The 108,640-nt window shown below is 51.6% G+C and overlaps 7 protein-coding genes and 1 non-coding gene across 19 annotated transcripts; 3 read left to right on the top strand and 5 right to left on the bottom strand.

The window, feature by feature from the left end:
• Positions 1–7,361: 7,361 nt before the first annotated feature.
• Positions 7,362–13,110, bottom strand: LOC122895929 (zinc finger protein OZF-like). 2 transcript variants are annotated; one of them, XM_044233768.1, is made up of 2 exons: positions 12,994–13,110; positions 7,362–8,617 (listed from the first exon to the last, which is right to left on the bottom strand). In XM_044233768.1, exons 1-2 carry the CDS (start codon positions 13,091–13,093, stop codon positions 7,407–7,409), a joined length of 1,311 nt encoding a protein of 436 aa, XP_044089703.1. In that variant the 5' UTR covers positions 13,094–13,110; the 3' UTR covers positions 7,362–7,406. The 2 variants fall into 2 exon arrangements, with proteins under 2 accessions (XP_044089703.1, XP_044089704.1); XM_044233769.1 differs by having other exon boundaries at positions 13,047–13,098.
• Positions 13,111–21,457: 8,347 nt separating this feature from the next.
• TRNAW-CCA lies at positions 21,458–21,529 on the bottom strand. Its single transcript has one exon. It is a non-coding gene; the product is annotated as a tRNA-Trp (tRNA).
• Positions 21,530–33,375: 11,846 nt separating this feature from the next.
• On the top strand, positions 33,376–41,665 carry ATP5MF (ATP synthase membrane subunit f). The gene is made up of 4 exons (XM_044234199.1): positions 33,376–33,482; positions 39,532–39,639; positions 40,697–40,813; positions 41,515–41,665. Exons 1-4 carry the CDS (start codon positions 33,470–33,472, stop codon positions 41,541–41,543), a joined length of 267 nt encoding a protein of 88 aa, XP_044090134.1. The 5' UTR covers positions 33,376–33,469; the 3' UTR covers positions 41,544–41,665.
• Positions 41,666–42,439: 774 nt separating this feature from the next.
• Positions 42,440–56,177, bottom strand: CPSF4 (cleavage and polyadenylation specific factor 4). 4 transcript variants are annotated; one of them, XM_044234188.1, is made up of 8 exons: positions 55,954–56,177; positions 53,393–53,443; positions 51,401–51,553; positions 49,669–49,764; positions 48,982–49,075; positions 47,849–47,921; positions 46,177–46,347; positions 43,263–43,412 (listed from the first exon to the last, which is right to left on the bottom strand). In XM_044234188.1, the coding sequence occupies exons 1-8, from the start codon at positions 56,054–56,056 to the stop codon at positions 43,344–43,346; spliced, it is 810 nt and encodes a 269-aa protein (XP_044090123.1). In that variant the 5' UTR covers positions 56,057–56,177; the 3' UTR covers positions 43,263–43,343. The 4 variants fall into 4 exon arrangements, with proteins under 4 accessions (XP_044090126.1, XP_044090123.1, XP_044090124.1 ...); XM_044234189.1 differs by having other exon boundaries at positions 46,177–46,272; XM_044234190.1 differs by having other exon boundaries at positions 46,177–46,269.
• A 213-nt stretch (positions 56,178–56,390) lies between these two features.
• PTCD1 (pentatricopeptide repeat domain 1) lies at positions 56,391–73,778 on the top strand. The gene is made up of 9 exons (XM_044234186.1): positions 56,391–56,450; positions 59,662–60,145; positions 61,417–61,557; positions 63,202–63,420; positions 65,575–65,676; positions 67,570–68,277; positions 69,400–69,516; positions 70,163–70,345; positions 72,401–73,778. The coding sequence occupies exons 2-9, from the start codon at positions 59,684–59,686 to the stop codon at positions 72,581–72,583; spliced, it is 2,115 nt and encodes a 704-aa protein (XP_044090121.1). The 5' UTR covers positions 56,391–56,450; positions 59,662–59,683; the 3' UTR covers positions 72,584–73,778.
• Positions 73,026–80,131, bottom strand: BUD31 (BUD31 homolog). Of its 5 annotated transcripts, none has more exons than XM_044234194.1 (6): positions 80,024–80,131; positions 78,866–78,993; positions 78,327–78,447; positions 75,112–75,234; positions 74,726–74,892; positions 73,026–73,270 (listed from the first exon to the last, which is right to left on the bottom strand). In XM_044234194.1, exons 3-6 carry the CDS (start codon positions 78,418–78,420, stop codon positions 73,220–73,222), a joined length of 435 nt encoding a protein of 144 aa, XP_044090129.1. In that variant the 5' UTR covers positions 78,421–78,447; positions 78,866–78,993; positions 80,024–80,131; the 3' UTR covers positions 73,026–73,219. The 5 variants fall into 5 exon arrangements, with proteins under 5 accessions (XP_044090129.1, XP_044090131.1, XP_044090128.1 ...); XM_044234196.1 differs by having other exon boundaries at positions 78,327–78,425; XM_044234193.1 differs by having other exon boundaries at positions 78,871–78,993.
• Positions 80,132–80,393: 262 nt separating this feature from the next.
• Positions 80,394–90,903, top strand: PDAP1 (PDGFA associated protein 1). The gene is made up of 6 exons (XM_044234192.1): positions 80,394–80,495; positions 83,445–83,536; positions 84,851–84,958; positions 86,779–86,900; positions 88,938–89,089; positions 90,193–90,903. Exons 1-6 carry the CDS (start codon positions 80,483–80,485, stop codon positions 90,249–90,251), a joined length of 546 nt encoding a protein of 181 aa, XP_044090127.1. The 5' UTR covers positions 80,394–80,482; the 3' UTR covers positions 90,252–90,903.
• A 2,963-nt stretch (positions 90,904–93,866) lies between these two features.
• Positions 93,867–108,031, bottom strand: ARPC1B (actin related protein 2/3 complex subunit 1B). Of its 4 annotated transcripts, none has more exons than XM_044233451.1 (10): positions 107,933–108,031; positions 100,299–100,378; positions 99,502–99,606; positions 98,864–99,086; positions 98,055–98,162; positions 96,754–96,960; positions 96,588–96,663; positions 95,649–95,854; positions 94,737–94,827; positions 93,867–94,469 (listed from the first exon to the last, which is right to left on the bottom strand). In XM_044233451.1, exons 2-10 carry the CDS (start codon positions 100,360–100,362, stop codon positions 94,431–94,433), a joined length of 1,119 nt encoding a protein of 372 aa, XP_044089386.1. In that variant the 5' UTR covers positions 100,363–100,378; positions 107,933–108,031; the 3' UTR covers positions 93,867–94,430. The 4 variants fall into 4 exon arrangements, with proteins under 4 accessions (XP_044089386.1, XP_044089385.1, XP_044089384.1 ...); XM_044233450.1 differs by lacking the exon at positions 107,933–108,031 and adding an exon at positions 107,460–107,550 and having other exon boundaries at positions 100,299–100,375; XM_044233449.1 differs by lacking the exon at positions 107,933–108,031 and adding an exon at positions 107,460–107,549.
• Between the last annotated feature and the right edge of the window lie 609 nt (positions 108,032–108,640).

Genomic DNA, 108,640 nt, shown 5'->3' with positions numbered 1-108,640 from the left:
TTTAACTTGTTAGGTGGTAGAAGTTACAGATTTATTTTTTTTAAGATTTTATTTATTTATTTGACAGACAGAAATCACAAGTAGGCAGAGAGACAGGCAGAGAGAGAGGAGGAAGCAGACTCCCTGCGGAGCAGAGGGCCTGATGTGGGGCTCGATCCCAGGATCCTGGGATGATGATCTGAGCCGAAGGCAGAGGCTTTAACCCGCTGAGCCACCCAGGCGCCCTGAAGTTACAGATTTAAATTTCAAAATAGTTATCCAGTAACATTGGTTTAAAACAAATGTCTTTCCCCATTGATATAAAATGCTGCTTTGATCATACACTAAATTTCTACCTATTCTTGGATCCATATCTGGACTTTCTATTCTGTTCCATTTGTCTATCTGTTCATTTGCCAGTATCACACTGTTTTAATTAGAAAGGCTTTATAATATATTTCTATAAAATGACAGAAAAATGTATTTGCTCTTTTTTTGAAAATTTTTTATTGTTATTATGTTTGCTCATTTTTTTAATAGGAGTTCTAGGATTCATAAATACAGCTGCAGGGGAAAAAAAAACTACCTATACCAGTATCATGCTAACATTATAAATTAACTTAGGGATGTTTATACCCTATTTCCCCTCCTTCATTAGGTCCTTGGATGAGCCTTGGAACTTTAGTTTTCTGGCCTCTCACTTCTGCATTCTCCAAAGGAAAAGGCCAAGCTATTTTATGTATCCTTAGCTTGTTCTCTACAGGAAATTAAAAGCTGAGTTATGTGGGGCGCCTGGGTGGCTCAGCGGGTTAAAGCCTCTGCCTTCAGCTCAGGTCATGATCCCAGGGTCCTGGGATTGAGCCCCGCATCGGGCTCTCTGCTTGGCGGGGAGTCTGCGTCCCCCTCTCTCTGTCTCTGCCTGCCTCTCTGCCTACTTGTGATCTCTGTCTGTCAAATAAATAAATAAAATCTTTTAAAAAAAAGGTGTTATTATAGAATTGTAATAGTAAAATTAACCTGAATCCTCACAAGATGGTAGCAAGTAAGACAGTTCTCTCTTCTGGTCTGTCAGGATCAACAGTACACCACTCCTGCATGATAGGAATCTGTAAATGGTCTTCCCCACCAGGGAACTCACGCTGTTAAGAAACCTCATAATGACCTTGAAGTCAATGCCCTTCACAGTTCCTTGTAGTCTATGTTCTTCCAGGCCTTGAAGATGGGAATGATAATTAGGAATTCTATACAGGCTCCCATTTTCTTCAGTTCAGTGACCAACAGGAGAGCTCCCCTGGGTTCCCAAATCAACATCTTGAGTCATAGTACCCACTCAGGGCCACTTCAAGTAGCTCAGGATTAGGGCCACCTCCTAGGCCTAGGACTGTTCACTGGATATTGTCCTATGAAAAACAGGAACTCAGTCTTATCACCGAGGTTGACTTTCGTGGGTGCCTAACTGACCTGGAAAGCGAATACATTTTTTTCAGAAAATCAGAAATGAATTCTGACAGAAGCATATGGAAGGAATAGTGAAGCCTATCCTTACAGTTAGAGTTTCTGACATTTATGATGATTTTTCTGTATCAAATTATAATGGACATGTAAATTATTTTCTCCAGTTTACTTACTTTCTAAATAAAGGTGGGGCAATTTTCAGCCCTTGGAAATAATTTCTCCCTAAACTTCTCCAAGGAGAGGGCAGTGTAATCTAGGTTCAACTAGAATACACCTCTTAGAGTTTAATTCCCAAACTTAAAGGCAAACGTATATCTTATATTGAGGGACAGTCAGTTTAGAAGATAAGGCCTAAGAACTCTAAGGACGGTTGGAAATAGAGCTTCAGAATCCTAGCTTCTCTGTGCAAATGGTCTTGAGACAGAAGATGATTTTTCACTGGGAAACCATTTCTTTTCTTTTGTATTCACATGTTTGTAGACTTTTCAGCAGTGTTTGACAAGTTGTGGTCAGTCACGAATTATCGGAGACACATGCATGTTACCATACAGATCAACCTGCCCAAGCTAAATCTGCTGGATCAAAATCTCTGGAGGAGGGGCGCCTGGGTGGCTCAGTGGGTTAGGCTGCTGCCTTCGGCTCAGGTCATGATCTCAGGGTCCTGGGATCGAGTCCCGCATCGGGCTCTCCGCTCAGCAGGGAGCCTGCTTCCTCCTCTCTCTCTGCCTGCCTCTCTGCCTACTTGTGATCTCTCTCTGTCAAATAAATAAATAAAATCTTTAAAAAAAAAAATCTCTGGAGGAGGGGCGCCTGGGTGTTTCAGTGGGTTAAGCCTCTGCCTTTGGCTCAGGTCATGATCTCAGGGTCCTGGGATCAAGCCCCACATTGGGCTCTCCGCTCAGCAGGGAGCCTGCTTCCCCCTCTCTCTCTGCCTGCTGCTCTGCCTACTTGCGATCTCTCTCTCTCTCTGTCAAATAAATAAATAAAATCTTAAAAAAAAAAAAAAAGAATCCTGGGATCAAGCCCTAAGTGTCTCTGCACTCCGTGTGGAATCTATTTGAGATTCTTTCCCCCTCCCTCTCCCTCTGGTCCTCCCTCCCTCCATTCATGCTCTCTCTCTCTCTCTCTAAAATAAATAAAGAAGTAAAATCTTAAAAAATTTTTTTTGATTGGCTCAAGTCAGAGCAAAATACAGTGAAGGGTGGCACTCTGCCCTCTTCCATTCATGGCATTCCTTCCAACCCCCACATGTAATTTTCTTGCATGTTCTTTCAGTTTTGTTTTCTTTTGCTTTGTTTTGTAAAAGCAGCCATACAGAAAGTACCAACCCTTGCCTTCGTTGATGTTCTATATTGTACACATGCTTTGTATTTTTAAATTTCTGTTCTGTATTTTTTTTGTTTTTTTTTTTTTTATTGGAGAGAGAGAAAGAGCTTGAGTCTCTCTCTCCCTCTGCCCCTCCCTTCTGAGCAGAGACCCCGACTCAGGGCTCAATTCCAGGACCTTGGGATCATGACCTGAGTCAAGGCAGATGCTTCACGGACTGAGCCACCCAGGAGCCCAATTTCTGCTCTTTCTTATGTATTTTCTTTTACTTTGTGTTTAATTTGCTTCCACTTTTAGTGTTTCAATGGAAATTGGGATGATGGATTTTCAAACTTCTTTTCTAATGTTAGGTAATTTCATGCAAGAGATCTCTCCCTATACTTTTTTTTTTTTTTTTTTTTTTTTTTTTAGTATATGTGCTGCCGAAGCGAGCACATCTCCCTATACTTTTTTTAAAAGAGTTTATGTATTTATTTGACAGACAGAGATCAGAGGCAGGCAGAGAGAGGGGGAAGCCGGCTCCCCACTGAGCAGAGAGCCTGATGGGGGATTGATCCCATGACCCTGGGATCATGACCTGAGCCGAAGGCAGAGGATTTCACCCACTGAGTGACCCTCGCCCCTCTCTATATGTTGTTTTAGTTGTATCCACAAGTTTGAATACATTGAATCTTCATTTTTATTCAGTTAAAAAATTTGTTTTTCAATTTCTATTTTTCTTTTTTTCTTTTCTCTTTGGTTACTTAATGGTGTTTTTCTTAATTTCTAGGAACTTGAGGCTTCTTCCCCCACTACCTGTTAGTGGTATCTAGATTAATCTCACTACAGTCAAAGAGGATAACATATATTATTTCAACCCATTTTCCTTTAAAATTTTTGACTCGGGGTCATCTGGGTGGCTCACTTAAGCGTCTGCCTTCGGCTCAGGTCATGGTCTCAGTTTGGGTTCTGGGATCAAGCCCTGAATCGGGCTTCCTGCTCTGTGAGGAGCCTGCTTCCCTCTGTCTCTCTCCTGCTGCCCCTCCCAACTGCTCATTCTCTCTCTCTCTCTCTCTCAAATAAATAAATAAAGTCTTAAAAAAATTTTTTTTTACTTCGGTTAATTATAGGTATGGCATTTTTCCAAATATTTGGGCATTTCCTATCTTACTGTATTGATCTCTGCTTTCACTAAATGTAGTAGAAAATATTCTCAGTCCTTTGCATTTACTGACCTGGCTTTAAGGCCCAGTATATAACGTACCTTGGTGAACACTCCATGTGCACTTAAAGGGAATGTGCACTCTGAAGTGTGTAAAGTATTCTATATATGCCAGTCAATTCAACATGGTAGACAGTGTTGTTCAGCTTTTCTCGATCCTTAATATTTTTTGTGTAGATGTTCTATCAACTGCTGAGAATGGGTTATTAAAGTGTTTTAAAGACTCAGACATTTATTTTAGAGAGAGAGCACATGAGAGCACAAGCTTGTGGTGGGGTGGGGCAGAGGGAGATTCCCCTTTGAACACGGAGTCTGACACACGGTTCAGTCTCATGACCCCTGAGATCATGACCTGAGCCAAAGTCAGGAGTCAGATGTTCAACCAACTGAGCCAGCCAGGCACCCCGGGAGTGTTAAAATTTCCAAATAATAAAATTGTGGATTGTTCTTTGTAAAAATTTAGTTCATTGGTTTTTACCTTGTGATTTTGGAAGCCCTGATGTGAGGCACATGATATATTAATAACTTAAAATTATAAACTTTATTTATAATATTAACAAATATCCTATATGTAATGCAGTTACACATAAGAATTCCTAACCTTGATGAATTGACCATTTTATCATTACAGAATGTCCTTCTGTATCTGTGATGATACCCTTCTTGAATTCTATTTTATCTGATATTAATATGTCCACTCCAGCTTTCTTTTGATTAGTGTTTTCACTGTGTATCTTCATATTTCGAACTTTCAACCTGTGTTTCTGTATTTAAAATGTGCCTCTTTTACATATACTGGGGTCAGACATCTTTATGCAGTGCCATAATCTTTGAGTTTTATTTGGAGTGTTTCTTTTACACTTAATGTAATTACTGATTGCATTTAGCTCTACCATTTTGCTGTTTAGGATTTGTCCCATCTGTGCCTCTCTTTCTCCTTTCCCGCCTTCCTTGGATTAAATATTTTTTTAACATGTAATTTAGTTACTCTACTTACATTATCATTTAATGGATAGTCTATAGGGGTTACAGTATCATCTGTAATTTCTTTTTTTTTTAAGTCATCTGTAATTTCTCATAATCTCCTTAGCACTGGGGCACCTGGGTGGCTCAGTGGGTTAAAGCCTCTGTCTTCGCCTCAGGTCATAATCTCAGGGTCCTGGGATCGAGTCCCACATCGGGCTCTCTGCTCATCGGGGAGCCTGCTTCCTCCTCTCTCTCTGCCGGCCTCTCTGCCTACTTGTGATCTCTACCTGTCAAATGAATAAATACAATCTTTTTTTTTTTTTTTTAAATCTTAGCATTATTATCCTTTGTCATATTAAATGTAGAAACTTTTTAAATTGACCTTTCCCCCCACCTACATGCCTTGAAGTTCAGTATTAATTTGTGCAAACAACTAAATTTTATTATAACTTGAGGAAATTCTTAAGATACCAACAATACAGTTGGAGTCAAAAGTTTAAGTCTTTGGGGACACCTGGTGGTTCAATCGATTGAGTGTTTGCCTTTGACTCAGGTCATGATCCTGGTGGGATCAAGCCCTGCATGGGGTTCCCTGCTCATTTAGGAGTCTGCTTCTCCCTCTCCCTCTGCTCCTCCCCCAACTAGTGCTTGCTCACTCTCTCTCTCACTTTCTCTGCCTCAAATAAATAAATGACATTTAAGGGGTGCCTGGGTGGCTCAGTGGGTTAAAGCCTCTGCCTTCAGCTCAGGTCATGATCCCAGGGTCCTGGGATCGAGCCCCACATCGGGCTCTCTGCTCGGCGGAGAGCCTGCTTCCTCCTCTCTCTCCCTCTGCCTGCTTCTCTGCCTACTTGTGATCTCTGTCTGTCAAATAAATTTAAAAAAAAAATCTTAAAAAAAAATAAATGACATTAAAAAAAAAATTCAACCCTTTGAGGTTCCCTCCTAGTCACCGTATCTCCACTCCTGATTTCTGGTGTGGAGGTACTCCTCTTGTTTCTTAAGGTTAATATTTGCCACCAGTGGACCACAGGTAGCAAGCACAATATATGATCCTTATAGGCAGAAGTGGCTGAGAAAGCTTTATCCAGGCTTAAAGGGTGAGGGCCAGAGCAGAAGTTAGTATCAGGAAGCTCAATTCACACAAAGTTCAGAGAAAACAAAAAAGCTCCAAACAAGGGGCGCCTGGGTGGCTCAGTGGGTTAAAGCCTCTGCCTTCAGCTCTGGTCATGATCCCAGGGTCCTTGGATGGAGCACCACATTGGGCTATGTGCTCAGCAGGGAGTCTGCTTCCTCCTCTCTCTCTGCCTGCCTCTCTGCCTACTTGTGATCTCTGTCTGTTAAATAAATAAATAAAATCTTTATTAAAAAAAAGTTTAGGGCGCCTGGGTGGCTCAGTGGGTTAAGCCGCTGCCTTCGGCTCAGGTCATGATCTCAGGGTCCTGGGATCGAGTCCCACATCGGGCTCCCTGCCGAGCAGAGAGCCTGCTTCCCTCTCTCTCTCTCTCTCTGCCTGCCTCTCCGTCTACTTGTGATCTCTCTCTGTCAAATAAATAAATAAAATCTTTAAAAAAAAAAAAGTTTATGGGGTGCCTGGGTGGCTCAGTGGGTTAAACCACTTCCTTCGGCTCAGGTCATGGTCTCAGGGTCCTGGGATCGAGTCCCGCATCAGGCTCTCTGCTAAGCGGGGAGCCTGCTTACCTCTCTCTCTCTGCCTGCCTCTCTGCCTACTTGTGACCTCTCTCTGTCACATAAATAAATAAAATCTTTAAAAAAAAAAGTTTATAAAAAAATTTTTTAAAAAGGTCCAACCAAAAGGATCCAAAGTCAGGAAAGAAAGAAAGAAAGGGAGGGAGGAAGGAAAGAAGAAGGAAAAGGAAGGAAGGAAAGAGAAAGAAAGAAAGAGAGGGATAAAGAAAGAAAAGGAAGGAAGGAAGGAAGGAAGGGGACATTTTATAATTAGCAACAGAAAGAAAAGGCAGAAATAAGGACACAGAGCTCTTAAGAGCTGATACAGATTGTTTTTATCCTTTCAAGCTGCTTGTACTCCTCCTACCTTACTGAAATGATCCTTTAGCCTCAAGGATCAGGTTGCTCCTCTGATTCGTTTTTCTATAATATCAGATGCTTAGCTTCTGAGTCTGTTTCTCTGACTGAACCAGACTTCCTCCTTCTGTGCTTTTCTAGTATTTCTCTGTACTGCTTCAGCTTTTTGGGATTTGTTACTGTACTTCTAGTCCTCTTCCCCTACCTAATAACCTTTCGAGAAAGAGAGCTATTTTTTGCCTGACACAGCCTCATGTTTTTGTAGTAGTAATTGTAGTAATTGTGTAGAACAGGTCTACACCTTTTTTGAAGTAAAACCTCGCCCAACATGGGACTTGAACTCACAACCCACAGACCAAGAGTTGCATGCTCTACCCACTGAGCCACCTGGGTGCACTGAGACTACATAGTTACTTCGTGAATTTACTGCATTCTATTCATCATGAATTTCTTTGTGTTGATGAAAGGCTGAACGCATGTTAAAGGTTTTCTCACATTTCTTACACTTGTAGTGTTTTTCTCCCGTGTGGGTTTTCTGGTGTTGAATAAGAGATGAACTCTGGCTGAAGGCTTTGTCACAATCATTGCATTTATACGGTTTCTCTCCAGTATGAGTTCTCACGTGCTTTGTAAGAGATGAGCTCTGGCTGAAGGCTTTCTTGCATTCTTTGCATTTGTAAGGTTTCTCTCCAGTATGAATTCTCTGATGTCTTACAAGAGCTGAGCGGTCACTGAAGGCTTTCCCACATTCATTACATTTGTAAGGTTTCTCCCCAGTATGGGTTCCTTGGTGTTGAATAAGAGCTGAACAGTAACTGAAGGCTTTCCCGCATTCACTGCATTCATATGGCTTTTCCCCTGTATGAGTTCTCTGATGTTGCGTGAGGCCCGACCTGTCACTGAAAGCTTTCCCACACTCTGTACATCCATAGGGTTTTTCTCCAGTATGAACCCTTTGATGTTTAATAAGGGATGAGGTATCATTGAAAGCTTTCCCACATTCCTTGCATTTATAGGGTTTCTCTCCGGTATGGATTCTGTGATGTTGAATAAGGTATGTGCTTTGGTTGAAGGCCTTCCCACATTCATTGCACTCATAGGGCTTTTCTCCAGTGTGAATGATATGATGTTGGATAAGAGCTGACCGATGACTGAAGGCCTTCCCACATTCGTTACACTCATACGGTTTCTCTCCAGTGTGAATCCTCTGATGCTGAATAAGTGATGAGCTCCGACTGAAGGCCTTTCCACACTCATTACACACGTAAGGCTTCTCTCCAGTATGAATTCTCTGATGAAGGATGAAGGCTGAGTAGTAACTGAAGGCCTTCCCACATTCATTGCACTTCCAAGGCTTTTTCACTGGGTAAATGTGATGTTGAATTGGGCTTGAACTTTCACCGGTTTCACTACAATCCTCCATGGGGTTTTTCTTACGTTTAATTATGATTTGCCTTAAATCTTTCTTCGGATTTCCTTGCTGCCTTTCTAATGTGTCCGCACATTGCCAGGTTTCTATCAGTCTGGAGTCCCAGGACTCATCCTTCTTGAGTCTCTCCATTATCAGATCTCTTTCAGATGACATTTCATCATAAAGTCCCTGCTTCCGAAAGCATTCTTTAGTTTCAGGTATAGATTCAGAATCTGAAATAAACAAAAAGTACAAATATTTGTGTTCTCTGTGTTGAAAGAAAAAAGATGACTGAGTTGGCAAGAGGAAAAGAAAAAATGACACTTACTAAACATGTTTTTAGTATGTTTTCAGAAAACACCTCCTGGGGGCCCTGGGTGGCCCAGTTGTTGAGTGTCTGCCTTCGGCTCAGGTCATGATCCCGGGGTCCTGGAATCGAGCTCATTGGGCTCCCTGCTCTACAGGAAGCCTGCTTCTCCCTTTCCCACTCCCCCTGCTTGTGTTCCCTCTCTCACCGTCTCTCTCTCTCTCCGTCAAATAAATAAATAAAATCTTTTTTTAAAAAAAGAAAGAAAGCACCTCCTGCCAATGGCAGAGGGAGTCTCAGGGACTAACAGAGATGGGAGAGTGGCTAATACAAGACACAAGAAGAGGACGATGAGGAGGATCTGCCTAAGAGAATGGAAAACTGAGCAGACAAGTCAGGAAGGAGGAGAGCCTGGCGGGATGAGAATAAATGTTGATATAAAATATCTGATGAAGGGTGGGAAGAGGAAAAGTTGAGATTGGGCAGTTTTGGAAAAGTACAAGAAAAAAAATCACTTCTGATAATCACCTGGAAATAACCACTTTTTGACTTTTTAAATAGTTCCCTCTGGTCCCCCTTTTTTCTTTTCTTTTTCTTTCTTTCTTGAGAGAGAGAAAGAGCAGGGGGCAGGGGGTGGAGAGGCAGAGGGAGAGGGAGAGAAAGAATCTAAAGCAGGCTCCATGCCCAGCATAGAGCCCAGTGAGAGGACTCAATCTTACAACACTGAGGTCATGATCTGAGCTAAAATCAAGAGTCCAACGCTTCGGGCGCCTGGATGGCTCAGTGGGTTAAGCCGCTGCCTTCAGCTCAGGTCATGATCTCAGGGTCCTGGGATCGAGTCCCGCATCGGGCTCTCTGCTCAGCAGGGAGCCTGCTTCCTCCTCTCTCTCTCTCTCTCTCTGCCTGCCTCTCTGCCTACTTGTGATCTCTCTCTGTCAAATAAATAAATAAAATCTTTAAAAAAAAAAAAAAAAAGAGTCCAACGCTTCACTGAGCCACCCAGGTGCCCCACCCCAGTCCCTTTTTAAAGGCACAGATTTTTTTCATGTTCACCATACATTTTGTTATTTTTTTTACCATACACTTTAAACACAATTTTTTGTTTCCACTAACCACTGCCCCCTCCGTTCCTTCCTTCTCTCCTTCTTCCCTTCCTTTTTTCCTCCTTTCTTTCTTCCTTATTTTTTTGCCATACCCAAATTTCTCAAAAAGGTTTCGTGCAGTTTCTTATCACATCCTTGTTCCTCTTTTCACTTCTCTCCTTACTGCTCAGTTGCAACTGCTCTCACTGAAGTTACGAACCATTTATAGGTCACCCAAATCCAGTGGATTGTTTTCATTCCTTGTTTAGCTTGGCCTCTCAACAGCACTTGACGGTGGTGACCATGCCTCCTTCCTAACAACATTCCCCCCCCCTTCCTTCCCTAACTTCATTCGGATATAATTGACATGTGTTCTCTCTTGACTTCTGTGATTCTAAGCTGTCAAGGGTCTACTCCTGATCTCTGTTTATTTGGGACTTCCTCTGTTTCTTCTTCTTAAATGTTGATGTTTCCTGGTATTCAATCTAACCTCTCCTTTGTTGCCCCTCCCCATCCCCCACAACATTGTCTCCATTAAAGACCTCATCCAGTCCATGGTATTCATTGCTTTTTTAGAAAAATTGAAATATACTTGACATGTAAATTTAAGGCACACAACATGGTAATTTGAGGTATTCATATAATATGATTGCTGATATAGTGACAGCACCTCAATTACATCACATATTTTCACGCAACTATCCCCTTTCTCCTGACAGTTGATCTTTGTTCTGTAAAAGAACTGGTGACTGGCCATCTGGGTGGCTCAGTTCATAGAGCATCTGCCTTCGGCTGGGTCATGATCCCAGGGTCCTGGGATCAAGCCCCGTGTTGAGCTCCCTGTTCAGCAGGGAGTCTGCTTTTCCCTCCCCCTCTGTCTCTCCCCCTGCTCATTCTCTTTCTCTCTCAATAAATGAATTAATTTTAAAAAATGGATCCAATGTATATGCTGTCCACAAGAAAGTTACATTAAATAGGTTTTTTAAAATAGAAAAAATTAAAAAAATAGAAAAAATATACTATGCAAACAGGAACCAAGAGTGGCTATATTATTATCATACAAAATAAAACTCCACATAAATACTACCAAGGTTAAAGAAGGACATTAAAAAATTCACCAAGAAGATAATTCGTTATGTGTATACATCTAACAAAAGAGTTTCAGGTACATTAAGCAAAATACTTTAAGCAAAAACTGATAAAACTAAAAGGAGAAATAGACAATCCCACAATTATAATCAGAAAATTCAACATTCCTCTGTCAGTAATCAGTAGAAGCCAGTAGACAGGAAATCAGTAAGGATACAGAAGACCTGAATACTCTCAACCAACTTGACCTAATTAAATTTATTTTCAAGTTCACATGGAACATTCATCAAGACTATATTATGGGTAATACAACAAATCTCAGAAATTTAAAAGAACTGAAATCAAACAAAGTATCTCTGACCACACAGAACCAAACCACAGAACTGAAAACAAATTTTATTGAAAATCATCTAAAATTTGGAAATCTGTAAATAACCCATAAGTCAAGGAGGAAGTGACAAGTGAAAATAGAAGTTATTTTGAACCACCATGGGGCGCCTGGGTGAAAACACCATGGGTGCCTGGGTGGCTCAGTGGGTTAAGCCACTGCCTTCGGCTCAGGTCATGATCTCAGGGTCCTGGGATCGAGTCCCACATCGGGCTCTCTGCTCAGCAGGAAGCCTGCTTCCCTCTCTCTCTCTCTGCCTGCCTCTCTATCTACTTGTGATTTCTCTCTGTCAAATAAATAAGTAAAATCTTTAAAAAAAAAAAAAAGCCTCTGCCTTCAGCTTAGGTCAAGATCTCAGGGTCCCGGGATCGAGCCCCACATCAAGCTGTCTGCTCAGCAGGGAGCCTGCTTCCTCCTCTCTCTCTCTCTCTCTCTCTGCCTGCCTCTCTGCCTACTTGTGACCTCTATCTGTCAAATACGTAAATAAAATCTTTTTTAAAAAAATGAAAACACCACATATCAAAATTGTGGAATGCAGCCAAAGCAGTCCTTAGAAGGAAATTTATAGCATTAAATGTTCATATTAAAAGAGAAAAAAATCGTATACCAGTGATTAGGCTTCTACCCTAAGAAACTAAAGGAAGGAGAGAAAATTAGACCTAAAGTTAGCAAAGGGGAAAAATAATAAAGATAAGAGCATCAATGAATAAAAGTGAAAACAGGAAACAGAAGGAATCAATGAAATCAAAAGTCAGTTCTTTGAAAAGATCAATAAAACTGTTAAACTCTTAAGAAAACAAATAAAATTAAAACAGAGAAAATATAGATTACCAATATCAGGAATGAGAGATGGTAAATCATTACCAGAGCTCACTCAAGAAGAAACAGATCATCTGAATGGTCCTATCTCTAGAAAGGGACCAGGATTCAAGGTGAAAAACCTTCCAAGAAAGCCAACCTAAGACCCAGATGGCTTTAATGGATTGAGCTTTTTTTTTTAAGATTTTATTTATTTATTTGACAGATAGAGGTCACAAGTAGGCAGAGAGGCAGGCAGAGAGAGAAGAAGGGAAGCAGACTCCCCGCTGAGCAGAGAGCCCGATGCGGGGCTCAATCCCAGGACCCTGGGATCATGACCTGAGCTGAAGGCAGAGGCTTTAACCCACTGAGCCACCCAGGTGCCCCACAGATTGAGCTTTTGATATCATATCTAATAAAATTTTGCCTTACAAAGGTCGCAAAGACTGTCTTTAACAGTTCCTCTACGTTTTATACTTAGGTCTGTGATCCATTGAAAGTAACGTGTATGGTGGGAGGTATGGCTTTTTCTTTTGGCATATAGATATCCAATTGCTCCAGTACTATTTACTGGAAAGATTCTCCTTTTAGCATTGAATTGATTTTTCCATCTTTATCAGAAATTAATTGACCATATATGTGTAGGTCTATTTCTGGACCATCTGTTCTGTTCCATTAATTTGAACTACAGGGTTTTTGATTACTATAACTTTATAAATCTTAAAACCAATGTAATGAAACTGTCCTTTTTCAATACCAGAGACAGTGAACTTTTACTTGCCAAAAGAGAAAAGAAGCCATTGCTCAACCCAGAGTGACCAGGGATCTCCTAGCACATTAATGCTTTCTGGATCTGAAGCAAAACTGTGGCATTTTCGATGCCATTAGGTACAGAAGAAGCTTATGTCCCAGTAAGGAGTTTGCATTACAGAATAACTTCCTTACCCCAAAATACCAGGCTCCCACAATTCTCCACTTTCATATCCATGCCCATGTACCTTTGGGCAGAATTCAGCTGTTCTTCTTCCACATGAGTGAAGTCCATTTCCTCATCCTTGACTGTCACCAGTTCCTGGAAGAGCAAGCACATTCTTATAGAACTTAGGGAAGAGAACAATCTAGAAGAGGAAGTATTTTTTAATCTGAAGGTTAAATCTTTTTTTTTTATTAAAGATTTTATTTATTTATTTGACAGAGAGAGAGAGAGAGATCACAAGTAGGCAGGGAGGCAGCAGAGAGAGGAGGAAGCAGGCTTTCCGTGGAGCAGAGAGCCTGATGTGGGGCTCGATCCCAGGACCCTGGGATCATGACCTGAGCCGAAGGCAGAGGCTCCAACCCACTGAGCCACCCAGGCGCCCCTGAAGGTTAAATCTTTATTTTAATGGAATAGTCTAAAATTTCTTTTTTTTTTTAAAGATTTTATTTATTTATTTGACAGAGAGATCACAAGTAGGCAGAGAGGCAGGCAGAGAGAGAGAGGAGGAAGCAGGCTCCCTGCTGAGCAGAGAGCCCGATGCGGGACTCGATCCCAGGACCCTGAGATCATGACCTGAGCCGAAGGCAGTGGCTCAACCCACTGATAATAAATAAATAAATAAATAATAAATAAATAATATTTATTTATTCAAATAAATAAATAAAATATTAAAAAAAAGCATCTGACTCTTGGTTTCAGCTTAGGTCGTGATCTCAGGGTCTTGAATCTTTATTTTATTTTTTTTTCTTTTAAGATTTTATTTATTTATTTGTTCAGAGAGAGAGGGAGAGAGAGCGAGCAGAGGCAGACAGAGAGGCAGGCAGAGGCAGAGGGAGAAACAGGCTCCCTGCCAAGCAAGGAGCCCGATGTGGGACTCGATCCCAGGACGCTGGGATCATGACCTGAGCCGAAGGCAGCTGCTTAACCAACTGAGCCACCCAGGCGTCCCTAGGGTCTTGAGATCAAGCCCTACGTTAGGCTCCACACTTGGCATGAAGAGGGAGATTCTCTCTCTCCCTCTCCCACTGCCCTTCTCCCCGCTCGCGCTCTCTTTATCACTCTCTAAAATAAATAAATAAATCTTAAAAAAAAAAAAAAGACTACAGTGGTTAGGAGGCATAGGATTTAGGATCAGACATTCCTGGGTTCTGATTAGGATTCAACTATCTTGTGATTTTGAGCAAGTTACTGCAAGCCTCAGTTTTTGGTTTTTGTTTTTTTCCTAATGATTTTAAGTAATCTCTGCACCCAATGTGGAACTTGAACTTATAACTCTGAGAACAAGTGTCACATGCTCCACTGCCTGAGCCAGCCAGGTGCCCCTGTGAGCCTCAGTTTTACTGTTAAAGATGCATCATCCCTAACTCACTTGATTTTTTGTTTAAAATAAATGAAGTAATGTTTGAAAAGTGGCTCTAAGTTTTAGAGTTCCACAGAACTCAGTCATTTCTTCTCCACTCAGTCTTACATACCTATAAGCAATCTGTTATTTTGCCTATATTTAAAAAAGAAAATTGGGGGGCGCCTGGGTGGCTCAGTGGGTTAAGCCGCTGCCTTCCGCTCAGGTCATGATCTCAGGGTCCTGGGATCGAGTCCCGCATTGGGCTCTCTGCTCAGCGGGAAGCCTGCTTCCTTCTCTCTCTGCCTGCCTCTCTGCCTATTTGTGATCTCTCTCTGTCAAATAAATAAATAAAATCTTTTAAAAAAAAATAAAAATAAAAAAATAAAAAAGAAAATTGGGGCACCTGGGTGGCTCAGTAGGTTAAAGCCTCTGCCTATAGCTCAGGTCATGACCCCAGGGTTCTGGGATCGAGCCCCGCATCGGGCTCTCTGCTCAGCAGGGAGCCTGATGTCTCTGCTCTCTCTCTCTGCCTTCCTCTCTGCCTACTTGTAATCTCTGTCTGTTAAATAAATAAAATCTTTCCAAAAAAATTTTTTTTTAATTATAAAAAAAAAAAGAGGGCGCCTGGGTGTCTCAGTGGGTTAAGCCTCTGCCTTTGGCTCAGGTCATGATCTCAGGGTCCTGGGATCGAGTCCCGCATCGGGCTCTCTGCTCAGCAGGGAGCCTGCTTCCCTCTCTCTCTCTCTGCCTGCCTCTCTGTCTACTTGTGATTTCTCTCTGTCAAATAAATAAATAAAATCTTTAAAAAAAAAAAAAAAGAAATAAGCAAATCCTCCAAACACACACACACACACACACACACACACACATACACACACCCCAAAAACAAACTAACAAACCCTCTTTGGTCTTCCTTCCCACTATCACCGTATTTGTGTCCTCTTCTCTAGAGTAAAACTCTCAAAATAGTTTTCCATAGTCCCTGGCTCCAATTTCTCTCCTATTTTCTCCTGAACCCTTTCAATCAGGCTTTCATTCCTACTGTTCCACGCAATTGTTCTTGGCAGTCATATTTTTCAAATCCAATGGTCAATTCTCAGGCCTCATCTTATTTGACTTAGCAGTAGCATTTAACATAGCTGATCACTTCCTACTCCCCCCCCTTTTTTTTTAAGATTTTATTTATTTATTTGACAGAGAGAGAGATAGCGAGAGCAGGAACACAAGCAGAGGGAATGAGAGAGGGAGAAGCAGGCTTCCCGTAGAGCAGAGAGCCTGATGTGGTGCTCAATCCCAGGATCCCTGGAATCAGGGATCAGGGATCAATCCCTGGGATCAGGACCTGAGCTGAAGGCAGACACTTACGACTAAGCCACCCAGGCGCCCCTCACTCTCTACTCCCTGAAACACTTTCTCCAATTAGTTACCAGGATGCCACACTTTTGACTTCCCCCTACCTCCCTGGCCACACACCTTCTCAGTCTCCTTTGCTGGTTCCTCTTCATCTCCCTGACCATTAAGAGTTGAAGAGCTAAAGGACTCAGTAATAAAATTTCATCTCTTTTCTATTCCCTTAGTGATCACAGTATCATGGCTTAAATACCATTCACACAAATTACTTCCAAATTCAAGGCTCGAGCCTGAGCTCTCCCCAGAACTTCAAGTCTTCTAGGAAAAACTACTTTGGTTCAGTTCTGTAGTAGAGATGGTTGTGGACCTCTGAAGCAAAATGAAAAAAGGAAACAACACATCACAAACATCAAGCTAAGATTTCAGAGGGGGGAAGTTAAACTCAAACTTGCCTGGAACTCAACAGGAAGTAGCTCAACAGTAGGTTCCATTTCTTCTGTGTTCTGTTTTTGGGGCAGAGAGGCATCCTCAGCGATAATGGCTGGAAGGACTAGGGGGGAAAAAGCCATGAAGGAGGTAAACTCTATTAACTAAGACCAAAGCCATCACAAGCCAGCTAAATTATATAGGCAAGGTCTACCTGACTTAACTCAAAAAGGTGGGATGAGGATAGAGTAAGACGGTAAAGTAAAAACGTATTGCCCGAAAAGCTAAAGTTGTAGACCTGCAATTCATCAACCTTTTGGAAGAGTCTAACCGGGAGTGGAAAAGCGTGAGCTGCCTTTTATCATAAAAGCAAGAAAAGTGGAATATTCTCTCTTCCACAGCTATTTCTATAATTCTTACCTTCTTCCTCAGCTTCAATGGTCAGATAATCCATGATCAGCTTCGCTTTTCTTGTCCCGTTATTGCTATGACTTCCTTCTTATTCAGTTTCAGATGAGATAAATATGGACTTTTCAGCAATACATAATCTGCTTCTTTGTGCAAATCATTCAACTCTACTCTGAAACTCTGGAGAGAGATTTTTGAGGTTAGGCTCACCATCCTTTGGAATTGATTCTTGCTCCCTGGGGCATCTCCCTCTATCTCTACTCCTAGTAGGCTTATTCCTATGCAGTTAAGTCCTAGGGCCTCAAAAGTAATTCTTCTTTGCTTGAAACCTTTATTATTATCTTTAAAGATTTTATTTATTTATTTGAGAGATTGACTGAGAGAGATCACGAGAGGGGAGAAGGTCAGAGGGAGAAGCAGACTCCCTGACGAGCTGGGAGCCCAATGCAGAACTTGATCCAGGACTCTAGGATCATGACCTGAGCCGAAGGAAGTCACTTAATCAACTGAGCGACCCAGGCGCCTGAAATCTTTATTATTTGGGCTAAATTAATCTCCACACCTAGAAGACCATTCTCTAGAGTGCTGAGATCAGTCACTACATGCCACACCAGGACAAAACCAGGAGAGAATCAGGGCAGGGAACTACGAGCCTCACACCTGGTTCCAGACAGCGCAAAACTCCCATGAGACCCTAAAGCACACAACTGCCATAAGGTGGCCTATGATTACGGTAGCAGTAACTATAAGCACGACTCCCAGCATTGCTTCATCCTTATTCATAAAGACAGGCAGTTGACAGATGGGGCCCTTATGCAGTTGATTCCCCACCTGCTCTTTTTTAAAGACCCTGAAAATGGGGGCGCCTGGGTCCTCAATTCATTATGCATCTGCCTTCGGCTCAGGTCATGATCCCAACGTTCTGGGATTAAGTCCCCCATCGGGCTCCCTTCTCAGTGGGGAGCCTGCTTCTCCCTCTGCCTGCCTCTCCTCCTGCTTGTGCTCTCTGTCTCTGTCTCTCTCTCTCTCTCTGACAAATAAATATATACTTTTTAAATCTTAAAAAAAAAAAAGGCCCTGAAAATGTATAGACAGGGATTCCCTTGCATGGCCAGAATGAGAACAAAAGAAAAAGACTTTGGTAATTAGACAGTAGTAACTGACAGACAAGATGGGTTCCCTCCTGTCAAGGGAGAAAAACTAAACTTTTAATCAGGCTGAATAACCATGAGGAACAAAACCAGTCAGCACAGACTAAACTGACAGGGTGGCACAAAATTCAACAAAATTTGCAAAAGAAGAAAGAAAGAAAAAAGGATGCCCACAGCACATCTTGGTGAATGGCTGCCACATCCTGAAACTGCCACCAGAAATAACTTATTAACTATCCTGCTTGTCTCTTGGCACCTGAAACTTGTGGTTTGTGCGTCTTTAACCCCGAGCCTAATCCTTCCCCTTCGAAGTGTATTCTCGGTGTGTAGACGAAGGCTCCATTTCCCAGTTTGCAAACTGCATGACAACAGTTTTCCTTGCTTCTGACCAAATCCTTGCATTCCAGGGTGTGTGTGTGAGAGAGAGAGAGAGGAGTCGACTCCTTGCATTGGCCCCAAATTACAGAAAGACCCCAAAACTCTGATGTGTGCGTGTGTGTGTGTGAAGAGTCAACTCCTTGCATTGGCCCCAAAATAATAGACCCCAAAACTCTGATGTGTGTGTGTGTGTGTGTGTGTGTGTGTAGAGTCAACTCCTTGCATTGGCCCCAAAATAACAGAAAGACCCCAAAACTCTGATAGAGCAAAGCACAGAGGGTAATGAATAACACACGGACACCGCCCCCCCCCCTTTTTTTTTCTCTCTCTGTCCCAGAAGTTCAGGTAAGGCTCTTGGTAGAGTGGTATGATTTAAGCCCAAAACCGATGGGAGGCGCTCAAGCTCCCTCGTCTCCGCACTCCCGCTCCCAGAATCCCCCTGTCGGCCACGCCTCCCCTGACCTCCTGGACTCCACTTCCCAGAGGGATTAGCGGCAACTGCGCTTCCGGGACGCCTTGTCGCTTAGAGCGAAATCCACGGACTCGGCTCGCCTCCCAGCCAGGGAAGGGAGATGAGTACGCAGAGCGCCGGGGAGTGGGCCCGGGATGCGCGGGCAGGGTCCGCCCTTCCCCTGCGGGGGCCGGAATCTGAGAGCTTGGCCGGGGCTGCTGCGGGAGGTACGGGAGCCGCGCGCATGGACCGGCGGGTCGCACCGCGCCTCGGGCCCAGCTTTCTCTTACCCCTGGACGCGCTGCGGACTCGGCTCCGGCCACAGGGCGGGTTCTCGCCGGGCTGCGCTCTGGAAAAGACAGGAGGGGCGGACGGAGTCGCTTTCTGGACTCGTGGAGCTGCGGGGAAACAAAAGGCTCGAGCCCGAGGCTCCGTCTGGAGTCGCATCTGCGCACTTGGAGGCGACCGCGCCAGGTCGGGGGTCCCGGCGGAAGGACTCCACTTCCCAGAGGGCTCGGGGACATCGGTGCTTGTCCTTTGGGGGGGCGTCTGCAGAGCGAGGGGAGAGAACTGCAGGCCTTCAGTACCATCGTTAAGATGGAGATAACCTTATCGGATAGGTCTCCTTTCTGAATAAAATGAGAACGTGTCGTTTAAAAGCGGCGTGCCGGGGCACCTGGGTGGCTCAGTGGGTTAAAGCCTCTGCCTTTGGCTCGGGTCATGATGCCAGGGTCCTGGGATCGAGCCCCACATCGGGCTTTCTGCTCTGCAGGGAGCCTACTTCCTTCTCTCTCTCTCTCTCTCTCTCTCTCTGCCTCTCTGCCTACTTGTGATCTCTGTCTGTCAAATAAATAAATAAAACCCTTAAAAAAGAAAGAAAAAGAAACTCCGGTTCTTTACTTCAGAAACCAAAAGAAATCCATTGTCATGCCAGTCCAGATTACCATAATCACCTGAATAGTCGATCCACGTCTAATCTTGCCTTTCTCAATGCATGCTATTCAAGACAGCCAAGATGAACATTTAGAAATTGTGTGTTTTGTTTTTTTTTAAGATTTTACCTATTTATTTGATACAGAGAGAGATCACAAGTAGGCAGAGAGGCTGGCTGAGAGAGAGGGGAAAGCAGGCTCCGCACTGAGCGTGGAGCCCAAAGCGGGGCTGGATCCCAGGACCCTGAGATCATGACCAAAGCTGAAGGCAAAGGCTTAACCCACTGAGCCACCCAGGCGCCCCTAAAAATTAAATGTTCATGTCACTCTCCTCAGAACCCTTCAGCGACTTCCCTCTGCCCTGGAATAAGACATAAGCTCCTTAGCACAATTTATAAAACCCTGCTTGGGGGCACTGGGGTCGCTCAGTTGGTTGAGCGTCTGGTTCTCAGCCCGGGTCTTAATCTCAGGGTCCTGAGTTCAAATTCAGCACTGGGCTCCAAGATGAGCACAAAGCCTACGTAATTTTTTGTTAATTAGAGAAATAAAATAATAAAATACACATACCAGCTAAACTGCAAAATTCTAGTAAGGATGACTGAATTAACAACACAGCTTTCTGTCCTGTGCTGTGCAGATACCCACAATACTACTATTCATAAAGGCTTACAAAGATACTTAATACTATGACTAAAGGCACTTCTCAGCCTGAATCTGAAAATCCCAGGTAGGGAACACAATTTATCAGCTACTCAGAAACCCGGAGTGCTTGTCACAGTATTATCATGAAAAGCTGACTTTGCTGTTACCCCTGATACTAATTTTTTAGAATCAGTTTTTTTACATTTTCGTATATCTGTTATCCAGAAGTGCCTTACATTTGTTTTGGCCACTTGCCTCTAGTCTGTAGTCATCTCGTCTGTGCCAGGACACAGGTGTGTCAGAATGGGTTTCAACGAGAGACCGCAGACAATAGTGGAGCATACTTAAGAATTGTCATTATTCCTATTCATGTTTTCTCAATTATTACTAAAATGGTAACTTTAAATGTCTCAGTAATTGAAGTCTTAGTTTCTCTGGGTATAAGCTGACATATTAATTACAAATTTCATTGACTTATAACCATAAAATAGACCTATACATTTCCCTTCTTTTCACTTACTGGCATTATTAGACCAAGCAAATTATGATTTTAAAGGAAGTGCTCAAACTTTTTATTATAAACTTGACTCAACATTTAGAGTATAGCATTGTTTATGTTGTTAAAATGAGTTTCAGTGTTTACATACTCTGGATTCATAATAAATTTCTTTTTTTTAAAAGATTTTATTTATTCATTTGACAGAGAGAGATCACAAGTAAGCAGAGAGGCAGGCAGAGAGAGAGGAAGGGAAGCAGGCTCCCTGCTGAGCAGAGAGCCCCATGCGGGACTCGATCCCAGGACCCTGAGATCATGACCTGAGCCGAAGGCAGCGGCTTAACCCACTGAGCCACCCAGGCGCCCCATGACATAATAAATTTCTAATCAAGCTCACAGTATCTTTTTTAACCACAATGTTCAGTGCCCCCCCCCTTTTATTTATTTATTTATTTTAAAGAGAGAGCATGAGCGGGAGGGCAGAGAGGGAGGGAGAGAATGACTCCACGCTGAGATAGGAGCCCCACGCGGGACTCGATGCCAGGACCCCGAGATCATGACCTCAGCTGAAACCGATTCTGCCACCCAGGCGCCCCTGCTCAGGCGCCTTTGACAGTAAGTGCAAACCATGAAAACTCCAGGAGTGGGGGTGGGGAAGAATTGGGAAACCGACAGCTCCCTCAAGGTCACACAAATATCGACCAAGGATATTGTGCCGTGTCCGTCTAGAGACCCAATTTTAAAAAAGCAAAAAACTCGTTAACAAAGTCACCTCGTGCCCTCTTTTAATATCCTATCTGAAGCATCATCCTGATAAGAATACGAACTGAAAGGTCTAAACAGAAAAGCCTCAGCTGTGACCCCGACGTGATTCGAACACGCAACCTTCTGATCTGGAGTCAGACGCGCTACCGTTGCGCCACGAGGTCCTGCAAGCTGGTCCGTTTGTTGTCGTTTAAACGACGTCCATCGCAGCAGGTGTCAGGTGCAGCGTTTACTAAGGTTTTTTTTCGCCGCCTGTATTGTGACTTGGAATTGACTTTGAGCTCTTTGCCCCTCCTTAAAACGGGGCTAATGAAAGCAAAATATAAATGTGAATGAAGCAAGCAGGGAGCTCAGGGCGCGGGAGGGTCCTCGCGCTCGGGATTCGGGAAACCCTCCTCCCCAGGGCTTTTAGGGAGTGAAGTATGGGAAGCGTCTGGAAAATGTCAGTTGCAACTCCCAGGGAAGGCAGGAGTGGGGGCGTCTGGGATCCAAGTTCTCAGCACGCGAAGCACCATGGGGATTTGCACCCCGGTAACGCCTAGGGAGGAAGACTACTTCCACTTTCCAAAAGGGGCACTTAGAAGTTTTTTTTTTTTTTTTACCTTTTGCTTAAACACACACACACACACACACACACACACACACTCATTCATTGTAGAAACCTCATCAGATAGGAAAGCAAACGAAAAACTAGGGTAAGGAGTGTTGGGCAGCTGCGGACACCAGGCTCTGTACGAGTTGCTACCTGATGTGATCTCTTGGGTTAAAGAGCAACCGGTAGTGGAGGGTAGAGTAATGCTTCATGGTTGGGATGTGCAGTGGGATAATAGGATTTTGGTAGCAGTGCTCTGTTCACTGATGGTGCTGAGTGAGAGGAGAAGACCTGACACCAGGGAGATTCTGGACCCAGGAGCCCTGTGACGGCCAGGTGTCCCCGCCCTGGGCATCATACAGGCTTCCTGGGTGAAATACCAAGACTGATCTTGCCTCATCGTTGCTGGTGTAAGGAGAAACCTTCCACTTCTGAGTTTTAGGACTCCCGGCACACAATGTCGATTTTGAGTTGGGATCAAAGAATAGTTTATGGATAGTTCCTCATTCCTCCATCATAGGCATATCCAGTCAAGACTAGCGCTGTTCGGGGACGCTTTAGACTGAAGATTTGGGGTCTCCGGTTCAAGTCTGCCTTTCAGCATGGGCTTTACTTTTTGCCTATGTATCCAGGCCTCCTGGAGGACAGTGAGAAGGTCTCATTCCGTTTATGAAAGAGCACCGACAGCAAAGCTTCTACTGAAGATGCTGCAGTGGATTTGCTATAGTGACAGAAGAACCTGCTGGCACTTCACTCTGCTGGCATTTCTCAGAGCTTCGACCCAGCCACTCAAGGTGGCATCAAGAAGAGAAGTGCCAGGGTGCCTGGGTGGCTCAGTGTTTTAAGCCATTGCCTTCAACTCAGGTCATAATCTCAGAGTCCTGGGATCGAGCCCCAATTCGGGACTCTCTGTTTCAGCGGGGAGCCTGCTTCCCCTGCTTCTCTGCCTACTTGTGATCTCCCTGTCAAATAAATAAATAAAATCTTAAAAAAGAAGCAAAGTACCTTTTTATTGTTTCAATAACATACTGTAGTTTTCAAATACAGCAAGTGATACTAATTTTAAACTGAGGAGATAGAGTTATGAGATGTAAAAGATGTATAGATCTATATCCTTTTAATGGGAATTGATTTTAAAGTAACAGAACAGTAGGGGCACCTGGCTGGCTCAGCGGGTAGAGTGTGCAACTCCTGATCTCAAGGCTGTTAAGTTCGAGCCCCACATTGGGCAGAGATTACTTAAAGATAAAATCTTTTAAAAGTTAACAACAGTAAAGTGAACATCTCCAAGACACAGAGTTGGGGATCATGTCTCCATCTAAAATGAAGGATTATCAGGACGCCTGGGTGGCTCAGTTGGTTGGACGACTGCCTTCGGCTCAGGGCGTGATCCTGGAGTCCCGGGATCGAGTCCCACATCAGGCTCCCAGCTCCATGGGGAGTCTGCTTTGCTCTCTGACCTTCTCCTCACTCATGCTCTCTCTCACTGTCTCTCTCTCTCAAATAAATAAATAAAAAGTCTTTTAAAAATAAATAAATAAATAAATAAAATGAAGGATTATCAAAATAAATAAATAAATAAAATAAAATGAAGGATTCTCTCCAAGCTCTACCCCAAGTGTTTGGATTTCTGTTTACCCCAGGGAGACCCCTAACACTAAATGCCCTCTTAGGAAGGGACCACCTACTGGGCATGAAGCTGCCAACCACCTTGACAGTTCACCTTGACAACTCTTTGTGGCCTCAGACGATTCAGGGGTATTGGTGGCAGAAATGCAATACTTTCTTTCATTCTCCAGTAGTCTACATTAAAAGAAGAGGGAAAAGGGCAAATGTGTTAAAACAAAAAGATTCTCTTTTACTGAACAATCACAATGGAAAACTGCTACCATTGGTTTCTCAAAAAACTGCATTTTTAAAATAAAGATTTTATTTATTTATTTATTTGATGGCAAGAGATCAGAAGTAGGCAGAGAGAGAGGGGGAAGCAGGCTCCTCGCCGAGCAGAGAGCTCAATGTGGGCTCAATGTGGGGCTCCATCCCAGGACCCTGGGACCATGACCTGAGCTGAAGACAGAGGCTTTAACCCACTGAGCCACTCAGGGGTCCCAAAAAACTGTATATTTACCTTCCTGGGCCTGGCCTGGGAAGGCTGGGCTCTGCCATGTGCCAAGCAGCTTGGTCCTGCACCTATGGTTGAGTTTTTGGAAGGGTTTTTGGAACAGACATGATGCAATTTGAATATCGCTCAGATTTAAAATGTACACCCTGTCCTAAAATGTCATTGAAGTAGGGACCTCCAGACACATAGCCCAACCCTTGCCACCACCACCCCCACGCCCCGACCAAGAACTCAGACTTGACCTTGATGCTTACATGCCAGGACAAGACATCTTGCTTTGTTCCTGATGTTATGGAAAAAGCTTCCAGTCTTTCACCTTGATGTGTGATGTGGCTTTAGGTTTTCATAGTTTACATGAAAAACTAGATATTCTCCCTTATGGAAGGTCAGTGTCTATGGGTCTTGAAGACTTTGGGATCAATTTTCAGGAGTTTTCTGGGAATTCAATACAAGCTTACTTTATCTTTTTAAAGATTTTATCTATTTATTTGACAGAGAGGGAACAGAAGCAGGGGAAGTGGGAGAGGGAGAAACAGGCTTCCCCACTGAGCAGGGAGCCCAACTCAGGGCTCCATCCCAGGGCCCTGGGAGCAGGTCCTGAGCCGAAGGCAGCCACTTAAAGACTGAGCCACCTAGGCGCCCCACATCCATCAGCTTTGATGGAGAAGGAAAGAAGCTGTGTGAGCCTGAGCACATAGCATTTTCTTTCTTTTTCTTTCTCTTCCTCTTGCAGACCCAGAAGGTCTAACTGTGGTTAGATCAGAGCCCTAATTTTGTTGTTGTTGTTAGATTCTACCTACACTTTCCTCTCCAGTTTATGCCACATGCAGCGAGGACCTGTCATGATTCAACCTCTTCAAGGTCCATCCAGCCCCTTGCCCACCTGGCCCCTCCTATTCTCTGGATTGGGAAGAGGTCTGCATCTTTCTCACTCTGGTGTTCTCCAAACAGACTACTGCGGACAGCACTTTCATAACCTGGCTTCAGTTTCCCTTGTCAGCCAAGTTTTCTGAGATGTCACATAATGCTGGGTCATTGGCTCATACGGGTCTTCATGCTGGTGATGCCCTTCCCGTTGTCACTACTCCACCAGCTGGTATTTCCTACCAAAGCCAGTGGGGCTCAGCGTGGTGTTTCCCCGATTTTTCTTTGGCTTCCTCGAGGGTAGAGGAAATACACAGGGGTGAGAAGATGGAACCCAAAGTCTGTGCCTGAGACTCAGAAGAGGAGCAACGGGCCAGAGTGGTCCCCTCTGTAGAGTCAGTTTTAATGGGCTCCAGAAAAGAAGGACAGAACAGGACAGAACCTGGAGGGCCTTGGCTGGCCGGCAAGACTGTGTCCAGTACAGGCTCTGGTGACCTGGATTTTTATCCCCTACCCCAACCCCCAGTCCTCAGCTGAGTCCCGGGGCAGGTCACAATGGGACTTAGTGTTAGTTCCCATCTCCACCTGACTCTCACAGAGAAGTCATCCTTGGCCGGAAAATAGAGGCTAGTCCGCAGATTTGCAGTTCAGGACTCTCTGGACCTCCATCAGAGTTCTGCCTCTTTCCAGTCCTAACCTCCGCGCTCCTGCTCCCTCTTCCACGCCCAGAGGACGATGCCGCCAGCACGGAGACCTGAGGGAACTCAACGGGCCTCAGGATCCTGCCACCGACAGCCGGTGCAGTGGCCTTCACCTTCCTTGCTCCTTGGTGGTTTTCATGCAGTGCCCCTCCTGGTGCGCCCTTCAAGACTCCAAGACCAGGGGCGCCTGGCCCGCTCAGTCAGAGAAGCATGCGACTCTTGAACGTGAGTTCCAGCCCCACTTGGGTGTAGAGATCACAAACACACAAACACACGAATAAACTTAAAAAGGAAAAGAAAAAGATTTCAAGACCAGCCAGGTGCGAAGGCAACGTCGCTGTGCCTCTCTGTACGCTTGCTCCCTTCGCAGCGGAACCTCCTTCTCATCCTCAACTGGGGCGATTTGGGCCCACAGGGGACTGTCTGTTCCCCTGTCCGCCCCGCATCTGGGAAAGAAAGAGAGGTAAGCAGCTGCGCCTTGCTGCGGCGAACACCCAAGTTCAGGGCTGTTAACACTCTTCCCCAGGCGGAGGGCGGCAGCTAAGTTCTCTTCCACCCTCCGCTCCCCGGCGCCGGGCCATGCCAGCCTCCCGGGAGCAGATCCCCGCAGTCCTCGGGTGGGAGCACGCCCCCAACCAGGCGCTAGCCCCAGCAGCAGCCGCGTCCGGCTCCCCTCGGCTCCTCCCAGGCTCGCTCCGCCTCCGGCAACCCCCGCCGAGCTCCTGCGGGCGTGAGAAGGAGCGCTGGATGGAGTCCTCCAGGCGCATCTCCTGGTTCCCTTCCTCGTCTGCATGGAAATGGTTTCGTGAGTCCTGCACTCTCTTCAAAGTTCATTTCCAATTTTCGCTTCGGGCGCTTGTTGAGCCAGGACGGCGTCTGGAGGTATAACTGAGGCTTAGACGGAGCTTACCTCCAGTTTTGGCCAGTTTTGATCCCAAGCAACCGGACTCGGGGAGACCTTTGCCCTTGCACAGAGGTCTCTAACTCCCGCCCTCCGGGAATGGACCTTCCTAGGTGGGATCTGAGCCCCCACCAGGGGCTCCCGACCTAACGCAGCTCCCGACAGAGCTTCCCGACCTAACGCAGGGCGCGGCGTGTTGTCCTCCCTACTCTCCCTCCCGAGTCCTGGTCTCTTTCACGGAGTTGACTGGTTTGTCCTCAGCTGGTGCCACGCCAGGTCCGAGGGTCTGATCGAAGGTCGCAGCTCGGAAGGGAGAGTCTGGGGGCGAACAGCGCTTGTCTTCTGGGGAGGCTCTGGAGCTGCAGGCGCGCCTGAATTGGAAAGCAGGGGCTGGAGACCGCTGCGCGCACGGCTCACCAGCACGAGGTAAGGAGCAGCTGGTGGCCGCTGCGTCCCCCCTCCTCTTCCCCGGCTCCACCCCGCCACCTGGCACGCGTGGGGGACGCAAGCGTCGCTCGAGCCCACCGTGCAGACCTCCGGAGCCTGGAAGGCCCCAGATAGAGTCCGGAGGCGAGCGCCGTGATGACCACTCCCTCCGGCGGAGGGCTGAGGGCCAGAAGCCAGGATTTTATACATACAAAAGCCAAGGTTTCAGTTAATGAACGGCGTGGGGGAAGGGGGTGCCCCTTATTCCAGAGATACTTGTACTCCGCAGGACAGGAAGAGCTTCAAGTGCGTTCCCCTGCAGACACTATTAATACGTTTGCAGAAACCCAGGGACTAAGGAAAACAAGCCATGAAGGTAAGAACTGCGTTTTTATCGCAAAGCTCTGTGCTTTTCGTCGTGGGAAGTCTCAGGATTATTCCTGACAGTTACACTTCACAGCTCATCACAGATCGTTGGGCGGAGCTGGCACTAAGCCGCTCTGTGGGGAATTGATGAAAATTTATATATATAAAAGAGTGGACCATCCTTCCATGATATATACATATATCAAATCATTATATTGTATATCTTAAACTAATTCAATGTTATAGTTCTGTCAAAAATAATCCATGTGCAGGAAAAAAAAAAAGAGAGAGAGAGAGAGAGAGAGAGAGATCGCCCGTTCCACTGGTCTACTTGTACAAACACGTGCTCTCTAAGACAAGGCGTCTTTTTAGGCATAATCCCCATCCATATGAGGGAGGGCTTTGAAGTTTTCTCCTATAGATCTTGTACATATTTTGTTAGATTTATACCTAGGTATTTAGTAGTTTTGGGTGTTAATGTAAAAATGATACTGTGTTTTTTAAAAAAGATTTTATTTATTAATTTGACAGAGATCAGAAGTAGGCAGAGAGGCAGGCAGAGACAGAGAGTCCCCACGGAGCAGAGAGCCTGATGTGGGGCTCGATCCCAGGACCCCAGGATCATGACCTGAGCGGAAGGCAGAGGCTTTAACCCACTGAGCCACCCAGGTGCCCCATACTGTGTTTTTTTTTTTTTTTTTAAAGATTTTATTTATTTATTTGCAGAGAGAGATCACAAGCAGGCAGAGAGGCAGGCAGAGAGGAGGAAGCAGGCTCCCTGCTGAGCAGAGAGCCCGATGCGGGCCTCGATCCCAGGACCCTGAGATCATGACCTGAGCCGAAGGCAGCGATTTAACCCACTGAGCCACCCAGGCGCCCCCATACTGTGTTTTTAATTTCAAGTTCCGTTGGTTCATCATATAGGAAAGCGGCTGACCTTTGTATGTTAACCTTGTACCTGCGACCTTCCTATTAATCACTTACTAGTTCCATGAATGTTGTTGATTCTTTCTGAATTTCTAGGTAATCATGTCATCTGCGAATAATGACAGTTTTACATCTTTCTTCCAAAGTCGTATACCTTGCCTTATTGCATTAACAAGAACTTTCTGGTGCCATGTTGAAAGGGAGTGATGAGAGAGGACATTCTTGCCTTGTTCCTGATCTTAGTGGGAAAGGTTCTAGTTTCCCTTCATTGAATATGATGTTGGCTGGAGAATTTTTTATACATAGTCTTATTCAAGTTGAGAAAGTTTCACCCTGTTCCTAGTTTACTGAGAGTTTTTATCATGAGTGGGTGTTGGATTTTGTCCAACGCTCTGCAGTGTTTTTTTGGATTTGTCCTGCGTGTACACTACACACAGGTTGGTCTGGGACCTGGGTAGTTGCTTACTCTACTTCAGTTCTCAAAACCTTTGATATGCAGTTTAGGGTCAGAGCAACACACTGTCAGATTGGTGGGGAGCCCAAAGTTTGTACAGAACTGTAGGGGATCCTAAAAATACAACCTTACTAAAAGAAAATTTTAAACGAAGAAAACACCAAAGCGCCATCATTTAACGAGGATATTTTAACATTCCGTTCAGATATTATCCACTTGTAAAAATTTTGTCTGGGGCGCCTGGGTGGCTCAGTGGGTTAAGCCGCTGCCTTCAGCTCAGGTCATGATCTCAGGGACCTGGGATCGAGTCCCGCATCGGGCTCTCTGCTCGGTGGGGAGCCTGCTTCCTCCTCTCTCTCTCTCTGCCTGCCTCTCTGCCTACTTGTGATCTCTCTCTGTCAAATAAATAAATAAAATCTAAAAAAAAAAATTTTGTCTTAAATAATTATTTTAAAATAATAAGTACCATTTTGGGGCACCTGGCTGGGTCAGTCACCGGAGCATGGGACTTTTGACACCCAGGTTGTGAGTTCAAGCCCCGTGTTGGGTGTGGAGCCTACTTTTATTTTTTTTTTTTTAAAGATTTTATTTATTTATTTGACAGAGAGAGATCACAAGCAGGCAGAGGCAGGCAGAGAGAGAGAGAGGAGGAAGCAGGCTCCCTGCTGAGCAGAGAGCCTGATGCGGGACTCGATCGCAGGACCCTGAGATCATGACCTGAGCTGAAGGCAGCGGCTTAACCCACTGAGCCACCCTGGCGCCCCTGGAGCCTACTTTTAAAATAAATAAATTAGTGGGGCGCCTGGGTGGCTCAGTGGGTTAAAGCCTCTGCCTTTGGCTCAGGTCATGATCCCAGGGTCCTGGGATCGAGCCCCACATCGGGCTCTCTGCTCAGCGGGGAGTCTGCTTCCCACTCTCTCTGTCTCTGCCTGCCTCTCTGCCTACTTGTGATCTCTGTCTGTCAAAAAAAAAAACAAACTTAAAATAAATAAATTAGTTAAACAAACAAACAGATAGATAGATATCATAAATACCATTTCTGAATCTATTTTACTTAAGTGTTACATCTTCTATTTTGCCCAATCCTTTTAACCACAACTTTAAATATTGCATTGTGTTCCATCGAAGGTACTATGCCAGTATCTTAATTATCTCAATTATTGCATAATTGTTGCTTCCCCAGTACAGAATTAAATTTATAGTACCCAGAGCACCTGAATGGCTCAGTTGGTTAAGGGGCTGCCTTCGGCTCAGGTCATGATCTTGGGGTCCTGAGATCAAGTCCCGTGCTGGGCTCCCTGGGAGCCTGCTTCTCCGTCTTCCCCTGTCTCCCAGCCTGTGCCCTCACTCTCTCTGTCAAGTAAATAAAATCTTAAAAAAAAAAAAAAACATGGGGCGCCTGGGTGGCTCAGTGGGTTAAGCCGCTGCCTTCGGCTCAGGTCATGATCTCAGGGTCCTGGGATCGAGTCCCGCATCGGGCTCTCTGCTCAGCAGGGAGCCTGCTTCCTCCTCTCTCTCTCTCTCTCTCTGCCTGCCTCTCTGCCTACTTGTGATCTCTCTCTGTCAAATAAATAAAATAAAATATTAAAAAAAAAAACTTTACAGTATCCAACTCCAACTCTCACATGTAGAGTTCTGTTAACACGAACATCACATCTGGAAAATGTCCCAATCGATTTCTCAGCACTAATTCCCCGAGAAAGTACACTCTTTGGTAGTTTTGAAAACTTTTTTCAAAAATTTCCACACTGGGAAGTGTCAGGGCTCTTGTGGGTGACTCGACAATCACCTTCTAGTATGAAATGAGATCACGTCACCAGGTCCCTATAACTTTAGATCTAGTCATCCCCCCTCCTAAACACACAACCTGTGGTCAGCTCGGTGAGTTTCCTCTGCCCGTGAGCTGAGAGTGACAGGGACAGATTCTTCTGGAGAATTACCATTTAATTCTATTTACGTCACTTCTTTAGGTTTCTGTGATGGACTATACGTTTGTATCTTCTAAAAATTCATGTGTTGAGGGGCATCTGGGTGGCTCAGTTGTTGAGCACCCGACTCTTGTTTCAGCTCAGGTCATGATCTCAGGGTGGAGAGGTTGAGCACCTCTTTGGGTTCTGCACTGGGGCAGTTTGGGGGGCGGTGGGTGGGGAGAGTCTGCTTGAAGATTTTGTTCCTCTGCCCCTCCCCCCACTCTCTGATGTATGCTCTCTCTCTCTCAAATAAACAAATATATATATATATATATATATTTTAAAAGATTTTATTTATTTATTTGACAGAGATCACAAGTAGGCAGGGAGGCAGGCAGAGAGAGAGGGGGAAGCAGGCTCCCTGCTGAGCAGAGAGCCCCATGCAGGGCTTAATCCCAGGACTCTGGGATCATGACCTGAGCCCAGGGCAAAGGCTTTAACCCACTGAGCCACCCAGGCGTCCCACAAATGTATATTTTTAAAGATTTTATTTATTTTTTAAGAGTTTACTTATTTATTTGACAGACAGAGATCACAAGTAGGCAGAGAGGCGGGGAAAGGGGATGCTGAGCAGAGATTCCCGATGTGGGGCTGGATCCCAGAACCCTAAGATCATGACCTGAGCCGAAGGCAGAGGCTTAACCCAATGAGCCACTCAGGTGCCCCTAAAGATTTCATTTATTTGACAGACAGAGACAGTGAGAGAGGGAACATAAGTAGGGGGAGTGGGAGAGGGAGAAGCAGACTCCCCACCCAGCAGGGAGCCCGATATGGAACTCAGTCTTGGGATTCCCGGATCATGACCTGAGCCAAAGGCAGTCTCTTAACCAACTGAGCCACCGAGGTGCCCACATTTCTCCATTTTTATACACATTCACACCTTCCATCCCTATTACCTTTATTGATCCCTTCATCATTTAAAAATTTGATATTTACCACTTTTCTTGCTTTTCAGTTGTGTTTTCAGCATCATTCCTTATCTACAACACTGTCTCTTAAATTCTCTTTATCATGTGCTATATTTTTGTTGATTCCCATTTTTAATTTTTTCAACCACCTTTTACGACTTATTTTTATGTTCCCTCATCTCTCATTTTGTCTTCATGACTTATGGTATAAATTTCCTTTCTAATCTTTGTGCCTTTTAAGAGAGGGGCGACTGGTGGTTCCACTGGTTAAGTGTTTGACTCTTGATTTCAGCTTAGGTCATGATCTCAGGGTCGTGAGATCCAGCCCCACATCAGGCTCCATGCTGGGCATGGAGCCTGCTTAAGATTCTCTCTCTCCCTTTCCCTCTCCCCTTCTCTCTCTAAAAAACCCAAAAAACCAGAAAGAAAAAACAAAAGAACACGTGTTAATGGGTAATTAACACACCCCCATCCATTGCTGGTGACAAGTTGTTGAACTTACCAAGACTGGAGAAGAAATGTTCCAGCAACTCATGAACATGCCATCCAAAGCCACCTCAGAGAGCATGCGTTTGTTTGTTTTATTTTTTAGATTTTATTTATTTATTTGACAGACAGAGATTGCAAGTAGGCAGAGAGGCAGGCAGAGAGAGGAGGAAGCAGGCTCCCTGCTGAGCAAGGAGCCCAATGTGGGACATGATCCCAGGACCCCAGGACCATGACCTGAGCTGCAGGCAGATGCTTAACTGACTCACGACCCAGGTGTCCCAAGAAAAGGTATTTCAAATGAATTAAACTTTTATGAGGAAACAAATATCAACAAAATGTATCTCTGCCCCAGTGCAGAGTCCAGTTTCTTGATGCACCTATGAAGGGAGTAAATTGCAGCCCTCTTGCCGAGGGCATGGATCATGGCACTCAGCCTCTAGCCCCGAGTGTTTACACCATGCTCCAGGGACAGTAAGATCCTTGTCCCTGTTTTCTTCTGAAGGTGAATGGCTAAGGCTTAGAAATCATGGGTCTTAGGGAACCCTGTGCATGGTGACTCCAGAGTGTGTTGGCAGTCCTGGTTTTTCACATAACCACGAATCCTTATTTATTTATTTATTTATTTATCTAGTTAGTTAGTTATGTCCACAGATCCTTCTGTTTTTTTTACACTTAGGCTCTTTCTTGAATAGGGAAGAAAACTGTGGAATCCTAGAGTTCCCTGAGGCAGGCAGCTCCCCTGCCACTGTCTGCTGGTGCCGGCTGCATTGGACCCCTACTTTAGAATAGGAAGTGAATGAAGTTCAGGAAGTCGAAGCGTCCTGTCCAAGTCAGAACTCCTTAACCACGAATGGTTATCGTGGCCTTTTCAGAAAATAAATAAATAAATAAAATGATGGTGAGGCATCATTGTGTTTGGAAAAGTGGAAGAAATAAGGGCTGGAGCTGTTACCCCTAGGGTCTTGCTTCTTTCTGTCTTCAGAGCCCAGCCCAGAGCTGGGACATAGATCTTAGGCCCCTGTAATCTCCCACAACAATTTGAAGGCGACAAAGTAAGAAAGCCGGGATGCTCTTTTCTCCTCACTTCCCATCTTTAGGTCCCTTCCAGTCTCCTCCCTCCTAGGATGGAAAGCTCAGCCTGAGCCCTACCATCACCACCTGGTCCCCCTTCCCCGTATCCCTCCGTCTCCATCCCTCCATCCCCCCTCTACTCCTGCGGAATCCTGGGGCTTTGCCCTTCCCCCTATGGTGCACTTGCAGCTCCAGGCTTGCGGCAGCCGCGACCTGCTTCCCATAAACCTCTGCTTCCCGGCCGACCGGGGCGCCAGCTCCCTACCCAGGAGTCCTTGCGCGGCCCGGCGCAGCGGACACCCAGGACTCCAAGATGGCGTCAGTCGGTGAGTACCTGTACCCAGTTAAGGTTGCAAGGTTGAAGGCAGGACCCGTGTTCCGGGATTTGGGGCTCAGAGCTACACTGGGAAGGGAGGGGTCTGCGGAGACGCCTGCCCTTCGCTCAGGGCCTTCTCTGTGGCCTCACCAGAGGTGCACCGAGCCTTTTGTTTAGAGCCTTTCACCGTTCGACCCTTCGCTCGCTCAGCTGCGCAGCCCACCTGCCCAAGGGGCCCGCGTCTCTCGGCTGCAGCGGCGGGAGTGAGGGCCGCCGGAGGATGCTTCTGCGAGTTGGGGACTGCACCACCTCCGGCCACTCTTCCTCCTTGCTGAATATTGATCCCGTCGTAGCCCAGGCGCTTTGCATTTGAACCCTACGCGCAGCTTCTGCCCTTCTGAACTAAGCTGAAGCTCAGATTAAGCTCCAGGAGGAGCGAACGCCTAGGACGGTGCCTGAGACCACGTCAGGTTGGACGTGTATGTGTGGAATACGCGTTGAATAGGCTTAGAGAGATGAGGTGACTTACTCAAGGTCACGACTAGTGAGAGGTTTGAGCTGAGATGCAAACCTAGGAGTCTGGGACCTCGTGGTAAACGGAGTTTAAATTGCAAGGATGGCCTTATGATCTGCAGATTTTTCAGTGATATGCGTGAGTAAATCTACACTTACCCGACTGTGCACACTGATTTTTTTTTTTAAGTACGGAAACCATGTTTTAGTCCCAGCGCCTCTCTCAGTAGCCTTGTCAGTAAGCCTGTCAGGAACATTGATCCCATATTAAAGATGAAAATAAGGGTCAGCAATGTGTGTGGCCTGCCCGAGGCAGAGTTTTTTTTTGTTTTTTTGTTTTTTTTCAATTTATTTTCAGAAAAACGGTATTCATTATTTTTTCACCACACCCAGTGCTCCATGCAAGCTGTGCCCTCTATAATACCCACCACCTGGTAACCCAACCTCCCACCCGAGGCAGAGTTTTGATTAACCTGTGTGTTTCACCCAACTTCTATATTCCTTTAATATTTTTATTTAATTATTTGACACAGAGAGAGAGATCACAAGTAGGCAGAGAGGCAGGCAGAGAGAGAGAGCGGGAAGCAGGCTCCCCACTGAGCAGAGAGCCCAAGGTGAGGCTTGATCCCAGAACCCCAAGACCATGGCCCGAGCCCAAGGCAGAGGCTTAACCCACTGAGACACCCAGGCGCCCCTCAGTTCTTATATTCTTAGTATCAGTCTGGAGAAACGAAGAGGGGATCAGAAAAGATGAGAATGGTGCTGTTTTTCCCATCTGTAACAAATGAGCATGAGAATATTAATCAGCGGTGGTTGTATTGTTTAAACGAGGACATGTGAAAAGGAGGCATTGCAACTCAGCATCACTTCAGTAGAGAGAAGTGATGAGCTCTGTGGACGAAGGGTTAAACAACTTAGTACTTGTAGGTTCTTGAAACACTGCCTGGCCTGCTGTTAGAGTACTTGTCATCTCAGCTTCCACTCTGTGACCTTTGAGCGGGGTCATGCCATGGCTGGCCCATTCAGCATCACCCTAGGTGAAGGAGTTGCACTCCAAGTCTCTGAAGTACTCAACAGTCTTTTAGCTGGTGTCTTTCTCCAGAGCATAAAGCCACTAGTTCATTAGCAAGTAAAGTGATGGAAATATGAATTAACAGCAGTAGATGAGATTGGGTCAGCAAACTGTGGCCAATGGGTTAGATTTCCTATGATCTGTTTTTGTATGGCGTGTGAAATAGAATGGTTTTTTAAAAATTAAAAAAAAAAAAAAAGTTACAGAGGCTCTTTACTCTGTGGCCGACCCCTAGGCTGGATTTAGCACCCAGAAGTCACTTAGCATTTTCATGCCTCTCCATATAGGTGGACAATGTGCTTTTTTTGAAGTCATAAAATCGGACCAGGGAGCCACCTACTCTCCCAAGAACATACGGTCCTTTCTCAGCCTTCACTGGAGGTCTGTTATGACTATGAACTGTGTGTGGGGTTGCTCCTGTCTTCACATAGCTCATAGACAGAAAGATAATTTCCATTTACATAGTACCTACAGCCAGTTACCAAGGTGGCTGGTGTTTTTTTTTGTTTTTCTTTTAAGATATTTATTTATTTGAGAGAGAGCAGGAGAACACAGGCAGGGGGAGCAGCAGAGGGAGAAGCAGGGAACCCAATGAGGGGCTCAATCCCAGAACCCCAGGATCATGACCCGAGCCAAAGGCAGATGCTGACTGACGGAGCCACCCATGTGCCCTGATGGCTGCTGTTCTTAACTTTATTTTACAAAGGAAACTGAGGCACAGAGGGCAGGTACTTGTCCTAGGGCACACAGCAGCAAAATGGCACTGAACTCACAATGCGTGACTCCCCCAAGTCTGCCCTGCTTACCACTGCCCTCTACTAGTGGGAGCCAGTGATTGCAGAGGGAGAGGTGTGCGGCACTGCGGGAAGTGTTGGAGGGGAGGGTTCCAGTTCTGTTGCTCAGGATTGAAGTCTTTGTCTTCCATTAAGAGACACAGTCTTGGAAAAAGTGTAGATGTGCCTCTGACCAGTCTGTTGATCTCTCAGGGTTTTATGATGGTGCTGTATTTGGCTCTTCTTAGGCCCAATGTGAATTTTTCCCCCGTCTTTATAAATTTCTTAGTTTTTGTTAAGGAAACCCTCTTTATATGTCTAAATATACAGAAAAATGAATTTTAAATAGTTGGCTGCTTTCTCCAGTGATGTGCCAAGGCATCATGCCAGCCTCTGAATGTGGTTGTGAGTGCCGAGTATGTTCTCTTAAGTTTGTGGGATCAGAAGTAACCTGTGTTTTTTGTTTTTTGTTTTTGTTTTTTTTATTTTTAGTTACCAGCCTTATCAGTCAAAAATATTTTGACTTAAAACAGTTTCTTTTGTATATCTCCCCCAACATAGTCCTTTGATTAAAAGCATTTTTAAACCTTTTATTATGGACGATTTCAGAGGGAAGGGAAGCAGTAATGTAATGAACACTTTAGACTCATTACCCAGCGTCAAAGTTAGTAACATTCGGCCCTCTAGTTCCATCTATACTTTTGTCCTGCACTCCCCACCCTGTGGCCATATATAAAGCCAGTTGGTTTTAGAATCACACGTTTATACTCCTCACTGCATGGAAGAAGGCTTCGGGACTGTAGCAAAGGTGCTGACTGTGTTCTTGTTCAAGAAGAAACATGGTATAGTTATTCTTGGACCGCGGCCTTCTGAACCAAGTGAAGACAAAACTGGCCTGTAAAAATGTGTTCTTGTTAAACTTTTCTAAGAATAGCATGGACAGGGTGACAAAGAAAGGTATAGGCCATTCTCTAATGACATGATTGTGTGGTATTGCTATCATTGACACTAACCTCTCCAACAGAGATTTGGAACATATCCCGAAATTCATTTGAGACTATCTCATACGGAAAAATAGCACCACACTAATCACATCAGTTTTGTTTGTAAAGGAACTAAAGGGCGCAATTAATCCCCAAAGTCCTGCTGCTTAAAATGTCCTTAAGTTTGGTTTGTGAGCCATTTCTTTGTCTATTTCTGTCTTTTTCGTTTGTTTCACTTAGACTGTAATGACATTTCAACAAGAATAATATAATAGCTCACAGTTCCGATTGCTGTTCCAAAAGCTTTTACATAGATTCTCATTTAGTGCTTGGAGTAAGCCATTTCACAGCTCAGAGGTTATTTAGGAAGTGCCTGAGGTGAGGTAGACAGGGAAGGAGGCCTTTTAGGGAATGGCATTTGGGTTGAGCTGGCTGTGCAGTGATCTAAGAGCACGGCACATCCAAAGGTCCTCAGGTATAGAAGCAGAAAGGGGTCCGGCGGAAGTGAGGTGAGCCTGCTAAGATGAGTGGGTGAGGTGGTTGTCTGACGATAGAATGTTGGCTCCTGAGAACAAGGCCCCTGTCTGCGGTCAGTGCTGTAGCCACATTGTGGAGCCCACTGCCTGGTATACAGTAGGTGCTCCGTATTGTTGGATTGAGACTAGATAGAAGGTTCAGGCCCGTTTATTTGGGACAGACAGCCTAAACCGTAACCCTCAACCTATGTCTGCAAGTCTTAGGCATGTGCCCCCACCTGTCACTTGTGGCCTGTCGACGAACACTGGATCTGGTCCATTTGGGCCATTGTCCAGGTAACCCGTAGCAGATGAGAAGCTGCCATAAAGCCATGTATTTCTGTTCATTGCCCGACCACCCCTACCCTTGTTAAGTGTTGGGAGATGTCAGAAGATCTGTGGGGTTCCCTTCAGTGAGGCTGGTCCTTATCGAGCCTTAGTCTTTCCTTGGTTCCCCAAAATGGAGAAGAAACCTTTCTTTGAGTGATTTGGTCTGAGTCCTTCTGTGGTTGGTAATCTTGAAGAAAGGACAATAGTGGGGCGCCTGGGTGGCTCAGTGGGTTAAAGCCTCTGCCTTCAGCTCAGGTCATGATCCCAGGGTCCTGGGATCGAGCCCCGCATCGGGCTCTCTGCTCAGCAGGGAGTCTGCTTCCTCCTTCTCTCTCTCTGCCTGCCTCTCAGCCTACTTGTGGTCTCTGCCTGTCAAATAAATAAATAAAATCTTTAAAAAAAAAAAAAAAAAAGAAAGGACAATAGTCTTTGAAGAGGGTACCTGCCCAGCAGCTTTTTTTTTTTTTTTTAAAGATTTTATTTATTTATTTGACAGGCAGAGATCACAAGTAGGCAGAGAGAGGAGGAAGCAGGCTCCCCGCTGAGCAGAGAGCCCGATGCGGGGCTCGATCCCAGGACCCTGGGATCATGACCTGAGCCCAAGGCAGAGGCTTTAACCCACTGAGCCACCCAGGCACCCCTGCCCAGCAGCTTTTTAAAGTTGATCTCTGTGGGAATGATGAGAAAGGAAGGAGACTATTCTCTCCTTATGAGCATCTGAACATTCACAGTTCTGCCCCCTCCAGTCCCTTTCCTAATCTACTCCTAAGCCGAGATAATTATGATACGGCCTCAACCTGGAGCTCTTCCTGTTCTGTCCCCAGTCTCATTGGAGTATTATCTGGGGCCCACTGGATCATGTGGGGTGGTTTTTATTTTTTTATTTTTTAAAGATTTTATTTATTTATTAGACAGAGAGAGAAATCACAAGCAGGCAGAGAGGCAGGCAGAGAGAGAGAAGGGGGAAGCAGGCTCCCTGCTGAGCAGAGAGCCCGATTCGGGGACTCGATCCCAGGACTCTGAGATCATGACCTGAGCCGAAAGCAGCGGCTTAACCCAATGAGCCACCCAGGCGCCCCAAGGGGGTGTTTTTTTTTTTTTTTTAAATAGGCTTGTATTATTATTATTATTTTTTTAAAGATTTCATTTATTTGACAGACAGAGATCACAAGCAGGCAGAGAGGCAGGCAGAGAGAGAGGAGGAAACAGGCTCCCTGCTGAGCAGAGAGCCCAATACCCAGGACCCTGGGATCATGACCTGAGCCAAAGGCAGAGGCTTAACCCACTGAGCCACCCAGACGCCCCCAAGGGGGTGGTTTTTATTATGGCATTTATCATTTAACATTTTATTATGGCATATTAACATTATGGACCCAGGTAGGATGCTTGAAGTATCAGATTGTCTGCAGGAGCAGGGGAGCCAGACCTAAGACTGAGCCCTGCCTCTGCTGCCTGCATGCTGTGTGAACTTGGCCAAGTTGCCTCACTTCTCTGAGTCAGTCTCCCCCACTCATAAAATAAAGGCATTAGCTCCTTACTATGATTAAATGAGGTAATACATGTAAATATTAGTTTTGTAGGCATTTTTCTCTTCTGTCTTCCACTTGATTACTTAATTCCTCATGGCCCTTAGGCTCTGTTTTTACATAGTTATTCCCAGTAAGGTATTATTTCAAATCTTGATCATTAGTAAAACTTAACATACCCTCTGGCTTAACATGGTGAGAATTCGTGTGATATAGTTATTCGTAATATTCCTTGTGCGCAGTCTCTGTGTAGTGACTTTATTGATGGTTGAAGTAAGGGACATAAAAGGATGCTATTTGTCTTACTGGAGGGTTTTCAGTGTGTGTTTTCCGTTCTTCCTTTTCAGTACCCCTGAAGGAGAAGAAGCTCTTGGATGTGAAACTAGGAGAGCTGCCCAGCTGGATACTGATGCGGGATTTCACCCCTAAGGGCATTGCTGGCGCATTTCAAAGAGGTCAGAGCCATGTGTAAAAAAAGAGCAAATTTCTGGGTCTTTTGGTCTCCCTTTCTCAGACCAGTGTGTAGAGGAGGACAGGGTCAGACTGTTAGCCCCTGAAGTTCGGTGTTTTGACTGGTGACTGGCCCTATCAGAGGCTGGTTCTAAGATTAATTTTAGCCAAGAAAATGTTTTCTGCTGCTTGGAATTAGCACCACTGCCATCATCTTAAAGAAGTGTCTAGGAGCATTTTTGTCATACGCTGTCTTAAAGAGGAGAATGAGTTTAAAGCATAGTGGACATTAGTCCATAATGTAGTGCTCATCCCCGTTAGGCAAAACTTCCAAGATGGATGTTTGAAATGATCTGTCCTTCAGGTCGGTGCATGGTCACATCAGTCCCGTGGGGTCCCTGTCCTCATTCTAGGAATCAGAGACGCACATGAACCCACAGATGCTGTGTAGGCTCTGGCTTCAGGCCCCTCTGAGGCCTTTCCTTAGCTCAGATTAGAATTCTCTGCCTTTCCCCCATACTTAGTGACAACAGTCCCTGACTTCAGAGCTTCCCTCACTGCTATAAACCAGGGCCTTCTAGAATCATTTCAATCTTTTTTTCTCAGCCAAGCCACAAGCCCAAAAGAGGGCAGAAACTGTTTCCTCCCTGGTGGGGGTACCTAGCAAAGAGATGATGGCACAAAGCCTTCTTCCCCAGCAGGCAGACCTCGCTGGCCTCAGCCATGTGGCCTTTACTTGGGGTTGGATTTTTGGTCAGAATTAGGGTAAGGGGATCCCTCGGGCTGGATGTGAGGGTGAGGTGGGGTCAAAGGCTGGCGGGCTGAGCCAAGTCTGTTAAGGTGAAGGCCAAAGCATCAGGGTAGGATCCACATGGGCCTAGTCCTGGGCTCCTAGCGCAAGACCCACGGGGGACTAGTGCTTTTCCCGTAATCAGGCAGTGAATTTAGGGTGAGTGGCTTCAAGAGTCAGAACGGAACTGAGTCCCTGAATGTAAGACAAGACTCGATTTTGCACCGCGTGAAGCATTCACAGCAAACAGTGGCCCCCTCTCGTGTTTGCAGGTTACTACCGGTATTACAACAAGTATGTCAATGTGAAGAAAGGGGGCGTCGCTGGGATTTCTATGGTGCTGGCAGCTTACGTGGTCTTCAACTACTTCCGTTGTTATAAGGAACTCAGTGAGTGTCTCTCTGGTCACCCCACCCTCGGGGTTTTCTCATTGCTGGGTGGGACTGGTTCGCTGTCAGGTTTACGAGTCCATTCTATGGCAGCTGAAAAATTGGGAGGGACTTACGAAAACACAGTATAGAGGATGCTATTTTAAGCGGGAAAATTGTGGCAAAGGAAAAATGAAGGCAGGAAAACTAACACGAATCCAGATAAAGGTGTAGTACTTAGGAAGCATTCTGTAAGGTGCTGCAGGCTCCGCTGAGGGTTGGTGGAAAATTTTGGCTTCATGTTCCTAGCAGCCAGTGCGAAGAAAGAAACAGGAATGGTACAGTCCGGCGTCTGTGCTGTGTTCTGGAAAAGGGCAGCTTGTCCTGGGTCTGAGGCCCGAGAGGAGCTTATGGGTGGGAGATGGTGGCAAAGGGCCTGCGGCAGCCCCCACCGGTCAGAAAGCCAGGGTGATGTTGGCTCTGGAGGCCAGGCTCTCGGGGACTGGGTCTGAGCGCGTGTTCCTTCTGGGAAGAGGCTGGCCAGGCAGCAGATTAGCTCCTGACGTGCTCCCTCCACGTCTGCTCGTTCTGAGACCCTGGCAGGCAGGTTCTGGGTTACGTCCTGAAAGGAGTTCTCAGGATGGCTTTCTCTCCCCTACCTGCCATCTTGCGCTTTCACTACACCTTTAAAGAAACTTACCATCTTGCCTTTTTAACTTCAGAACACGAGCGGCTACGCAAGTACCACTGAAGAGGGCCCAGTGTGGAGGCACACGCGCGGCATTCCTGACCATGACCTTTGCTTGGCACCCTTGAATCCTTTCATATCCTGATTCAGAATTAACGTCCAATAAAAGAGAACTGGTACTCGGACTGCTTGCCTGGTGTAGCCGTTTCCCTGCCCTCTCCGAGCTTCTGCTGCAGTAGTTCCCAAAGGGCCATTCATGTCCACAGCTCAGGCTTTTGAACCAGTGGGCTTTGGGACCTGTCCCTGCTCACAGGAGGTGGGCTGTCATCTGGTTAAGCCTGTTAGGTGCCAGGAGGGGTCTTCCTGCTCTTTGTACCTGGAGTGTTCTAAGCGCTTCAGGCTTTTTGTCAGCTGATGCTTTTACATCAGAACAGAGGCCCCCCAACTGCTTGAGAATGCCTTCCCCTCCCCCATCTTGCTGCCAGGCTGCAGTCTTGTGGGCCTTCTTGCTAAGAAGGAAGCTTCCTTGCCTGGGGTAGGATTCAGGGAAGCAAGGGAAAACACAGGCCCTGACTGCCTGTATCCAGCCCCCCCAATCCCCCAACCCCATCCTTACCCTTCATCAGAGATCTTCCTTAAAGGGATAGTTAGAAACCAGTTCTGGGGTGTATGGTAAGAACAAACCGATGCTGTGGCTAATTATCTTGTAGAAGATCTGAATTTGAATAAGCAGATATCATCCAGCATCTGAGATGACATAAGAACCTCACTTTGGCTGTTCCAAACAAGGCCAAAGCTTCCAGACTTTACCAGCTGCCAGTACAGAGTCCCTTCCCTCCGGGAGATGTACGTGTCCAAAGGGGACAGGAAGCACCGATATCAAAGCTTTGTGCCTGGGCATCTCACGTGGCCTCAGAGTCCTCTCCTTGGCATGGGGTCCTGAAGTAACGAGACGCAGCTTAAAAAACAAGCTTTTAATCAACCTCATAAAAAGTTCTTGTGATGGAACTTGAATGGGCCCAGTTGCCCAGGGGGTTGCAGGTGACAGTTTCACATTTCCAGGTTTGGGGGCGGGGGGGTCTCCGGAGGCCAAAGCTGAGTGTGCAGATGCTTGGCGGGCCAGGAGGTAGGTGCACAGATGGACCGTGGCCTTGATTTAATGGGTGCTCGGCAGCTCCAGCTGAAGGTACACTTTGAGATAATCCCACGGTCAAGTAGGTGCTCCAAGAAAATCAGCCCAGAGGAAAAAGACCCTCACCCCAGAGAGCCCTGCGCCCTTCTTCTCTACCACTGCCACCTTGGAGCAGGACCAGGCTGAGGCAACAAGTGCACTTAAAGTTTGCCCTGAAGGGCTGCCTGGTTCAAATCACATCGACAGGCACAGCTTCTGAATTCAGCAGGACATGGAAGAAGCAAGCATGACCTGGTCGAAGCTTTAAATGATCCACCAGCCCCCGGGGTCACCAAGAACTGGTGTTTAATGATGAGGCCTCGAGGGGAAGGGCTACCTTCCACACCGACTGCTTAGCACAAAGCCCTTTGCCACAACCTCCTCCCTCCCCCCAAGGGCGGTGTGCAGGGAGATCGGGCAGGAGGTACGGATGCTAGACAGACATGATGCCGACTTGGAAGGACCAAACTAGAGCACTTGTCCCCTTTTAAAAAAAGATTACAGCAAAGTGATAAGGAAAGTGACAGACGTAGCCCCTCAGAACGAGAACCCCTGCGTGCCTGTCTGCCAGCCCGAGCCAGCGCTGCACCAACACTGGCGTTAAACAGTTCGACGCACGCTCCCAGCGAGGGCCCAGAGTGGTTCCCAGCAGCGGGGCCCTCTGGGCTGCTCTGAGCTGGCTCCAGCTGCGGTCACTGTCCACTGAGAAAGGCCAAGTGCCCTTTGGTGCATCTGTTGGCGTAGTGTCCTTTCTCGCCACACTGGGAACAGCAGGGAGGGAGGAGACAGAAAAAAACCACCATTTTCAAATGCAATTTCCAAGTAAGGTTGCACCCACCGAACACCAGGTTAGGGAGGGGACTCTGAAATTCTCAGCGGCACAGACTTTCATTCAAACACGAAGGAGAAGGAGCTCCAGGGTATAGTGGCCCAGAAGCTGCAGCAGCTCGGCAGATGGACGAACAGCTGCGAGCCAGAGGCTGACGTGAGAGCACACGGCGGGGGAGCTCCTGCAGGCTGGGCCCGTGCGGGCCTGTCCACGGAAGGCCTCACGGTGGGTGGCAGGACGATGAGAATCCCATGGCACCAGCGTTCCCCCACCTGCCTGGGTACCAAGCCCCTCTGTGTGGCTGGCCCGTCACTTACCTTTCTGAGGCACTGTTCTGGAGACAGGAGGCGACAACGTGAGAGAAGCCACCAGGCTCCTCCCCCCAACTCGGGGACTCATTGTCACGGACACGGGGTGCTGCACCCAGTTTTCCCTCCTGGCTCTTGCACACTTGCCCAAGCTACCCCCCAGATGGGTTTGTTACAGGATCAGAGAGATGGGACAATGGTTAGACTTGGGCAAACAGACCCAGAGCATCACTTCAAAAATCTAGCACTGATTCCGACTCGTCCTGGCGGATTATCCAGGCCCTTCCTTTGCTTCTCTTCGTTCATTCTTTTTACTCAGAAAGCGGAAAGGATTTAAAACGCTGAACGGCAGCCTCAAGCACTGAACAGAGGGTCGGGAGGACACAGGTGGGGGCACCCACTCTGCACTAACCCACCCAGGGCCCTCGCAGTCCTGGCTTCCTCGGCTTGGAACGCTGGGCTCTACCCAGTCCCAGCGCAGATCTCCTGCCTGCTCTGTCTCCCGACCCCACAGGCCCCATGTTCTCAAGGCTGCCTGATCTGTAGGTGTGACTGTGGGCTAGTGGCCCGTGGAGCCGCCAGCTGGCCCTTCCCACCAGTGAGAGAAGCAGAGGGGACGAACCAGGCCCCTGCTCACAGCACCTGCCATGTCCTTCGGCCTCCAGAGCTGATCCTAGAGAACCCAGGAGTCCCACGAGGTGCCTGTAAAGTGCGTGCGGTGAGAAGAGGTAGTAGGTTCTAGCTCCACCTAAGTTCAGGATGTAGGAGAACCTGTTGCAGAGTTCCGGGACGAGAGGGGTTGAGGGCCAGGATGCCAGCGACACTGCCTCAGAACACCTGCACGTCCTCGTACTGGGTAGTGACTGGTCGGAGGCACAACCCCTTTTGGTACTCTCCTCACCTGGTGGGACTCAGACTCAGACATCTTCGGCCTTTAGTGGTTTGGGACCCCTGCCGTCCCCTCCCCGCGGAACACAGTCCCCCTCCCACCCAGGAAAGAGCACTAACACTGTTTCAGCGGGGCTGGTCCAGAGCAGGGGCTCGGTGAATGTCTCGTGGCTGTGGGAGTGGCTCAGCCTTCCTGGAGGGAAGGTTCTAGGACCAATTTAAGCTAAGCATACGTCTCCTGACTTGGACCTTCTACTTGTAGGCATGGATGCCGCTATGAGGCAAGAGCTCACAGACCTCTGTGTGTCAGATTCAGCACTGGTTTTAGCAGCAGAAACTAAACTGCTACCAGCAGAGGACTGGTAAACTGCAGTTCTGTTAAGGCACCAGGGAGACAGATTAGATTTACATTTTCTGACAGAATGATCCACAATGTATTATCGAGAAAAAAAAAAAAAAGACTATGGGACATTCTGTATCCCAGGGCCCTATTTATATTAAAATGGACTTTCCTTGCCCTTGTGTGAATATAAAAGTTTGCCACAGCAGTTCTCCACGTGGGACGTGAAGGAGCACCAAAACCCAAAGGTTGTGACGACACAGCCCACGGAATCAAGCGGCTGGTTCAGGAAAGGTGGGAATGGGGACATCACTGCTCCCAACATTTCTGTGTCATCTAAACGTTTCTACCTGAAAGGTAACTTTGTATTTTGTCTAATAATCCCCAAATCTGAAGTTTTTCTGGCCTAGTTCTGTTATCAGTTGTTTCTGCTGACTTCCCTCAGTGGTAGCTGTTTCCTTCTAGGTTTTGTGATTTTTAATTATGAACTCATTTTTCAGGACTTTAGCTGTGGGAATTATGTGATTGGGTTGAGAATAAATTCCTTGTAGAGCCAGGCACCAGGGGCCCCCATGTGGGGCTGTTTCAGATTGGAAAACTCAGTTTATAGCTTTCTAGTCCTCACTGGGGTGTGAATACGGCCCCGAGCTCGTGAAGGTTCCCCTGGTGACTGTAAACTCTGAAGGCATTGACCTCCACCTTTCCATCCACAGCTAAGAATGAGACGCTTTCAAATACGTTTTTAAAAAGTTCACCCATTCCCTGAGGGTGTGTGTGTGTGTGTGTGTGTATTGCTTTTCTTTTCTGTGTGGGCTTAAAGCTTTCTCCCCTTCCCTTGGGGACGCCTTGCAGGATGTGAGGACATCCAGAGGCTTCAGGACTTACTCCCTTCCCGGGGACTTGTGCTTCTATTTCATTACCAGCCTCCCTTTCCTACAAGCTCCGTGCTTTCATCAGCAGTGAATGAATGTGTGAAATGAAGGTGTGATCATTCACTTGGCCTTGGTGCGTCGTGGAAGGAAGCAGGATGGTCTCTAGCCCACCAGAGTAGCCCATTTTCACTCTTCTGGTCCAGAAACAAAGATGGTATCCTTTTTCAAAATGAACTATGTGGGAAATGAGGGAACGGCCTCGCCCCACCCCCCAGCCCTGGGACTCACCTTGTAACAGGTGACCTGCTCCAGCGGCCGGGGTCCCCGGTTGCCTGCGCTGCTGTTTTGACTCTGCATGACCCCGATGACCTGCGGGGCTCTCTGCTGATTGGGAGAAGAGTTCTGACTCGTTAACTGGATCAAGGAGGACGACCTTTGTAATGGCGGATTGTTACTTTGCTGGAAAGAGTTACACAACACGGTTTTACTGCGGAAAACACGTGCACGCAGACTACCAATGGGGACAGGAAAAAAGAGGGCGGGACTGCTCCCGCATGACCAGCAGGAAGAAGGGCTTCCGTGGCGGCCCTGCTCAGGAGAGCGGGCAGAAAAGAAACATCTGGTGATGATGGCAGGAGCCGCTGCCCGAAAAACACCATGCAGACACACAAAAACGGAAAATAAAAGTAGAAAACAAAACACCAAAGAGACGAGGAGGTCTCTGGGGCAGCAGGGCGAGGGCATGAGCAGGCCTTACTTTTGTTTCTGAGGTTCTAGCTTCAGGTCAGGATGAACGCTTGGTTCAGCCAGATGTTTAGCAGCCTACACGGCGAGCAACAGTCACAGAAAAACAGTTGGAGGCTGACGTGCTGACCTGCGGTCTAGGGGCTGAGAGGGCCCTCCACTAGGGAGTCATGTGAGCAAGGGGACAGGGGCTCCTGGGGTGGGGACGGGATGGCTAGGCCACCTCCCAACCAAGAGGGTTCCTGGCTCTGGACCTCGTAAATTCAGGAGCAGGGAGCTAGAAACCCCCGGTTGTCACGGCTGTTTCCACACTCAGGAATTCCTGGCTTTGCGATGGGTTCTATTTGAGTTATCCCACACCCGCCTAAGGGCGGGAGTCAGTGCAAGGAGTCTGGCCGGCCCCATGCCTTCCTGACTTAGCCTGTAGCACGCAAGGATGGACAGGGCTCTGGCAGTGGGCTCAGAGGTCAACCAAGTCAAAGGTAAGAATTCAAGATCAGTAGAGAGGTTTACTCAGCCTGTTGAGACCCTGCTTAGCGTACCCGAACAGCCTTTCTTCTGGGCCCCCAACCCTCCACTTCCCATAACCAAACCCTGGGTGCCCTTCGATTTGGTCGGGGGCGGGCGCTGCAGATTCCCATTTGTCTCTGGCATCTCTTCCTTTTATGCTCGAGAGGATCACCTCATTGTGGGGTCGTGGGACCCCCTTGTCTAGGAAGGTGGAGCCAGCTGGTCCTTCATCCCTGCTCCCAGCCCGCCCTCCCTGCCAGGAGCCTCCGCACGGGGCAGCAAGGACACTGGCACACGGGCGGGAGGACCGGTCAGCCCCAGGTCAGCTCGCAGGTGCTCCTGCTCGGCTGTGGGACCTCAAGTGAGGCCCGCCCTCGAGGACTTTGTTTCCCTGTTTATAAAGGGAAGGGCTGGAACCTGAAGCAAGAGCAGCAGACCCATAGCGCCCGTGCTGCCCTCCACTCTGGCTCCCGGGGGGGCGCCGCACGGCCACTCGCCAGGCCAGAAGGGAAGAGAAGCCCAGGGAGCATTCGGCTCTCGCAGACAGCCCTCCACCTCTAGAGGGGGATGCATGCAGAGTTTTCTGCTGGAACTCAGGGTGACTCCCCTCCTGTCCCACCTCCTCCCCTGCCTTGCACATGTCGCCGGTCGGGTGGGTGGCCGACTGCGTGCCAGGGCAGGCACCGCTGGGGCCGGGGCACGGTACCTTTGTCGGAGGCTGCGTCTGCTGTGGCAGTGGGGGCTGCTCGGTGGTTCCCATCGGCAGTTCAAATCGAGGGCTGGTCACCCCGCAGCCAGAGGGTATGAGAACAAGGGGAGGAGAAGAGGGGATGAGAGAGGGGCCAGGCCAGGCACTGTTCTCCAACTCTGGCTCTGGGAAATCACAGGCAGCCTCTCTGCCCAGACCCAGGGCAAGCCTGGACGCGGGCTGGGTGCTGGCTCTCTGCTCTGTCCCTGAAGCCTTGGGAAAGAGGCGAAAAGAATGGACTCGCCTGGACTCGCCAGCTCTGCTCATACCCATAGCCGTGGGACCTGCAGCAAGTGCTGCCCTCCCACAACATGCACCCCTTTCCCGAGGGTCTGGCTCAGCTGCCAGACCACACAGGACACGCTCCCTGGCTCTCGCCTCGGGAGTGGGACCAAGTGCGCAGCACCCACCCACCTGCCCACGTGTGGCAGTGACCGGGCACCTGCGCTTCTGTGCAGGTTTCAGTGGGGTGGACGGAAGCAGCCCGGGGACTGGGGGACGCCACTGTTCTGCAGTCCCCGGAGAAGTCCGACTCCATAGTCACCCCAAGTGACAGATGTGCGTGAAGGCCCATGAGAGGAGCTATGAGCCCTGCTGGGCGAGGAGATCCCAGCTTCCGGTGCCAGCCCTACCGCCACGAGGCCTGGCCAGTGGCTGAGCCCTGAGCCTCGGTGTTCTCAGGTGTGAAATGGGGACATTCTCTATTCTATTCACACACACTCTTGTGAAGAAATATCTGAACTAGTGTACATGGAACCTCGAGGTTACAGCCTCCACAGAGGAGGCCCCCAAACTGAAGTCTCCTTCCTTTAGGGCCCAGGTTCTTAACCAGAGGTCCCTAACTGACATGCAAGACATGAGCTTTCCTGGACCACGGAGAGCAGCTTTCTTCAGATCTAGGACCCAGGAACGGTTAAGTGCTGGCCTACAAGGCAGAGCCACCTCTGAGCTCAGGGAGCAGTAGTGGCCCCGACCCCAGGCCCAGTTGTGACACCGGCAGTGATCAAAGGCCAGGTGGACACAGGAAAGATCTAGAGGGCAGCAGGGCCTGGGGCAGGAGCAGGGTGGGAGAATAGGGTCTGGTTACTCACTGCATGAATTTACACGAGGGCCCCTCTGGGCAGAATCCCACGAGGTAATTCACACAGATGACTCTCCGTGTGTGCCGGTGCCTGCACAGGGGACCTGCGGAACCAAGTGTCCAGGACGTTCAGACGCCCTGCTTCGGGGGATGCCCTCGTGCCCCTGGGCTGGTCAGAGCCCTGCCCACACCACTGCCTGGGGTGCAGAGAACGAGAGCAAGGCCCAAGATGCGGGCTTTGCCTCGTATCCATTCACGGGGGATAGCAGGCAGGGCCCACGACCTCTTCAATGCTAGTTTCCTTATGGAAAATACGGGAGAGGGACGCCTGGGTGGCTCGGTTGGACGACTGCTTTCGGCTCAGGTCATGATCCCGGAGTCCCAGGATCGAGTCTCCCAGCTCCCAGCTCCACGGGGAGTCTGCTTCTCCCTCTGACCTTCTCCTCGCTCATGCTCTCTCTCACTGCCTCTCTCTCAAATAAATAAATAAAATCTTTGGAAAAAAAAAAAAGAAAGAAAGAAAAAGAAAATACGGGAGAGAAGGCCGTCCATGCGGGAGGTCTGGGAGGCTCAGGTGACCTCCTGCCCCACTAACCTCACTAGCCCCAGAAGGAACAGGTGGGACAGGCAGAGGGTCGTGTGGGTATAGGAAGAGAGGACTGGCCTCTTGTCGGGGGCCCGGCCACCCGACACCTACCGTGCTTGCAGAAGCCACGGTCGTACCAAGGGCAGTCCTTGATCTTGGACTCGGGGTCGATGTGCAGGAAGGGGCACTCCTTGTTGCTGCACTCCCCTGCGGGGAAAGCCAGGCACACATCCAGCGGGGAACCTCGGCAACAGGGGCTCAGAGCCCCCCTCAGCTTTTCTCAAGGCTGTGGCCTGCTGTCTGGCAGAGGGTCAGGTGCTTCTCATGTCCCCTCCTGGCCTGACAAGTCCTGAGCCCCACGACAGTATCATAGAGCCTTAGTCTCCTGACCTGTACAGGGTCTGTGCAAGTCAGGAGACTAAGGCTCTGTGATACTGCCAGACATACCAGAAATCGCTGTGAGGTGCAGCCCACCCCTCCCCAGGCGTCCCCCCACTCCGGCCATGCTGGCACCCCACCCGTGCCTCCACTGACCAGCCCCTTCTTAGTCTTCCGATCCCAGCTCTGCTCTCGACTCCTCATACGGGCCTTCCCTGACCACTCAGCCTAAAGGCCACGATGGTCCCCGTGTGGTCCCATCACAGTCTAGCCCCTCGAGAGCATGTCCTGCAATAATCTCCATCTTTGTCTCACTGGTGTCAGTGGCCTCTTTCCCTGGGCCACTAGGGCAAAAGCACCGCGGGACAAGGACTAGGTCTGTCCTGTTTACTAGGATCCTCACTTGTGTCCCAGGTGAGAGGTGCTGCAGACAGTACCCACGCACCTGGTGAGGTTCTGTCGGGGGGCGCACCTGAGGCATCGGGGGGCTGCCGGGCCCAGCAGGAATGAAGGAACCCAGACCAGGTGCCCTGAAATGTCTGTCCAGGAGGGCTGGTTCCTGCCTTTGGGTCCAGATGGGAGATGGCTCCCATGGAAGGGGATGCCCCCTTCCCGTGCTGATTCCAGTATGGGTGAGGCAGGGTTGGGAAGCCTGGGTCCTATTTCTGACCCTCTGTGCTCTAACTTCACAGCTTACGCTACCTCTACAAAAAAAGCCACAACTGTCTTTAATAACCTGGTGGGCCACCCCTGTTGGGCTGCTGGAATTTGCAACCGTGCGGCATGCCTAGCACCACCCAGCCCACCGCGGGGAGCAGAGCAGGCGTCCGACCTCCTGCCAGGCCCCAGCACAGGGCCAGCATCGCAGAGCCAAGGCCCACCCTCATCCTGACCAACAGGGCTGTTTTCTGTGCAATCTGGCCCCCAGCAGAGAGCCAGTGCCACCAGGGAGCATAACAGCTCTGCTGAGCCCTGGCCCACCCCAGCTTCTCCACGCAGTCCGCTCAGGACAGGAAAGGGCACTCATGTTCTCTACACAGGGATTGAGGCGATCTCAAGGTGAGGAGTGGAGCTCTTTGCCACCAGGAGACAGCCCCCCGCTTACAAACTATACCTGGGATCACTTTCCCAGAGAGAAGGAACCAACTGAAGCCCCGGGGACAAGGAGTCACCATGCTGGAAGCGGCAGTTGATTTAGAGGAAAAGGCCACTGGGAGCAGAAAGGCGGCCTCCAGCCAGCTGCACTGCGCCCTCACTTGCTACATGACCCTGCATGGTCGCCCAAACTCCCCAAAGTACTGGAAACTAGCGGGCCAGCTGAACTTGGTGGGCACGGCCTAAGGTTCTGAGGCAGAAAGCTGGGAGATGGCAGAAAATGCGGGTACCCGAGCAGCTGCTTCTCCCCTCTGGGCCTCAGATCTGCGTGAAGCCTCCCCGGGGCTCCCAAAGGTGGGCATCTGCTCACCAAACTTGGAGTAGAAGTAGCACTCGGGCATCTTGGTCATGTCGTACTCATGCAGGAACTCACACTGGTCCCCCTTCTTGCACAGTCCCCGCAGCCAGTGTTTGCACACGACGGTCTTCTCACCGCTGATGTGGCGGAAGGGACACATGCCCCCTGCCGAGGAAGATGGGGTGCCATGAGGAGGGCGGGGCCTGCATCCCACACATCCCTCCACTACCCGAGAGCGACAGGTCCTGGAAGGTGGTGGATACCTCTTGGCGGAAGGCTATGTGATTTCAGGCAGCACAGAGCCACACATCTCAAGTTTCAGTACTTAGTTTACGTCCGTGTGTTTTGAAAAGACCTAACTAAAGCATCGAATCATGATTTCATAGACATCTCTAAGGGTGGGGGGGAATGAGCTTATTTCTTAACTGAATCATAGTTCTAATGATATACGTAGACTTGGCAAAAAATTGTAGGGGTAGTAAAGGAAAGGCTTAGGTCTGGGAAACACAACCCATTATAAGAAACAAGGTAGGGGCGCCTGGGTGGCTCCATGGGTTAAGGCTCTGCCTTCGGCTCAGGTCATGATCCCAGAGTCCTGGGATCGAGCCCTGCATCGGGCTCTCTGCTCAGCGGGGAGCCTGCTTCCTCCTCCCTCTCTCTGCCTGCCTCTCTGCCCACTTGTGATCTCTGCCTGTCAAATAAATAAGTAAAAATCTTAAAAAAAAAAAAAAAAAAAAAAGAAACAAGGTAAAGAGGCCCACCCACAGAAGCCTGGACTCCAAGCAGGTTTCACCTCTAGTTATGAGTGCCCACTTAGCACCAAGAATTAAGAAAGAAAATCAACCTTGGAACTGAAGAAACGCATTGTATACAAACTGGGGGAGGTCTCCCTTCTGTAGTAGGACCTGAGCGATCAGCCGCCAGCTGGGACAGAGCCATATCCTTGGAAACTCCTATTTCTAACTTGTGGCTTGGCAGGACCACTGGGAAGGCCCAATCGGAATGAGGCTGTGACTGGGAAAGAGCTAGACCAGACCATTCTAACGGAACTTTGCAGGGATGCTCTTATATCTATGCCATCCAATATGACGGTCCTGGGCCACATGTGTTAACTAACTAGGAGCCACGTGTGGCCAGTGGCTCCTAGTTAGTAAACACAGAGAGAGCCGCAGTGCCCTGTGTTAAGGACAGCTGTCTGATAGAAGGTGGCGGGTCAGAAGGCAGAATTACCAAGTCCAGGCATGGGAAGAAGACCAGGGGTCCAGTGGGAGATGAGAGTCTAACCAGACAGCCCCAATCAACTTGGCTGATCTACCCAGCACGTCTACTGTTTCTGTAGTAAGTGACTGGGTTATAGCACCAAACTTGCCGAAAGCATCCATTAAAACCATTCCCTTGCTCTAATTCTGTGCTCCTTACTCACTGATAAAAATTCAGTTTCCAAATAAATTTGCCTACAGGAAGAAAAATGCCCAGACCTATACATGGCACGTAAGGTCCCAGCAAGCAATCTGTCTCTTTCTGAATTAGTGGATAGTCTGGTTCCAGGAGCCCCTGTTGGAGTCTGGTTAGTATGAACAAGCCTCCCCAGGACGGACCACTGCTGGGTTTTGGATGACATGATACAGAGGATAATGAGCCTGTATAGACTGTAGAAGCAGAAAGGCTTCTACTGGCTCAGCCACTCACTAACTTTGCAATCTTGAAAAGTTCCTGAATACCTCAGTGCTTGGCCCTTCTGACCATGTCACAGGTCAGCTTGTGGCCACAGGCTAAGTGAGGTGAGGAGGCAGACTCAGAGTGAGGTTCCGTCCTGTGTTGTAGGTTTCAGGCAGAATACCCCCTCATGTTCCTCGCCTGTGAAGTGCAGTAATTTCATCTAGGGACACAGCTAGTCTTTAGAAAGCAATGCAAGCCAGAGGCCGGCTGGCCTACGAGTCTGCTAGGGGGCAGGGTGGTGGAAAGCACCTTAGGATGAACGTTGGGGAGTCAGGGGTTTCTTACCTTTGCCACAGGCAGCTTTCAAAAAGAATTCACAGACAGCAGCCCCTGACTCTGCAGAAGGAAAGGAGAGGCGTCAAACAAAGTGAGGTGTGCCTGGGGACAGCTGAAGACAAGGGGAGGGGACCCCTCTTGCCTTTGACCCATGAAGGGTTCAGGGTCTGCCCCCCGCCCAAAAAAAAGCAAGGCCTGGCAAACACCAAACAAAGCTGCTCATTTCAGACACTCACTACAAAGTGAGACATCGATGTTGAGACCAGTCACTCTAAGAGCCTCCTCTAAGTGAGATGCTTTCAAGGAGTTAGGAGTGGGTGTGGGAAGGATGGGGCACAAATTCACAGAAGTTAAGTACCCCCAGTTCGAACTCAGATTTTCCAGAGGGCTAACTCACAGGCCCTTTAACATGAGGCAAAAGGAGGGAATGAGCTCACAGGAGGCACAAACAATCCAATGGGGACTATGAGGCGGAACAAGCTCCAGAGAAGGGGTGGGCCTCAGAGGAGATGCTACTCCAGAGGGAAGAGCGTAATGGAAGGCGCAGAGGCACTCTGGCTGCCCGTGATCTAGTTCATAGTGGTGCAATACCAACACAATTATTAAAGGCACAGTCTTCTGCTTCCCCAGAGGCAGCCATGGTGTCTGTTAGTGACTCCAGGGGGTAAGCCTTCAAAATGAGCCCAGGAATTCACTCGCCATGGCTGCTAGAATAAACCGTCCATGGCTTCACAGTTTTCTCTACCAGCCGGCACGTCAGAGTTGGTGAAAATCCACCAACAGTGTCTTGGAAAGCCACTTTCATACCTTGCTTTGCTAACTTGTGAGATTCCTTGGCTTCTGGAAAGCAGGCAGATTTTGCTAGGGCAGACTTAAGGCTGTCAAGGGGGTATCACCATTTGCATCTCAAAAAGCTTAAGGCAAAAAGTTGTCACTTATTTGCATTTCAAAAAGTTGAAAAAGCTTTACATTAAGAAAAGCATCATAGAAGAATATTTCTGGGCTCTTCTCAGAGGCTAACAGTTGCTTCATTCCTTGAAGCCAGAAGTCCACAGACCTGGGGCCTGGGTCTCAGGCAGACAGGTTAAGAGTATGCCTTCAGGGGAGAACTGACACTTCTCCCAATCTAAGATAACAATGAAGTGCTGCGACAAAGGAGAAAAGGTTGTGGCCTCCCACGGCTTTAACACCCTGAAGTGGCTTGTGGGCAGAGTGCTGAGGGTGACTATCAAGTCTGAGGTCCAAACTAGGGCAGCACCTGTGGCCAGGCATGTCCTTCACCCTCTTCAGAACAGGTATGTAGGCCCCTCGCTACTCACCTGCCCTCACCACTTAAGTATGGGCGGTCCCAGGCTGGAGAAAGGTGGGTGGGAAGGAGTTGCCCTGCATGGATGGTTTCATGGCCTCAGGCTAATGCCATCAACACAGGGAAAGGCCACATGGGCAAAGGTGGTCGTGCACACGAAGGCAGGAAGTGATCACATGTGTCCACTGGTCAGCAGCCGCTTGGAAGATGTGTATTGTAGAGATGCAGGTCATGTGTGTATAAAATAAGGTTGCCAGAAGTATGTTTCAGGGGTAGAAGCAATATCTTACAGAGAAGCGTCTGCATGAGTGGGACAACTCAGGTCATGTGTGCATGAGAAATGTGGCCACTTCAGGGGAATGAGGCTGCAGGGAGGCCCCTCCAGGCCACAGAGTCACGGAAGAACAGGCCTCTGGCAGTTATGGGACACAGCACAGGGAACTGCAGACTGAACCAGTCAAGAACACTGGAGAGCTCACCTGGCTCCACCACGTATCTAGTTGCTACCGACTTGTCTTCGGCATGTCCCTTCCCCGCCCAGGCCTCAGATGCCCCATCTGTGCACTGAACCCAAGGGCCTCTAAGCTTTAATGTTACAACATTAGATTCCAAGTATGTCCAGAAAGGAGAGAAGAAAACTGCTAGTTTATTTTAAAGCACTAGACAGCACCTAAGTTGGGGGTGGGGGAGCTACCATCTGAGGGTGGAGAATGAAGGCAGCTCAAGCAGCTGCTCAGGTGTGATAAATGGCCTGAACTGGGGCCCAGAGGAAAAGTGAGGGATTAGGCTCCCAGGAGTGCACATCCTACAGAGGAGCTTGAGAGTCTAACCTAGAATCTCCCACAGAGAGAGACAGTGGGCCTTCCTCCAGTAAGACTCTTCCAAGCGCCCAGTTTTGATGAAAGCAAGGAGAGGGTGCTCAAAGTGGGGGGGGGGTGCTGGAGGTGGAGAGAAGGAATACCTAACTATTTTCTTTTAATTAGGGGAGGGAAGTAATTTCCGATCCGGGACACCAGCTTTCATTCAAGACATATGAACAGCCAGACCTCCTGAAGACTGTATTAGAATAGTCCCAGGGGTTCAGAGCTTGGAGAAAGGGGGGCTCCCGAGTCTGAATGGGGGAAGAAGGATCCCAGGATAGGCGAGGAGTTCCAGGACCGATGGGGAGAAGGTCCCAGGACCCAGGGAGAGGGCGTCCCGAACCGAGGGGGAGGGGTCCCGAGGCCGAGTCGGTCGCGCCCCTCGCCCGCGGCCCCGCGCTCACTGTCCATGCCGGGGAAGGGCAGCGGCTGTGCCCCGAGTTGCTGCTCCACTGCGATCTCCAAGTCGAACTTGATGTGGTCCACGCTGGCGATGATTTCCTGCATGGCGGCGGCGGCGGCCACACCGGCCCGACTACTCCTCAGGTCCCTCGCCGCCCTCGCACCTCTACCCGCCACCGGCCCCGCCGCACACGGTCCTCCGCCTCGCCTTGCCTCGCCGCCGCCACCGCCGCCGCCGCCCGAAGGATGCCGGGAGCTCCCGGAGCCCGCGCCGGCCTTTGGCTTGTCCAGACCCGGCCAACAGAGCCGGGAGTACGGGACGCTTCGCTAGGCCAGGCTAGCCGCCAGCCGAACTCCCGCCTCTCCTCGCGGCCCGGGGTAACCCGCCTCCGCGCGCTCGGGGCGGGGAGTTCGCGTCTCCGAGTGCGCCTGCGTGAAGTCGGCTGAGGCACGCGCCTACCAGAAGGTCCTTGGGAAGGAGAACCTGGTCCGCCGCGAGGTGAGGGTGGAGCTGGTCTGGGGGCCACGCGGCGCGGTGACGCGGAGCGGGACTGGGGGTGACATGGGAGCGGGAGTCCGGACAGGGAGTGTCGCAGCTGGGGTCGGACGTCTAGTGAGACAACCAAGGCTCCAGAGGCCAGTGTGGAGGGGGTCGGGCTGGCCAGAGCGCCCGGGGGAGCGTCTAGGGAGGGGCGGGTGCCCCAGAGGGGACAGCGGCGGCGCGTCTCTAATTCAGGGGTTATTAGCTTGGGCAGGTTGAGGAACTTGGGTAGAAAGAAAATTGCACCTTTAGTTTTCTCGGTGTGAAATGAGCATTTCCTTCCGTGACTGACGGAGTAGCGTTAACAGCGCTCTGAACTAAGTCGTGATTTTTTTTTTTTTTTAAAGATTTTATTTACTTATTTGTTAGAGAGAGCACAAGCAGGGAGAGCCGCAGGCAGAGGGACAAGCAGGCTCCTCGCTGAGCAAGGAGCGGATGCGGGACTCGATCGCAGGACCCTGGACTCATACCCCGAGTGGAAGGCAGACGCTTAACGCAATGAGCCACCCAGGCGTCCCTCAGTCGGGTTTCTAATGGTGATGAGTGTAAATTATGGTAGCTGTAGCAACCACAAGCTATTGTTTATATTAGACAGTGCTGTGACAGGATGGCAGGATCTTGGTATTAAAGCGTCAAAAAAGCAGCATGTGTATTTGTATAGGAGGTTTGGGTTTTTTTTTTTTTTAACGTCTTGACACTTATTTCAATATCGTTGGGGTTTTTTCTTGCAATGCGATGCATTTCATTTAACGCACTGAAGCACTTTATCTAGGGTACTCTGGGTGGCTCAGTGGGTTAAGCCTCTCTGTCTTGGGCTTAGGTCATGATCCCAGAGTCCTGGGATCAAGCCTGGCATTGGGATCTCTGCTCTGCAGGAAGTCTGTTCCTCCCTCTCTCTGCCTGCCTTTCTGCCTACTTGTGATCTCTGTCTGTCGAAAAAATATAAAATCTTTTTTTAAAAAAAGAAGCACTTTAGGGGCACCTGGGTGGCTCAGTGGGTTAAGCCACTGCCTTCAGCTCAGGTCATGATCTCAGGGTCCTGGGATCAAGTCCCGCATCGGGCTCTCTGCTCAGCGGGGAGCCTGCTTCCTCCTCTCTCTCTGCCTACTTGTGATCTCTCTCTGTCAAATAAATAAATAAAATCTTTAAAAAAAAAAAAAAAAAAAGAAGCACTTTATCTAACAGCCGAACCACCAACAAGAAGCACTTTATCTAATGTGGCTACTTGAAAATGTAAAATTAGACCTCTGAAGTGATTGCAGATTGATTAATAACTGAGGCTCAGGAAGGGGAGTAACTTGCTGAGGGTCTTGTAGCTGTTCAGCCAAGTGCAAAGGTGAGACTGGCAGGCTTGTGGAACTGGGCTGCCTGTAAACCCAGGTCTGGGGAGTGTATTAGACAGCCTCTGTTGACCAGCACCCCACTGACACTAGTACAGAGGGCCCTTACCATTGCACATCTGGTGAGGCCTGCCACTCTAACAGAAATATAATATGAGCACATATGTAATTTTACATTTTCTTTCTTTTTCTTTTTCTTTTTTTTTTTTTTAAGATTTATTAACTTATTTGACACAGAGAGAGAGAGAGCAAGCAGCAGAGAGAGAGGGAGAAGCAGATCCCAGGACCCCGGTATCGTGATCTGAGCCTAAGACAGATGCTTAAATGACTGAGCCACCCAGGCATTCCCTGATATTTATTTTTATTTTTATTATTTTTTAAAGATTTTATTTATTTACTCAACAGAGAGCTAGACCACAAGTAGGGAGAGCAGAAGGGAGAGGGAGAACCTGAGCTCTCCATTACCCGGTGCCCCCTGATATTTTTTTATTAAAGAGTTTCAAGTATGCAGATGAGTAGAAATAGAATGCAAACACATATATGATTTAAAATTTCCAAGTAGCTGCATTAAACAAAGCTTACAAATTGTGAAAACCAAAATTAAATTTTTTTAGCCTGATATACCCAAAATTATCATTTTGATAAGTTGAAAGATTATTTTGTTTTTTGTTTGTTTTGTTTATTAAAAGATTTTATTTATTTATTTGACACAGAGACATCACAAGGAGGCAGAGAGGCAGACTGAGGGAGAGGGGGATGTGGGGCTTGATCCCAGGATCCTGAGGTCGTGACCTGAGCCGAAGGCAGAGGCTTAACCTACTGGGCCACTTAGGTGCCCCAACATTATTTTGTTTAATTTACCTTCTTTTTTGGTATAAAATCTTTGAACTCTGGTGTGTGATTTATACTAAAAGCATATCTTCATTTAGACTAGACACATTTTAGGTGTTCAGTAGTTTCATGTGGCCAGTGGTTAGTGTATTAACAGCACAACTCTTTATCCACAAATTTTGCAGAAAAGGCACGCTGGAGTTAACTTCCCTGTGCAGAGGCCCAGAATGGTGTTTTGTTTTTTTTGTTCTCATAACATATTAAAATAGCTACAATTTTTTTTTTTTTATGTATTTATTTGACAGAGAGAAATCACAAGTAGATGGAGAGGCAGGCTGAGAGAGAGAGGGAAGCAGGCTCCCTGCTGAGCAGAGAGCCCAATGCGGGACTCGATCCCAAGACCCTGAGATCATGACCTGAGCCTAAGGCAGCGGCTTAACCCACTGAGCCACCCAGGCACCCAAAATAGCTACAATTTTAAAAATACCTGTTAAATGAGAGGTACCAAAAACATCTCATTTGATCTTTATAACCTTGTGGTGAGGTTGGTGGGATCATCCTCATCCTGTAGCTGAAGAAATCTAGGCACGGGAAGGTCGAGGAATGGGCCTAGTCACACGGCTCTGGCCAGGAGTCAAACTCAGCTCTAACTTCAGTGCCTGGTCTCCTAGATTATAGCTTGAGAATACCACTAGCTTTCGTCTGTTGAGTGGTTTACTTGCTAACACTGTGCCACACGCCGTGTATTGGAGGCCTCATTCGATCATTGCTACAGAGCTGTATGGGTATTAGGTCCAGGTAACCCCAGTTCACAGGGCAGGAGACTGACCAGAGTGGGGAGTGCCCAGGGACTCACGGATGGTTCTTTGGCAAGAATAAAATCTAAACCTAGGCATTCTAACCTTAGCGCTTGGGCTTGTGATCCCTTCTCTGTCTTCTTTCTGCCTTTCGGGACTACAGACCCCAGTAGTTTTCATTATGTTTCTGACCTGTGCCAGGCCCTGGAGGAGAAAGCCAGAGATGGACCTTGCGAGGTTGGCCCGGCTCTTCTCTGGACTCCGCCCCGTAGGACTGTCTGCCTTTCAGCACCTTAACCCTCTCGGAGCCACTTGCACAGGAGGCAGGGGGGGGCCTGCAGGGCTGAGGGCTGCGGGGCTGACTCGATCCTGCAGCAGCTCACTCTCGCAGCTCCCCCTTGGCCAGGGGAACGGGAACAGCACAAGCAGCCTAGGCTCTGACCCGAGCCAGCCTGACCCCGTGGCCTCTCAGGAGGAAGAGGAAGAGAGCTTTGGGACCCTCTCCAACAAGTACTCCTCGAGGAAAATATTCCAAAAATCAACAGCCCAGTTGTATAACCTACGGCTCAGGGAACAGAGTGCTGAAGACGAGGAAACGGAGCTGGAGCCAGAGATATGGCGGGGCCGCAGAAACACGCCTTACTGGTACTTCTTCCAGTGCAAACGCCTGATCAGAGAAGGGAAGGTGAGGGGACCTTGGGATTCCTGGTTCGACTTCCCTGGTAGCCCGGTATTTCGGAGGGGCTGCATTACCTTCCTGATCATGCTCAGGGCTCTTCTGTCTTCACTCACCCCGGGTGCTGCGCCGGGCGATCCACTAGCCACCTGACATTTGGGGGCCCCACTCCTTGTTGCAGTTTTCAAGTTAGTACCTTCAGCCCAGCCTTCCTGGTCTGTATCTCTAGCTACCTCACCAGCTCCCTTACACTCACCCATACGGGCCTGAAAGTTCCGTTCCAGCCTTGTTTTCCCTGCACTGTCTTCATCTCACTAAATGGCGATCCCGTCATTCCATCCACTCAGGCCAGAAGCCTTCAGGCCGTCCCTAACTCTTCTCTTTCTCTCACCAGTGGGAGCTTCAAAATGTTGCCAGGCCTCACTTCTCACAGTGCTACCCCTGGAAGCCCAGGCCTCGCCTTATCCTCACCCCTTCAGCTATCATAGTTGCCACCGGGCTCCCTGCTGCCCTTACCCCCTCCTCCCAAGTCTGTGCAAAGCACAGAGCCACGCTGTTAAAGCAGATTATGTTACTCTTCCAGGACTCTTCCTTTTTTTTTTTTAAGATTTTATTTATTTATTTGACAGCAGATAGGCAGAGAGGGAGGCAGAGGGAGAGGGGGAAGCACGCTTCCCACTGAGCAGAGAGCCTGATGAGATCCCAGGACCCTGGTCCCTTGGGGCTGCTGTCTTGTGCCACCGCAGGAGTCTGTTGCTATGAATTGGCCCCCCTGCGATCATGCAGCACAGTGGCCCTGAGTGTGCTCACCAGCCTTTGCAGAATGTGGTCTCCCGTTCCCGCTTAGAACCAGAGGGCTGGCACTACGGATGGGGTCAGCCAGGAAGCAAGGGCAGGACAGATCCCAGGATTTGCAGAATGAACATTTTCTCAGGACTTACTGAGAGCCAGGCCCTGGCTGTACGGTAGGCCCACAGAGAGGCAAAGACATGGATGGCCCTGCTTTCAAGGAGTTCATCATCTGGCTGGAGGGAAGGCAGCCATAGCAGTGGGGCCAAGAGCCTTCACAGGTGGTGGGAGTTCAGTGGGCTTTTCTTCCTGGCCACCACGAAGCTCCCTTACTGCAGAGCACAGGGACCCAGAGGCTGGTGGCAGAAGCCCAGGGCGGCTGTGTGGCTCCTGGGCAGGCCCAGGAGGGTCCCTCAGTCTCAGTCTTGCTCCCTCTGCTGAGGTTCTCAGAGGCTGCCCTGAGCCCGCCTCCCATGTTCCCTTCCTCCCAGCTGGCCGAGGCCCTGGACCTGTTTGAGCGGCAGATGCTGAAGGAGGAGCGACTCCAGCCCCTCGAGTGCAACTACACGGTGCTGATCGGAGGCTGCGGGCGGGCTGGATACCTGAAGAAGGCCTTCCGGCTCTACAATGATGTAAGCGGGCGGGGAGGCGGCCAGGGCCAGAAGGGGGAGGGCCAGGCTCCAGAGAGCCTGGGCTTCAGAGGCAGAGAGAGCTGACTCGCATGGTGGGATGTCACGTGCGTGCATTACTGCAGCCAGACTAACCTCCCAGTCTCTGTTTCATCCTCTGTAAAGTGGAGGTGATCTTGGATGATTACATGACCTTCCTTGACCACAGCAGGCCCCACAGGCCCCCTTCCTTCTCCACCGCTGTCCTTGGTGTGTTCACATCCCCTCACTCCTACTCCCCACACTGGACACACATGAGCACTTGGCTTCCAAAGCTGGTCCTCTGAAAAAGAGCTTTTATTCCTCTTGGAAGATGGTTTCATTTTATAGTTGCCCACTTCTTGTGCTTATGGTTCTCAGAGCCAAGAAGCTATTTCCTCTGTGAGTTAGGAAAGAACTTTGTCTAAGAAGATAGTAGGCTCTAGTAGGAGTGATCCGTCCTCTCTTGCTGCCAGGAACTGGGTTCCTCCTTCATCCCAGCAAGACTTCTTGTCATTTGCAATGCATTTGCTTGAGGCTGGATGTCTCTGGCTGGAAGCAAGGGGGAGGAATTGTGGTTACAAATGATAAACTGATGTATCCTCTAACAGACCTCCTGAAAACGCTGTGGTGGGGAACAGCAGGGGCCTTCCTTGACCAGCAGAAAAGCATTCAGGTGCTAAGTGAGGGGCCGCTGGTGCCAGGGGGCGTTTCCCGTGGTTCTCAGTTCAAGGTGTGGTCGGTTGCAGTGTTTCTGCACATTTGGAAGATCCTTAAGTGACTTGCTACCTGTCACCTCAGAGAAGCACAGTTCCCTCTTAAGTTATTCCCTCTTAAGTTATTGATAATCTGTTGCTTTTTTTTTTTCTTCAGTAAAATTTTTATTTTGGAACAATCTCAGATTTATACCAAAGCTGCAAAGTCAGTAAAGAAAGTTTTCAAATACCTGTCACTTAGGTGATCTCCGTATTAGCACTTGGCTTTACCGGGAGCTTTCAGACTCCAGCTTGCTCAGTCACCCAGAAGGTTTGAGAAGCAGAGCGGAAGCCTCACCCTGTGGTTTGTGACTCTGCAGGGCCGGGGGACACGGGGTGTCCTGAGATGTGCTGCAGTGACATGCTCCTGGCCGCTGCTGGTCTGGGGGCCACTCTCCTAGCTCTCCCTTGCAACAGCCTTTCAAGGTGTCGGCATCATCCGCATTTTCCCAACAAGGAGCTCTTTGGCTCGTGACCCCTCAGTAAAATCTGGAGCTGGGGTTGGATGGTCTCCTCCTGCCTTTTCCCAGACCAGATCCACCATTTGGGTTTTCAGAGTCGGGGTGACCTGGGAGCATCAGGAGGATCCTGTTAAAAGCCTCTCGGGCCCGCAGTGGGCTGGTGGCCGTGTTGAGGATGACTCTTTGCTTGGTGCATCTGGATGCAGTGTCCATTTTCAGAGGTCCTCAGGCCAAGTCCGGGTCTGGGAGAAGGAGGCTCCGACACACCACTCAGCCCCGCCTTTGCACCGGCCCTGCTAGTGGGCCTGTTTAATGCAGGAGCAGGGTCCTCTCTAGCTTTCCCTCCGTTCGGCTGTCACCTGTATGTGCAGCTGACGCCAGAGCCGCCTCCAGGTGTCTTCCCATCTCCGCAGATGAAAAAGCGGGACCTGGAGCCCTCAGATGCCACCTATACAGCCCTGTTCAACGTCTGCGCCGAGTCCCCCTGGAAGGACTCTGCTCTGCAGAGCGCCCTGAAGCTCCGGCAGCAGCTGCAGGCCCGAAACTTCCAGCTCAACTTGAAAACGTACCACGCGCTGCTGAAGATGGCTGCCATGTGCGCAGACCTTAGGATGTGCCTTGATGTGTTCAAGGTGAGGGTACCCCGTGGGGGGCCGGTCTCACACAGCGGCGGATGTGAGGCTGTGGCTCTCTGTGTCCCTCACGGGAGGTTTCAGGGGCTGATAGGGAGTCGGGCTCAGGTTCAGCAATGCTCAGAGGCCTCAGTCTGACAGATAAAGAGGCCCTGCCCCTAGGATGGCAGTGGGTTGTGTGTGCTGTGACTTGTTATGTGGGATTCCTTGGTGCCGCAGTGAGGGGCGGGGCTTCATAGCGCGCCAAGGCCTCCTGCTCAGCGAGAGCAGTGGGAACAAAACTCCTTGGTTTCCAGGAGGTGCCAGGTTTGAGGGAAGCAGGGGAGGGGGGACATGGGAGTGCTGAACAGGGGCCTGGCTGGGCAGAGGGAGAGGGAGAGGGAGAAGCAGGCTCTCCACTGAGCCAGGAGCCCAATGGTGGGGCTCGATCCCAGGACCCTGGGATCATCCTCTGAGCTGAAGGCAACCGCTTAACCGACTGAGCCACCCGGGCACCCCTCTTTTCTTTTTCTTTTTTTTAAATTGTGCTCCATGTTGGAACTTGGAGCTTGGTCAGGGGTTGAACTCTTAACTCTGAGATCAAGACCTGAGCTGAGATCAGGACCAGATGAGCCACCCATGTGCCCCCTGTGGCTTCTTTTATCGTCCACCTGTAAGGAGGGTTTTTTATTCTTAATTTCAGAGGAGACAGTGAGGGGGTTTAAGCAGGGAGGAGCATGAGCGGGCTGGTGGTTCTGCCCTCTCAGGGTAGGGAGGGAGACAAACATGAGGTAACACTTACAGGAAGGCTCTAGGTCCCCACGACCAAACCTCAGGAGAACCTCGGCACGCCCTTGGCAGCTTTGTCTTCCCTCAGGCCCATGGGCAGACTTGCTGTCTGCTCTTAAGTTCTGTCTCGCTTTTTCCACTGCTGACTGACGCATTTCCTCACTTCACCTAGTGAGGTTCCCCGCCTCCTCCCGGCAGGAGAGATGACCTGATGAGCTGTCCAGGCACCACATGGTACATAGCAGCCTTTGACCAGACCCTGGGTTGGCTGCCTTGAGCTGGCAGGAGAGGCAGGATCATGGGGTCTCCAGCCTGGAGAGTTCCTTGAGAGAGACGGATCCCTCCAAAGGGTGCCGTGTGAGAGGCAGGCAGTTGAAGCTTCCAGAGAGGGCAGTGTGGTTGATAGGCCTCTGACCTGTCCAGAGATGCCACTGATATTTTATGCAGGTCACTCTGGCTGGTGGGGGAGGGGGACCAGTTAAGAGACAGCTGTGATTGTCCAGGAGGAGAGAGCATGACCTAAAACCTCACTGAGAAGGGTGCCTGGGGGGCTCCGTCAGTTAAGCATCTGCCTTCAGCTCGGGTCATGATCCCGGGGTCCTGGGACTTAGCCCTGTGTAGGGCTCCCCACTCAGCAGGACGCCTGCTTTTCCCTCTCCCACTCCCCCTGTTTGTATTCCGTCTCTCTCTGTGTCAAATAAATAAACAAAATCTTAAAAAACAAAGGTGGCAGGGTTGGCGACAGAGGTGGGGACGGGAGAGTGGCAGTGGCGGGATAGTGTGGGAACAGCCACGCTCACGAGACAGAGGAAGAGAGGCTCAAGGAGGAGCCCCTGAGGGGCTGAGAGGCAGAAGAACGTTTCAAGAAGGCCATGGCCAGCCCTGATAGGTCCGAGGGAGGCCAGGGGTAACGAGTACCTCAAGCACATGCCGTGGACAGACACCACAGTCTGTTGCGGGGCTGTTCCGGACACCCTCTGAGGTAGGTCATGCCTGTGACAGATGGGGCTGGGACCAGGGAGCTTCCTGCCTTGCCCACACTCACAGGTGGGCAAAGCTGGGACTCGAAGCCAGCTCTTTGCGGTCCCAGTGTCTTGGGCACAGGGCCTAAAAGTGGCTGCTGGCATGGTCTTCGCAGAGGGGCTACCCAGAGATGATGCATCAGCCAGGAAGAGCAGCCTGGAAGGAGAGGGGCAGGGAACGCAGGCGGAGTTGGACGGGTCTGCTCAGGAGCTGGTTCCCAGCCACTCTAGAGCCAGATTCAGGTCTCGCCTGCCCCAGGTACATGTCTTGGGGCCTGCCCCAGGACTGTCTGCCCTGATTCAGACCCATCAGGCCCTGGGCTCGGCCACAGGTTCTCATGGTAGCCTCCACTCCCTCCTCCAGGAGATCGTCCAGAAAGGACATGCGGTCACAGAGGAGACCTTCAGTTACCTGCTCATGGGCTGCATCCAGGACAAGAAGACAGGTTTCCGATATGCCCTGCAGGTCGGTCCCTCCCAGCTCTGCCTTCCTGCCTCTCCTGCTGCCCCCCTTCCCCTGTGCACCCGTGTCGGGCACAAATGATGATCACATGTGCATTTGGGCACCTGTGGCTGCCCCATGCTGAGTGGATTTACGTTGGCAATATTTTGGCCTTTGCAAAGCACACTGCTGCCCACCGTTCTCCTGATGGCAGGAGGAGGAGGCCCTCGGAGGCGGCATGGTGCCCAAGTAAGGGCACAGCCCACGCTCTTGCCTTCGCCAAGGGGCCTTCTGGGCAGCTAGCTCAGATGAGCAAAGCTTACCGTCTTACCCAGAGTGGTTGTTGGGCCCTCCTCCCAATGGGCTGCCCCTCACCATCTCTGCATGTGGGACCCAGGCGTCTGCATGTAGTCCTGGGAGGTTCTCCCGGGCATCAGAGTTGAGACACACAGCTCTGATTCCACCTCAGATCCCCAGAGAGAACCGCCCCCGCCCCCAGTCCTGTGGGGTGGCGGTATTAGCAATGGTACCACAGGTAGGAAGGCCCTCCGTCTTAAAGTGGGTCCCACAGATCAGCAGCATCAGCCTCACCTAGGGGCTTGTCAGAAAAGCAGGGTCTCAGCCCCACCGTGGTCCTGCTGTGTCCGGATTGGCATTTCAGCAAGACCCCTAAGTGGGTGACTCACGTGGAGGCTGAGCCCCAGTGATCTGGGACAGCCCTGGACGGATGCTTGCCTGTCTTCTGGAAGCAGTAGCTTTCTAGTGAAAATCAGCCAAGATCTAGATCTCTGTTCTAGAGCTGTTCTAGTTAGAAACAGTCTATAATGCTGATAGCTGGTTTGTGTCGTGCACTTACTCAGCTGCTCAAGCTAGGCCGCGTCCGCCGTGTTTCACAGACAAGGGAAGTGAGGCTCACAGAGGTTAAGTAGCTGGCCTAAGGTCCGCAGTTATTAAGGAGAGCTGGGATTTGAACCGAGGTCCGTCTGACTTCTAGAGCCCGAATCCCCGCTAAGCCTCAGTTCTGCCCGTGTTTTCCCGTGAAGGTGCCTGCTGAGATCCTTGCCCTCCTTAAGACTCTGTCTGATGCTCAGCAGACCTTTTGCAGGCTGTACCCACGTGGGCCTGACCAGCCCCTGCCTTGTCTGCACACTTAGCCCTGATGAGGAGAGAAAGTCGGATGTGAGGTCTTGTCCCCCTGAATGTGGCTGCCCTTTGAGCCCACAGACAAAAAATCCAGGGCAACAGTGACCCCTGTGTCACATCTCCTGGCATCTTAGAAATGGCGTGGTCTGGGTATCAGAGGGACCAAGATGGGATCAGAGCAGTCCTCTGTGGAGCGTATACAGTGCTAGGCACCGTGCTATGGGGTGAAAATGAGTTCATCTCAGTAGGAGACAGGGCTCCTCGGGCATCCAGTCTGGGAGGCGCTCTTCCTTGTTGCGCTCCCTTCCGCTGTGCCTGCCCTGTGCTCTCATCCTTCCCAGAGGCTGCATGAAGCAGAGCCCATAGTAGGAGCCCAGGAAGTGCTGCTGAATCCGGTTCCTGAGTCAGCCTAGACTCTTCCAGAACCTAGAATCTGTGATCATCCCTCCCCAGAGAAGTGCAGAGAAGGTGGGCAGAGACCCAGGGAGAGTCTGTTGCCAGTACAGGGGCCCTGGGAGAGGGCAGAGAGATGAAAGTGGGAGAACAGTTTGGGGTGAGCTAGAGAGGAAAGGAGTAGCGCCCCCGTGAGGTCTCCCAGGGAGTCCTCAGATCCTTAGGATTCTTAGTTCTCTAGAGCCTGGCGTTGGGTTTGATGCTGTCCAGCGACTTCCGGTGCCCCTTGCACTTACCGAGCAGTGGTTGACTCCCTGTGTCTGCTCTGCTGAAGGCTATTCTGAGGAGAGTGTCGGAGCCAAGCTTGTCTCTCTCCCGCAGGTGTGGAGGCAGATGCTGAGTCTGGGGCTCCAGCCGAGCCAGCATGGCTACAACCTACTCCTGGGGGCAGCTCGAGACTGTGGCTTGGGGGACCCGGAGGTGGCCTCAGCACTGCTTCTGAGGCCCAGGGAGGAGATGGTCATGCTCCAGCCCCTGGCACGTGGGTTTCGGGCAAGGAGGAGAGCCCGGGCCCGGGTGGGCGATGGCGTGTCAGTCAGGCTGCATGTGGAGGCCTTGGAGAGGCAGCTGTTTCTGGAATCTTCTCAGGTGCTTGAGAGCCTGCCAGAGCCTCACGAAGCCAGAGCCCCCAGCAAGGCCCAGCCTGAGGTGGAAACGAACACAGAGCCTGACCACAAGATGGCCCTCACTTCCTTGGCCCCAGAACCTTCTCCCTGCAGGCTGGAGGCTAACCTCCTGACCTTGGGACCAGTCTCCCCAGCCGTGGTCTCCTTTGGGACTGTGACCACCCCAGCTGACAGGCTGGCCTTGATGGGGGGCCTGGAGGGCTTCTTGGGCAAGATGGAAGAGCATGGGCTCCGACCCAACATCAAAACCCTCACGCTGCTGGCTGAGGTGGTGGCGCCTGGGAGTCCCTCAGAGTCGTCACTGCTGACCGTCCTGGACACGTACCAGGTGGAAGCCGACGTGACGTTCTTCAACACCCTGATGAGGAAGAAGAGCAAGTCTGGTGATCTGGAGGGGGCAAAGGTGAGGGGCTGGGAAGTAGGCACCAGGTGCAAGGCTGGGCCCCTCCTTCCCTCCTCAGACCTTCTGACTGCAGGACCTGGCTGCCCTGCAGGGGGCGTCACCCCTCCCTGCGGTAGGTGAGCTGACTGGCTAAAGCCTCCCTTCTGGGCCTGTTCTTGGGCAGAGCTGGGAGTGGAGGGGCGAAGCGGCCGGCTGCGCTGCCTGTCCTCACCGAGGAACTCACAGATGAGTGTAGGCAGAGCCCAGACATCCTCACACCGCCTGAGGAGCACAAGGCATGCAGGCGCCATGGGACCTGTGGCCTAAGAGCCTAGTGGTTCAGGAGTGTCCCCACCTTTCGGCCACACTCCCCAACACACACACACACACACAAACACATTGATACAGCCCGCTGTGTTAGATGCCGTTCAAAGAGCTTCCCACCCGTTCCTCACTCCACAAGGCTCTGCCAGTACGAGGCTACCCCCATTCCACAGATGGGGCACCACCGCCCTCATGCGATTTTGTCCATGTGTCTGTGTAATGGCTCTTTGGTCAGAGCACTGAGCTGGGCTCCTGTGGGCATCAGAGGTGACAGAGACACCGCCTCTGCCTTCAGGGCCTCAGTGGACAGCACGCCTTCCTCTAGACTAGCCAAACACAACAGAGCCCCTCCCTGAGCCAGCCAGGCCACAAGGGCATCTTCTTCCTCACCCCAAAGCCCCCACAGGCTCAGCTCTACGTCCCACTCTGTTGTTGGCGTTGCCTTCCTTCCTGGACTGTGGGGCCAGGGACCTGGGAGACCACGGGTGCTCAGTTGATGTTGAAGGGCCGAGTGCTGGATGGACGGCCAGCAGGGAAGCAGAGAGACGCGGGAATATGAAGGGCCTCGGGGCAGGGGGCTGGCGTGGTGGAGATGGTTGGGAAGGCAGGGGGTCCTCGCAGAGCGGCTAAATTCTGGGGAGCTGGGTGCTTGCAAGCCAGGCTGAGACCTTCATCCAGTGTGGTCCCGGAGGGAGTGGTGAGGCTTCCGAGCAGAACTGTGCCCCCGAGGTCTCCAGCCAGCCACGGCCTTCAACTGAGAAGACTCCTGCCAGGCTTGGTGGGTCACAGCTTCCAGGGATGCCGTCTCTGTCCCCACAGGCACTGCTGCCACTCCTGGCAAAGAGGGGCATTGTCCCCAACGTGCAGACCTTCTGCAACCTGGCCATCGGGTGCCACAGGCCAAGGGATGGTCTGCAGCTGCTTGCAGACATGAAGGTGAGTGGGTCCAGGCCTGGGGGAGACCCATGGTGCTAACTAGGGGCGCTCAAGGAGAAAACTGGGCCCTGCTGAACCCCCAGATCTCTGCACCTCGACAGCCCAAACAGTGTGCATGGGGGCGGGGAGTGTGGGGTCATTCTAGCTTCAAGTGTAGAAAGGTCACTGGCCCAACTGGAGAGAAAGTAGACTCTGGTGTGTTGCTTCAGGATCCGGCATTGAAAACGGGGTGTTAGAGTCTTGAAGGAGGTTGCAGGGGGGTGAGGTGGTGGGGAGGAACAGGTTTTGGCCCCGACTCTGGAGGGGTGGGAGGCATGACTAGAGCAGGGGTGTTACAGCATTCTGGGAGCAGGGATTGCAGTCAGCCCGCAGGCAAGAGCCGAGGAGGTGGTCTTCTGCATGTGCTTTACTGCCTCGGTCTGCTGATCTCTGAGCAAGTTCTTCAGGCCGGAGAAGATTGGGTCCCTGGGGCTGGGGGGCATGGACCTACAATGCAGGTCACGTGTGCTTTTCTTTTGGAGTGGGGTGTCCTCTTGGCCTGGTGGCTGGTCTGCAGAGCAGGCCTGAATGGCCTGATGCACCCAGAGGGCTGCTTTGTCTCAGTGGCTGCCGTCACCCCGCTGATCGTATGTCTGTGCTGTTGCAGAAATCCCAGATGACCCCCAACACGCACATCTACAGCACCCTCATCAACGCGGCCCTCAAGAAACTGGACTACACCTATCTCATTGACATCTTGAAGGACATGAGGCAGAACAGGGTCCCTGTGAATGAGGTGGTCATCCGCCAGCTGGAGTTTGCCGCCCAGTACCCGCCCTCCTTTGATCGGGTGTGTGTGCCAACCTCTCACTCGCCTGTCCTCTCTTTAACTGCCCTGTTTCCCCCTGCCCACCCCCCCGGAGCTGGCCTCCCGGAGCTGGAACTCCCTTGCTTTAAGCTGTCAATGGCTTCCCTTAGGAGAAATCCCAAATTCCTTAAACCACAGCCCATGAGTCCCTGTGACCCACTCCATCTCTGGTCACTGTTTCTGGATTCACTGTCAGTCCCACTGGCCTTCCGTCATTTCTGTACGACACAGCCTCTTCTGCCTCGGGGTTTTTGTATTCCCTCTGCCTTGAGTAGGCTGCCCGCTTCCTGAAACTGGCACCTCACCCTGTTGGTCTCAGCTTGGATGGCTCGTTCTCAGGGATGCCCTGCTGCTCCCTCCTGCCCCTCACATCCAGCGCTGTTCCTTTTCGCTGTGTCTCACAGCCAGTAATTACACCTGCACAGGTGACTGTCACCTTCACAAAACCCATAAGCCCCTGGAGCTGGAGACTGACCGCCTTGCTCACCTGGCTCCCCGGTACCTGCCCATTGCCTGGTGCCCCATATAGACCATTGTTCGTCCAGTGAATGGGGATGGCAGCCAGGCCGTGATAGAGTCTGCTTTTTAACGGCCACTTCTCTCCCTGTTGTGCTGAGGATCGCAGGCTGGGGGGGGTTCGGATGCAGGGCCCATGGGAGTCCCCCATGCTGAGTGCCTCCAGGGCAGCTGTGCCTGGAGGAACACCATCCCAGTGCGGGGGAGGGAGAGGCTCAGGGACACACCAGGTATGGCGTCAGGGACAACTGTGCAGGTGCAACGCATGAGGGCCATTTTGAGGGCTCAGTCAGAACCTGGGAGACAACAGCAGAGCGTACGCCAGGCAGAGGGCATAACTGGGCATCTGAGCAGCTAGCGGTTAGTCTTGCCTTACTGGTTCTTCAGGGGTCTTCATGTGTTCTGGATTCTCATGACACCAGCCTACCGCAGGCCTAAAGCTTACTGGATTTATTTTATTATTTTTTTAATTTTATTTATTTATCAGAGAGAGAGAGGGAGAGAGCACAGGCAGACAGAATGGCAGGCAGAGGCAGAGGGAGAAGCACGCTCCCTGCTGAGCAAGGAGCCCGATGTGGGACTCGATCCCAGGACGCTGGGATCATGACCCGAGCCGAAGGCAGCTGCTTAACCAACTGAGCCACCCAGGCGTCCCTTTTTTTTTTTTTAATTTTTTTAATTTATTTTTTTTTATAAAACTTACTGGATTTAGATCACACTCCTGTTCCCTTAGGACAGGGACTTATTTCTGTCTGTCCCTGTTGAGTTTTTATGTACTTTCAGGCTGGATTAGGTACATACAACTTCTGGAATTCTTAAATCTTTTGAATCCATCTGTTTGTCCATGTGTGCTAAGTTTTTATCTTCAATGTATTTTTGGCTGCTTTTTTTTTTCTACGCATTTCTTTACCAGCTTGCTTTTTTTTTTTTTTTTTAAAAGATTGTTTTTATTTATTTGACAGAGATCACAAGTAGGTAGAGAGGCAGGCAGAGAGAGAGAGGAGGAAGCAGGCTCCCCACTGAGCAGAGAGCCCAATGTGGGGCTCGATCCCAGGCCCCTGGGATCATGAACCCAGCCGAAGGCAGAGGCTTCAACCCACTGAGCCACCCAGGCGCCCATCTTTACCAGCTTTCTTTTAGCATCTGCTGAGCCTCTCGTTCCCTCCATTTCTTCCCCCCTCTCGAGAGCACTGCAGCAGAGCCGAGAGGACACGGGGGAGGCGCTCAGGCTGTGGAGGCAGTGATAGCACCCAGTGATTCTAGCTTGGGGGGTCAGGGTGTAGCGCAGCAGCACCGACGTCGAGGGACGGTTAGTGGATGGGAATGTGGTCTGCCCCACAGCAGCTGTTTCTCGACAGTAGGTGACTTGAGTATCCGTAGTTTTCCTGCCCTCCCCCTTAACCACCTAGAAATGAGAACAGCTTCCCTGAGGCCTGAGCCAGCTGCCATGGGTTGGGATGAGCCGTAGGTCATATGCAGTGACTACAGGCTCCTCTGAACCCCATGCTTTTCCATTTATAGTACAAAGGGAAAAACACCTACTTGGAGAAGATTGATGGCTTCCGAGCTTATTATAAGCAGTGGCTGAAAGTGATGCCAGCAGAGGAAACCCCCCACCCGTGGCAGAAGTTCCGGACCAAGCACCAGGGGGACCAAGACTGCATCACAGAAGCCGATGTGGACGGAGGCCTCGGAGGCAGGTGATGGGAGGCGCTGGGCCTCCATCCGAGCTGGGACGAAGGGCGTGTTGTTTACAGAGCCCCGCGGGAGCCCCAGGAGCCTCTCCGCATCAGGCCTGTGCATGTCCTCGTGTGGCCTCAAGCCTGAGGAAGGGTCTAGTGCGGAGTGAGCGCGGCAGCGTTTTGCAGGCATTGGTATGAGGACACACGCTGGGCCCAGGGTGCCTGACGAGTCCATGGCAGGTCCGAGAGCGGCCTGGCATCCGTAACAGACCGTCTCCCGTCATCCTCGTCTGGGAGGTGGCCGTCACCACAGTGATGAGGAAAGTGAACTTGCTCACAGTCACACAGCATCTACAAGGTAGAGTCAGGATGGAGGCCCGAGGGGACCAGTTTCTAGGGCCTGGCGCTCGTGCACTGGGGCCCACAGACTGCTGGCTCTGGGAAAGAATAAATGCTGGACCCAGAAGGTTTAAAAATTTTATTTCTACAAATCACAGCTGAGAAACACCAAAGCCTTTGCACGTAGAGGCCGAGCTCCAACTCAGACCAGGAGCACTGCTCTGCGAGATGAGCTGCTCCCGGGAAAGGGGGTGGCGCGCCAGGCAGAAACCCGCGACGTCCGAAGTCCAGGGCGAAGAGGGGTCAGGGCCTGAGGGCCTCAGCCGGAGCAGCCCCGGCAGCCGCAGTGCGTGCACTCGATGATCCGGCCCTGAAACAGGACAGCGGAGACGCTACACTCCCGCCACGGGCCACCCCCCACCTCCACCCCCAACAAGGTGGCCACCAGACTTCACTGTCTGCAGGACACGCCTCACAAAGCCTTCTGTGACAGATGCCAACACTGAAGCTACACCTCTGTGCACTTAATTTATGCAGTCACTGTACGTACAGGCCCCCAGAAGGGAGAAAAGTCTGTGACTGACTCTTATTCCGTGAAGTGAGCATGAGCTACCCTGCAGTGAGCGGGAAGTGGGTCCGCTACTGCTCACGGGGCTCAGGGCCTCTGGGCTGGGGAATGTTCTAGTAGAGGCACAGGGGCAGAGGATGTGCACTGGAATCTGAATGGCAGAAGAGTCTTGCCCACTGGGCCGGGTGTGCCCGGATGTCCGGCTGAGGGCCTGCCCAACAGAAGGGCCTAGAGCAGTGGTTTCTGTGTATTTTCCTTTGTTCTGTTTTTTTGGAGGAGTAAGACCCGTAACTAAATGCACAAGATCGGATGGTGACAAAAGCGGGCTCTGCTCTGGCCGCAGGGCTGGGGCTACACCCCTGATCAAATGCCACTGTAGAATCCCGGGGTGAGGGGGGCGTGGTGGCTTCCACCACTCTACCACCTCTCCCTGCCTCCACCTGAAAACCAGCACCCAGATTCTTCAGGGGATAATCTGACGTCCTTGGGCCCTCATTTGATGTCCACTCCTCCCTGACTTCACAGACGATTCTGGGAGACAGAGCTGCCTGCTGAGGTAAAGCCCTTGGCCCAGAGCTCTACAAACTAGAACTGGTCTGCAAGGGACTGGTGATAAGGCACCTGTGTGAAAGGTGGCCACCGGGGAGGTGGGCAGCCCGGCCTGACCGCCCGGCTTGGCCCACCATGGGCCAAGGGGCTGCCCTCAAAGGCCACCACAGCCAATGTCCTAGGAACCGCCTCCCTTCCCCCGCACTTCCACTTCAGACAGGCGGACGCTGTCAGCTCAGCGGCTGCATACGCAGCACCGTTCCTGAGCTGCCCAGTCAAGTTTTAGAACAAAGTTCTGACAGAAGAAGTATGATGTAATACCTCTGAGGAGAAGGCCTGGAGAAAAGCGTGCCTGGGGAGAACATGCGAGGGGAAGGGCAGGAGTGCCTGCTGACCGGCCTGAGCTCCCCCGACTCGGCCCTCCCCACCACTTTGGGGGCAGGTGTCCTCACCCCCAATTCCTGTGTGAGGACGGAATCCAGTAACTTGCCCAAGGGTGTAATGGAGTTGGCCCCCAGACCTAACACGTGGCAGCTGCCACACTGCCTGGCACGGACCACACAGGAGAGGGTCTCACGCCCCGGGGCATGGCCAGCAGGACAGCCAGCAAAATCGTGTTCAGTCCCCTGCCACCAACTAGGGCAGACTTCGGGACTGAAAAAGTGACCTCAAATGCGAGCATCAGCCATTACGGGGTAGAGACGTTACCACTTCCAGCTTGCTTTTGGGGACCCGGCAAATGCAGTTTGTTCCAAAATTGGTGTCCCGGGTCTGAATGCAGCGCAGGCAGCATAAGTTCTCATAGCCCTGCTTCTTCCATTTTGCTATCAGATTTTTATCTGCATAGCCTTCTTTAATGCAATATTCGTAGAGTTCTGTCAATAAGAAGGGAAAGGGCGTCAGACCCTGGGATCACAAAGCTGCCCAAGCCCATCACTATTCTTCACTAAAAAGACTGTTTAGCCAACGCTGACCCCTCCCCACATTTTTTACCAATAAGAAAACTGACAATTGCTGAGGTTGCAAGAACGGAAACCATTAAGTAAATGTGAAAGCTACTCAAGCTGGTGAGCCGAGAGAATTGAGTTCATTACCTCTGCTTATGGCTTTCCTCTTGTAAAAGAGGTCAAAAATATACCGCGTTTTTTGGTGATGGATCCTGAAGATAGGCCACAGAGATTCCACTTTCCTCTTTCCCTCGTGAGGTTCTGTTTCAGCTGCGGAGAAAAAGGTGTGTGTTTTCTTGTGGCAGGCAGTGGTCACTGCACAGGATACAGGTTGTTTTTGTTTTTGTTTTCTTGTAATTAGGGATAAAATATCAATCCTACTTCATATCCTCTAGCTTGGCTATCATCAAAAAGACAGTCACAAGGGTTGAGGATGCACGGAAATTGGACTATAGGCTGCTGGTGGAAATGTAACATGGTACAGCCTCTCTGGGGTACAGTCTGGCTCTAGCTCAGGAAGTTAATGTTGCCATATGCCCTAGCGGATCTCCTCCTGGGTATACAGCCCAGAGAACTGAAAACACACGTGCCCACAAAAACTCTCCTATGAACGTGCAAACAGCAGTATTCACAACAGCCTGAAAGCAGAAACAGTCCCGGTGTCCATCAGCTGATAGAATGGATAAACAACCCCCACCACCAAAACGGAGTGTCATCCAGCCAGAAAAAGAAATGTCCCACTACAACACGGATGAACCTTGAGAATGTGATGCCTAGTGAAAGAAACTAGTCCCCAAAGCCCACCTACTAGACGACGGTCTATGGGGACAGAACGTGGATGAGTAGTTGTCTCAGTCTGGGGGAGCTGGGGGGATGTGGGAAGGGGCTGACTACCAAAGGGTGCAGGGTTTCTTCAGGAGGTAAGGGTTGCCCGACTCCAAAAACACTGAACACCCCCCAACACCGTAAGGGCACATTTTACAGAAAAGGACTTCCATCTCAATAGAGCTGTGACTTGAAAAAAGATAAAGTAAGCCACGTGATTTGAACAGGACTGTTTGAAGTGCAAGTCTTTCCGTTAGCAGCTACAAGTTGATCTCTGCCTGCTATCTCCACTACCTCCACTCAGTTTTTACAGCAGGGGAGAAAGGGAAGGAGTAGTCAAGAAGACTGTACCTCCATTCCTCCAACTTTGGAGCCACACTATTACTTGGGGTGTGGAGTTCAGCTCCACAGATTCTGTGATCCAGGCAAAAGGCAGGTGTTGCGGACTGAGCAAGTGCAGCCTATGTGGGCTGAAGGCACAGCAGTGGGGCAGGCAGAGCAGCTCTGGGGCGGTGTTCCAGGACAGGGAGGCAGACTGGCCCCCAGGAGTAAGTGGTAAAGGCCACAAAAAAGACCATGCAGAAGGGGACGTGGGGGCTGACATTTTATACAGGTGCTCAAAGAAGGCACAATGGGGCATCTGATCAGAGACCGTAAGAAACAAAGGGGGTGCTGGGCGAAATGGGGGAAGGGGGTCACGTGAGCAAGCTTCCAGTTATAAGTTCTGGGAAATGGTGACAACAATTTACAGTACTGTATGGTATATTTGTAAGCTGCTAAGAAAGTAAGCCTTAAAAGCTCTCACAAGAAAAAAAAAACAACTGTAAGATAATGAATCTTAAATTACAACTGTAAGATAATGAATCTTAAATTATTGTTAATCTTTTCATAATACAGACATATCAAGTGGCATACAGCTAAAACATACAGTGTTTTATGTCAGCTAGATCTCGATTCAAAAGGTAGGGGGAAACATGCTTATAGGGCAACTGGAAACAGAGCCTCCCTCCCCGTGCTTTTGTCATTTCTCAATCTTTAAATCAGAGCAGCACTCCCATTTTGGACCCATTTTCACAAGACCAAGTGAACATTTTGGATGTTGTTTTATACAGGTCTGCACACAAAGTGGAACGCAAAGTGGAAAACCTTAGAGGTACACGTGTCCTGGCATAGACTAGATTTAGATTTTTGCCACTTGGCTAATGCCAAAAACTTCAAAAGAAATGGCCCATTAACTTCAAAACCTCAGCAACAATTCTTTTAAATTGTTCTTTTTAAAAATTAATCTAGCTAAATGTTGGCCGCCTGGGTGGCTCAGAGGGTTAAGCCTCCGCCTTAGGCTTGAGTCATGATCCCAGAGTCCTGGGATCAAGGCCCACATTGGGCTCTGCTCAGCAGGGAGCCTGCTTCCCTCTCTCTCTGCCTGCCTCTCTGCCTACTTGTGATCTTTCTGTCAAATTAATAAATAAAATCTTAAAAAAAAAAATCTAGCTAGATGTTCATTATGCAAGTGTTTATGCTTGATCTTTAATTAGTTCAAAATTCTTACAAAAGCAACCATTTAGGGGTGCCTGGGTGGCTCAGTCAGTTGAGTGTCTGACTCTTGGTTTCAGCTCAGGTCATGATCTCAGGGTTGGAAGATCGAGCCATCGATCGGACTCTGCGCTGGATGTGGAACTTGCTTAAGATTCTCTCTCCCTCTGAGCCCCTACGCCCCGCACTCACTGTCTCTTAAAAAAATTATTAGGGGTGCCTGGGTGGCTCTGTTGGCTGGGCGTCTGCCTTCAGCTCAGGTCACAATCCCAAGGTCCTGGGATCTAGTCCTGTGCTGGGCTCCTTGTTCGATAGGGAGCCTGCTTCTCCCTCTGTCTGCCACTCCACCTGCTTGTGCTCTATCTCTCTGACAAATAAATAAAAATCTTAAAAAAAAAACAACAATTTTTTTTTTTTTGAAAAGCAATTGAGTAAGTGGTCACACTGTGATCATAAAGGCCAACAGATGCTCATGGCTTCAGATAAGATTTCTAAAAACATACTATACTGATTCATTAAGTTCAGGATCATACAGCATTTTGAGGGAGCTGAAGGTTACACATTCTGGAAAACCAGTAGATAATGCAAAAACAAAGTGATGAAACCTGTGTCAGAGAGACACAAGAAAAATCTGGATAAAACTCTTACAGAAAATGTGAACATAAAAAAGGACAGGATTTTCCAAGTAAACATATTCTGTAAGACTCTAAATATGTACCTAACCAAAACAGTAAATAATTAGAGGTAGACTACTCAATCTTTATTCTCGAAGATTTCTGTATCAAAGTTGGCCCTAAAACGTCTTTGAGGACCTTTTCATTAATGCCATCTTATTTTCTAGAATTCCTAATATTCCTGAGTTAATAAGCAAACAAAACAGATCAGTGTCTAGGGGCCACAGTAGGGCTGTTCCAATATGATACTCGCATTTCTGCCTGCCCTTGGACACATCAAAGCCTGTGACTCTTAGACGCCGTTCACCCAGTTAGAAACTCCGCACTTACCTTCTCTCATCTTTTGATCTAATTCATCCAACGTTGGTTCGATCAACTCCCAACCATCTGGGGGAGCTTTCCGACTCCTTTTCACTTTGGGCATTTTTTCTACAAGATAATTTGCAAAGAACTGGAGGAGGAAAATTAAATGGATTTGTTTCTGAACTTGAAATCCCCAAAGGCCTTCACCAGCTACCCTTTTGGTGCGCATTCCCTTCCCTAAATCTGTTTTCTCATCTGTAAAATGGGAATACTAGAAGTTACATAGAGGTCCATTGTGAAGATTTCATTATAATTACATGGAACATGCCTGCATTAAATGTGTTTAGATTTTTCCCATTACCTTTAATATAATCTATGAGCCTAGCCTAGCCTTGGGAATAAAGAACAAACAACAAGGCACAATTTCTGTCATTGGAAAGATGACATTCTAGCAAGGAAACAGAAAGTAAGAAAGTAGTTATAATACAGTGTGAGAAGTCCTATGGCTGGGAGAGCCGAGAGACCGGGGGTTTAAAAAAGAAAAAGATGGTATAAAGCGAAAGTACCTTACCGTCTCTTCCCAAGAAGTCTAACAGAAAGACCTCTGGTCTCTTCAGTTACAGGCTTAGGTTCTTGACCAACTCTACCAATTACTCTGTGACTCTGGGGAGATCCCTTCCCTTTCAGGTCTTGTCTATAAAATGAGAGGAGTGAATTAGCTGGATTGCAGAGTCTTTGAAACACCCCCCCCCCAAACAGACAAACAAACAAAACCCTTCATAAAGGCAAGGCAGATAAAGCCCTTTCAATAGGCCAGCACAAATATACAAACATTTTTCAAACCACATAGCATTCCCTAGCTGGCCAAGAGGATACAGGTTAATTATCTCCTATTTTGAAGCACAGCAGACTTCTCTCTCCCAAACAAACAGTCCCTCCCTTCCGTGGGGTGCTGGACAGTTTACAAAGTCCTCCCCGCAGGCATACAAACATCCCCTGGTTCCTTTCATGAATTCTCCATTAGCAACCTTACAGGTGAGGGATGAAACTTCTAGAGGTAAAGCCAGGGTCGCAAAAGCTGAGAACTGGCAGAGTATGATTCTGATGGGGAGGCTCCAGACTCGCTAATCAGTGGTCTTTGCACAGGTCTCCCCTATGCTGAAGCTAGAGATGCCCAGAATCTGGACCCTGCCCCAGCGCGCACTGGCAGGGAAGACAAAGATACGGGATGAGCACTTTGCTACGACCCAGGACCCGTGAGCCCTGGTCCATGTGTTACCCAGGGGAGGTAACAGGAAGGAAGCAACCGGATTAAGAGGTGTCGGGTGGTGTAAGAGGTGGTAGCGCTCGGGAGAATAAACGAGCAGAAAGGTTTTCGGAGCGAAGGAGGGAAAACGTTGACAGTGGGGATTGTAGGAGAAGTCTCCTAGGGACGACGGCATCTGAACCGGGCTTACAAGAACAAGCAGTATTTAGACAGAAGGCGTTCTCAGCAGAGAAAAGAGCAGGAGAAGCGGGAACCCAGAAGAGAACCCCAAATCTCCCATTCTCTGGGCAGAACGAACGAGGCGCCACCCCCTCTCGGGAACTCACTCTGACCTTCCGCTCCAGAGGCCCGAACCCACCGCCGGCCAGCCGCTCTGATCGCTGCTGGGCCAGTGCAGACCTCCAATTCCTGGCCCTAACCGTTACCAAGGTACTGGAGAACAGAGAAAAATGCTCACCCGAAACACCGTCACTATCACCCTCCACCTCTCTACAGACGGCTTCCGCTTCCCAGGTGATGTCTCCAGGGTGAGGTCCTCGAGGAGCCCCTCCCGACCTCGCGCGGAGATTGCGTCATCTTAGGTGTCCGCGGTTTTGCCTGTATAGAATTTTACAGCCGCTGTTCCCTTTTGCCTTTGTATCCCGCGGGGGGACTGGCAGGCTCACGCGTCTCCCGGGACCGGGAGGGACCGGAGGCTCTGTTGCCTGGGAAGCGGGCAGGCGAGCCTGGACTCAGGCGACGCGCGGGACAGTCTCCGTGCCCCGGCATCCCTGAGGTCCCCAGACCTCGCGGCGGCGGCGGCGGCGGCGGCCAAGCGCCGAGAAGACTGGGCCGGGCGGAAGAAGTCGAGGCCGAGGTGTTTCCGGTTCCGGTGTCAGTTCGAGGCGCCGCCGCCGCCGCAGCTGCTGGAGCCGCGATGCCTAAAGGAGGTGAGGGGCGAGCGCGCGTGGCCCGCGGGCCTCGAGGGACTGCCCGAGTCCCGCTCCCGCTGCTCATTCAGCCCGCGGGCGTCTCGGAGAGTGGCGTAGAGGGAGAACGTCCGCGCCGGCTGAGGGCCAGGTTTGGGCCTCGACGCTCAGTTGTCCGGTTGGAGAAACTGAGGACCGGAGTGGCCACGAGCCGCTCCTTCGTGGGTCTGGGGAGCCTCGGAGGCCTCGTGTCCTCGTCGACACGGAAGGCCGGGTCTGGGGCGCGCTTCTCTTGGCTTGGGGGATCTGGCGTTTCCTCCCGCTTCAAGGCTCGCGGGGGACTGAGTCACCGCGTCCCGCGCCTGTGCCGGGCCCGTCTGCCTTGCGCGTAAAACGTGGGCCCTCTCGAGCTCTGGGCGAGCCGGGCCTGACTAACGAGAACTAACTTGATGCTCTCGAGCTTGGCAGAGCTAGTTTGGACTGCCCCTATTCGGTAGTGGCTCCATGTGTGCTTTTGAGCCAGTCGCTTCATCTCTCTCTGTCCGGGTTTTCTCATTTTGCAAACCGAGTTTACGATTGTACCTACCTCATAGTACTGGTGGGAGGCTTGAACAAGGTAATCCACGTGGAGTGCGCATTACAGGGCGGGGCGGTCGTTAAGTGCCCATTAAGCATTATTTGGAGGGTTTTGTCAGTTCCTTGGCCAGGAAAATAGAGGATCCAGGGTAGACCGACCAGTCCTTCATTCTCTTCTTCTCCCTAAGAGTCAGAAGTTTTTGATTTGAAGTCTGGCTGTGTCACTGTCTAACCTGATGGCCTGGAAGAAATCACTTAGTTCCAGCCTGTTTTTCTCATCTGAAGCACCTGGCCCATAACCTTTCTCTTGGAGCTGGAGATACAGAGGTCATAAAAAAAGTGCCTGGCTAACTCCTGGCACAGAACAGATGTTCGGTTAATAGTGGTAGCTCATGTGTCATGTTGGTTAAGATGCTTCTGCCCACAGGAAATCTACTTGGAGTATTTTCAAACCTAAATGACTTCCTGATTTTTTACTTGCAGAGATATTGGGGTTTACAGAGCTGAATCCATTTAAACTCACCTCCCTACCGATTTCATCTGTGGTAGGAAGAGCCACATCTCTTCCATTTTTCTCATTCCTGTGTTCTGCAAAAGGAGGGTGCTAAATGAACCCTTCGGGGTCCAGAATTCTGGTTCTAAGGATCCTGTTTCATAGACACTTTGAGCCAAGGTTGGAGATTACAATTAGAAAATCCTGAATATCTTGGTTAAGTGGCTTGATCTTTGGCTTGTGAAAAGCTTCTTGGCAGATAAGATGTACATTTCTTGCTTGTGTTGATTTGCTTGAAAAGCAAAGGAAAGGCCTTTTTAAATTTTCAAGTATAAAATTCCCTGAGGGAAAAGAATGCACTCTTGTTGGCATTGTGTAAACGTGAAACATTTTTTTACAGGCGGGAAGAGCTTTTAATAAGAGTTATGGTAGGCCAGACTAAGGGCAGTTTCCCCTAACCAGGTGTGTGGTATGAGAGCCTACAGTAGCCAGTTTTGAGTTGTGAGTACTGCCTGGAATATTAAGAGGGCAAGAAAGGGTGTTGGGTTTTTTTAACAGCAAGCTTGCTCTCTCACAATAGGACTTTCATGGGCATAGACTGAGACACCCCTGGGAACCCAGGTAGTCATTAAAAATGGGTGGTTGTGGTCTGTAGCTGCCCAATTATGGCTCTGCAGCTGCTGTCTAGGAAGTAGGAGCTGGGTAGTTGTGCTACTGTCTCAGGAGTCCAGAGAAGCTCTGGCTGGCTAATTACAAATTCTCTGCACTCGGTGAGACACTGGAAATCAGCTGGGCCGAAGCTTCTAGAAGAGGGGATGGATGAGGCCACATCCACGCCAGCATCCCTCAGGACCACCAGAGCAGGTGCCATCCTGCTGTAAAACTGGCTGGTGGCTTTAGTCAGTCTCTTGTCCCGGTGCAAGGGGGTCGACTGTAAAACTGATAATTTCAGATGAGCTTTAATTTACAGTTACATTTGTAACTGTTGGAAGGTAGTCGGCTTCATTTTCAACTTTAACTTTCCCAGCTGTGCGTCCTGCTCTAAGCAAAAGAAAGTTTCTCGTAGGTTTTGGGTTTTTTCTTTCTACCATACCACTTAGGTGAACCTGGAGTATTTTATTCTGTGATGTTTATAGTGAATCACTGATGTGGTCAGTGGCTTTGTTTTTTTTTTTCCTCCTGCCAAAATACTTCTGTTAGAAAAGTAACAAAGGTAGCATACCTTTCTGTAGTGCTTATCCAGTGCTGGGCACTGTTCCAGCAGATTTACTAAGTTAACAGTTTCGTTCTCCTGACAAGTCTAGGAGATAAGGACCCAGATGGAGAAACGGAGACTCAAGAGGTTAAGTACCTGCCCAAAGCGATCAAGTGGTAGAGCTGAGATTTGAATCTTAAGTGTCTTGTCTGTACCCCGAGGAGATCGACGCACAGCTCCAGAATGGGACCAGCTGTCACTCCTCATAGGTTTATTCTGAGGATCAGATGAGTGCCTGGCTTTGACAGAACATTTGCAAGTAAAAACCCCTGTAGTCATAGCAGGGATGTGAGTGTTACATGTTCTGACTGCATTTCGGTGTTCGGATTCTAAGGGTCCAGGAGAGTTGGCCAGTTATTATGTGCAGTGTGCCCTCCCCCATAGCCTCCCCTCAGGTCTTATTTGTAGGAAGCTACCTGCAGCACACAGTGTGGAGCTGCCTCAGGTGGTCACATGTTGCCTCTTTTGAAGGTGTGAAAGGAGGAGAGTGTAGGTTTGGGTGATGCTTCGTGAGGGGTGGGGGGCTGGGGGAAGTCTCCGCAGCCTCTGATGAGAGCACCTCAAGTAGGACACAGCCCCCTGGGGCCCACAGCCTTCCAGGAAGCCAATTCCCTCCCACCTTCCTAAACTGCCAATCATTGTACAGGGAGAAAGGGAGGCCACAAAGGCCGGGCAAGGCAGTACACAAGCCCCGAGGAGATCGACGCACAGCTCCAGGCTGAGAAGCAGAAGGCCAGGGTGAGTACGTGCCTGTTCAGGCCACTGGAGTGGCCCACGGTGGTTCCATGCCTCTATGGCGTCCCAAGAGGCCAGGCAAAGACCACCTATTCCCAGGGAGAAGTCAGCACCTGAGATTCAGGGTGGAGGTGGGGCATGGACAGCAGGCGGGTGTCCCAGAACAACCGCCATTGAAAAGGAGGGCCATCTTCTGGAGTGAATCCATTAGAACTTTGTTTTTATAGCAGTGATTGCCTTAGTGGGTCTCTGTTCTCAGTCCTGTGTTCCGGCCTTCTGGGAGCTGTCCTTCCGCCAGCCTCAGCCCATCCACAGCTCAGGCTCCCAGCAGTCCCCGTTTGTTTGCTCTAGCCATGCCAGACCTCTTGCCAGACCCAGTGTGATATGATGCCCTATCTTCCTACACCCCCGGCAGGCAAAGTACTGTTCGTTTCTGCAGACCTTGCTGAACGTCATCTCCTCTGTGACTCTCACGGACGGTCTTCACCCTTCCCCCTCTAGTCCAAGCTTAGGAGTTCACTCTCCTCTGTTCCTGCAGTGTTTTTCCCAGTCTATTGTCAGGAAATAGAATGTTTTCATCATCGTTGATGTCCACATCCCTAACTACACCATTAGATCTCTGCCTGGATAAGGGCCACAAAGAGCACAGTCAGGCATGATGAGTGACGCAGCTGTGAAGTGCCTGGGAGCCCCTAGAAGGGAGGGGTCGCATGTGGCTGGGGGAGAGGGGAGGAGGGCTTGAGGGAGGAGCTGGCAGCTAAGCAGGACCTTGGAGAATGTGTGGGCTAGTGCTAACGCAGGAGGACCTGCTGTTTTTGTTAGGCATATTTTTGGCGGGAAAGCAATAAAGGTGGAAGGAAGCAGCATGTTGGGTGTTGTGTTAGGAAGCCAGCACAGCGAGGCCTCTGCATGGGCAGGTCAGAGTGGCTGGCCTGCCACTGATTGTGGGAGTGGAAAGCGGGGAAGGACTTGCCCAGGAAAGCAAGTACCATTTGGCAGCTGCACGTGGCAGCTGGGGAAGGAGGAGGGGAGCTGAGCAGTGGTTTCCAGCCCCACAGCCGAGTCTTCCTGACCCTGGGAGATGAACTTCTCACCGAGAAGGGCTTTCAGGCTGTGGGGCCGAGTAGATAGGCTGCCTCTGACCCAGGTCCCCTTCTAGGGGCCAGGGTTGCAGAGTAGGACCTTGTCCTACTCGGTCCCTGCCTTCTGGGGGGCTCAATTTTTCTGGGTCCACAGTCTGGAGGTGGTGGGAGCAGGGGTCACAGTCTAGGGGGTTTGTGCATTTTTGATTTTGCAGGTTGTCCATTTCTGAAACAGGAAGAAGAGGAGCAAGAAGAAGGTGGAGATGGGGCCGCAGGTGACCCCAAAAAGGAGAAGAAATCCCTAGACTCAGATGAGAGTGAAGATGAAGAAGATGATTACCAGGTACTGCGTTTGGCGGGGGCCTGGGACTTAGACTCAGTCGGCAGACGTTGATCAAATGCTTGTTGATTACCATTTCTAGTTGCAGATGCGGACAGAGTCCTTGCTCTTAAGGGGTTATGTTCTAATAGGGAGTTACAGACAAAAAGGAAATAAACAGACAACAATTTCAAGTAGTGGCAGGTATTGTGAACAAGAAGTAGTAGTAGTAGCAAAGTGGTGTGTGGTGAGGACGCAGCTTTTAAACTGAGATCTGAAAAACAGGCTAGAGCCAGGTGTGTGAAAATTATCGTGCAGAGCAGTCAGGGCGGCTGGATTAGCAAGCTCCGAGGGCCTGGGGTGGGAACAGGAGCAGCAGGAGGCTGCTGGGGGTGTGCCCTCGTGGATATGAAGAGGGGTGGCTAGGGAGGAGGGAGGACCTAGGAGCGGTTGGCAAGGGCTGCTCCCATGTGGCGCTTGAAAGGGCTTGGGTTTCACTGTTGTGGGTGGGGGGCAGCTGGTGGAGGCCTTGAAGTGGGAGGGAAAGATGACTAGATTTGCTTTTAAAAGGTGGTTTGGGGGGTCGCCTGGGTGGCTCAGTGGGTCAAGCCTCTGCCTTCAGCTCAGGTCATGGTCTCAGGGTCCTGGAATCGATCCCCGCATTGGGCTCTCTGCTCAGCGGGGAGCCTGCTTCCCCCACTGCCCCTTCCTGTCTCTCTGCTTCCTTGTGATCTCTCTCTCTGTCCAAAAAAAAGTTGTTTTGTCTTCTCTGCAGAGAGTAAATCGTAGGGTGTTGAGGTTATAAGGGAAATGGCAGTAGGTCTCCAGACAAGAAATTGTGACTTGTGTTGGGATGGTGGCAGTGGCCGTGGAGACAAGCGGGCAGATTCACACCATGTTTTAAGAGTTGGGTTCATTGGGGTTTGCCGAGGGAAGGAGGCATACGGCTGTGGCCTAAGGATGGTCAGAAGGAGCAGGGTGCGTGAGGCACGTTCACTTCACGATGTCACAAAGCAAGTGGAGGCGTTTGCAGGTAGCTGGATTGGACATTGGTGTCTGGAGCTCTGTGTCGGATTGGCTGCTGTTTGGAAACTGTCTCCTTGGTCACTTAAAGAGAAAAGCGGGGGTTGACAGGGCCTAAAACTTGCACCCAACCTGCTACATTGAGGACTTGAGCTCTTGGCTGAACTTCCTTCAGGCGAGGTAGAAGGGGCAGGTTCCTCGATCCCATAGGTTTTGATCTCATGGCTCATTCTCAAGTCACTTAGGTCCCGTCAGCGGGGAGGGCTAGCAGCTGGAAAGCGAGCTGGAAGCGAGCTGGAAAGGGTCCTGACGCCCTTGGCCCGGCCTGCATCAGGGATCCAGCCGTGCTTGTTGCTGTCAACCGTGGGATTCCATGGAAAGCTGCTTGGGGCTGCGGGTGGTGGTGGGGGGGGCGGGTGCTGGGCTTGCAGTGGGGACATAGTGCTGTGTGTTGAGAGCTTGTGAGTTGGGCTTGGACTCTCAGCTCATCTGCTGTCTACTCCCTGGTTGGCGTTAGGCAAGTTAGTCCTGTGTCTCTGTTCTGTAACCTTTGAAACAGAGAGACTAGTCCCCAGTTGCTGGGACTCCGCATAGGTTGGGCTCTAGTCCTGTGCAGTCGCTGTCCTTGTACCTTCCAGGCTGCTGGAAAGTCTGCTGAGTGCTGTTCCCACTAGGAGGCTCAGGCTGAGCATCGTGTTGGGACAGGGCTGGAATAGGAGCTTGTCCCTGTCTAGGGGGGCTGTTGGGAGATGGTGGGAGTGGTCCTCAGGGGCTCTGCAAGACCAGACGTCTCCAACAGCCACGTTCTTGTCCTGTCTTAGCAAAAGCGCAAAGGCGTAGAAGGGCTCATTGACATCGAGAACCCTAACCGGGTGGCACAGACAACCAAAAAGGTCACACAACTGGACCTGGATGGGCCCAAGGAGCTTTCAAGGAGAGAACGGTAATTTCTACTGCTGGGCCTTGGGACCTGGGCCCTTGGACCAGGGGCTGGTGTGTTGGGGTTGGGGGGTGGGGTTTGGGGGTGTTTGAGGCCCAGTTCCCGTGCCCTTGCCTCCTGGGCTCTGAGGTTCCCAGTGGCTGGGTCGGGGCTCCAACCTCAGCCTTTAGATTTGTTTCATCTCATTCTCTAAAGGCTCTATAGAAACTTCTCCAAAAACACAAAAATAATTTTTTCTCACCATTAGGAACCCAGCAGGGAAAAACAGAACAACAGATTCAGACTTGAATGTTGCACTTGAAGTAATGCCCAGGGATACGGAGGGCTCTGCTATGGTCCCTTCCTCCAGAGCGCCCTGCTGCATGGACACTTCCCTTACCCCAGCCTGATTGACCATTGTTGGCCTGCATTCTCTGTGTCACTGCCACGGGGTGAGGTAGAAGATAGCACAGGCCGGAGAGGTCTTCTGGTTGCTCCTTCAGTCCCAGCTGGAAATGGAGCTGCAGACAGCTTCCTCTTGGGTTGTGTGAGGGTCTCGGTCCAGTGCTGGAGTGCTCTGCACACGGCCGTTCCTTGACAAGTAGTGCCCTAACTCTGGATGGGCACCAGCTGACATCAGGGGCCTTACCAGAGATTGAAGTCCTTTAGGGAAAGCTGTCCTATCTTTCTTTCCTTCCTGGGCTGCTAGGATTAAATCTGTCTTCCTGTGCTAACCCCATGATGTCTGAGGGGTCTATGAAAACCCCACAGGGAAGGCTCATGGGCTTAGGGTGTGATTAGAGGCTGCTAAGGATTCCAGCCTTCCAGTAGGTTCCCTCTCACCAGTAAAAAGGGGGTGCTTTTGTTACCCCTGCTTTTTGAGGTTGCAGAGTGAAAGCCATAAAGGCCAACTTTCTGCCTGGCGCTTAGCCTTCACTGAGGGGGCTTTGCAGAGCTTTGGATAGCCTTGCTCATCATCCCAGATGCCTCCCGGACATACTGCTCACCACCTGCCCCCCACCCCGCCCCCTGCCAGGTTGGCTCTCTACTGCTTGGCTTAGAGGCTCCTGGCTCTGCAACTACCTCCCAGGGTAGGACCTGCTGAGCTAAGAGATATTCTAGTCTCATCTCTGTAGCATGTGTTTTTCCAGAGTCTCCTGGGCAAGACATCTGTTTATCTGACTTCTGGTGGCTGGCCTTCTCTCCTGTCGGGCCAGGTCCCAGGCTTTGTTTCTTATTAGCCAGTGCAGTGTTCTGTAAGGCTCCTGGGAGGCCAAGTCCCTCCCTCGGGCTCCTGCTAGGCAGGACTTCCCGGCCCCTCCTCTAGTATTTGGCTTTTCCAGGAACCTGGTATTAGTGGGACCATCCAGTAGCACAGTGAAAAGTGTGCCCACTCCGGTTCAGAATCTCGGGCCTGGGAGGACCATCCTCGGAGGGAAGCTAATGACCATCACCTCTCTCTCTGCCTAGTGGGTTGGTGACTGACACCTTTGTCCTGTGGCAGTCTAGCTCTCATTCCCACACCCTCCTTAGTGGGAGCTCACACCCCAGAGGGCAGCCTCTTACACATCTGGGCTGCCCTGATCGAGACCTTGCTGGGTTCTGTTGACCTGTGATTGGGTGGGCATGGTTCCCATCTGTGGCTCCTTGGTCCACTCCCTTTTCTGCCCTCAGAATGTGATTTCCAGTGCCTTCCTTCTCTTGCTCATCTTTGGACACACTGTTCACTCGGTGTTTGGTCCGCCTTTCTCACTATGGACACCAGATCCTAGTCAGCACCTCCCTTCCCCCCAACATGGGCATTGTTTCCTCTGTGCCGAGCTCACACCATCCTCTGCTCGACCATCACTCGAACTTCCTCCAGCCCCTCAAGTCTGTTCGTCAGAGGTCCAGCCCTCTGCCTCTGCTTGTTTGGTGAATGGAGGGGGCACACGGAGCCAGGGTGCCTGCCTTCATTTGGGCCCCGGGCCTGAGGACTTGGCTTCTCTTCTGGCTCCCACGTTCAGCTCAGCTGATAGTGGTGGGGAAGATGTCCCGTCTGACACCATTTTATCCACACAGAGAAGAAATCGAGAAGCAGAAAGCAAAAGAACGTTACATGAAGATGCATTTAGCTGGGAAGACAGAGCAAGCCAAAGCTGACCTGGCCCGGCTGGCGATCATCCGGAAACAGCGGGAAGAGGCCGCCAGAAAGAAAGAAGAAGAGAGGAAAGGTAAGTCTGGAGCTCGTGTGGCTGCCTGCCCAGTTCCAGGCCAGCCACCAAACCCTGCACTTCATTGTCCTCGTTGTGTGACAGGATGGGGTTGTGTTGTTGAGTAGAGACCCGGCCTGCGTGTACATGCACGGGCCTTTCTCGCTGCCAGCGGAGGTGGGTGTTCCTGCCCCCCACGTCCTAGGGTGCTGGGAGGGTCCGGCAGCAGCCAGGATTCAGACAGGGCTTTGAATCTGAGCAGAGCTCCGTGCACAGCAGCTGTGGAAGCCTTGGGGATGCAGCTAGGGCAGACCTTATGAAAGCGGGACGGTCCTGCCAAGTTATCTGGTGCCTTGTTGAGTGCGGAGAGCTGCCTCGGGTAACCGCTGTCCACCTGAGGGGCTTGAGAGGGTAGGCCAGGGTGGGCTGGACCTTACAGTGCGGACCTGGATGAAATCTGACCCAGTTGTCCCTCTTCCCGCATGCTCTCCCTCCAGTGGGGTCAGAGGTTGGTGGCGGGAGCCGTGGGGAGTTGGTCTGGTTTATAGGAGCGCTTGACTCATGACTTCCCTCCTCCTGGTCTTACCTACCCTTTGTACGTGTGAGACCACAAGAGCCCTTAGGGATCTGCTATCCTGCCCCTCACCAAATCACAAGGAAACCGAGGTCCAGAAGGGGGAAGCCGGCTGCCGCAGGGTTGTCCCCACACTGGCGATGGCCTGCTGTCCCAGCTCCCCATTGGTAGCTCTGGCCTCACAGTCCCCAAGCTGGAAAGGCCTCAGCATGTTGTTGCTGAGGCTACAGCCCCCACACGGAGAGGGTGTAATTGAGGGGTTCTGCTTGGGGGTGGGGTGAGAGTCCTCTTTGCCCAGCAGGTCGTGTGGTGGGCCTGTGTCGGGGCAGCCACCCGGATGTGAGGGGAACGTCTGGACACCAGGGCGCAGTGGCTCCTGCAGGAACCCTCTGCTCCCTGAGGCTGTTCCTCCTCTGCCGGCTGAGCCCACTGGCCAGAGTGTTTTCTGTGGTCTTCAAGCCCCCTGGTGCTGTGCTCCCGGGGCGTGGGGCGCGTGTTTGGATCCCGCCTGGTTTCGCCTTAACACCTGCGCTTCCCTTCCTGCCCTCAGCGAAGGATGATGCGACTTTGTCAGGAAAACGGATGCAGTCGCTGTCCCTGAATAAGTAGCACGGCCTGCGGGAGGAGGCATCAGGGATCCGGCCGCACCGCCAGGCCCTCTGCCGAGTCTCGCCTGCCCCGTCCTGGCGCCGCCGCAGCCCCTCACGGCAAGGAGCCCCCACAGCCTGGGGCCTCCTCTTCATCTTGGCACAGAAATCGTTTGGGGGAATGGTGGGGAGGGCTGGGGGGAGGGGGCGGCTGCTATCTGAGACAGAAAGATGCGGGACAGCATTTCATATGTAACCATTTGAATGTTTTTGCTCTTTTTAGAATTCAGAACTCTTGTTGGGGGTGCCTGGGAGGTGGGGTGAGAAGAGCTTCCATTTGTCCTGTAGGTTGCACGGTAGGGGCTGATTGTGTGGGGGGAGCCGCCGACAAGTTTGCAACAACCAGCCCCGGTCTGAGTTGCCTGGGTGCTCCCTCAGAGGGGCTGTCGTCTGGGAGCCCGTGCCCTCGGGTCCCTGAGGGTCATGGTTTGTCCCCAGCAAGTCCCCTCTGCCCTTCCCCACCCCATCCCCACCCTTCTGGCCAGTGCTAGGGCCCATTCTTAACCCTCCCCATTGATCATTTCAAGAAATCTCTGTTTACTGTGCAGCACCCAGGCAAAACATACTCCACAAGTCCAACTTGTATATTTGGCAGATTAAAACTTGACATTATCATAATATTTGTTCTGTGATGCATTTTTGGGCCCTTGTGCCTGGGCCCTTTTCACCCGGCAGGGCATAGTGGTGCTTTCGGGCAGGTCCGCCCCACGAGGACTGGGTAGCACCCAGCTGCGTGTGGGGCCTGGTCCCTGGGCATCTGAGCTGGGAGACAGCTTGGGGTACAGAGTTAGTCCCTCCCGCCCTTTAACCCAAGTGTGGTGGACCCTAAGCCAGAGTGGCCAGGACCCAGTCCACAGTCCACTACAGCAGCACCACGCCTCCCTGCCTTGCCCTCCAGGTGCCCTGGTATTCACAGTCTCAGGATTTCAGTGCTGGGAGGAAGCATGATTGCCAGGCAGGACCTCATGCCATCCTTACCACCCTGGAAGGTGGGGATGGTGGCAGGGAGTCGGGCTTAGCACTATCATGTGAGCCGCCTGCAGACTTGGCCACTGTGGCTGCCCTTTCTCCCACACCCCTTCCTCAGGGGCACTCCAACTTGTGAACACCAGCATCCTTTGCGTACGGTCCTGAGAGATCAGCACCCGGTGCCAAGAAGGGGTCTGGCCTGAGGTCAGAAAGATTTAGTGGCAGAGATGGAAGTGGGCCCCTGACTTCTAAGGACTCCTGCCATGTCCCCTGGGCTTGACCATGCTGGAGCTCAGCAGCCCCAGGAGCCCCTGAAGGGATTCCACAGCTGCCAGCATCTGCAGAAAATCCCTGACCCCGGACCTGAGGAGTGGGACTGACGCTGAGTTTGCCCAGGAGGGCAAACTGCCCTTCCCTGGAGGTCGTGCGGCAGCTATTCCAGGTCGGTGCCATGAAAATGCGGTTCTCAGAGAAGACAAACAAGAAGGTGGTGGCTGTCTGGAAGTTCATGGACAGAGTACCCTGTTGGCTCTGGGGGCTGCCAGCCGGCCGAACTGGAGCCGCACGGGGTGGTAAGGAGGTGGCCTCCAACGTGCTGGCAGCCAGGGGTTTGCAGGAGTGGCCAGGCCAGCAGGGCTCCCTGTGTGCCCAGGACTTGTCCTTGTCTGGCTGGACCTTGGTGTGAGACTGGAAGCCAGGACGTCCCTGCTGCGACCTGAAGCCAGCCTCTGAGTGGTCATACAGATCTCACCGGTGTACCCGAGTGCGGTGTCAGCAAGACTTCTGGCGTGAGCATGTCCTTCCCCGCTCAGCCAGCGACCGGACCTACGTCGGGGGTCTCTCAGCCGGTGCCCCTCCAGTGGGGCTTGGAAGTCAGACCTGAGTTTGGATCCTGGCTCTGCTGCGTCCTGCCCATGAGGCTCTGAGGAGGTAACTTCTTTCTCTGGCATTCAGTTTTCTCTTAGAAAGGGGTAACAAGGCCGCACTTTTTTTTTTTCCCCCCAAGAGATTTGAGAGAGAGAATGCGCATGGGAACAGGGGCGGAGGGAGAGGGAGAATCCCAAGCAGGCTCCACACAGCCTGACACAGGGCTCGATCTCACGACCTTGAGCTATGACCGGAGTCGAAAATCAAAGATGCTTACCTGAGCCACCCGGGCACCCCAAAGCCTTCCCACGGTGGGGAAACAATGACTCTGGTGTGTTAGGACTTTCCTGGTTGTGTGCTCCTGCGCTCACCCAGGTCATCCCAGCTCCTCCCTGTCCCTCATCCCCTGTGTCCTGCTGGTCCCCAGGCCTGTGCTATTCCCGGTCCCCTCACACCCACACTGCTGTAGCAGCAGCTTCAGGTCTCTTCCCATTTTAGTGGCCTTATTCCCCGGGATCCCAAGGACCTCCAGGAACTGGTCTCTGGGAACCTTCCCAGTCTTACTGGCCATCTCATCCCTGGCCTGCACACATCAGTCCTCCAGCTCCTAGACAGGTCAAACCCTTGCTCACAGCCCTTCCTTTTTTTTTTTTTTTTTTAAGATTTTATTTATTTGACAGGTCACAAGCAGGCAGAGAGGCAGGCGCGGGGGTGGGGGGAGCAGGCCCCCTGCTGAGCAGAGAGCCCGATTTGGGCCTCAATCCCAGGACCCTGAGATCATGACCTGAGCCGAAGGCAGCGGCTTAACCCACTGAGCCCCCCGGCGCCCCGCTCACCGCCCTTCTTGCACGTTCTCACTTGCCTGGAGTCTTATCTCCGTCGCAGTTCCTCCTTTTCTCCCCCGACCCCAACGCTGGGTTGTCATTATCAACTGCCAGAGACTATGAGCTGCTCGTCCCCTCCACTGTCCTCAACATCCAGTGGGGTGGGGTGCAGAGGAAAGCCCAGAAAGCCTGGCCAGTGGTCCTGGTGTCCACTGGTGACATGTCCATCACAGAACAGGGCCCAGACCGCCTCCTTCCCTGATGGGACTTCCCACCTGCCGCAGGAGCCCAGCCCTATCCGGTCGTGTCCTCTAATGTCTTTTCCTTCTTCTTAGAAGCAAAAGATTGAACGTGTCAGTTTTAAGCCAAGTACTCTGTCTATAACCAGGGCAGACAGTTGCCCTCCACGAGGCCTCTGCAGCTGAACAAGAGCACGCTTGCTGCTCGTCCTGCTCGTTAGGGTCTCAGAAGAACGTGGATATTCTGGGGCCACTTCTCAGCCCTGAGGTGAGCTATTAAAAAAAATAAGGTATGTGGACACCTCCCTGGCCTTCTAGGCCCTGACAACAGTCCAGTCAGCTCCAGGACCAGAAGGTCACTTAACAGAGGGCTGGTAGGGGCCGGGGGGCCTTGGCAAGCATTTAGAGTGAGAGGAGTTGGCCTTGTCTCCCTGGTCTTAGAATTTCTGTCTTGTGATTGGAGAGTCGGGGGGGCCTCTTCTGACTGGGGGCTGTTCTGAGCGAAGGGCCCTAGAGCAGTCCAGGAGAAGGCGTGTTTGGGTGCCCTCCGTCCTGCAAACGTAAGGCCAGATCTGTGGATGTAACTCAGTACCTGGCTGTGACTGAAAAATAGGGACCCGAGGAGCACGTGTTAAACAGAAAAGGCCCTCTGAACGAAACAGGAATGGGGAAACTGTCTTAGGAAGTGATGTGCATTTATCAGAAACCAGCTGCAGACATCAAGCAGAGAAATCAATTTCCATTAAAACCCAGAAGCAGCCTGGAATGTGCAAGTCTGGTCTGGGAGTCTGACTCCCCAGTGACAGGAAGTCACCGGGGTCTGGCCGTGCCCTTGCTGGACAGTGGGGGGAAAGGGGGAGCGGTGAGAAGGCCCTTGGGCTTCAGGATCGATTCTGTCGGTAGAGCAGAAGGGACCTGTGCCCGTGCGACCATGCACGTCTCCCAAACACAGGAGCCCGGCTCTGAGACTGCTTTTTTATCACGTCATGTTGTTGAAGCCGTTATGGCCAGCACAGTGCTTGGAGAACATTTTTAACAATAAATGAAAGCATCTCTTTATAAGAAAAAGGCACATGTTCCTTCAATAGTTAAGAAAAGCTTCCCACCCCTCCCTCCCCTCTTCCTGGAGCAGTCCCCAGGGGAACCCAAACTGCTACCCTCGAAAAATTCAGCAAAGCGACCCTTAGTCTCCCCGACCCCCTCCCCCAGCAGCTGGGATGAGGGCAAACTCTGCGTCACAGGTCATTTGATCTTGAGGTCCTTCAAGGCTGATTCCAGGCTCTGGAAGGAGACAGCAGAAGAGACAGTCTGGTTTGTAGCTGTCCCCCACCCCCCCCACCCCCAGAGACCTGGGCCCTAGCCAGCCCAGCCCCAACCTGCCGGAGGACAGAGAACCCGGCCTTTGGAGTCAGCAGACCTGGATTTGAATCTCAGCCCTAAAGGGAGGTGCCCCAGGGGGTGCCCCTCATCTCCTACCACCTTCAGTCCAAGCAGTGCCTTCCTCCTGGAGGGATCCAGGAGGAAGGGCCAGGGTGGGCTAGGACTCACCTTCACGTCCCAGATGCTCATGCCGCCATCCATTCCCGTGGTGCAGAACTGGGAGCACTTGGCCTTCCCCCCGCTGAGCACCGAGATCTGGCTGCGTAGCGGAGGAGAGCTTGATGGGGCCCAGCCGGAGCCCTTTGCTGGACTGGAGCCCACCCGCCTCCAGGAGCTCCCACCCTTCATTCAGGTCAGCCAACTCTGGTGAGAAGTGCGGGGCTGTGCAGGTGGGGCTGTGCAGGTGGGGCGTGCCCCACAGAGCACCCCACGGAGACCCCAGGAGCGGGCCGCGGAGGGCCGCAGAGGATGGGGCTCCCGAGTCTGCCTGGAGGAGCGGGAGGGAAGCCCAGGCAAATGGAACCAGACGTGCGGAGGCCAGGCAGGGCACGAATCCCACATTGTGTGGGGAATGTCCAGAGTGACAGGCTTGTAGCAGGATCGGGGGAAGGCAAAACCAGGGGCTGGGAGGACCCACAGGGTCGTTCCAACGAGTCCTGAAAGCCGGGCTCAGGCGTTGGGTCCGAAAATGACACTGGAGGAGATGGCCACAGGGGTTCACCTGGCGGGGGGGCTGGTTAGGAAGTCCCGCCTTACTTGTCCCTGCTTGGCCGTGGGTGGACGCCTGGGGCTGGCAGGACTGGGGCGTTGGGGACAGTTTCTCCTGTGTCATCCTGCCTCGCTGCTCAGGGAGGCGGCTGCAGGACTGGCTCAGCCACGGCTCTGGCCCATGGGCCTGGTTGCCCCAGAGAACTGGGATGGTCCCCACACCACCATGTCCTAAAAACGCCGAGCACAGCGCCTCGCTGCCCTCACCTAATGCTGTTTTTGTGCCACCCAGAGGTCGCCCCGCTTCCCAAGTCAGGACCCCCCCACACACACACTGCTGCAGGGGGGAGTCAAGGTTGGTCCCGCCCTCACCTCACACTGTTCTTGTGCAGCGAGTCCAGGCCAGCACCGGAGGCCACGCTGCCATCTGAGCTCGCCTTCTTGTCCAGGTTCTGGAAGCGCTCTCGGGCCGTCAGGCCACGCTGCGAGCTCTGCTTGGGCACGTCCAGCCGCCCGCCGAAGCTCAGAGTCCCTGTAGTGCCATCGTAGGTAAACAGCACCGGGAAGCAGTCGTGGCCCTGTGACAGGGAGGGGATGTCCTGGGAGCGTGGCCAGGGGCGGGCACAGCACCCATCTTATGCGCCGGGAAACAGTCTGGAGACCAGGCCCAATACCCAGGGCATCTGGTGGCAGGACTTGGGTGAAGCTATGGGGAAGCCCATGCCAGCCCGGAGACACAGCCAGGCCCACCTGGCTATACGGAAAGGGACCAGGTGCTGGTGTCGCGGGGAGCAGCTGGGGGCTGCCTCCTTCCCCTGGAAGCTCAGGGAAGTTAACGTCCTTGCCCAGCCGGTTACACCCGCTCTGGGACGATACCCCACGCTGCACGCTTCTGGAGGCAAAGCAGGCTGACCCCCGTCTGGGACTCGAGTGTGTTTGCTACCGGGGGAAGAGGGGTCAAGAGGGTGGGCAGGGGGAGGAGAGCGGCGCCCTTCTAGATGCACGGGACGACTGTGCAGCCCCCGCCCCCGCCCTGGCCCGTACGATGTAAGCAGAAACCACAGGCTCCCGGGCATGATTCTCCGCCTCCCCCTCCTCCCTCTGTGGCAACTGGGGCACATGAGGGAGATGCAGCTCCCCTGCACTGAGCAGGGCCCCCCCAACACCTGCACTGTGGCAAGCGCTGCCACTGGGGCCTTGTTAGAGCAGAAGGCAGCCCTTTCTGCCCAAGGAGGAAGAGAAGGTGGGGGAGACCAGTGGGGAGCAGGTCTAACCGGCACCGCCCCCTTTCTGCCCCCCTCCCTGCCTCACCGCTGCCACCAGACTGTTGTCTGTGATGAAGGTCAGGGCCAGCAGCGGCAGCGTTTCAGAGGCCAGAGTCGCGACTCTGAGAGAGAGAGAGAGAGAGAGGTCAGTGGCTCCAGCCCCTCCTGCTCTGGGCCTTGGTTGCCCCCCGACCCCGGGGTCCTGTACTCACGCCATTTTCTTGTCGGCGTCAGCCAGGCACACAGTGCTGTCGTGGCTGACCCAGGCCACGCGGCTGCCGCTGGCGGAAAAGCAGACGCCGTGCACCCAGCCACAGCTACTGCTGGACTCAAACATCAGCTCCCCGAAGGGCATCTTGGAGCCCCATGGGGTGGGTGCTGGCCGTTCCTCCACCTCCTTGATGTAGGCCGAGAAGATCCTGCCAGGAGAGACCAAGAGAGGCCGTGGTGACTGAGGGGGTCCGGGAGGGGCCTGGGGAGGCCAGAGTGCCCAGCTGGGAGCTGGTGGGCACCAGCGCCGGCTTTTTGTGACCTGCATCTTCACTCGGACGAGTGTGGGCTTCAGGGCCCTCCTGGTGCAGTCAATGTCCTGGGCACTCCTGGGCCCTCCTGAGGCCTGACTCTGCACAGCTGACATGGCCCTGGGGGTGTCCGGGTCCCCATCATGCAGGTGCCTCCTCTCCACAGCCAGCCCCTAGAATGCCCCTCCTCCTCCCTGCTCCACACTTTTTAAAATTTTTTTTAAGATTTTAGTTATTTGAGATCACAAGTAGGAAGGCAGGCAGGTGGCAGGGTGGAGACTAGGCAGAGATTCCCAATGCGGGGCTCAATCCCAGGACCCTGAGATCATGACCTGAGCCGAAAGCAGAGGCTTAACCCACTGAGCCACCCAGGCGCCCCTGCTCTGCACCTTAAATCAGGCCAGCCGCCTTCCCCGCCAGCTCTACCCAGTACACCACTTTCCCACATGCTGACGTCCTCACTCTGTCCCAGGGCCAGCACAGGGGCACTGGGCAGATCAGCTCCCCACCCACCAACGGAGCCTCGGTGGGATGTCACCCTCTCCTGGCCAGGGCCTCCAGAGGAGCCCCTGGGGCCTGCCGCAGCCTTTCCCAGGCAGAGACCCAGGCCACCTGTCTGGAGCTGGGAGCCACAGGGCTCGGCAGACTCACGGGTGCTACATCTGCGATGAGGCAGATTAAAGCCCGGTCATGGATGCCAGTGTGAGACAGGTCCCCCCACTCACTGTCCTTGAGACAGAAGACAAGGAAACTGAAGGAGAGGAGGGCCTGGGAAAGTGTCCTTGCTGACGTGAAGCGGTAGCCAGGGCTGCAACCTGCCAACGCTCTCTGAGGGCTGGAGACCGGACCCAGTGGCAGCCCCGCCGAAACCTCACAGATGCTGGACCGAGGCCCCAGGTCCCCCTGCTGGTGGCAGAGTGGGTCTGGAAGGCAGGGTGCGGGGCTCCCTCCACCCCGGTTCCTGTGCTGGTATCGGGGAGGCCCCTCCTTACCTGCACTTGAAGTCACAGGAGCCCGCGGCCAGCAGCACATTGTTGGGGTGCCAGTCCAGGCTGAGCACCGTGGAGCGAATGGGCTTCTTGATGTGCTTGCAAACCCACCTGGAAACACGGACAGGCAGAGGGGAGGGGAGGGGGACCGGCAGTCTCAGCACCCAAGTCCCCAGTGCCCCAGGGACTCCACATTCCCGGGGACCTGCAGAACCTCCAGTTTCTCCGAAGGGAAAGGCCTGGATCAGGCCAGTGGGGTGTGGGGCCCCTCCAGCTGGGAACTCTATCCCTGGCGGCCTAACTGAAACCTCACAGCAAGCCTGGGGCAGGCTCAGTCATGTAGCAGCTAACCGGCCAGGGCGGACTTCGATCCCCGGTCTCCCAGGCTCCAGCCTAGCCTCTGCCCTCAGGGACCCAGGGGAAAAGATGATGTGGCCCTGGAGGACGACAGGCTGGACGTCTCAGACGAGTGACCTGAGCGCAGGACCTTACTTCGCTCGTCTGAAACACGGGGACAACAGAAGCCCAGTCCAGGGGGCTGTCAGGGAGTCCATGCAAGCGAGTGTGCAGGGCTTTAAGCAATGCCCACAGAAGGGGTCCTGGGGTGATCTGTGCCCTTAGTAATGAGACAGAGTTGTGCAAGTGCCTGTCGCCTCAACTACAAGGTCCAGAGAGAACATACTTCCCCAGGGTCATGCGAACAGGGCTCCTGAAAGCCTGTCCAGTGCTCTCTGGGACACTAGTCCTGCCACCATTAGGTCTGCAGCCCCAGGGTCCCTTCCAACCCACTCTGCCCCTGCCCAGGCACCTACCAGTCATTTTCCTGCTCAAAATAGCAGATAGAGATGACACGGGAGCCACTACCCACAGCAAACTTGTTCTCCTGGGGCGCCCAGCGCACACAGCGAGCAGCGCGGTTGATCCGCAGGATGACGAGTGTGGGCTTCCACGTGCGGCCCTTCAGCGTCCACACGTAGGCATTGCGGTCTGTGCCGCAGGTCACGATGCGGTTACTCTCAGGGGCCCAGTCGATGCCTGTGAGATGGTGAGAAACCAGGCTAAAGTCATCCAAGCAGAAAGGCTCCCTGGCATCCATGTAGGAGGGGCTTAGAGGCCACAATGTGGATACAAGCTGCTCCGGGGGGTGCCACTAGAACTAATACTGAGAGTGTTACCGCGCTCCGAAATATTACCAAACAGGCTGGAAAGCCAAGAGACAGAAAAGAAATGGGTCCTTGGCTATGTTGAACTGAGATGCTGGATCAAGCCTTTCCTGAAGTGCAATTCTCTTTAGTTTTTCAGTAATGTGAGCCAACATGATCCCTTTATAACTTGAGCCAGTTTGAATTAGGGTTGTGTTACTTGCAACGCAAACTATCCTACCTGACAGGACAGGATGACTGGCTGGACCTCCCCATCCCATCTCCTTTTCAGAGTCCGCCTGCCGTACCTGTCACCTGCCCATTGTGCTCCTTGAGCTCGTGCACCTTGGCCCACTTGGCCCCGCTCTTCTCATAGATGTGCACCTCGTGGTTGTTGGGGCAGATGGCAATCTCTGTAGGAAAGAAGGGTGGGGGTAAGGAGGAGGAGGTGTGAGTGCCCAGGTCCCCCATTTCCTCAAGACCCTCTCCCAGGAACACCCTTCACCCCTCTGCTTTGGTGCAGGGCTCCCTGAAGCACCTTGTGACCCCTCCCCTGGGACTAGCCATCCTTCACCTGCACCCACTACCCACAGGCACCCCCACAGCAATCTCATACTTCCCCTCCCGAGACTGCTCTCTGCTCCCCATCTCCAGCCCTGAGATCCTTGCTGTTCTGGACAGTGCCAGGCTCTCCTGCTGCAAGGTCTTGGCATGGCTGCCTCTTTTACCTCCCCCAAAAGACCTCCCTGGCCACCTTTCCTAAGCCAGCGCCTCTGCCTCCCAATGCTTTCCCTCATCCTGTGTGTTTCTCTCCAAGCCATCTTCATTTCTCACCCCAGCCTGGGAGCCCCAGTGGCATCTGCCAGCCCCAGTGGCCTGGCCCAGCATGGGGCCACACTCTCCCCTCCACCCCCTCACCAGCTGCCCCTGTGTGTGGCCAGAACTCGTCCAACCCCTCTTATATCCTTGGGACCAGAGGTGAAGGAAGGGGACAGCCAACCCTCAGAGACCACAGTCTAGGGCGCCCAGCTGCTGTACCGCCCATACGCACTCTGGGGGCTCCCACTCCCCCCTCCCCACGTCATCCTGTGGCAGTGGCACTCACGGGTGCGGTCCTTGTTCCAGGCATGGCAGCTGATGGGCTCCACCAGGAAGCTGTGGTACGCCATGGCTGCTTAGCTCCTGCTAAGAGAGAGGAAGGGACCCCCCGTCAATCCCCGCCTCTGACCCCAGAACGGGCCCCAGCCAACCTTGTGGGAGGGCAGCAGGGGTCAGCCTGGTCTTCCCTTGAGTGGGGTGTGCTAATCCTGTTTCAGGTCAGGTGTCCCTCATCATCTGTGCCTCAGTTTCCTCCAGGATAGAGGGCATCCCCCTCAGAAGGATGGAGGGAGGGATGCCTGGGTGGCTCAGTCCATGAAGCATCTGCCTTCTGCTCAGGTCACGATCTCAGGCTGGGGATCGAGCCCGCATTGGGCTCCCTGCTTGTCCCTCTCCCTCCACCACTCGCCCCCTCCCCACTCATGGTCTTGCTCTCAAATTAAATAAATTAAAAAAAAAATTTTTTTAAAAGGAGGGAGTGAGGACGAAATGAGAGCGGTGCCCAGCACACAGCAGGCGCCTCCCACACCCAGAGCTCTGGATTTCAGGAGGGAGGGTAGGAAGCTGGTCTTCAGGGGCCTGCAGGTGAGGGCACGGACCGACACACAGACACCTTCCTCCCCTGCTGCTGAAATTCCCCTGAGCCTGAAGCGGGGCGGGATACACAGGAGTGGGGGAGGGGCAGTTCCTTCCCCCCACCATCCCCTCCCTGCCCAGCTCTGCCCACCCTGTTCCATTTGGCCAAGTCCTACTCAACTGGAAAGACCCCAGGTGAACTTGACTTCCTCAAACCCGTGCTCTCCCCGACTTCCCACTCAGCGCTGCTTGCCGCCAGCGACTGACCCTGGGCGTACCGCTCACCCCTCCGAACCTCAGTGTCCACATCTGCCCCGCGGGAACAGGAATCCTGCCCCCAGAGGGGTTGAGAGGGTAAAAGAAGACATTAAGCCATGCCTGGCACACATTCGGGTGTTCACGAGACGCACCTCCCGCGGGGGAACACCCAGCCACAACCCACCCGTGTGGGCGTCTGTCTCCCCGACTCAGCGGCTGACCCCAGGGCCCACGGGGCTCAGGCCTTTGCACTGGCTGTTCCCTAGGCCCCCAGAGCTCCCCTGACCGCGCACCTGTCTGCCAAGCCCGCACTGCTGCCCTTCAGGTCTGTGTCCAAGGCCGCCACCTCAGCCTACCCTGGGGCTCCCCATTCCCGGAGGGAAGACTCCCCCCCCCCCCCCCCCCCGCAGAGAATCACCACTGACCAGGTCACTCTGCACTCATTCGCTGCACCTGCGGCTCCCCAGCTGGGACCGGCGGCGCTGGAGGCACACAGCTCTCACTGGTCTTGTCCGCGGTGCTCTCCCCGGGGCCTAAGCTCCCTAAGTACGCGACGAACACCACTGTATACGGTCACTAGTGCCCAGGAGAGGAAGTTCTTTATTAAAAAGTTAAACTATGGGGGCGTCTGGCTGGCTCAGTCAGTAGAGCATGCGACTCTTGAACTTGGGGTGGTGTGTTCAAGCCCCGTGGTGGGTGTAGAGAGGACTTAAAATCTTAAAAAAAAAAAAGAAAAAAAAGCAACCCTCCCCCAACCACCCAACAGATCCAGAATGTTCCTCCCTTGCCAGCTCTAAGCAGTCCAGGCATCTCTCTCTCTTTTTTTTCATCCAGGATTATAGCACAGTGCTACATTAGCTTCTGGTGTACAGCCTAGTGACTCAATTCTGCTTGGTACTCCACGCTCATCCAGACGAGTGTGCCCTTAGTCGCCTTCCCCTATTTCACCCATCTCCCCCGCCCCACAAGTGTTCTTGACTTTAGTGCTCAGATGCCGCAGCCCCAGAGGACAGACGGAGAGGCTGAGGTTCAGCGAGGGGGAAACTACCCCCCCCCCACACACCTGGCAGGTGTCACCGGGAACCGGTGGGCAGGTTTGCAGCTCATGGACTAGGCTAAAGGATGGCTTCTCCCCAGCCCCGGGCTTGAGCTGCGAACACCCCAGGAAACTTACTGGGCACCTCCCCGGCCCCTCAGAACGGCCACCTGTTTACATGAGGCTCTGCTGGAAGGCACAGCGTGGAGTTGGGGCCCAGCCGCAAGAACTGGCTGCCTGTAGCTCACTGTCCCCTGAGAAATCCAGGGCTCAGGGACCAGCCTGCCCCAGGTGGCCCCACATATCCTGCTGGGCCTGGCTTCCTGACCCCCAGCTCACCGTCTTGTGGGCCCTGCTCCTCCTGCCCACCCCAGATCCAAAACCTGTTTTCATTTATAGCAGGAAGCTCTGGAAGGTTCCTGGGGCAGCCCAGGTCTCAGGGGTACAAAGACACATGTGCAGGTACAGGACAGGGATGTGCCTGGAGCACCAAGGGCACCAAGTGGGTCCTTGATCGATACTGCTGAGGCAGAGAAAGTGGACACAGCTACAGCCCAGGCTCAGGCCACACACACACACACACACACACACACGTGTTCAGCCTCACACACGTGCACAAGCACACTGCTCTGTGTTACTGTGTGTTCATGCACACACACCGCTCTCGTGTTCAGCCTTGCAAACGCACACAAGCACACTGCCCTGCACGCTCCCATGTGTTCAGCTGTGCACACACACGCACACTGCTCCCGCATGTTCCCACATGTCGTCTTGCACACGCACACAACCACACTGCCCCCACATTCTCCACGTTCAGCCTTGCACACAAGCACACTGCCCCTGCACGCTCCCATGTGTCCAGCTTTGCACGCGCACACACAAGCACACGGCTCCCACCGCGGCCGCTTCCCCAGCCTCTCCTTATAAGGCCTCTCCGTGGAAGACAAAGGCCCCCGGAAGTGGCCCTTCGGGTCCCTCAGCTCAGGTCAGCAGGCCTGATGGGGACTTCCCCCGGCACTTCCGGTGCCACTGGCCAGGGCAGCACAGGCACCCAGCTTGGCTGGAGCACTTCGTCACCATCCCCACCACAGATGGCAAGACTAAGAAGTGCAAGGACCAGGGCTATCCGTGCTCATCTGCCCACCCTTATTTTCCAAGGTCGCCAGTGGGGCAGAGAGAAGGCCAGAGGCCCACTTCCACACCCTGGCCGGGCTCCTGCCGGTGCTGTGAAGGCCAACCACCCCCCTCCCCCGACTCCTTCAGTGCCACTGGCCCAGAAGGAAGAAGGCCCATGGCTACACTCCTGAGGGTCTCTGGGCCCACAGCTTGTCTGCGGAATTAACTCCCCAGCTCCAATGGGCCCAGACTGTGTGGCCGGGTGTCTCTGCTTCTTGTTGGGTCTTGGGCAAGATTATCTATCTAGACTTGGGGGCCAGGCTCTAAAAAGTCTGTCTAGTGTGATGTTCCAGAGTTCCAGGCTGTGAGGATGCAGAGGTTGGGTCTGCTGAAGACAGCAGCCCCCGTACTAATAACACAGGCAAGAGGACTTGGGGAGCCCTGACCATTGTTTCTTAGGACCCGATGGTCCTCTAGTGGGAGAGGAAGGGGCTGATAAAGACGGCCACAGGCACAGTGGGACAGGCAGGGTGATGAGGGGAGGCTCAGACCACATCTATCAGCCAATCACATTTTAGCATGAATTCAGACAGAAATACTCATAGTACGCTGCATTAACTAACACCTTAAAGGGACCTGGGGTATTTACAGGGGAAGGGGGTGGGAGAGAAGAGGTGCATCTTCCCCTTTTCATAACTTTTTCATAATTTCTGCAAAGCAACTAAAACTAAAGCATTGCCTCAGCAATGACTCCCAACCCCCAAGTCAGCAATGAGGAAGTGGTAACCCAGAGAGGGGAGTAGCTTCTCTGGCCACTGTTGCCTCAGGGCTACATCCTCCAAGAGGAGAATCACTGGATTGTTCCCGGTGGTCAGACGCAGTGAGGCAGCCTTCACAGTGAGCCACCCTCCCGCACAACTCTGACTTCATCGTTCCCAGGAAACTTCTGTGGGTGGGGGAGGGGGCTAGCACCCACCGCCAGCCAGTCCCCCTAAAGAATATGCAATTAGAGTTGCTCTGCCCAAGTGTGTTGACAACACAATACCTCAGCAATGGCTCAAGAGGGAGACAAAGACAGGCTGAAGTCATGGCCTCCGGACACTACCCCCCACCCCACCACTTAACACTGCAGCCCTGTGAGCCAGCACCATGGGCCCGTTGGACTTCTGGGGACAAAGGGAGGAAGGCGCTCTGGGTACGGTGCTGGGACTAGGAATCCATGTGGTGGGATCTGTGCCTCATTACCCCAGAAACAGAGGCTGGGGGAGTGTGGGCCAAATGCTGAGTTTCCTCGGCCTGCCTCCCCTCTGCCAGCCTCAAGCCAGGATCTCCGTGTTCCCGGTAGCCCTTCCCTGGCATCCTTCCAGCACACAGTGAACACTCAGTGTGAATGGGCGGGACATCACCCAGAGCTGGGGCAGCACAGGGAAGGGTGGCCTGAAGTCTGGGAGGGGGTTTGGGTCTCCAAGGTAGGGTGTGGGTTTCCCTGTGGGGGTTGCCAGAGACCAGGCACTGGGATAGGGAGGTAAGCTCCCTAGGGGTAGGGTATGTGCTCTGTCCACCTATGTATCCCCAGCACCAACTAGAGTGCCCGGCACACATAACAGGTGCTCGATGATATTTCTTAAATGTGGTTGAATGAGTCCCATCCTTTCCTTTAGGGGATGGGCTATAAGAAATAGGCTTTATTATCTCAGTGGCATATGTACGCAGTTTTTAAATATTTACTGGGGAGTATGTGCTCAGTTTTTTTTTTTTTTTTTTCTTCTTCCTGATTAGGGTCAATGATTAGCAAAGCCTGGAAACCTGAACTCGAGAAGGTTGTCTCTGAGCATTTAGGAAGAACTCAGCTCCCCTCCAAAGCAGAGCAAGCCAGGAAAAGCCTGGCTTAGTGCTCCTTCCTTACAGTTCTGGGGGCAAATTCTGCCTCTCTCCATACTGGCTGGATGCCTCAGCCAATTCTTCCTTCACATCTGGATCAGGAAAGGCTGCGGTGAACAAGGTACCAGCTGTAAGGTTCCTCATTGCTTTCAGAGAAGCTTGGCCAGCCTTCTCTGAAGCCAGAGGTTTGGCTGTATCTGAGGCTAAGCCAGGAAAGAGCAGTCTGGAGTAGGATCTTGGCCCTACAGGCACTCAGGGAAGTCCCCACCCAGCTCAGGCGCTCCAGGGAGCTGCCAGCAAGCCATTTTGCACACGTGCTAAGCAGTTACTCAACTTCCTGTGTATATGGGGAGTAGCCCTTGCCACCCCACATAGACCAGCTAATCCCTCCTCCCCAGGTCTGCTCCTGAAGTCTTACAAACGAGGCAAAAATCAAGTCAAGAAATAAAAATGAAAACAGTCCTAGAAAGGCACCATAAAACTTATTAATAAAGCAATCCAAATAAAACAAAATCCAAAAACACATAAAACGCAATGTTGGCAGAGTTGTGGAGAAACTCATTTGTTACTAATTTGTTCAGCCTGAGAGCAATACGATAACAATTCAACAACTGGATCAGAACAAACAGAATAATATGAACAGGAACTTAAAAATTAACACTCTTTGGTGGCATAAATTCATTTTGGTGCTAAGAAAATAACCATTGACGGGGCACCTGGGTGGCTCAGGGGGTTAAAGCCTCTGCCTTCAGCTCAGGTCGATTCCAGAGTCCTGGGATCAAGCCCCACATCGGGCTCTTTCGTCAGTGGGGAGCCTGCTTCCTCCTCTCTCTCTGCCTGCCTCTCTGCCTCCCTGTGATCTCTGTCTGTCAAATCAATAAATAAAATCTTTAAAAAAAAAAAAGAAAATAACCATTGACTTTTTTTTTATGCAAACATGTTCATAATAACCCCCTTTAGAATGATGGAAGTGTGGAAAAATCCACATGACTTTAAATATGGCAAGAGTAAACTGTGACACTAACATGTTGGGATACCATTTATCCAAAAGGAGGTAGTGGATTACACACAAAAGACACACAAAAACTACCTTTACCGGCATCTTTAAATGCCCGGTATTTTTAGCCAAGGCTTGGACATACATTCTCTTTTACCCCTGAAAGCAAGCCTAAGTTAAGTAGTTTTGTGTTTGTTTGTTTGTTTTAACCTTCATTTTGTACATAAGGAAACAGACTCAGACAAAAAGCCAAGATTTGCTCCAAGCCACACAGCTCCCACATGGCCCAGTTTTGAGATTCTGACCCCAAACCTCAGAGGTTAACATCATCCAGACACTTTGATTAATGTGGATGGTAGTGGCAACAGTTAAGAGCACACCTCTGTACCCTGTGCCAGGCACGTTGCCAAGCGCCTTCCACCCATTATTCCATATAAGCCTCAGGACGCCCCATTTTACAGATGAGATAGGTTGAGGCCCAGGGAAGTTAGATGGCTTGCTAAGGTCATGGGCCAGTGAGGAAGCTGGCACTCTTACCCCGGTCCCAGAGGCCCTTAACCACTGGGCCGCACTGCCTGTCAGGCGTGGGGAGTCCGGAGAGAGCCTGGAAGAACCCTGGGAGCGCCTCCTGATCGGTCCCTGCGCTAGGCTGGTTCCGGGGCTTCCCGCTAGTCTTTTCAGGGTTACTGTCACCGCCCTGGGCGGGCCCCGCTGCTTTCCCCGCGGGCCAAGGAGGGGCCGCTCCGCTCAGCATTCGGGAACCCCTCCGGGTGAGGACCGCGAACCCGGGCCCCAGGGGCGGAGGGGTGGGCTGGGGGCCCCGGGAGGTGGCGCGGGGGAGGGGGAAGGGAGGGGCAAGGTGGGCGGGGGCGCCAGCTCATTTCCCGGCCCGAGCAACCCGGAAGGCTGGAGGATGGAGGGGAAGTGACTGGGCGTGGGGCCCTCGCGGCCCGAAACAGCGGGGGACAGACAGCGGGGTAGAGGCAAGGGCAGGGAGGAGGAGGCCGGGGCGGCACCACGGGGGCCGGGGCCGCCCCGAGGGCGCCGGGGGGCAGGGAGCCCTGAATTTCCCTTGCCTGGAGGGGGCCCCCACCCCGGAACCGGCCCGCCATCCCGAGGTCCCCTCCCCTCCAGACGGACCCACACACCTGGCAAGCCCCCAGCCCTGTGCCCCTTCAACCCGGGCACCCCCTCCCCGCGCCCCCACGTCTGCGGACGCCCGGCACCCTCCTCACCTGCATGCAACTCCCCGCCCCCTCCCCCGGGGGCGCCCCTTCCCCTCCGGGGGTCCCCAAGCCCCTCACCTCCCAGCGCCCCGGCCGCGGACTCTGGGCAGTCGACGCGCCGAACCGGCTCTGGGCCCCGCGCCGCGCCGCAGCCACTTCCTCGTGGGCGGGGGGCGGGGCCTCCCAGCCTCAGCCCCGCGGGGACGGGGGCGGCGACCAGGGTGGCGGCCGCCGGATCCCAGGCCCCGCCCACCCATCCGGGGTGGGGGCTGCGCGGCGCCCAGGCGCCCAGAAACCCTCCGCGACCGCCCCTCGCAACTTAACGGGTGGGGAAACTGAGGCTCAGGGAGGCGCACAGCCAGAGCGGCAGCTGCGCGGAGTGCACACGTGCCCACCGCGGAGAGAGCGCCCTCTCCATCCTTCCTCGGGGCGCTGATACCCACAGGGCGCAAAAAGTGCAGGCCCGGAACCCGCGGCGGGCGGGAAGGCGAGGCGGGGCCACTGGCCCCTGCCGCCGCAACCCCCCAACCCCACCCCCACCCCGCCCTTACTGCAAAATGCGCCCGGGGCAGGGCTGTCCGCGGGCGTCTGCGGCGACCTGGCTGGCCCAGCTCCCTCTCTCAGGGAGGGCTCCTTGCCCTTTGCTTCCGCGGCCGTCCGCTTCTCGCCTTTAAGTTGCCGGCTGGCGTTGCAACCACGTGAATTTGGGAGTCTTTCCGTCCTTAGCCTCTGCCTCAGCAGCGGAGACGTGGCCAGGGGGCGGGGAGATGGGGGAGACCCTGGTGAAGACCCTGCTGTGTCCTCCCAGCCGAACAGGCCCCTCCCGGGGAGTCCCCTCGCCCAGGGTCAGCCAGGCGGCCGGTAGCAGGTGCGGTGCGGGTCTTCCCGGACTCAGGAGGTCTGGGGCCAGACTCCCACCCTGCCAGGTCTCGGGGCCGTGACACGTGTTCTTCCTGCCTGGAACCCTTTTCCCACCCTGTCCCCTCCTGGCCAACTTCGGTTTCTAACGCAGGACGCGTCTCTTAGCTCTTTGCCCACAACCCCTGCCCCACTGGAGGTGTCCGCGGGACTCCCAGCCCCGACCTGCGCTCCAGTCCTAGCGCCGGTCACACTGGATTCTGCCTCCGGGGGCGGGGGTGGTGGGGAGGAGGACATGTGTGCGAACACGGGCGCTCTTCCACGATCGAGTCTCCGGGGAGAAGCCTCAGCTACGGTTTGCGGGGCTGCCAGCCTTCCCGGCTGGGGGAGACCCTGCGCGG

Source organism: Neovison vison, chromosome 14, assembly GCF_020171115.1.
Source record: "Neovison vison isolate M4711 chromosome 14, ASM_NN_V1, whole genome shotgun sequence".
NCBI lineage: Eukaryota > Metazoa > Chordata > Mammalia > Carnivora > Mustelidae > Neogale > Neogale vison.
Note: the sequence above shows the minus strand (reverse complement) of the source record. Positions and strands in the feature narration are given on the sequence as shown.

Bases quoted from the DNA above. Each gene is read 5' to 3' on its own strand.
- ARPC1B (XM_044233451.1), bottom strand. From the start codon at position 100,362: ATGGCGTACCACAGCTTCCTGGTGGAGCCCATCAGCTGCCATGCCTGG. The intron at 94,828-95,648 runs GTGAGGGCGGGA...TCCGCTACGCAG, and splicing joins CTGCACAAGAACAGTGTGAG to CCAGATCTCGGTGCTCAGCG. The intron at 94,470-94,736 runs GTGAGTCCTAGC...GTCTCCTTCCAG, and splicing joins TGAGCATCTGGGACGTGAAG to AGCCTGGAATCAGCCTTGAA.
- ATP5MF (XM_044234199.1), top strand. The intron at 39,640-40,696 runs GTCAGAGCCATG...TCGTGTTTGCAG, and splicing joins TGCTGGCGCATTTCAAAGAG to GTTACTACCGGTATTACAAC. The intron at 40,814-41,514 runs GTGAGTGTCTCT...TTTTAACTTCAG, and splicing joins CCGTTGTTATAAGGAACTCA to AACACGAGCGGCTACGCAAG.
- PTCD1 (XM_044234186.1), top strand. From the start codon at position 59,684: ATGGACCTTGCGAGGTTGGCCCGGCTCTTCTCTGGACTCCGCCCCGTA. The intron at 61,558-63,201 runs GTAAGCGGGCGG...CCATCTCCGCAG, and splicing joins CCTTCCGGCTCTACAATGAT to ATGAAAAAGCGGGACCTGGA. The intron at 70,346-72,400 runs GTGTGTGTGCCA...TTCCATTTATAG, and splicing joins ACCCGCCCTCCTTTGATCGG to TACAAAGGGAAAAACACCTA.
- BUD31 (XM_044234194.1), bottom strand. From the start codon at position 78,420: ATGCCCAAAGTGAAAAGGAGTCGGAAAGCTCCCCCAGATGGTTGGGAG. The intron at 75,235-78,326 runs GTAAGTGCGGAG...TTTTCTCCGCAG, and splicing joins AGATCAAAAGATGAGAGAAG to CTGAAACAGAACCTCACGAG. The intron at 73,271-74,725 runs GTAACGTCTCTA...GTCCTGTTTCAG, and splicing joins CCAAAAGCAAGCTGGAAGTG to GGCCGGATCATCGAGTGCAC.
- LOC122895929 (XM_044233768.1), bottom strand. From the start codon at position 13,093: ATGGACTTCACTCATGTGGAAGAAGAACAGCTGAATTCTGCCCAAAGG. The intron at 8,618-12,993 runs GTAAGGAAGTTA...TGTTTATTTCAG, and splicing joins TGGGAGCCTGGTATTTTGGG to ATTCTGAATCTATACCTGAA.
- PDAP1 (XM_044234192.1), top strand. The intron at 84,959-86,778 runs GTACTGCGTTTG...GTCCTGTCTTAG, and splicing joins ATGAAGAAGATGATTACCAG to CAAAAGCGCAAAGGCGTAGA. The intron at 89,090-90,192 runs GTAAGTCTGGAG...TCCTGCCCTCAG, and splicing joins GAAAGAAGAAGAGAGGAAAG to CGAAGGATGATGCGACTTTG.
- CPSF4 (XM_044234191.1), bottom strand. From the start codon at position 56,056: ATGCAGGAAATCATCGCCAGCGTGGACCACATCAAGTTCGACTTGGAG. The intron at 49,765-51,400 runs GTGAGCAGATGC...CTTTCCCCGCAG, and splicing joins CTACTTCTACTCCAAGTTTG to GGGAGTGCAGCAACAAGGAG. The intron at 43,413-46,176 runs GTGAGTCCCAGG...TGCTGTTCCCAG, and splicing joins AGCAGGTCACCTGTTACAAG to TGTGGCGAGAAAGGACACTA.